General features: G+C 37.1%; 2 protein-coding genes and 2 pseudogenes across 8 annotated transcripts; 1 reads left to right on the forward strand and 3 right to left on the reverse strand.

Annotated features, from left to right (window-relative positions):
• Positions 1–3,842: 3,842 nt before the first annotated feature.
• On the reverse strand, positions 3,843–21,200 carry LOC306869484 (annotated as a pseudogene). The gene is made up of 21 exons (XR_013785819.1): positions 21,082–21,200; positions 20,182–20,362; positions 20,003–20,089; positions 18,153–18,239; positions 17,982–18,066; positions 17,761–17,888; positions 11,883–12,080; positions 10,974–11,483; positions 10,249–10,691; positions 10,014–10,170; positions 9,773–9,906; positions 9,550–9,654; positions 8,742–8,941; positions 8,477–8,627; positions 8,159–8,396; positions 6,962–7,200; positions 6,639–6,840; positions 6,365–6,553; positions 5,354–5,601; positions 4,836–4,924; positions 3,843–4,503 (listed from the first exon to the last, which is right to left on the reverse strand). The product of XR_013785819.1 is annotated as an uncharacterized misc_RNA (transcript).
• A 113-nt stretch (positions 21,201–21,313) lies between these two features.
• On the forward strand, positions 21,314–25,234 carry LOC306869889 (retinol dehydrogenase 11-like). 2 transcript variants are annotated; one of them, XR_013784216.1, is made up of 5 exons: positions 21,314–21,660; positions 22,545–22,787; positions 24,164–24,466; positions 24,575–24,936; positions 25,084–25,234. XR_013784216.1 is itself a non-coding variant. In XM_079416817.1 (4 exons), exons 1-4 carry the CDS (start codon positions 21,540–21,542, stop codon positions 24,832–24,834), a joined length of 927 nt encoding a protein of 308 aa, XP_079272943.1. In that variant the 5' UTR covers positions 21,314–21,539; the 3' UTR covers positions 24,835–25,228. The 2 variants fall into 2 exon arrangements, 1 of the variants encoding a protein (XP_079272943.1); XM_079416817.1 differs by having other exon boundaries at positions 24,575–25,228.
• A 1,185-nt stretch (positions 25,235–26,419) lies between these two features.
• LOC306870265 (calcium/calmodulin-dependent protein kinase type II subunit beta-like) lies at positions 26,420–95,600 on the reverse strand. 4 transcript variants are annotated; one of them, XM_079417431.1, is made up of 21 exons: positions 95,308–95,579; positions 91,777–91,871; positions 82,786–82,845; positions 82,539–82,593; positions 80,006–80,071; positions 73,275–73,347; positions 62,600–62,702; positions 62,390–62,473; positions 61,607–61,701; positions 60,914–61,036; positions 60,721–60,804; positions 60,593–60,635; positions 58,869–58,964; positions 52,705–52,742; positions 48,149–48,181; positions 43,333–43,401; positions 37,065–37,113; positions 30,903–30,978; positions 30,720–30,814; positions 30,397–30,631; positions 26,420–29,413 (listed from the first exon to the last, which is right to left on the reverse strand). In XM_079417431.1, the coding sequence occupies exons 1-20, from the start codon at positions 95,367–95,369 to the stop codon at positions 30,399–30,401; spliced, it is 1,632 nt and encodes a 543-aa protein (XP_079273557.1). In that variant the 5' UTR covers positions 95,370–95,579; the 3' UTR covers positions 26,420–29,413; positions 30,397–30,398. The 4 variants fall into 4 exon arrangements, with proteins under 4 accessions (XP_079273557.1, XP_079273554.1, XP_079273555.1 ...); XM_079417428.1 differs by lacking the exons at positions 58,869–58,964; positions 73,275–73,347 and adding an exon at positions 66,541–66,613; XM_079417429.1 differs by lacking the exon at positions 58,869–58,964.
• Positions 95,601–100,292: 4,692 nt separating this feature from the next.
• Positions 100,293–114,428, reverse strand: LOC306869485 (protein transport protein Sec24C-like; annotated as a pseudogene). Its single transcript has 20 exons — positions 114,350–114,428; positions 114,179–114,254; positions 111,987–112,055; positions 111,754–111,865; positions 110,417–110,544; positions 110,097–110,232; positions 109,895–110,000; positions 108,211–108,323; positions 107,913–108,102; positions 107,685–107,791; positions 107,491–107,588; positions 107,209–107,392; positions 105,698–105,794; positions 105,234–105,382; positions 104,928–105,067; positions 104,082–104,203; positions 103,326–103,505; positions 102,160–102,357; positions 100,634–100,723; positions 100,293–100,424 (listed from the first exon to the last, which is right to left on the reverse strand). The product of its transcript is annotated as a protein transport protein Sec24C-like (transcript).
• Positions 114,429–132,628: the final 18,200 nt, after the last annotated feature.

Genomic DNA, 132,628 nt, shown 5'->3' on the forward strand with positions numbered 1-132,628 from the left:
ATATTGCACTAAATTAAAACTTCAAATGTTTTTTTTTTACAATATTGATGTTGTAATACTGGCAGCACTAATACATTTTTTTGATGTTATATTTAACAAAAAAGAATTCAACAATTTTGAAATCAATTTGGTGTTCCTATCAATGTTGTATAAGGATTGAATGTGATCAAAGAGTTTAAAATAGCTGGGCTAAGATATATAACAATTTTTATGACTGCAGAAATATGTTAATTCAGTACACACATTATCCCAATATTCACAATTTTTCATACTTAAAAAAAAAATAAAAATAATTATTGATTATTTCAAAGGGTTACTAATGATACATCATTTGGATATTTTCATGTCGGGGAAAAATTTGGGATTAATTGGGTTAATAGTAAGGTACTATTATTAATATAAAATATTTTGATACACACATACACACAAAAGTTTTAAATTTTTGACATAAAGGTCATTTGTATTCAGTGTTGGGGAGTAACTAGTTACATGTAACGGATTTACGTAATTTAATTACAAAATAAATGTAACTGTAATCTGTTACAATTATTGAGAATAAATGTGTAATTAAATTACAGTTACTTATGAAAATGTTAACGATTACAAAGGGTAACGATTACATCTGAATATTTTTACACACACACACAGATTTGATTGATGTCTTTCTCAAATTGCATTGACTGCTTTAAAATATGAGACACCAAAGTTTCTGTAGTTTAGGACACGAAAGAGGACACTTGCTTATTTGAGAGCGGTTTTATTTCCTATCTGGGTTTATGTATATGCTTTATTTTTTTAAGATTTGTTTTTTTCCCCAAGGCATCAGTGTTTCCTGTCATAGCTATACAAAGATTTGATTTCAAAAACAGTATCATAAGATTTCTTGTAATGATTTTAAATCTTTATCTCAGAATGATCTCAAAGTAAAAAGAGGTCTGATGTTATGGTGGCTGTGCTTTAAAAAAGGAAATGATTATAATCTTAATTTCAAGTTAAGAAAGATTTTGAAAGTCTGAAAATCAGTGTTGAGTAGGCTACTACTTTAAGGTTAACCCGGCTTTAAATGTTTCAAAATGATTAACAGTTGAAAACATTTAGAAAAGTAATCAAATGTAATCAGTTACATTAATAAAGTAATTGAAATAGTTACACTATTTATTACATTTTATAGAGTAACTTGTAATCTGTAACCTATTACATTTCCAAAGTAACCCTCCCAACACTTTTAGTACCAACTAAGAATATTATCAGTTTGTCTATCTATACATTTATTTTAAAAATGCTATTATAAGTTAATAAAAATGAACTGAATGTTATAACATAATTATGTAGGCTGTTATTTTTAAAAACTATTATAAATTTTATATACCAGAATTCATACATTAGAATGTATCTAACTGTATGATTATTATTATTATATAATTATCATGATGATTATTAGTTATATTATTGCTAATTATATATTTTTCATTATGCCATCTATGAATATTATTAACTGTTTTGATTTTGTTTTCAGGTGATACAATCTGGCCTCTTTATGAGACACAATTCCTTGGCTTGGTGAATAACAAATTAAAGCAAATTCATATTATTAGCATCGTTTCTGATGAAAGCTATGACTGAATGAGCTTCCGTGCATCATGGGTTTGCAAGGAATGAAACAGGCCAAACCCTGCACACAAATTCATCATCACAGCACTATCAATTTACTCCCGTCATCCATTCTTGTTAAGCTTATCTGACAGAGCAGAACTTCATTAGGAGATCAAGGAACAATGAGCGCCTCTATTATTTACAAGGAAACAGAGGGTCCCCTGAGGAGACACTATTAAAAGGAGGAAAACGCGGGGTTGATTAGTGATGTGACATAATTCGTGTAAGCTTTTCAGCTCTGAAACAGCTGTCCTCTCTGGTTTGTTCATAGTCATGCTCTTTTTGTCGGTTTCTCAGTGGTGCATTCTGGACAACTCTATACTGACATTTGCCTTTGTTTTAAGTGCTTTGCCTTTGTTAAGTACAGTACATAACTATTGTAACTATATATTTTGCACAGGAAGAGCAGTGTCACATTCTCTGCTTTAAAACTTGTTTAAAATGACAGTTCACCATTAATCCCTAGGTGCCATCTCTTGATGTATCCTATAAGTATGAATTTTTGGAAATTATGGTTTTCATGGCATGTTTGAGCATGGAAGCAAGCAATTAGCTTTAATGAGATCAGATTGCCTGCTTCCTTCCCATAATACTCTTGCCAGGTTAACTGACCCACTTTAATTTTCCAAGAAATGACAGAAAGTTTCCAACCCCAGTCGAGTTGGCAGCGTTTTTTGTGAGCTGTACATCCAGGTGAGTGGGAGAGAGAGCTCAGGCATTTAAAGACTACAGTGTTTCTTTGTTTTAAAGTTCGTTGATTATGTCGTTGCTGTTTTGACACCCAGCTATTACTCCTGTTTGTTCCACGAAATCTACCGGTTATGAAATGCTGTTTGACTGGTTTGTTTAAAAATTGTTATTTGGGGAAAAAAAGTGAACACATACTGAAAGCTTTTAGAATACAACACACATGCATAGTCATAAAAAATATAGTGATTACACATGATAAAAACCATCCTATTTAATTCAAAATAGAACCAAGGATTAACAGTACTATACCATTAGTCATTAAAATCAAACATAACTACCGTGATTATAAATAGCCAATCCAGTGGCAGATCAACTTATTTCTTCAGTTAACACTGGTTCTCCATGTGAGGTAAACAGGAAGTGAAATGTGGGTTAGTATGAAGAAGACAAGATAATGAATGGAAAAATCCAAGCCAAACAGATCGCTCTGTTGAGTCCTGTAAAAGGACTCCTGTATATTTAATTTGCACAAGCAGATGTCTCAGATTAAACAACGCTCTTTTTTCTTTAAATGGGAAATAAAGTAAAAAGACTAATTTTCTCCAAATTCTTTTCTCATAATAAATACTAAAACATTGTTTTGAATATTTCTAAAATTAATAAAAATGTAATATTTGATCACTCAGATTTGATATATTTTGAAATAACACCCACCCAAGAAATCATTTATAACACAATTCCAGCATCCATAGAGGAGTGCGAATCATTTCAGCGTCGGTTGTAAACTCAGACCATCTGCTCCACTGATGGCTACTGGGATACCCAGTTGCGTCCTAACACTGTGTCCTGTGACGCCCGGGAGCGTTGCACAGCAACTGAGTACATATTCCAACCATGAATCATGAACTAGCCCTGTGCTGAGGGCAGAAAATGGACACTTAACCTGGGAGAACAGCCTCTAATGTGGCAAAAAGCAGACACTATTCCCCTGCTGTTATCATAGGACAACTCTACTGTTGCCGCAAAAGCCATTACATCACTGTTTGATGCATTTACCCCTGCAGTGGAAACCTGAGTAGAAGTGGCTTACGCAAAGACACGACGAGGATGAGAAAGGGGTACAGAGTGAGAAAGAAAAAGATGTAAAAATATAAAAACGGTGGGATAAAATTATTAAAAAACATCTTACTGTATTGGGAATATAAGAAAGGATCAAGAGAGAATGAATCACAGGAAAAGAGTGAGTTAATTGTGGCTGCTGTGTGTGTATCAGAAGACGTGAGGTTGGTGTGAGGCAGTTCAAACCGGTTTGGGCTTTTGTGAAGTGTTATCACAGCGAACCATGAGCCACCACTCCACATAAAACCAATGAGCTTCTGAGGTCGCAGAGATTGGCTATCAAAACATCAAACAGCTGAAAAAAGCAGCACTTCGTTTTCTTAAGGGAACAGAATACTGAATGTTTCTTATTGGTATCACAGATCAGGGTTAGCCAAAATAATTCTACAAATTATTCAATCTTTATTAAATAAATATATAAAATGCATCAATATACAAGCATGAATCTCATCCGGATCCAAAGCCAGATTAGGCTAAAAATACATGTACCATCCTCGGACGCTTGCTGAGTCTTTGTGACACCTCAGTCTGTTTGTCCCCGCCTGCAGCGCGCTCTATTTCAGAAATCACCACCCATCCAGAAACAATGGCATCTTTCAGCCGTTTCAGATTTAGATGTGCTACACTTACAGAGCTGGAATTGGTTGCTGATTTTGGCTAGTGACGTAGGTAAGTTTTCTATTTCTCTCTTGTATTGCATAACAAAGGACTGTTATTCTTCCTTTCAAATAGTTTCAACTCAATATGGCGATGAAGAGCCTGTAACTGCAATAATGCAACCCTAATCTGTGACAGCCCTGGATTAATCTGTCCTTAGTGCATCAATGAAGACCTGAAGAAGGAAGAGTCCATTTAGGACAAACCGTCTATGAATGTCCTGAAGGTCTGTAGATAAACTCAAAGGGTCAAGAAGGGGTTGGATGGAATCACACTCCTTGAGCAGGTAGAGTAGTACAATCGCCCTAGTGAACAGGCCTGAAACAGCACCATGGAAATGGGGTTCTATTAGCAAACTCAGCCAATCAGGATTCAGGACATCACCTAGACAACAAATGAGAGAATAATGGCACAATTGGCACGTAAACATACAACAACAACTTCATGCAAACTATAAATAAATATTACAGTTCATATTAATTATAATTATAAAGTTTTTGATTCAATTATAAAGGAGCATCAGGAAGTTAATTAGTAATAATTGATGCGATAATAAAGAAAAACAGTCATTATGGAGATCTTATATACCTAATTGTAGCTGCATACAAATTGTGAGATTCTCTTTGACAATGGCTGCACTGTTTCGGGCCCAGCGCTCGAGGTTCTTGGCAAGATTGGAGGATTTTGGGTAATGTTTGTGTTACGGTCCTACTCACCCTGCTCCGAGCAGGATTCGAACCGTGGTCTCCGGCATGGGAAGCGGGCGCTCTAACAAGGAGGCTAAAGGCCACGGCCTCTAGAGCACCTTGTTTTATACAAGAAAGAAAAAAAAGAGAAATTTAGAATTGATTGGAGCCAGCCCTGAATGTGAGTTGATTCTGGAGGTCTACTCTCTTTTGAAAACACTGTCAGACTCAGCACCTGCTTTTGAAGCTTTTTTTTAAAGAAATTAATAGTTTTATTAAACAAGGATTGGTTGCACGAAGGTACTGGTAATACAAGGTGACTACATGGGGTAGGGTTAGGCTTAAGGTACCTAGTTATTACCTAGTTGTTGTAATTACTATAATAAGTACATAGTATGTACATGAGAAACAGGACTGTAAAATAAAGTGCTACCCAAGGATGCATTAAATCCTTCTATTCATAAAAACATAGAAAAATATAGAAATACAGTAAAAAATTCATCACAGTTTTCACAAAACTGATTTGGCTGCATGACAGCTGAGTTTACCTGTGACAAAGAAGCAGGCTGACTGCACACAGAGCCGTGGTGATCAGCACAGGTCCTCCTCTATCTGACTCCAGATCAGAAAACAGAACCTCCACACACTGCTGCAGCCATGCCTCCTCAAACCCTGAGGGACAGGGATGGGGCAGAGCAAGACTGTCTTCCTCAGGGGTCATAACCTTTACTAATGCGGTCAAGAATGCTCCTCTGTACACCACGTTCTGGTCCAACAGCGCCTTCTTCAGGTTGGCCTGCAGGGGGTAGACACTGTTATTTGAATAGACCCTTTCCAGACATTACCAAAAAAAAAAAAAAAACACTCGCCCATCTATTATTCTTGCAATCATGATCTTTTAGTTCTTATGAGAAGGGATTTAAAAGCATTATAAGATTGTAGCATGTTTAATTTCTCAAGACATGTATAGCGGTTTGGTGTTTCACTGACCTCACATGAGAGCTGGGCGGAAATCCTGACTGAGTACAAACCCAGTGTGTTTCTAAAGATTACTGAATACAATGACTAACACGCCCCCCAGGCCCTCACATGACAACATGAAGAGCGTAATAAGGTCTACAGGCTGATTTCAGGGCAGTGTATAAAATGGATATTGATTGTTTTAATTTCCTTCAGTTGTATGAAGGAATGTCTGAAGATGCATTTTTTAAAATGTGAAGGTTTTAAACAGCGCACCGCTTACTGGCAGCAAGGCATGATGCATGGGCCAATTATGTCCATCTACCTCACTTTATGTGCAAATAAGCTAGATGGATGTTTTTGGCCACTGGACTGTGTCTTACTGAAACAGAACACAAGAACATGACCTGAGTAAAAAAAAATATATATATATTATAGACCTCAAACCTTTAAATGGTACAGTGAATGCAACGCATTTAAACATAAAAAGCGGTTTAGTTTATCTCAGTATAATTATTGCATCTTTGCATTAAATTGTCATAATACAATTCAACTGACCATATACAGAGGCCAAAGTGAAGTGCTATAGCAATACTCGCCTGCAGCGCTCTCTCCATAACACGCTGTAGGACAGTTCCTCTCCAGCCACGCCCCTCTGTTGCAGACTTGACCAATGAAAGACGTACTACTGCGTTGCCATTGGCCAGATGCTGCCATACCGGACACGCCCACTCAGGATCCCCACACAGGAAGTTCACTGCACTTTGGTGGAATGAAGCAGAGCCAACCTAAAGCACACAAAACATTCACAATCAACATTTCTCTTACTGTGTATGTTCATGACAGCACACTCCAAAGGACAGGAATAAGCACCTCTAGTATGTTTGGAGTCCTGTGAATCTCCTGCAGCAGTTGAGAAGAGAGCTGAGTGAGGAAAGCACCAGAGCAATGGCCTCTTATCAGCCTCACTATATCCACATACGCCAACCGCACCAGTGGGCACCGCTGCCTCACAGATGCCATCCACAGTCTGGACCCAAACTCATTCAAAACCTCACTGAGAGATGACCGACTGCTAAACGAGAAGAGTCAGATTGCAATTTGATCACTGAGTATGACCGCTGCAGCAAAACATTATGACAAACTATTGACAAAAAGTGGCATTTCCTTCATGAGATAAACTCCTCTATTCTTACATGTTAGTTTTCAGTGCCCGGGCCAGTATGGCTCCTATCTGTAGGAGTTGGCCATGCAGTCTGTTGTGACAGCACACAACGTCCGGTGATTCCGGCAGCTTTTCCACCAAACGCAGGACAGTTGCCAGATATTCACTTGGTGGTATCATAGCAACCAGGGCTCTTGATGACATTACTCGTACGCCATAGACTGGGCAATAGGTAGGAGGAAGAGTGGAGGCAGGAATTCCGACTGAGCCCTGAAGAAAACACAAAGACATCAAACAAATAAGAAACAAGTGAATATCTTAAATTATTACTAAGGGAAAAGGCATTTGACAGATTTGAATATCCAAAATAATAAAAATGTACTTATATAATATATAAATCATATGATTTTATACAATATTTTGGGTATTCAAATTTGGCAAAATATAATATAATATAATATATAATTAGTGCTGTCAAACGATTAATCATGATTAATTGCATCCAAAATAAATGTTTTTGTTTACATAAAATGTGTGAATGTACTGTGTATATTTATTATGTAACGGTATATATATATATATATATATATATATATATATATATATATATATATATATATATATATATATATATACACACACACACACACACACACATACAGTATATATTTCACAAATATTTACATGTATATATTTATATTCATATAATTTATATTATATATAAATATATTTAAAATATAAACATAACTTTTTTTAATATATAAATGCATGTGTGTGTATTTATAGATACATAATAAATATACACAGTACACACAAATTATGTAAACGAAAATTTTTATTTTGGATGCGATTAATCGTTTGACAGCACTAAATATAATATAATAGACAGATTTTAATAAATCCACAATTTTGTATATCATATGATCGAATAGCATACTATTATATGATTTAAAAAGAAAAATCTAAATATACATTATATTACATATTATATGGTATCAAACACAATAATAATATAATATACATTAAGATTTTTTGTTTATAATTGTATAATTTTATATTATATAAAAATCTAAACACGGAATATAATGTAATATGATATAATATAATATAACATTATATACAATTGTGGCTATTTAAATCAGGCAAATAATATAATAAAATACTATGTAATGTAATATGCAATATATTACATTAATGTTCATGTATTTGGATGTATGCACCGTCATACCGTGTCTGTTCCTCAGCACCAGGCTGTAGTTTGGTGAGCAGGGTGAGGACAGGGTAGAGGGAAGGGTGCAGGAGAAGGGTGGCATCATGAAGGTCTGTAGCTGCACTTTCCAGCGCCCCCTGGAGGAAGGGCTGTAAGGCTGGTTAGAGGTTAAAGAAGGAAGGAGAGGACATGCCAGAATGAGCAGAGCCCTCTTCACCGGTAGGCTGCTGACCCAACATTCTTGTACACAGAGAACCTACGAGAAATGAGAAGTCAACATGTGACTAATTCAAAAGGGTTGAAATTAGAATAATTGTGAGCGTGACTGGTTCGTACTGTAGAGCTGCAGGGCTGCGTTCCTCATGGCTCAGCATGGTGAGCTGAGGAGTGTCACTGACAGAACGGCCACCACGGGGGTGTACTGTAGAACAGCTACACCCAGACTGGAGCCCTTCACCAGAGCTTGAAGGGTGTGAATGGCACACACCTGTGAGAGATCAGGGGAAAGACATCTTTTATGAACATAGCTACTTTTTTCTTTAAGATATGTTTGATCCAGCAAAACTGTAGATTTATTTAATAGGTAGATCATTGACTCTACCTGTGGTAAGTTGAGAATTTGGTCCCAGTCTTGGGGAAGAGGTGCTTTGGCTGTGTCCAGTAGGGTGTTAATGGTTTGGGCCAAAAGGGGGTGAGTCTTGCTAGAGTCCTCAGCAGCTAAGACACCCAAAATCTGCATGGACTGACCGGCAGCACGCCTCGTCACTGAGGTACTACTGGCGACTGGAGAACAGAAATTTTTGATGAAATCCGAGAGCTTTCTGACCCTCCATAGACCTAATGGAACTACCACGTTCAAGGCTCAAAAACATTGTAAAGACATTGTTAAAATAGTCTATGTGACATCAGTGGTTCAACCGTAATTTTATGAAGCTATGAGACGAACACAAAAATAACAACTTTCTTCAACAATTTCTTCTCTTCCGTGTCAGATTTCACGACGCATGCATGTGTATTCCTATTCTTGTAAACAAGTTGTTATTTTTGTTTTCTTTGCATACAAAAAGTATTCTCGTGTCTTTATAAATATGGCTGAATTACTGATGTCACAGGGATTATTTTAACAATGTTCTAACTACCTTTCTGGGTCTTGAATGTGTCAGATGCGCTGCTGTCTCTGCACAGTTAGAAAGCTCTCGGATTTCATAACAAATATCCTAATTTGTGTTCCGAAGATGAACAAAGGTCTCAGGTTTGGAATAACATGAGGCTGAGTAATTAATGACAGAATTTTCATTTTTGTGTGAACTTTCCCTTTAAATAAACACAGGTCATTTAACTTGGAATTGACATTTCTATTAAAAACCCATGAATCTCTAGTTGAGAATGAACGCTTTACTCTATTCTACCTGTTTTAATATGAGAGGCGGGATCTCTCTGATCTCCGGATCAGAGCTGCTCAGTAGAGCCCTACAGAACTTAGTAAAGCCAATACAGCAGCCCTCTACTGCCCCCTAATGGAAGATGAGAGAAAAAGAGAGAACAGGACCACAAATATAAGATGTTACTGTGAAACTAAGTGGATAGAAAAAGTGTTAGGACATCAGTGTGAAAAGAGCAAATCTGTCATACCCAGTGTCTACATTTCAGAATGATGTCTTTAAATACTTTGGAAGCCCTGCTGAGTTCTTCCACACTCAAAGTCAGTTCTTTACAGTGCAGTGACAGGATTCTCTCCACCAGGGAGCCCAGAAAAAATCAATATCCTACCAGGAAAGTAGATCATCCATATCTTAGCTTTACATAATACTTTTTTATAAATCACAGTTTAAAATGTAGGCTGATGTTCTGTCATCCTTCTAGCAGCTTTAACTTCAAGGAAACCCAGCAGCAGCTCATCACTAGACTATGTTCCTCAGAGAGCAGCACATTCTCCTCTCCATCCTCATCAAGCCCCACCCCCTCAACCCCACCCTGACCAATCAGCGAACTGATTGCATTCCCCATGTCACAGAATGATGGTGGCACATCTGTGACAAAAATAAAAGTATATTTTTTATAAGAGAATCTCTTCAGACATATTGTTTACATCTGCAGTTTCAGTGTACCTTTCTCCTGTGTGTCCTGGTCCCCATACAGCACACCTAACAGCAGTAGAGTGAGCTTTTCTAGTAAAGACACAATGTCTCCTGCAACACTGTGAGTTACTGACTCCACTAGGATCCCTGGCACCTCCAGCAAGCCCCTCTGCAGAGCGCTTACAACACCTGAAGTAATAACATACACTCCATTTGTGGAATATTTCAGCATATTTTCAGATATATTAGCAGTGAAACCTCCGCTTAGTGGTAAACAGCTGTAGCAAGATCTATAAACTCGGCTCAGTTTTCTACCATGAATAGGCGTGGTACGAGCTGCAAGCAGCATGTCATTCCTGACAGTGAGAAAATGGTGCTCCAGTTTGGTGAGAAGAAACGTGATCAATTTAACTGACTGTTTCTCCCCATGTTCAAATGCCCCATCCACCCTATGACACAGAAATGCACATACACACACACACGCAAACATAAAAATTAATATTCAAAATAAAGAAAATATTGTTCTTGTAAAAACAAGAAGGATCCAACACATATTTAATAAACTCAAATTAAATTACCCACAGGCACAAACTTTGCTTATACACTTCTGTTTAAAAGTTTGGGTGAGTACAATTTTTTTTTTTTTTTATGAAAGAAATAAACTTTAATGCAACAAGGATTTGATTGATCAAAAGTGACAGTAAAGACTGGTTTAAATAAATGTTGTGTTTTTGAACTAGCTATTTATGTCTAGCTATTTGGTCTTTGGACTGCAGCAGAGGAGGTTCAGAGCTGCAAGCCGGATGCTGTCATCCAGAGAGGAGAGGGCAAGATGGAGAGTCTTAAGAGCATGGGGGCTGTCTGCACTCCAGAGGGAAAGTCCACTTGTGGCCCGCTGGGCACTCATGACACAGGCCCACGCGTGAAGGTGACCGGGAACCGCAGGGTTCCAGAGCTGACAACAGAGCATTAAAAGCACCTGGAAATATACGTAGTGTTGAGGGCAGAAGATGGCTAGAGGCATTATTTCGAAGAAGAGTTAATTCTGAAGTCAAAGCCTTCAGAACGACTGGTTGCCACCGCCGAGCCTATTGATTGGCTGAGTCTTGTTCAGTGGGCGGGGCTTCTTGGGATGCATTTATAATAAGCTCACGTTTCTGTTCCTGAAGAAGGGATTTGTAGACTTCTGAGGCGCATGGAGAAAGGTGATTGGTGGAGAGGTATTTTAGGATGTGAGAGGGAAGAGCTGGATACAGTTCCAAAACCTTTTAGGAGCAGAAACTATATTTTATTTTACATTTATTTAAAATTACTTTTATAATAAACTGATGCTAATAAGCCTCTGAGAAAGCTAAAATAAAGCTTCTTTTTCAAAACATGTAGTATTTACATAAAAATGTATTTCTGACAATTATTTTATCATTTAAAATTATTGCTTTTATTTTTACATTTATATTAAATTATATTTATGCTAGAATTTATATAAAATTTATATTAGAATAAATGTAAACATTTGTAAAATTCTTCATAAAATAAATGTATTTATTAGTTATGCATACAATATTATTTATAACATTAATAACATAGTAGATATACAATTTATAAAAAAAAAAAAAAAAAAAAAAGGAGGTAGAATGAAGAAGGGTATCTGATACTGTTCTTACCTTGTCTGTTCCTGCATATGGCAGAATTGCAGTGAGCGGTAAATACTTTGCTTTGGATTCCCAAGGCAGTTCTGATATTCTGTTCAATAACTCCACATAAAGTCTCTTATCTGTATTCTCAAAGTGCAGACAATCCTTCTCATAGATCTCCATAAACAGACAGAAAGCACTGTGTGCCACCTCTGCAACTCCATCCAACTACAATAAAAGTAATGAAGAAAATACCAGCTGAGCGGATGTGTTCCTGTGATTAACTTTGGCTGAATGTCTGGTTTTATCATTTAATATGGATTTTCACATTTTCTCAAGAAAGTATGGGTGATTCTTGCCCATACAAAACATTTTTTAAGAAAGTATGAGTGGTTCTTGCCTGTACAAAACTGCTAGGGAGTTCTGAGTGGTTTTAAAACACAGTCCATCTTACTGCATACTTAGTGTTCAAACCCATATATCTTAAAATAAAGTACATTCCGTTGTTATGAAACAAAAGGATGATGGAAACAAAGATGCAAGTAACCAGTTTATTGACAGACGGTGAAATGGCAGAAATGAACAGAAAGGATGAATGAAGTCTCTCGGATGGGTAGGTGGTGCAGGGACTTTGATGGTCAGCGTGGTGATGAATGGTGAAGAGTGATCCAACGTAGAACATCCAAAGACACGATAATCAAGACAAGACAAACCAGAGTTTCCACGGACGAACACACGATGAAACAATCCACTGACATCAAACAACGATCTGACAAACAGGAGAGATTGCAGTGAGTTTAAGTAGCCAAGAGAAGATGAGCAGCAGCTGGAGAGGGTAATGAGAACAGGTGACGGGGATACAAAATAATGAGGGCTAAACCAAATCAGACAGATCGATGGGGGGAGACAATGGGAGAAACCAAATCAGAACAATGACAAATACCAGAAACACCAGGAGACATGTAACACACAGACCTACACAAGTACACGTGACATGAAGAACATAATGGATTCATAAACCGTGACAGTACCCCGTCTCCTAGGAACGCCTCCTGGCGTTCCCAGACTCCCTTACCTGTCGATTGTAATCATCAATAAGGGAGTGATCCAGTATGTCTCTAGCAGGTACCCAACTTCTCTCCTCCGGACCGTAACCTTCCCAGTCCACCAAGTACTGGAATCCGTGTCCCCTCCGTCTTGAGTCCAGAATACGATTGACCGAATAAGTGGGTTCCCCATCTACGAGTCGCGGCGGTGGAGGAACCGGGGCTGGCGGATTAATGCGTGCAAAAAAAACGGGTTTGATTTTGGATACATGGAACACGGGATGGATTCTCCTGTACACTGGAGGAAGTCTGAGGCGGACTGCCACCGGACTAATGATTTTGGTGACAGGGAACGGGCCAATGAATTTCGGAGCAAGCTTATTAGACACGGATCGGAGAGGAATGTTCTTAGTAGAAAGCCACACTTTGGAACCAACGACGTATACGGGAGGCCTAGACCGGTGGCGATCGGCCCTGGCCTTGGTGCGCGCTCCCACCTGGACTAGAGTCTCGCGGGCTCTAGTCCAGGTGCGATGACACCTCTGGACAAAGGCGTGAGCAGAGGGGACCGCGACCTCGGATTCCAGACTAGGAAAAATTGGTGGCTGGTAACCTATACTACATTCAAATGGGGATAGGCCCGTGGATGATACTGGTAACGAATTGTGGGCGTACTCCACCATAGAAAGTTGTTGGCTCCACGAGGAAGGATTCTTGGCAACCATACATCGCAACGTTCTCTCCAAATCCTGGTTGGCTCTCTCAGTTTGACCATTGCTCTGAGGGTGAAATCCAGATGACAGACTAACAGTCGCCCCCAATAATTTGCAAAATTCTAGCCAAAATTTGGACACGAATTGGGGTCCCCTGTCGGAAACCACATCCGTCGGGAGGCCATGTAACCGAAAGACATGGTCAACGACTGTAACCGCTGTCTCCTTGGCTGAGGGTAATTTGGGCAAGGGAATAAAATGGACCGCCTTCGAGAACCGGTCCACCACGGTCAAAACTACCGTGTTCCCCTGGGAGGGTGGGAGGGCGGTGACAAAATCTAGTGCGATATGGGACCAGGGTCTCGAAGGGATCGGCAGCGGTTGAAGGAGCCCATCCGGGGGTCTATTAGAAGTCTTACCAGTGGCACAAACTGAGCAAGCCAAAACAAAATTGTGAACGTCGCGAGCCATACGAGGCCACCAAAATCGTTGCTTGACCAAATGTGTGGTGCGACTGACTCCTGGATGACAAGCCACATTGGAACAATGCCCCCACTGAATGACGTCGGACCGTAATCCCTCTGGCACAAATAAACGGTTTGGTGGGCAACCGACCGGAGGCGTTACCCCTTGTAAGGCTGTTTTAACCTTCGATTCGACCTCCCATGTGAGTGTGGAGACAATAAGTGTCTCCGAAAAAATGCACTCGGGAGTGGACGGGCGATCGGAACGGTCAAAAATGCGCGATAAAGAATCGGGTTTGATGTTTTTGGAACCCGGGCGATACGAAAGAGTAAAGTCAAAACGTCCGAAAAAAAGTGCCCACCGAGCCTGCCTGGAGTTCAATCTTTTAGCAGTTCTGATATATTCCAAGTTCTTATGATCGGTCCATACGATAAAAGGTACCCCCGACCCTTCTAACCAGTGGCGCCATTCCTCCAATGCTAACTTGACTGCCAACAACTCTCGGTTACCAATATCATAGTTACTTTCGGCAGGCGATAGACGGTGAGAAAAAAACGCGCAGGGATGCATTCTGTCGTCTGTCGGAGAGCGTTGCGATAACACTGCACCTACCCCCACCTCTGACGCGTCAACCTCCACCACGAACTGACGTGATGGATCAGGGGTAACAAGGATGGGAGCCGAAACAAAGCGGCTTTTAAGTTTGGCAAACGCAGCCTCGGCTGCGTCTGACCACCTGAACGTCGTTCTGGGGGAGGTCAAGGCGGTCAGAGGAGAGGCTAGTTGGCTGAAGTTGCGAATAAAACGCCGGTAGAAATTGGCAAACCCCAGAAACCTCTGTAGGGCCTTACGGGAATCTGGAGTTGGCCAATCCACCACAGCCATAACCTTGTCAGGATCCATGCGCATTCCCTCAGCCGACACAATGTACCCTAGAAAAGGAACAGACTGTGCATGAAAATCGCATTTCTCCGCCTTGACAAAAAGCCCATTCTCTAGCAGCCTCTGAAGCACTCGTCGAACATGCTGCACATGCTCCTGGAGAGATAATGAAAAAATCAATATGTCATCCAGGTAGACATATATGAATCGATCGACCATATCTCGCAGCACGTCGTTGACGAGTGCCTGGAAGACCCCTGGGGAGTTGGACAAACCGAAGGGCATGACCAAGTATTCAAAGTGCCCCCTGGGGGTGTTAAAAGCAGTCTTCCATTCATCTCCCCTCCTAATGCGGACCAAATGATAAGCGTTTCTTAAGTCCAATTTAGTGAAGACTGACGCTCCCTGCAACCTCTCGAAAGCTGAAGATATCAATGGCAAAGGATAAGTATTCTTTACCGTGATATTATTCAGCCCTCGGTAGTCAATACAAGGTCGCAGAGATCCGTCCTTCTTCCCCACAAAAAAGAACCCCGCCCCCGCTGGAGAAGAGGAGGGTCGAATGAACCCCGCTGCTAGAGAATCAGAAATATATTTGGAAATATATATTAAATATAATGGCCTCCCTTTCTGGGACTGAAAGTGAATATAACTTGCCCTTGGGCGGAGACGTACCTGGCAGTAACTCTATTGCACAGTCATAGGGACGATGAGGAGGGAGAGAAGCAGCACGAGACTTACTGAACACCTCCTTCAGGTCTAGATACTCCGTGGGCACGTTAGACAAATCCACTGCGTTCTCCTGAAACACAGAAACAGAGACAGACGGACAAGCAGACACAAGACAAGACTCATGACATTTATTGCTCCATTCTGATATGGTCTTAAGCTGCCAGTCAATCCGGGGGTTGTGTTCAATGAGCCAGGGGTGTCCTAAGACAATGGGTGCCAGGGGGGAGTCCAGAATGTAAAATGAAATGGTTTCGGTGTGGTTGCCAGATACAATGAGTGTGATGGGTTCAGTGATGAATGAGATGGTGGGCAAAGTTTGACCATTGAGGGCATGGACAGCGATGGTGTGAGTGAGGGGCTGAAGTGTGACTTGAGTCCGGCGTGCAAAGGAATGGTCCATAAAATTACCTTCGGCCCCTGAGTCCAGTAGTGCAGAGCAGTCGTGAGTGCAGTCTGACCATCTAAGTCTCACCGGGAGGAGTGTGGAGGTCGATCTGGGTGAGGTCTTATCAGCGGAGATCCCACCCGACAGTAGCCTCAAACTTACTGCCGGGCTGGCCCTTTTACCGGGCAGCTGTAGGCGAAGTGCCCCGCCGCCCCACAGTACAGACACAGGCCCTGGGATCTCCGCCTCTCCTTCTCCTCCCGAGACAGCCGAGCTCGCCCGACCTGCATGGGCTCGGGATCGTAGACGGGGCTGACCGCGTCCCCGCCGCTGGCTCGAGCTGTAGGTGTCTCCGCAGGGGGAAGCCGAACGGGTAACCTCCGCCGTTCGGCTCGGGAGAGTCGAGCGTCTACCCGCAGTGCCAGGTCGATGAGTCCGTTGAGGGTAGCGGGTAGATCCAGGGCGTAGATCTCGTTCTGGACGCGATCAGCCAGCCCATGCAGGAACATGTCCCACTGCGCCTCCTCGTTCCACTGACACTCTGCCGCCAAGGTCCGGAACTCAATGGAAAAGTCGGAGACGGATCTCTCCCCCTGTCTGAGATCCGCCAGGACCCGCGCGGCCTCTCTCCCGGCGACCGCGCGGTCAAACACCCTCTTCATCTCGGCGGAGAGTGTTTGGAACGAGGCGCAGCATGGATCCTGGTTCTCCCACACCGCTGTTCCCCATAATGCTGCCTTCCCAGTCAACAGGGTGAGCACGAATGCCACCTTGCTCTCCTCGGTGGCAAAGGTCCTCGGCTGTAATGAAAAGTGCATGGAACAACGAGTGAGGAAAGCTCGGCAAAAGTTCGGCTCACCACTGTAGAGCTCCGGAGTTGGTAATCGGGGCTCTGACTGGTAGGCGGCGCTGGATGGTGCGAGGGGAGTGGGCGGTGTGGGCGGCGCAGCGGGAACCTGTAGCTGTTGAACTCGTTGGGTGAGCTCGGACACCTGCACCACAAGAGCACGAATGGCCTGTCCTGACTCACTCATGCTCTTCTCCTGAGCGTCCATCCGAGAGACGCTGGCCCGAATGAACTCCTCCAACATGGAAGGGTTGGAACTTGCTGTTTCCATGTTGGTCAGATCGTTCTGTTATGAAACAAAAGGATGATGGAAACAAAGATGCAAGTAACCAGTTTATTGACAGACGGTGAAATGGCAGAAATGAACAGAAAGGATGAATGAAGTCTCTCGGATGGGTAGGTGGTGCAGGGACTTTGATGGTCAGCGTGGTGATGAATGGTGAAGAGTGATCCAACGTAGAACATCCAAAGACACGATAATCAAGACAAGACAAACCAGAGTTTCCACGGACGAACACACGATGAAACAATCCACTGACATCAAACAACGATCTGACAAACAGGAGAGATTGCAGTGAGTTTAAGTAGCCAAGAGAAGATGAGCAGCAGCTGGAGAGGGTAATGAGAACAGGTGACGGGGATACAAAATAATGAGGGCTAAACCAAATCAGACAGATCGATGGGGGGAGACAATGGGAGAAACCAAATCAGAACAATGACAAATACCAGAAACACCAGGAGACATGTAACACACAGACCTACACAAGTACACGTGACATGAAGAACATAATGGATTCATAAACCGTGACATCCGTTTCATAGAGAGCAAAAGGCTTACCGGACTCTCTGCATTGCTCCAGATGATTTGTGTAAGGTGCTGCTGGAGGTCTGAATCTAAAGCAGCACCAGTGACTTCCCAAACCTCACTGAGGCACTCCTTCAGCCTCTTCAGCCAAATAGTAAACACTACAAAACACATATGCATACAATATTAGTCACCACAGTCATGCACACACCCAGCAATCTAGAGAGTGTTGCATGAGGACAGAGAGCTTGAACCTTGAAAAACATAGTAATGACAGTCAAGCTTTTCTTCACAAAGAGCTGAGATGAAGGGGAACAACCCATTCAGGAGAAGACGAGTCTGATAAAACAAAAGAAAAAGTAAATAATTATATGTTCCGCTTTGGATCATTCTTAGAAAAAGCTGTCTATGCGCTGCTTGCATACCCCTTGGTTGCCATGGTGACTGACGAGAATGTAATTTCTGCAGCAAGTTAACAACCCCCTGCATACAGCCAGTCTGTCCACTCCGTCCTGGAGATATTTTGTTTTTAAAAAATCCCTTTTCAAGAACTACAGCGAACGGCTCGTTTGGACTACAAACTTGTTTTCCTGTATTTATGACATCACAAATTGTAAATCCCGCCTACGGAAATATTTGGGGGTGGGGAGAACGCTTGGTTGAGCACTGCACGTTTCAAAATCGAAACCCAGTGCGGGTGTTTTTATATCACTGTATTTCTGATGGAAACCAACTGTTTTCAGAAGATTTTGGGTGTCATTTTCATTTAATTTTGCATATAATGTCTGATAAAGCAGTGCTTGTGAGCAGAGCTCTGCTTTGTGTACAGCGTTACTCTCCCGCTCCAACAGCGCCTCCAGCTGGCAGAGAATTCATTTGCATATATATGCGGCCACAAATAGCGTAAATCTGTGGGACTATGGTATAAATAAATTCAACCGTATAACAGTTTCAGTGCAATTCATGTTATAATGTTAGAATTAAAGAACAATAAACACAATACATATTACCGTTGCACTTATCTGTACATAGTCAATGCAGTTACTTTTATAGGCCGGCAGGGATTGTAGGTGGGGGGAGTGAATGTACAGCGCTCTCTCCACCCTCAATACCACGACTGAGGTGCCCTTGAGCAAGGCACCGAACCCCCAACTGCTCCCCGGGCGCCGCAGCATAAATGGCTGCCCACTGCTCCGGGTGTGTGTTCACGGTGTGTGTGTGTGTGTGTGTGTGTGTGCATTTGTTCACTACTCACTGCTGTGTGTGTGCACTTGGATGGGTTAAACGCAGAGCACCAATTTCGAGTATGGGTCACCATACTTGACAATACGTCACGACTTTACTTACTTTACTTTACTTTAAGCTGTTGTTGACATCCTATCTAAAACATGATTTAGCCAAAAAAAACAACAACAATAACAACAATAACATTACCACTTTAATATGTCTTGCAATATCCGTGCATGCAAAGGTTCTACACGATCCTCTTGTTCAATATTCTTGAGGTCTGATATAGCATTATTGACGAACTTGCTGTTCTGGCAAGGGGCGGGGCAATACTGAAACACATCTAAGCTGTTTACCAATCACAACGCACTGGGACAGCTAACCAATCACAACACATTTCGTTTTTCAGAAGGCAGGCCTTCATCAAACCCGGAACTAATCGAGCCGTTTGTGTCAGGCTGGGGAGAAAGGTATTGTAATAATGTAAATTATGTGAAAAATAATGCGATTTTCGAACCACCAAGCATGAGAGAATGTTCTAGTACACCCCCAAAACAAAATCAAGACTTTATAAAAGAGCATAATAGGACCCCTTTAAAATTTTAACATTGCATTTTTCGTGCAAATGTAAAATTACATTTTAAAATACATAAAACTGGAAAAAAAGTTTATTTTTATATCAATATTACACTTTTACTGTATTTTGTATCAAATAACACACATTCAAAAACATTTCGTTCCAAACACATAAGACCTTCATTCATCTTCAGAAGACAAATTAAGATATTTTTGATGAAATACCACCACAACTATTACAACAGAACAGACATGACTACAGACGTCTGTAAAGCAGTAGCGAACTGATGCACACTCACCTATATTAATGTCTTTCAATGAAAACACCTGCAAAATTAATAAATTTTTTTAATCGATCAAAATTAAAGCATGGCCAGAAATACATTTGCTTTAATAATTGTTATATATATTATAACAATGCTATGCTATATAATATTACTACTATGAAATAATAAAGAGTTAATTTTTGTACCTGTTTTTGGTGCAAAAGGTTCAGCAGATATTGTTTAACTTCCTCAAAGACTATTGAGTAGTTTATTTCAGCCAAGACCTGCAGCATCTGTAAAACAGAGTTAAGAAGGTGTTGTTTTAAGGAAAACCAACAAACAGGAGCAAAAATTATTCCAATGTTTAAGTAAAGGTGAAAATTACTTGGTCTAATTTGCGGCATGTGGATGAAGACGTCACTGTTTCTAACTGTAAGACCAAAACAAGCTGAACAAATTGGTGAAGAGCAGCAGGCTGTAAGGAACCAAGTGCTTCTTTTGGGATCTTCTGCAAGATCTGTGAAGCCTCCACCAGTGAGCGCTCCCTGCTCCGTTTGCCTGCACTCCTGTCAATAAAACACTATCTCTCATTCACAAACAATATAGGGGTGTTTTTCTACTCCCATGGACTAGAAATAACCTCTTAAAATAGTTTTCATGCTTTTTCTATATTTTCTAGGTAACACTTGACATGCATGTCTTTTTTTCTCTCTGAAACACCACAAACAACTCCAAATAATGCACTTTTAATTAATTAAATTTTAAACATATGTCTTGCTTCATATATTTCATTAATAGCTTCTTACAATTACAGTATATTGCTTGTAGTATATTCAGTTTTCAATTTCAAGTACATTATTGATTGTGTTTATATACACGGAAAAAGTAATGACAAGAAAACGAAATATACAATATAACAGCTAAAAAAATATTTATACACATAATATAAATAATACAATAAATATATAATTCACTAACATCCCAAATTTAGAGCTTGCACAGAGAAATTCAAAACAACCCTGCTGAAAAAAACAATAGAACCCTGCCCAAAACACAATAGAAAATGTAATGGATTTAATGGTTCATAATGGTATTTTAATTTAACCACTGGAATTTCTGTGATGGTTTCCATTGGGCTTGTTTTTTTAGCAGGGTAAATTTAAGGGCCAATCACCCTAAATGAAATTAAAGTGTATTTTATCAAAAGAATAACAAAACACCATTCAACAGTACTTATTAACAGAAAAATATAAAATGTATTATCTCTCTACACAGCAACTCCCACCTGGTATTTTCTGTCAGCTTCTGCACCGTGTCTTTGACATCTGATGATATTTGATATTCAGAAACGACAGATTTCAGAACTGCATCAGCTTGTCCCGAAGAAAAATTTAAAATGGTCATAATTGCGAGTTTTTGTCAGCCCAAACCATATGTAAACTCAGTCTCATTCTACAGCGAGATACAGTGTTACATACATGATTAGCGCACTCCAGCGCCCCTACCGGAGCGACTGTACGGTAATCTAACGTGTATGAGCGGCTAACGGCTACAGTATCTGTCTCTGATGCTGCAATACGTTTTTAAAATCAGCAGTCCTTGAATCCAAATGAACAATTAATTGCCATTTTCCCCCCTCTGAATGGGCTAAAGTTGTGAGCTAAAAAGCGGGAATAGTTTAAATCAATGTTGCATTAGCATTCAAGAAGTCAGTTTGTCTTATGCTGGTTTAGCTAACAGAACATGTACCTGTTATACATTATACTTTCCGCACTTTTGTGCTTTTTGATATTGAAATGGCTGAAACGGAGAAGGTATTGCATGGATGTGAAGAGGTTAGATGGAAAAACGGTTCTTATAACTGGTAAGTGAGTGCTTTTGGCTTCATTTCTCCGACTATTTAAGAGTAGCATCTCTTTAGAGTTACATGATTGACATCTGCTGATTCGAATGCTACTACAGGTCTTACAAATAATTCAGATTGATTGTGTCTGTTCTCATTTGTGTTATTACATATTTCCTTGTTTATGACTACAGGTCTTACAAATAATTCAGATTGATTGTGTCTGTTCTCATTTGTGTTATTACATATTTCCTTGTTTATGACTACAGGTCTTACAAATAATTCAGATTGATTGTGTCTGTTCTCATTTGTGTTATTACATATTTCCTTGTTTATGACTACAGGTCTTACAAATAATTCAGATTGATTGTGTCTGTTCTCATTTGTGTTATTACATATTTCCTTGTTTATGACTACAGGTCTTACAAATAATTCAGATTGATTGTGTCTGTTCTCATTTGTGTTATTACATATTTCCTTGTTTATGACTACAGGTCTTACAAATAATTCAGATTGATTGTGTCTGTTCTCATTTGTGTTATTACATATTTCCTTGTTTATGACTACAGGTCTTACAAATAATTCAGATTGATTGTGTTTGTTCTCATTTGTGTTATTACATATTTCCTTGTTTATGACTACAGGTCATACAAATAATTCAGATTGATTGTGTCTGTTCTCATTTGTGTTATTACATATTTCCTTGTTTATTAAAAGCCAAACCATCATCTAGTGAAATCACATGTTGAATGATGAGAATAATGTCTGTGTTTTTCTGGAGTAACCTTTATAGGAAAGTCATTGCTATTGTGAAATGAGATGTTTGAGAAGTGTATCTCCTCTGTTTTTAAGACCCTCTTTTATTCTTGTGCATGTCATGTGGCATGGCAACTTGTATGTTTCAGGTGGGAACGCTGGGATTGGGAAGGAGACGGCAGTGTTGCTGGCTTTGCGAGGAGCTCGTGTGATCATCGCCTGCAGGGATGAGGAGAAAGCCAGGAAAGCCGTTCGAGAGATCAAAGCCAAGAGCCACAATATGAATGTGCTGTGTATGGAGGTCGACCTGGCCAACATGAGGTCAATACGAGAGTTCAGCAAAACCTTCTTACAAAAGGAGAAGCGGCTGGATATTCTGATCAATAATGCGGGTGAGGACTGATATCTGGGTGGCAATTGGTGATCTAAATCAGGGGTTTTCAAACTGTGGTCTGGGGACCCTTGATGCAGTGTTGGGGTTACTTTGGTAACATTTTATTTAAAGCCTTTATATATAATGCATTATAAAAGTAGATTTAATGCATGAATTATGGCTTGTAATGCACCTTATAATGCAATGTATGATCTCATGACTATTTGTAACCACAGTTCTAATACATTATTACACTTATCATATTTATTGCTTCACCTTTAGAAGGTATTATGCGTTAAAACGCATGACAAGCACACTTTCAATTATTGTAATGCATTTTAACTTAATTTGGTTATAATTATTTATGAAGAGCTAATGCATTACAGCAAACTTTACCCCGGTTTCACAGAAAAGGCTTAAGCCTAGTCCTAGACTAAAATATAAGTCTGAGCTGTTTCAACTGAAATAAACTTGCATTGACTGATCATCAAATATATCAGTGCCTTTGTTTTGTCTCAAGATGCACCCCAGAATGTTTTTTTCTAAGAATGTTTATAAAAATTACTTAAATGTCCTAATTAAACTATGGCCTAATCCTGGCTTAGTCTAAACCCTGTCTGTGAAACCGGGCCATTATGAATACCTTTATAATTCATTATATGTAAAGGCTTTAAGTAAAGTGTTACCGGTACTTTTAAAAGTAATGCATTACAATATTGTGTTACTCCATAAAAAAAAATAGTAACTAATTGCGTTGTTACTTTTTATCGAAAGTAATGCATTGTTACTTTTGTGTTACTATTTGTCACCTGTGCTGGGATGTCAGTGAATAAATGGGGGAAAAAAAGGATTTGAAAATTTTATTTGAAAAAGTAACTCAGATATTTAATTGTAAATTTAAAGTAATGTTTTACTTAACTAGTTACTTGAAAAAAGTAATCTGATTACGTAAACTTGTTACTTGTAATGCCTTACTACCAACACTGCCTCTAGAGGCTATTAGGGGGTCCTTGAAAAGTGATTAAAATAAATAAATAAAAAATTGGATATAATTTAAATAAATAAATAACACATCTAACAGTATAGCAAGTAAAAAAAAACATGATAGAGTATATTATAAGATATTGCAATATTGTAAATGTCTTTGCTATTATTTTTTATCAATTTAAAGTGCCTTGTTGAAATAAAGTATTCTTTTTTTTTTTATCTTACTTATCCCAACTTTTTGAATGCTGGTGTATCATGATTTCCACAAAAATTAAACAGCAAAAATTAAAAAGCAAGAACGTTAAGAAGAAATGTTTCTTACATTCACAAACCTCTTAAATTTTAATATTTCACAATATTGCTGATTTACTGTATTTTCATCAAATATATATATTTTTTCCCCCTCAGGCATGCCCAGCGTCCTCGACTGGACAGATGATGATTTCTCCATGTGCTTTGGCGTCAACCACCTTGGCCACTTCTTACTGACCAACCTTCTTCTCCCGCGGCTGAAAGAGAGTTCACCGAGCAGAGTGATCAATCTCACTTGCTCCAGCTACAAGTATCAGAAGCTGGACTTCCAAGATCTCAACTACAACCTGTTTCCATTCTTCACCTACTGCCGCAGTAAGCTGGCCAACATTTACTTCACACAGGAGCTCGCTCGCATGCTGGAGGGGAAAGGAGTGACCGCGTACGCCGTTCACCCTGGTGAGATAAAAAAATATAGGCCGACTTTCTCATTTTTACAATAGTGGAAAAGGTTGCTCTGCGGTTGCTTAAGCATGAGCAGTGATGAGTGTCTTTTGTCTCATTCAGGTTACGTTCAGAGTAACTGGACCTGTCATTACTCGGTTTTGTTCCGGATCCTGGTGCAGGTGGTGATGTTCATGTTTTTTGTTTCGTGTGAGGCTGGGGCGCAAACGGTGGTCTACTGCACCGTATCAGACAAGGTGCTCGAGCACAACGGAGGATATTTCACTGACTGTCAGCCGGCTCACCTTAGAGCCTTCGCTAGAGATTCTGGAGTTGCAAAAAAACTTTGGGAGGCCAGCGAGAGACTAGTTAAACTGGCCTGATAACAGTATACAGTGCTTTTTGTTTGCATGTTTGATAAGCAGACTAATTCTTATGTTATTTATAGAAAGCCATGTTAGTTTTTGGTTTGTACACTGTAAAAAGTGATAAGTTGACTTAACTTAAAAAAATTGAGGAAACCCGTTGCCTTAAAATTAAGTAAATAATAATAATTAAAAAAAAAGTTAAGTGAACTTGACAATTCACTTAACTTACACTTTTTTTATTATTAATTACGTAATAATTTTAAGGCAACGGGTTTCCTCAACTTTTTGAGGAAAGTCAACTTATCACTTTTTACAGTATAGAAGCCTATTTATGAAATATTGTGTGTCGTCAAGCAGCACGCAGACTCAACAAGCAAAGTTTCACAAAAATAAAATATTTAATTGTGTTTTTGGCAAATATCTGCACTCCTTGAATGCCGAATTTGGGGGCTGTAGCTAACTGCTGTAATCACTGTAAAAAATATATATATTTGTTTCAAGAAAATAATTTGTTACCCTGCTGACTTTTTAGTTTAGTCAACTAAAATATTCCAGTTGTCCCTTAAATTAACATTGAGTAACTTAAAATTTCAAGTCAGCGGGGTAACAAATTATTTTAAGTTGAAACAACTTTTTGAAACAATTTTTTTTACAGTGTAAGAATGTGATTTTATGACGCTGTTTAGAGTTTTAAGTTGTATGTGCTGTTTTTTTAGTGTAATTTATTTAATGATGATCGATGTGGTTTTTGACATGTAGTATTGAAATGCCCATGTTTTCATTAAAACACTTTAATTAGCGAAGAATGTAAATAGGTCACCACAAATTGAACAAATAGATGGAGGGTGGTTATTTATAAATGCAAACGAATCAAAGCCTGAAAGCGCACAAATCTAGCAGAATTAAAAAGGTTTCATTAATGCATTTGGCATATGCTTTTATTGAAAGCAATTTACATTTGCATTCATACATTTGATCACTCCATGTCAAAGGTGAAATTTTTCACAAAAAGAAAGTAAAACAGTATTAATTTTCCATCAAGGTAGAATTTTTCATTAAAATGCGTTTTAAATGCTAATGAAAAATAAAGATAAAAAGTGATTAAGAAAGCAATTCCCATATGCATTACAGTTCACTGTTAGTAGTGTACAAACATCTCCTCCAAAACACTCAATGGATAGACTTATACCAACATACTCGCTGACGTGTTGACTTTTACTCGAACACAACACAAAAGATCAAAGTATAATAAAAAATTCTATGATTTGACGTATTTCCATAATTTCTACAGGCCTGTTTTTAAACTTGCTTTTAAACTGACAGTTTTGACCCTCCAGTCAGGTTAAGGAAGTAAAAAGCCCATTTATTTTCTACTAAGGGGAATTGCTTTTTAATGTTAAACTGATGGTTTATGGTATATAGCCATCAGCCTGCTTTATTTGAATTCATTTTTAAATAACTGTTTAACAGCAGAATTCCCAACTCTTCGGCAATAGAAAAATGAATGAGAAAAAATCCAAGGCTGCTAAAAAAAAGAAAAGTGGAACACTTTAAAAATATAATCGCTCGTCAATTTTGAATGCACAAGCACACAATTCTTCAATATTTAAATCATCTCGTTTATTTATATCTTTTGAACACATTTGATTAAGTCAGGGTATACACAGAGCATGTTTGAGAACAGAGCAATAACAAGAGTAAGAATCATCAGAAATCAAAGAGAATATTATCTTATACAGAAAAACAAAACTAACAGCGGGCTACTGTGAGAAAACTCAACTTCAGAGAAACTATCCGGTACTGTTTCCAATCAGAGAAATGATATGAGTGAAATGGAAACAGTCCTGTGCTAAAAGACGGATGGTGCTGTCGGTGCAGGTAGAAATACTCTGGATCGAGAGTATTTCTAGAAATTTAGAAAAACCCATGCATATTTAGCTAATATTGCAAGTGCTTCTCTGAAGTCAAGCAGTCTCATACTAATGAGTAATCTTATAGTCGTTAATATAAATATCAGTCACCCTGCATTGACAACAATGAGCTTAATACAAAAGCATGCCGTAGAAATATCACCATTTCCATAATCTTAATATCATCGACATTTCATAGCTATAGTCTTCGTCATTTACACTGCCATTGTCAGCATCATTTTGGGACAAAAATATTATATATATGCACTTAACAAAGCTGGTAAAACAGATAAGAGAAAGGTTTAGGTAAACAAGCATTCAATAGAAAATATGAAATTAAAAAGTTAAATAACACCAAACCTAGTGTTCAAGTGACTGTCATGCAAAGAAATTCCAGCTGAAATGCATGTAAACTGCAGTTTCAATACTGTGTCCTGTTTTAATAGTGATGTGCACTTTCACTCGTTAACATGTTTATTTTCATTTCTAAACACACAGAGAACAGTACACTTTTTACATGCTGTTTTTTTTATTATTATTAGGGAACAGGCGTGGAACTCTGATGACTCATAAACACAGGTGAAGTTTTGAATGAGATAAAGCTTGCAAGAATGAGACGCAACTGAACACAGAACAGAAGCAGAACACCGGAGCACAAACACACAAACACGTGCCTCGCGGGGTCGCTTTGTTTGAGAGAAATATTTTGATTGGATTTTAAAAGATTGCCTCTTTTTATTTGTATGAGAGGCGCTTCGGACGATTTCTTTCAAATAACAACAACAAAAGATCAGTAGTCATCATCGATATGACGCAGCTCAAAGCTAGTGTTCAAACATGAAAGTGTGCAACGCACACCAACTTAAGAAGCACGTAAATAATCAAATAAATAAATACAACCTGAGGACAAAATTAATATATAAGGTCAATAAAATAAGTCACATGACCAGGTGATGATGTCACACTGACATGTCAGTTCACCACAATTATCAACCCTTCAAAAGTAGACTGAAACCAGCATAAAGTTGCACCAGGTGTGACGTATACTTCATAAACTACATCTCATTAACTTCTGAAATATAAAACTATTGCTGCCGATTTTAAACCTCTTCATTCTTCAAAAGTTTTCACACACCTTGCACTTTGCCCATCTAAAGGGTAAACACACTTTAAAAAGGATCCAGGGTAACATTTTTCACTCTCTTTAAAAGTCTCACACACAGACGACAAACAAAATATATATAATCTCTCAAAAATAGAGTGAGTACTAGTGACAACTCAATACCATATGTTGTGAAAATATAAGAGCCAAAAAAAATTCAAAAGAGCAAAAATTGTAACTCTTTAAGTCAAAAACCACCGAAATCTCTTTTTAAAAGAATTTTGCAAGTTCCTCCAATCAGCTGCTTTTTAGTGGCCTCCGATGATTTTAAACCTCCACTATGACTAGCTTAGAGATACAATAATTGTTTTTTCGAATTCCACTAATGCCATTGGATGTCCACATCTTTCCATAGTCTGAGAAAACGCATGAATTAGGAGGTCATCTGGTATGCCTACTGTATGTTCAGCTGAGGTATGGCTTTTAGTTTGTTTCAGTCAGTCCAACTGAATGGGTGCTTTCCTAACACCGCTGGCTCAGCTGAAGAAGTAATGGAAAAAAAAAATCCAAAAAAGTGCAACATTAATATCTAATACTAACGTTGCAACTGGTGTCACAGGTTACATATAAAGCACGATTATGGCTTTCCAGAACAAGGAGTTATACATCCAATGCAAAGTTCACCAACTGGGTTATTCCAAATCTGCACTAATGATGCGAGAAATAACAATTAAAGCTGGAAGACCCCGAACATCACATCGTTCTTGATCAGGCTCTGGTCGAATCTGCCCCAAAACAGTCACACATACCAACATTTGTCCACTAACGTTTAAACACATGGACAGATGCGTCGTTTGGACGTGAATCACATTGAGAAGCCTGTACATAAACGGCAGCCATAATTTCTCCATATCACCCAGGTCGCTTTAGATATACAGAAAAATTCATGCTCTCCAAAAATGTTCGGAAAGGAAAAGGCATAAATTAAAAATCATTGGCATCCAGAACGTGAATTGTGTAAGTGACACGTACAATTGCCTTTGTATTTAATACTAATAACAACAGTAAGAACAATATTAATCATAATAATAATAATAATAACAACATTATTGAAAATCTACACACTGTAAGTGAGGACGGCGAATCAGTGTAACATTATTCACACTGGGAAGGTGCGACGGAAAGCATGGCATTTCACAGACGACTCGCTGAGGCCTTATTATCCGTACTAATCAAAGACTGTCCAACTCCACACAGCACATGTGCACAACAAAGGGAGTCTCTGCACGGGTATAAAGATGCAGGGACGGTGTCTGGGAGGGAGCGAGGGAGGGGGCAAAGTTGAAGGCAAGACAAAAGACGATGCACAAAAGTGATTGGCAGGTGAGGTGATTGACAGGCAAGGGGGCCGGGCTCAGTGTGGGAGGGTCAGGCGTTGCAGACTCACAGCCACCCATCACTGGGCTTGCTTTTCTTCCTCCCTCTCTCCAACTTCCCCGCTCCCTCACTCTCTCTCTTTCACTCTTGCACTCTCCATTTCTGGCTGGGCACTCTTGTTAGATGTGGCTACAATGAGCTCAACCTGAGGAAAGAAAAGATTGCTAGCTGTGTCTCGTCACTTTGTACAATAACAACAACAACAACAACATTTGTTCAAGAATGTGCAATGAGCAGACCAAGGCTTTTCAATTACAAATAAATACTGAATAAAATGGAAAATTTTGAAGTAGAAAGACATACTCCAACAATGTTTTATTTACAACTTCAGAAAGTCTAATTGTTGTCACGAGGGCTAAAAGACCAAAATGTGTGTTTCTCTCTCACAGTGGTGAATTATATCTTATCTTCCAAACTAAAAAGCTGATATCATCATATTTCGAGGCAACTATTAATGAAGATTAAGTTTTTTATTTAAGTGTAAGTTTGAGGCAAGCTGTCACGTCCTTCACTTTTTGTTTGCAAATTTAACACATTTTTATAACTCATTATAATTTACTTTTAAAGTAAACATGGCTAAATATAAAAAAAGATATGATGGATAGCATTTCATATTTCAAAAATCAGTGTTAAAAACCAGATCTGCAGGTCAATGAGTATTAAATGTAGGAGACAACTAGCCCCAGTCTCTCTCTCTATATACACTACTATTCAGAAGCTTGGAACGGCTTACCAACACTGCATTAACTTGATCAAAAATACAGTAATAACAGTAATACTGTGAAATAATATTACTATTTTAAATAGCTGTTTTCTATTAAAAAAAAATTAATTTATGTAGTAACTTATTCCAATGATGGAAAAGCGGAATTACTCCACGATCCTTCAGAAATCATTCTAATATGCTGATTTGGTGTTCTTATTATTAATCACAAAAGAAAAACAAAAACAGCTGTTTAATATTTTTGTGAAAACCGTGGTACATTTTGTTCAGGATTCTTAGATGAATTTCATTAAGTTCAAAAGAACATCTGACCACAAACTTTGAAAATTTGGTTAAGACACAAGGAGCATTTGTTAAAGACTCTAGCATTGAATAACATTATATCCGTCTACACAAGGATGTACCTTCACTGTAGAGGGGCGGCTGGAGCTCCCGAACAGTGGAAATGGACATTCTGCCATTTGGAGTCCCGACGATGCCACACCCTCGTCTCTTCCGATTGGCTGCTGCTTGGCCGGCCCTGCCCATCCACATATTGCGTGAGGCGGATGTAGGCGATGCAGGCGGCCTCCTCTCCAATCAGGTGCACGTGAGGGTTGAGGATGGTGGTGTGGATGGGCTTACTGTTCTTAGACAGCACTATGACAGAGTGAGAAGTGGCCACAGTTTAATAAACAGACGTCATGACCGACAGGATAGATGTGAAGAGTAATCCAACTCAACTTACAGTTCTCAAAGTAAAATCTGTGGAAGTCCATCCCCTCCACCAGGTTTCCCAAGGCCTCAGGTTCAAAGCAGGTGAGTCCAGGGTCGCAGATTTTACTGGAAAGAATTAAAGCCATTGTTTCAGTGCCATCTCGTTTACGGTCAACTGTGGGCAAATAAAGTTAAAAATACACAAGTGACTTACGCATAGGCTTCAAAGTCGCCATTGTTGATGGCCTCAATAAGCTGCTCAGTGATTTTGATGATCTCCTGTTTGCGTGCTGTAGAAAGAGGAAGTCAAGTGTTAACAGGAGCCAACTTATCTTCTGCTAGTATGCGCAGGAGGAGCATTATGGGTAAACAAAGTCATTTCCTTTAAAACACCGCAAAACATTCCACAGGTATACTATTTTATTCAGCAGACTCATTTCTACTGTTAAACAAGACAAAAAACAAAAACAGGTTGTCTGAACATCCACCCAAACAGATTTCAGCCACCTACTCTACCGTACATGCTCTGACAAACAGCATTTCCTTTCCAACTCTGTTAGTCAAAGGACTCAAATACCACAGCTGAAATAACTGTAGGTTAAATTACAACTAAATCTCTACAGGCAACACAATGAAATAATTCTCTGTATTTTAACAAAGTCCTCAACTATGGTGGATATAATTGTGTGTGTGTATGTGTGTGCTGTAAAAGCCTGCAATAACACTTGTGACACACTCCCCCTTCATAGTACAAAAGTGGTCATAGATGATGCATTTGAGACACGCCACATGCTACTCCCAAGTGTACACAGCAATGTGATTAAATCACCCGAGAAATCCACACTGTATGCATGTTAGCCCAGTAGCATCACCGCTGCCTTTTTACACTCCCAAGAAATCAAAAACTCATGCTGCTGTGCCAGTAATGCCAGCACAGACACTGACACCACATACTTACAATGTGCTGACGGCAGGGGGCTGGAGGACGGTTGGGCAGGGGAAGGGGAGGGGTGTGTTGGGGCAGATACTGAGGCAGTAAGGGGTCTGCTGGCTGCTGATGGCTCACTGTCTGTATGAGGGGCCGTAGGTCTGCGCACACTGCTCACTAGATCAGTCAAACGTGACACTGGATGCATAATTAACGAAAGGCAAATGACAGAAAAAAAAGACATAAACAACTAGCTGCTAAAAGAAAACGTGGCGAATCAAATATGCAGTAAGTGACAAGTTTGTAATAAACATGGACTCAGCAACTTCTCCGGAATGACCACTCTGCATACTGGTCCACCAGGGACTTACTCTGTGTGGGAATACTGGGGGTTTGGAGAGTGGAGGGGGCAGAAACAACAGTTGGAGTGATAGTGCTTCCCCCCTCACCATCAGATGTGGGCACCGAGCCCCGACGTACCACACCCAATAGATCAGTGAACTTAGTGGCAGCTGTGGGCCCAGACAGGGCAGGACAGAAATAACAGAGTGGAGTTTAAGCTTAGAAAAGGAGCAATAGCAGTGGCATTAAAGGAACAGTTCATTCAAAAATGGGAATTACATCATTGTATAAAATTCAATGATTTTTGGGTATCTGAGTAAAAGTAAGATTTATTAGTAAATAATTTCAGCCCTTTTACACAAAGCTATCATAAGAACATAGCAAATGGACTTGTATAGATAGAAGGATAGAAGATTTCTCTGGGATAGAAGTATCGCTTTTTATTTTAGTTTATTCATTTATATATTTATTATTGAAATGTTGTTATATGCATGTGTCAATTTTATTTAATTTCTTTATTTTCTTAAATATGTGGGTATATAGTATTTATAGAGTTGTAACTTTTAGTTTTACTTTTTCTTATTTGTAAGTCGCTTTGGACAAAAGTGTCTGCTAAATGACAAAAGTAAGTAAGTAAATATGGTGTTTAATAAATAAATAAAATATACACTACTGTTCAAAAGTTAAAGGGTTAGTTCACAATTTAAATTCTGCCATTAATTACTCACCCTCATGTCGTTCCAAACCCGTAAGACCTTCTTTCATCTTCGGAACACAAATTAAAATATTTTTGAAATCCGAGAGCTTTCCAACCCTGCATAGATAGCAACGTCATAGTACTCTCGTGAATGCAGCAGTGGAGCTTGACAGAAATGGTTGAATAGTCATTATTTTTATTCTCTTTAGACACAAAAAAGTATTCTCGTACCTTCATAGAATTATGGTTCAACCACTGATGTCACGTGGACTATTTTAAAGATGTCCTTACTACCTTTCTGGGTCTTGAACGTGTCAGTTGTGTTGCTGTCTATGCAGGATCAGAAAACTCTCAGATTTCATCAAAAATTTCCTAATTTGCGTTCCGAAGAAACTCATATTTATTTAAATATATATATATATATATATATATATATATATATATATATATATATATATATATATATTTAAATAAATAATACCTAATTTCTTTTACAGGGTATATTTATACAACAACGATAAGCTTAAAACAGAAAAGCTTTTTATGCGCTTTTTTTTTTTTTGTACAGACGACAACTTTGTCAAAAACAATTCCTGGATCCACAAAAACGACTTGTGTTGTATTATGCATGCCAGGCCAGTAGTTGCAATATTACTTTTTAAAGGAACACTATTTAAACACGTAATACGCATGCCCATTATATCAAAAATTTGATAATGATATTCAAGACTATAACAATTTTGTCATCAAAAACTGAATGGCCAAAAAAAAAAAAAAAGTTGTTTTCCATTTTTAAGTTGAAAATGTCTGTGTAAACACCCCCCCCTTAGAGGAAAAGAAACTCATACACGCTTGGAAGAACATGAAAGGAAGGTAAGCAAATGATTTTGTTGAATTATCCATCTAAATAAATCCAGAAAAACCACCGGAAAATGGTTAAACATTTAGAACACAGAAAACAGCAAGATTAGATTTGATTAAAAACATTAAGATATCCATTTACTAATGAGAACACAAATTACGACCACAATCTTCATTAATGCCTCTCGTTTAATGGCACAACTTTACGAATTTTAATGCTGATCTGAATCACACTCACATGCAAAAGGGGATTATGGGAAGGTGGATGAGGTCATGGCAGTCAGAGGGCACTTACTAAAGAGAGCGGGGGAGGGGCCTGGAGGTGTGTGGGCGGAGTCAGGCTGGGTGCTGGGATTTGACTGAACTGAACTGTTATCTACAAGCTTTCCTGTGATACGCCCCCCAACATCGCACAGAGAGAGATGGGACACAGAAAGCATACTGATGTCAACAGCATTTTTGCAGCCTTTCTCAAGCCTAGAAAAGGCCGGAGGAGCGAGATGCCTTCATGTGAAGTGTGGTGGTTCCAGCTAAGTGTTACTGCAGTATACAAGCCCGACGAATTACATGAAATCCAAAAATTTTATTTTTAAATGAAAGATCCTTAAATGGAATATGTCTCCCAAAACCGAAAATTCTATGCCAGTAGAGTAGGTCTGACTTCATGAAGTTTGGTTACAAGACACTTGAGAATCAGAAATTTTCATTTGCGGATGAAGTACTCCTTTAAAACAAGACAAAGTATATGAGAAGCAAAACTGGACACATTATAAAGACTTGCTTTCAGAGAATCTATCTAGAATTAGTGCTGTCAAACGATTAATCGCATCCAAAATAAAAGTTTTTGTTTACATAATATATGAGTGTGTACTGTGTATATTTATTATGTATATATATATATATAAATAAATACAAACATGCATGTATATATGTAAGAAAAATATGTTATGTATATGTATTAAATATATTAATATATAATATAATAATATAAATATATAAATGTATATACATGTAAATATTTTCAAAATATATATACACTGTATGTGTGTGTATTTATATATACATAATAAATAAGTACACACACATATATTATGCAAACAAAAACTTATTTTGGATGCGATTAATCGTGATTAATTGTTTGACAGCACCATCTAGAATATAACTATTTTTTTGTCTTGTTCCACTGGCAGATTTGTTTTTCATTAGTTATGAGCATAAACATCTCTAAATGTTTTATTTCGGAAGTTCTACCAGCTATTTTCTGCAGCGCATGAATCTGCTTGTATTACTATCAACAGGAATGAAGCAAAACAAAGACTGAGCAAAAGATGACATCCAAAACTTAATCAAACAGTACAGTAAATATAATGAAACAATTATGAAGGTAAAATAATGCCATAAAGATTTGCATGCGCAGGGTAAGATTTGTGAAAGTGTACATAAGACTGTAAGGGTAAATTAAATTTGCATGCGCAAGAGAAACTTTGTAAAGGTGTAAATCGTTTCAAGCGCAAGAAAAAACGATTTGCAGCATTTTGCTGTTACTCGTAAGTATAAATTCATGTATTGTGAAACTGCAGCTTCATGCAAACACAAAATAAATATGATCTGCATTCTTATGACTTCCATTCTTAAACGCGATTTACACCTTTACAAAGTTTCTCTTGCGCATGCAAATTTAATTTACCCTTACAGTCTTATGTACACTTTCACAAATCTTACCCTGCGCATGCAAATCTTTATGGCATTATTTTACCTTCATACACAACACAATAAAACACAACAACATAGAATTTTTTACTAAATCAAATAAATACTGGACTATTCAAACCAAGCAGGACCATAAAAATCCTGCTAGCAGGTTGCAGAAATCAAAATCACATGCAGCGCTTGAAAATACTCATTTACAGTCCTGCCTCTATTCAAGTGCTTTACAGTAAAGCTAACATTGATGATGTTACAAAGCTAACTTCTCACAGCTGTGCCATAATTCATCACTCAATTATTGCAGCCAGATATTTCCCAACACCACCTAGAAGTAACACACACACCCTTCTCACCGTCTCTTTTGTGTGATCGCAAAAACAAGACATCACGCTCCTGTCATGCACGGTCTGCCCAGAAATTTGGCGGCAAGTTTTCTGCTCGTATGCACACTCGCACACATGCTCTGAAATAGCCAGGGTCTCTGTTTCTCACTGAGCTTAATTATAGCACAAGGTGCCCTTGCCTTGTTCTGGGGCAGAGAGAGCTGACACAGACGCTTAAAGTAGGAGTGAAACCAACCCAGAACAGAGTTTTGAGCCCAGAGTAAAACTTTTCACTAAATTCCTCAGTTTAGTATTAATGGATCATGACGTGAATATAAAATGTTTAGACTTGTTTATACTCTGCATACACTACCATTTAAAAAGTTTGAGGTTGGTATGTTTTTTTTTTAAATTTTATTTAAGAATTCTCTAATGCTCTCCAAGGCTGCATTTATTTGATCAAAAATACAGGTAAACCACTATGAAATGTTATTACAATTTAAAAAGAACTCTTTTCTTTCTGAATACATTTCAAAATGTAATTTATTCTTATAATGGAAAAGTTGAATATTTAGCAGTCTTCAGTGTCACATGATCACATTCTAATAATTTCTGTTCAATTAAAAAAAAATCTTATCATCAACATTGAAAACATTGGCTGCTTAATATTTTTGACCATACTTTTTTCCGTTTTTTTTTTTTTTTTCTTCAATTAATATAAAGTTTAAAAGAACAGCATTCATTTGAAATAGAAGGCTTCTGAAATACTGCAAATGTTATTACTGTCACTTTTGATTCTTAATTCATCATTGCTGAAAAAAAAAACAATTCTCCCCCCCCCCCCCCCCCCCCCCAAAAAAAAGATTCTAAACTTTTAAATGGTAGTGTAAATCTGATTTGTTTTTCAAATATGAACTTAAGTGTAGTCAACATCTCTCATCTAGTATATATTGCCTGCCATAAAACACTTAAAGTGATAGTACTCTTTCATTTAAGACTCTTTCATTTGCTCGCCCTTGTGTCTTGCCAAAAATATAATGTATTTTACTTCTTCTGAAAACACAAAAGAAGATCCACAAGAATATTTTGAAGAATTTTTTTGGTCAGTCGATGGGGTTCAGTGTTGTTTTGGATCCCACTGACCTTCACTGAATGGTTAAAACATCCTTTAAAATCTCTTTTTTTGTGTGTTTTGGAGAAGAAAGTAAATCATGCAGTAATGGAACAACACAAAGATGAGTAAATAACTATTCATTTGAATTATTTAATATAGAATTTCCATTTTTGGGTGAACAATCCCTTTCGAATCAGCCCAATGTGAAAAGACGTCACTGTAGAAAGATGATAGCCTGACTGTACTGAACAAAAATCTGATTTTAATTGAATTTCAAACAACATACAGTATTATATTATCTTTGCTATTCAGATATAATTGAGACAACTATTCGATTTTTGCAGCCTGTCTGAAGAAGCTGCGGTGTGTGTTGTTCCACACAAAAGCTGATAGTTGAGTCTTACCTTTCATTTCCTCGTCCTCCACTGTGGCATTACTGCTGTCCGACGACTCCTGTGATATTCAGACACAGAGCGCCAATTAGTAAGACAATATATTAACAATTTTCTGAAAGAATTATACCAGCTAGTGCCAAAGTCCTCTCTCTCATTGTCATACACACACACACACCATAAATGAACATGTAAACAGCAGAACTCTGGGGAATCACACGCACTATTAACCGTTCAATGATGCATGGCCATGTCAGCACGACTGTTAGAAGAGGCTTGTTATGTTTGTTATAATCCCACTCACATACATAATGATATTAAACACAGGCCACACCTCCACCAGGAATGAACGTTTTGAACTCAATACTCTTTCCTAATTTCACAATATCCTGTGCTGAAATCTGAGAGGAGTACAAGAATACTGTAAACGCTTCCAGGGTCAGCATGGTAGAGTAACTCTATATTACTTTCAGCATGGAGAGTAATATAAAACAACATATTCTTGGCCTGCAGCAGTCTTCTTTGGTGCATATTGGATGCACATTTATTTTGCATCATGTGAATTCATGTTCAATTTCTTAGAAGTGATTTGATGGGTCTTACTAAGCAGCCATTTTACTAATTGAATAAACAAACATACAAAAATCGGAAATGTTGTCATTGCAGCTAACTTTACTAAACACTGAAATAAAAATAAAGCTATTTAAAAATATATCTATGTAGTTTTTTTTTTATAAAAACTTTTTTTTGTTATTTCAGTAGATCAAGTTATACTAATTGAAGTTTAAGGGCTAAAAAAAAAAGTTCATTTAATTTTTTTATGGTTTTGGTTTTAGTTTGATATAATAACCCTTATATATATACACACACACTGTATATAAAACTTTCAAAAAAATTACTATGTCCACCTGTAAGATCATTTTGGTGCGGTGTTGGGTCACCACTTGAGGTCTAATTTAAAGCCTAATTTAAGTCCTGATGCAAAATCATTGCAATGAAATTCTTACTAAAATAAAGTTAACAATTATTTTGGATTTTTAAATTAGCCACACCGTTTTGAGAAAGCAGTCAAAGTTGAAGGGTCTGCAACAACACCTTGTAGCTGTATTTATACACCGCAGCACTTCCTCTTGAGGAGGAGGAGGAGGGCATGGTCACCTGAGAAACGGGACTATGCACCTGTCACAGTGTAACCGTAGCGATCACCAAGGACACCAGCTCCTGCTGTAAATAGGCCATCAGTATGTGGGGCGATATTATTAGGTGCTCCTGAAAAGGCTTTTGTTCTCTCATTACATCATCTACGCTGCGCTACAGACCTTGTTACACCTGTACAAACAAAGTGTCAAATGTGGCGAAATGGACAGTTTCCCACTCAAGGGTCTAATAGCTCATTTTCAAGGGGCTATTAATCTCAAGCCCAATTCAGAATTCACACAGAACAGCAACTGCTGGCAGAACAACTCGGACCAGATCTACACTTCACTACTCTGCCCCCTGGGAGAATCGATGTGTGATGCGTGACATTGTGGCCCTGTTTGCTCCTGCATCCACTTTGCCTCTGCAAAATCTTTCTTCAGTAACGGGACAAATTCAATATACAGCAGCAAAACATTTTCTTTGCTTTCGAAACACATGCACGAATCTTTAACATTTACATTTTCATTGTACTGACAAATAGTTAAATTCATGGTTCTGTGCCTATAAATTCAAGTATTTCAATGAAGTCATTGTTACTCTTCTCAGCACAAATGAGCCACTTTTCAGTTTTGTTTTATTGGAAAGTTGCTTGCATATAAAATTATGTACTGTAATCAGCAGGCACAATCCCTAGTAAATTTACAGACAACTCAGTTTAAAAATATAAATTAATTCAAATATAATAACAACAATGCAACTCTAGACATTTGTAAGATTTTAAAATTATTTTTCAAAGATATATCTACATTTAAATGTATTCCATTTAATTTATATTCTATGTTTTATTTTTAAAGTTGAATTGTGTAATTCCTCTTCCACTAGAAGTACAAAATGCAATTTAAAAAAATATAGACTTCGTCAGAAATCATTTTTTAATGTCGAGGGAGCTTGTTTTCGCAAGTGGCACTTTCAACGACCACCACACGAGGTCTCTCTGTCACACAGTCAGAAGCAGAGAGACCCGAGACAGCAGGTTTAATATTCTTATCATGACACAGATTTCCAACTGTTGCTCTTCAGCCTCATACTGCAAACATCTGATGTGTCAAGAGTCATTTCCCATCATCAAAATCATTCATAAACATCACTATTACAACTTATCTCCAAACAATCAGAAAGGTGCCTCGATTCTTCAACACGACATGCGTTTCATTAGAATACTTGTTTGATGGTTATGTTTAGGCACAATTTGTTAATAGTAATGAGTTATTGAACCGGTTTCAAAGAGCACGAGTGCAAGTACACATTAAACTGGAGTGGTGATGGCGCAGTGGATAAGACACATGCCTTTGGTGTGAGAGACCCGGGTTCGAATCCACTGTGAGACACCAATGTGTCCCTGAGCAAGACACTTAACCCCTAGTTGCTCCAGAGGCGTGCGACCTCTGACATATATAGCAATTGTAAGTCGCTTTGGATAAAAGCGTCAGCTAAATGAAAAATAAATAAATAAATAAATAAACGTCAAAAGGGTCACACATGCAGCCAACATGCATGATGTCATAGTTTGTAGTCACATCAGCAGAAATGCATTGTGGAGATGCAGATCAAACAGAGGACGGATGGTGGGAAGGAAAGAAGAAGAGTGGTGGTGGGGTACCTTAATCCCATCCACTGCATTATGGATGACAGTGGTCTGTGCCTCCTACAGAGCAACAGGGGAGGAGGGGGTGGAAAAACATGAGGAGAAAAAAAGAACAAGAGAGAGAGAGAGAGCGTGTGGGTGGATGGGTGTTTGTGATTGCCAACCCAGTAAAAATGAACAAACAAAACATGCACAAAAACCACCAGAGGTTCAACAGCGCAGAGCTTCATAAAACAAATGATTGCACGCTAGGCTCTAATATTCCAAAACCACCGACTACGTCCGCAAAGCAACGTATCGCTGAAAGTGAAATAGCGTGATTTCGGCAGACGCTATCGCAGCTGCTAAACAAACATATTTATTTTATGCCGTCTCCTTTGCGTACGTGTCAACCCCGGAAACCTGCTAGCTAGACGCACATCAGAGCGCATAAATCTGTAATGCCCACTTCTCTCTTGCAGGAAGTAACATTCCCTCACTGGCCAATCAGCAGCCTGCGCTCCCCATCATTATGGGGTATTCGTCGCCATGACAACCGTTGTCCCGTGCAACAAGCAGCAGTCACATACTAAGGTTACTCAGAATCTATAAGAAGCTGGAAATACTGGCAAAAAATTAATTTTTAAAGGGATAGTTCAGCCAAAAATTGTATTATTTATACAATTATTTATTCATCCTCACATTGTTCCAAACCTGTATGCATTTCTTTATTCTGTTGAACACAAAAGAAGTTATTTTGGTTGAATGTTGGTAACCAAACAGTTGATGGTAGCCACTGACTTCCATTGTATGAAAAAAAAAAAAAAAAAAAAGGAAGTCAATGGCTGTCATCAACAGAAAATACCTTGTCTTGTGTTCAACAGAAGAAACATGTTCATACAGATTTAGAAAAACTTGAGGGTGAATAAATAATGACAGAATTTTCATTTTTGGATGAACTATTGGACTACCTTTAAAAATATTTTTTAAAATTCTTTATTGTCATACATATACATATATTGTCTTACGACATATGCATTACAAAAGATGTTTTAATACTGGCTCAAATTAAAACAGTGTCAGCATTGATAGTTCAAACTGTCCTCTTCAAACTCAATACTTCATTTTGTCATTGTTAAATGATCATTTTTACAAATATTAAAACAATTTAGTAAAATATTCAAAATGCAAAAAATGAAAGTGGATAAATATTGTTGTATACTACCATGCATAAAGTTTTTTTTTTTTTTTTTAGTTTCTACATACAATATTTTAAGTATCCTTGGCTGTTTGGTTAAAATAATGGTTCCTCTTATTGGTAATAAAAAAAGAGAAGGCAAATCAAATTTTAAATACAATAACATAAATACATAATTGAGATATATATCAAATAAAGGTACAAAATAAAAATATCAACAAGTCCTACAACCTTACAGTTAATAGTAAAGCTGGAAGGGAAGCCATGAAACAAAGCACTAAGGCTAGAGTCTTTACTGACCATAAACACCTCCTCACTTCTCTTCAAAGTTGAGTAACTATATCTGCACCATAAAACGCACCGTGTACACACACACACAAACACGAGCAGCATACAAACTCCACAGTGGCAGCATTAAAGGGCAACTATGAGAGATCCTAAAATATTCTGATGTACTGGGCCACATGTTGCAATAGCTGTATGTGTTGAAACGCATGTCATGTTTCCATTAGGAGCTTCCTTCCTTGATGCTTGGACTGGAGTTCACTCTAAAACCTCTTCATGGAGCTTTTACAGACCACAGAAATCTGCATAACTCCCCTCAGAACATAGACTATCCATCTATATCCCTCAAGCATGTTATTAAACATTAAACAATCACATCACCCATGTACCCACCACCCTGGCATAATGACATTTATTAAATTCCCTGCCAACTCCAAGCAATAAGCAACCATCATCATCCAGCGGATCAAAGCAGACACTGAAAGTCAAACTGGCATTATGCAATCAAATAAACAACCCCATAAATGTGTGACTAGAGCGTATAGTAAAATATCAGAATGTCAGAGAGCAACTGAATAAACAGTTGAATAAACAGCTTAACTGGGTCCATGGACAGAGACGTAAAGCATAAGACTTAATTCAAAAAACAGTTGTGCCACTTTAAGACTGGGTCATTTACAAAACCTTGTTCGAAACTACCTACTTTGGAATAGTACCATGCCTTTAAAGTTAACTAATATTTTCCTTCTCAGAACAAACACTTTCTTTCACATGGTGCAATTTGCAATGCATACAACAGAGTTCTATATAAGAGATGCTTGCAAATGAAATAAACAGTGTATTCATAATGTCTGAAAACAGCAGGCACAATTCCTAGAGAATTCACAGATCTCACAAGAATAAAATAATTAGTACATATTTATACACACACACATATATTTGACAGTAAGATTATTTAAAAAACATTGATCGCATTAATCAAAAATGACATTTAGAAAATCTATTATAAATAAATGCTGTTTATCAAACTTTCCGAGATGTGAACACACACATACAATAACAACACACCTGCACTGCTCAGGGCTGTAAACATTCAACTCAATTGACAACTACAGTATACTAGACCCAGTGGATTTAAGCGAGGAACACCATTAAGGATCTCAGTGATCCAAACAGCCTCTTCTCAGCACTGCAGCCAGGAAACTGTAAAAACAGTTTAAGGGCTGATTCTAAGAGCTCCAGGAGGAGTTTCTATCCCCAAACCAATCCAGATCTTAATGATGATGCTGCAGACGCCCTGAACATTGCTCACTGAATATAACGGCCCCAAAAGTATCTGGTCAGTTAGACACACTTAAAAATGCAAGAATGGAATTGCATTAGGTAACTAACCATCAAACCAAGTGTCCTGTGTTTCAGAAAAGATATCAAAAGCACTTTTTGTTAGGTTTCAAATTGACATACTGTTAAAAATGAATCCATATGGCTACTTTGTGGTTCTCAAACCATAGTGGAACATGTTCATCATTGATATGATGAACTGTACATGTGGCTACTCTTTTAAGACACCTTTGAGAACTTGAGAAATAGAGAACTTCTTACAAACACTAAAATCACCCTGAGACCAGTTGGTTAAATGTAATGCGAAGTAAAGTAAAGTAAAGTGAAAATGGCTGCATGAAAGTTAGTCCTTAATATCAAATGCCATTGGTTTGATAACTTCTCATTGAACTTCATACATTTTAGGGCAGCTACAGTACACAAATATACTTAGAGGCCACTGTATCTATATAAAGTTCATCAATTTTTTTCTTTGCTCTAAACACCAGATCTTTGCATTTCACGTTTGCATTATAACATACATAATGTTTATATTATTTCCTTTTAATTGCACTTTTTTTTCACAAGGTTTGCACTCATATGCAATAAAAAGTTGGCAAAACACCTAAAAAGAAAACAGATTGCAAGTACAGTCACGCACAGAAGGGAAAAAGGATGGAGTGGAAGAAAATAAAAGGATTAGAGGTAAATACCAGTGCAGGAGAGGGGAGGTTTCCCTTGGGACTGGTGACTATGCTGTTTTTGGTGCTGTTTGTCTGGGGCTGTGCAGGAAAACACAACATACATTCGGTTAAGAAAGGTTCAGGATAAGAAGGAGCAAGGGAGAGATCGGCATGCACATGCACACAATCACACTCACACAAACACATGCAGAAGGGTACAATCATTATCTGTATTAAGGTAACTGACTGATGTAGTGCCAACTACCTATTTACATGAAAACAACATTATTAATTGAGACACAATGTTCTCTAGCAGCAAGAGGGACGGGAGGGTCATTATTAAAGTCCATAAAATGCTTTTCGCCAATTTAGTTTACTAAACTAATCCATTATACCAATTAGCCACATTACATGCAGAGGCGGATGAGCTATGGGTGTTTATTTGTACTCAGAGTCCCTCAGGCCTCATGTCTATGAGCTTGCGGTGATATCGAAGTAGCTAACGGTCCGTTTCCCCTCGTACGACTCAGGCACTCGCGTGTGTCTATGTGCGGGAGGCACGGTCATGGGAGATGAATGAACAGCAGATCACGACTACTGGATCCTCACAAACATGAAATAAACCCACATACACGAGCACAAACACATCATGAAATGACTTTGGCAAAATGGGCACACATTCAAATACATATTGCTCCTAACTGGACCACATGATGGCTAGCAGAATTAACAATGTAAACATTAACAATTCCCAAAAACTGATCGCAGATGGTTTCTATGGAAGATGGATCTCTATGGAAGTCCAACTTTATCCAAGTATACAGGGTTATTGTCAGGAAAGACAGCCAGCAAAGCTATCCTCTTATGGGAACCATAAGAAAAAAATCCTGAGCACAGAGAATATAAGCGTCAATCCTGCAAAGGAAGCAAGCAGATTTGGTGCAGTCAGAACCCTGGGATGTGCATAAATAGTATCTTCAGATCCTATGGAAATATTGGGAAAAACACAGGGTGGAACTGGGAAAACACACTTATTCTCTGTGTCTTTTCCATTGCCTACCTGTGTATGAGCAGAAAGGACTCTCCTAAACCTGCTTTAGAATGCTTCTAGAGTGGTCAGTATCAACCAAAATACATCTGATTACCAGCATGCAGAATGAGAACCAGGAGGTCTGTGGTGTCAATGGGAGCTGGTCAAAATGATTCAAACAATTAAAAGAAGATTGATAGAAAAGAAGAGCAAGTAGAAGGAACATGGTGTTTGTCAGAAAACACTAAAGAAAGCGGGACACATTTACTGGGTCCAAGTGGTCTCACAAAGCCAGATCTTTGGCTGAGCTCCAAAAAGTCTAGTCCACAGTGTGTTCTGGCCAAGAACTGCCCGCTTAGACATTCAGATAACAGTATCAACCAGTCTGTTCATTTAGTTTTTATGTGCCACTTAGGGGCGGTTTTGTCTGAAATTGTTCATGTAAAACAAGACTACACATGTGCCTTTCAGGCCTGTTCACACCAGTAGTGTTAATTTTGCAAGCCATTTTCAAATTTAGTCTTTAGGCCCCTTCACACCTAGCACGATAACTATAAAGATAATGATTAAGATATGGTTCTAAAAATCGTTCTCAATATTAAAAAATAGCAGAGTCCACACCACAGCTATAACAAAAAAGGCACCGATAAACTATATCATTGGAATCACTTACAAAACGATTTTTTCCAGCTGATGAACGATAAAAACATTGACTGCCAGAATCACCTGCTATAATAAGCTCGAGAATTTCAAGACGAACGTGCGCTTACAGACGATATTGTTTGCTGAGGTGGACGCTAATATCTTTATAGTTATCTTTAAAGTTATTGTTCTTGGTGTGAACGGGGCTTTAGTCTTTTGAAATAGTCTTAGACTTAAGGCCTGTTCACACCAAGCACGATAACAATAAAGATAATGATATTAGCGTCCACACCGGCGAACATTATCGTCTGTTCATTCTAAGCGCACACTTGTCTGCTACTTTAAATTCTTGAGCTAGCTACAGCAGGATGGATTCTGATTGGCTGTCTATGTTTGTATCATTCATCAGCTGGGGGAAAATAAATCGTTCTGAAAGTGATTCCAGCAATATCGTTTCCCTGTGCCTTTTTCGTTATAGCTGTGGTGTGGACTCTGCTATTCTTTAATATTGAGAAAGATTTTTAGAACTATATCTGTATCGTTATCTTTAAAGTTATCATGCTAGGTGTGAACGGGCCTTTAGTCCTGTGTCAAATGTACATTTTTGATATTATTATATTTAGCCAACCTTGCCCTGTTTTTACTCAAGTTTTAGTTGACTAATTGTCTAAGCATATTAGTCTAGTTTCAGTCAATGAAATCATCATCACATTTTCGTCATGCTGTATAATAGTTAAACTGCTAAAAATTATTTTTGCTCAAAATTGTAATCTACATATTTATATTTAATTATGATATACATATTTAAAACTTTATCAACCGTAATCTCTAGCTTCCGCTAACTGTCGTACACGCGTTCACGATGGAGTGGCGTATCTGTAAATATGGATACATATGGATATCCATAAATATGGGTACTTTTCTTACACATGCATCAATTCGCATCAGGTCTTATTAAACCCCAGAGCCATGTGGAGCACTTTTTTATGATAGATGAATGCACATTATTGGACTTCTATTGGACTACTGAATCTCAACACCCATTCACTGCCATTATAAAGCTTGGAAGAGCCAGGACATTTTTTAATATAACTCTGATTGTATTCGTCTATAAGAAGAAAGTCATATACACCTAGGATGGCTTGAGGGCGAGTAAGTCATGGGGTAATTTTTATTTTTGGGTGAACTATTCCTTTAACTATATAGTTTTAGTACTTGTTCTAATTCTATGAGCTTTATCTTCCATAAGTGTGGAAACTAACATACAGTCATGGTCAAAAATATTGGCACCCTTGGTAAATATGATCAAAGAAGGCTGTGTAAATTAATCTGCATTGTTAATCCTTTTTATCTTTTATTTTAAAAAAATCTAACCTTTCATTGGATAAGAATTTAAAATGGGGGGAAATATCATTATGAAATAAAAGTTTTTCTCAAATACACATTGGACACAATTATTGGCACCCCTAGAAATTCTTATGAGTAAAATATCTCTGAAATATATTCCCATTCATATTCACAATTTTGAGCCATGTTTTCACAGAAATATAAATAGGAGGGAAAACAAAGCCCAAATTCCCTTAATCATCCATCACAATGAGAAAAACCAAAGAATATATTTCTGATGTGCAGCAAAAGATAATTGAGCTTCACAAATTAGTGAAATGGCTTTAAGAAAAGAGCTAGAGCAGTGAAAATTCCCGTTTCCACCATCAGGGCAATAATTAAGAATTTCAAATCCACATAAAATGTTACGAAACTGCCTGGAAGAGGACGTGTGTCTATATCGTCCTAATGCATGGTGAGAAGGAGAGTTTGAGTGACTAAAGACTCTCCAAGGACCACAGCTGGAGAACTGCAAGAGTCTTGGGGTCAGAAAACCTTAAAACAATTTTTTTAAAAATGGTCAAACAGCACCTACATCACCACATGTTGTTTGGGAGGGTTTCAAGAAAAATTCTCGTAGCTCATCCAAAAACAAACTACAGCATATTCAGTTATCAGACACGACTAGAACTTCAAATGGGACTGGCTTCTATGGTCAGATGAAACTAAAAAATTTGCTTTTTAGCAGCAAACACTCAAGATGGGTTTGGTGAACACAGCGATAAAAAGTACCCCATGTGTATAATGAAATACACTGCAGTATTTTTGATGTTGTGGGCCTATATTTCTGCTGGAGGTCCTGGACATCTTGTTTAGACACATGGCATCATGGATTCTATCAAATACCAACAGATTAAAAAAAAAAAAAAAATATCAATAAGTGACTGACTGTTAGAAATCTTATAATGGGCCATGTTTGGATCTTCCAACCGTACAATAATCCAAACACAAACCTCAAAAACAACACAAAAATGGGTCACTGAGCACAAAGCCAAGCTTCTGCTATGGCCATTCCAGTTCTCTGACCTGAACCCTGCAGAAAATGAGTGAGGTGAACAGAAGAGAAGAAGCACCAACATAGAGCTGGGAATCTGAAGGATCTGGAGAGATTCTGGATGAAGGAATGGTCTCTGATCTCTTGTCAGGTGTTCTCTAACCTCATCAGGCATTATAGGAGAACATTTAGAGCTGTTAAACTGGCAAATGGAGGTTTCAAAAAGTATTCAATAAAAGGGTGCAGTTAATTGTGGCCAATGTGTATTAGAGAAAAACATTTATTTCATAATACCCCCCCCCCCCCCCCATTTTAAATTCTTATACAATAAAAGGTTAGATTTTTGTGAATTTTTAAAAAGCTCAAAAGGATTAACAATGCAGATTATTTTTTCACAGCCTTCTTTGATCATATTTACCAAGGGTGCCAATATTTTTGGCCATGACTATAGGTACGGTTATAATTCCTGATGTGAAAGCCTCTACTGTGGAAAAACTAGGCTAAAGTCAGCCAATCAGACAATATGAATCAGGTGCTCAGTGGAGAAAATTAGAGTGTGGGTGGCCTGTGAGGCTGAGACTAAGATCCAAGATTAGTTGACCAGACACACAATTTTATATATTTATTTAAACAGAACCATCTGAGCAATGGCCATCAATTCATTAGGTCCCACAGAAATGCAGGAAGTACGACTTTAGAGGAAAGTGTCGCACAATAGCTGATACAGTAGGTGGAGGTAAAAGAAGAGGACGATGAAAGAAAACAGAAGGGTGTAAATGAAACAAGATTCTCACCATGTACTGAACGGTAGAGCTCGACTTCCGCTTCTACAGAGAGAATGAAAAGAAGACAAGTGAGAATAATGGAGGAACCTGTGAGACGATATATATAGTAGCTGTTTGTTTGTTTGATAACCATGTTCAATTGGGGCAACGATAAAAGAGCTGGGAGGAGATCTCAAATGCAGCATAGCTGTGTGTGTATCAGTCAAAGAAAATGACTGGAAGAATACTTTTAGGATGCATGTGAAGGTTCAGAGCAAGGCAACTTGAAAGTTCTTCTGCACAAGAGGAAATTTGGAGGAAGAGAAACAAGGGTCAGGTGAAGGAGCAATAAAAGTGGAAAAAGGAAAGAAACATGCTACTAGCAGAAGAATAGTTAAAGTGCACCGGAGGAATGATCAGTGTAAGCAAAGTTACCTGATCCGGGGTCAGCTGTTCGTGACACATGACAGTTACTGTTCAGAGACAATCTGGCCCTGAACCTGGAGCAGGGAAAACAATGCAGGAGCTACACAAAGTGGGAATGATGTGCAAGGACAGGCAGGGATGCTGAGAGAGGAAGCAAGCACAGTCTGTGCGGTTCAGTGATATTTTTTGTCCTAAAAAAAAAAGGGCAGCCAAGAACGAGTTATATTAAGCACAGAATGTTCTCAGAAGAGCTTTGGTTCAAAACGCAGCAGCACAACTTCCAATTGCTGCAACTGCCGTATTAAAAAATAAATATATAAAAAAAACGCCTCCAATTCTAAAGCAGAATTACATAATCAGCAGCCGTGCAAAGATTTAAACACAAAGTAAGGAAGTCAGCTTCGGTTAATTTGAGAAATAGTGACAGTGACTAAATAAAGAGCAGCTCAGCTGGAACTTTGAAGACGGAGCATAAAGGTGAAGGAAGGAGAGAGAGCACAAAGTAATCATGAAAAGGACAGAAGAAATGTTTTAAAATGGCTGGAGAGGACGTGGGGGAGCCTGTTGCTAGGAGATGAGAGGAGCGCTGTGCTGCTATTTTCGTCTCAGAGTTTCAGACTCTCGGCTATTCTTGGAACCAGAGTCACATTCCCCGCTGAACTATTTCTCCGCTCAAACACACTCACACACAAACATACATAAATACACATGAAGATAGCAGGTGTGAGTCACAAAGGTGGGTTGTGGGGTGACGTCAAAGTAGAAACAGGTAGGAATGTGTTTGAGTGTGTCTGCGAACACTCCCATAAGTGCAGTTCATCTCTGAAAATCCCATTTCGTGAATCAAATTACTCTGGCTCTTGTGGAAGATTCCATAGATTCCTCAATGGCATCACAGCTGTCGTCGTTATATCATTCTCTTAAACGTCTCCCACATGCCCACAGGCGCTGATGGAAATAAAACCTTCATTTCGTCTCATCTTTCAGTGCTATCACTGGCTCTGTGACCGGATAGAGCTCGTTACGGTTTTTGGTTACACCTTATATTTCCACGCTCTTATGTCTGCTAGAGTGCCCGGCAAATTCACTGAAATACTCACCACGAGGTTCACTGTGTAATCCACACTTTATTTTTACTTTTTGTGCTAATGTGTGATGGATTTAAACACGGGGATGTGTGTTAAAGGTTTTATTGGTAGCTAAATAACCATATATTTCCTCGCTCACATGAATGCTAGAATCCGGAAAATTCACTGAAATGCTCACGTGGGGAATATACTTTTACATTTTCATGCAAATGTGTGGAATCCTGGGGGACGGATTTAAATTGAGTAGATTAATAAGGGATGTAGCAGAAGATATTCACATTTTACCTTTAAATGAAAAATCAGCGATAGTTCACCCATTTTTTCGTTTTTCTTTTCTTGGAACCACAAAAGGTGATGTCCAAGCTTTTCTTTTGCTTACAATGAATGTGCATGGCGATCATTAGCTGTCAATGCACACATTAGCTATATTACAGGTCTTCTGAAGACATACAAGCACTTTGTGTGGAAAACAGACAGACATTTGATTTTGGAAGAATGGCAATACAGTATACAAGCATATGCTTGACAGTTATTGCTCACCATCTGCTTTCCTTGTATTAAAAAGAGCAGTTTAAACATTTTGTGCTAAGCTCACTTCAGCTCATTTAGTGTTTAATGTAACAATAACATAAGAATCAGAATTACATGTGTATTGAATAAATGATGAATTACGCTTAAAAAAAAAAAAAAAAAGATAACTTCTATCGTTTTTTGAATCGTGTCAGTAAGGCGAAATCAGTTTTAAGGAGAGTTTGAGTTTAAGGTCATTGCACAAAATTCTCTGTCTGAAAGTCTGAAATTCTCGTCCGAAATTTTTGCGTGTTAAAAAATAAATACAACCTCACGTTGTGACCATCATGTTTACACACTGCCTCCGAAACTTTCGTCCGTCATAAACAATTCGGATCCGGTTCAATTATCTGTGTTTTTGATAGGAAAGGATGACGAAAATATCTGAGTAAGTGTGCAAGGACCTTAAATTGAAATGATACTGAAATATAGTTTAATGAGGTGATTTTACACTTAATTTCAGGCAATGCTGTTGACTCTATTGATTTTACCTGGAAATTTGAGTGTTTACTATCGTCTAGTGTTGTCACGATACTGGAATTTCTAACTTCGATACGATACCTTGAAAAATATCGATATTCGATACCATTTTCGATACCACGGAGAAAAAAACTGCCACAATATTAAGGGGGTCATTTTTTTAATTTAAAGATAAATGTAACAAATCGAGAACATGCGGTATATTTTACATGAACAAAAAAAATGTCTTGATATTACTGCATTTGTTGATTTATTTATTAATCTTTTATTAATCTTAGTTAAATGTTAATTGAAACTAACGTTTAGTAATACATGTACTAATTAAAATCCAAAGTTCTATTTGTTGATATTCTCATTTGCTTCATAACCAAAATATTTCCAGATATAGGGCCCTATGAAATCAGTTTTATTTTTCCCCAAATTCCGTTAAAAAATTTTCTACATTCAATTTTTTCCATTTGAATTTTTCTGGATTCCGTTTTTTCCCGTTTGAATTTTTCTGGACTCTTTTTTTTTTTTTTAATGGTCAAATTAAATGCTATTAATCTAAAAGCATGTCCAATTCATTAAAATCATGAAAATTATACAATTTAACATTTAATTTATTAAAAGTGTAACAAAAATGACACGTTTAGGGCCGTATGAAATGTTTTATTTTTTTCTCACCTTATGTTTTGTTACCAAATTCTGTGTTTTAGCATGTCTATTATTTGAATGCATACAAACAATTTTTATTTATTCTTACAGTAGCCTTATGAAATGTGTTTTCCCCCTCAGAAATTCTGTGTTGTGTATTTAAATTTTACTGGATATCAGATGAAGGCATAAAATAATTTTAATTCATTTATATTTGAATTAATGAAAATTAAACATTTACATTTTTGGCAAATTAAGGGGATTTACTATTAAAATTTAAATATTTTGTGATTATTTATTTTAAAAAAATTAACAGTAGTAGTAAGTAGTAGTATTATGTACATTCTACTAAATAATAGTAATATAGTTAAACCAAACGTTTATTTTGACGGGTTGCCGTGAATACTTCTAAAGTTCTGTGTGTGTATGATATGACGCTAGTTTTACTCAAATTAAATGGTAAAATGCTCGTAAAGTGCCTTTCAGATCAGTTCTGGAGATATTGTTGATGTATTTATGTCCTCATTGAGACAGCAGACGCTGAAATCATCGCGAGCGCCACATTAGTAAACAAAACCGCACGTGCAGCACATTCACACAGAGACGCGCAGAACATGCAGGATTCATATTTAAATCCACTTTTGCAGCTTAATATCTACAGATACTAGTCCATATCGCGATTTGATTTAAGTGTATGACCTACTTTTGATTAATTCATCCAAACTTTGACAAATTCCATGACATTCCGCGTTAAACTGTAAATTCCGTTTTTATGACTGGATTCCGTGCGCGTTCTCTGCATCGCGGAGATCATAGATCCCTACAGATAGCGCTCCTGCTGTGTTCTTTAACAACCAGAGCAGTCATCTTTCTATTCACTTCACTTTTGCTATTTAACCAGAGCGAAGGAGACGAGTGCGGTCACGTGTGGTGCTTGTCCACGCGCCTTTGGAGAGAAGTGAAAGTGACAGCTCGGCTAGTATCGGTGTATCGATACTTCGGGAAATTAATATTGGTACCGTTCAGATATTTCAGTATCGATATTTATCGAAATATCGATATTTTTGACAACACTACTATCGCCCTCTTGCAATATCGACACTATTTTCCGGTTTAATACTGTAAAACAGCTTTGACATAATCTGTATTGTATGAAGCACTATATAAATAAAGCTGACTTGACTTGATTTTAGATGTCAGTAATCACGTTTTTAGACTTTCATGTCTTAAAACATACACACTCATAACCACACATCAAACACACACACAGCAAGCACTGACAGATTAGCCAGGGGCAGAGAGACAGAGTAGTGAAAAGAGAGAAGGTACTAAGAAGCCGTATGGTCATGTCTGGGTCACAGAGGTCAGAAGTAAAACAGATCTTACCTTAACGTCTGCTTTTTTGTTCAACAAGCTCTTGGCTGCTACAATGGGAGGAAATAAGAGAGAGACGTTAAATCAGCAACATTGTAATACAAAATGTCAATTAACCCGCCGGACAGGCAGTTTACTCAAGGCTATATTTCCTAAAATTAAACATAACACTACAGATAATAATCATACCTATAATCTTGTAAACCATAACTGGGCCCAAACAGGATTCTGCACTCATTTTGGGGGAGAATTGTATGGAATGGATTAAAATGTAGTAAAATATGTTAAAGATGGTTGAGAGCACTAGGCTCTTACTGGTAAATAATTTAATTATCAGGTAAGCTCAAAAGAGGCAGGGGATTCATTTCAAATTATGCAATAATATCCAGAACGTGCTGCAAGGACAGATTCTGTGTTGGCCAATTTATACACATGATACAGCCAGATTACTACCAATGACACTTTATAATAAACTTCATTAATGAGTCATAAACAATACATTATATAATTCTTATTAGATCAGCAGTCAATGTAGATATGAATGTGAATATACACTACTATTCAAAATGTTGGAGTTAGTTAATTTTTTTTAAATGCAGTTATTTTGAACTTTCTATTTATTAAATGAAAAAATTATCACTTGTATGTATAACTTCCACAAAAATATTAAGCAGCACAACTGTTTGTTTACTTACTAATTTCTGAAACATCATTTGACACTAAAGACTGAAGTAATGGCTGCTGAAAATGTAGCTCTCACCCAAGAAATACATTTCATTTTAAACAATATTACATAATTATATAACATTTCATAATATTACTGTTTTCACTGTATTGTCAATCAAATAAATGCAAAAAACATGAAAGAAATTTAACCAACCCTACTTTTGAAAGGTAGGGTGTATGAAATTAAATATATTTCAATGTTTCGTGATATCTAAATATTTGATTGTTCAAGAACGAATGACCTATAAAGTATTATATAAAAGTAACAATGATTTTTAAACATTAAGATTTATTATAAAGTGTCACTCATGGCCTAAGATTGAACAGTTCCCCGTTGTATAATTACATTTTATAAATAAACAAATAAAATAAAATACAATAAATTGTTTATGTCTTGTAGGAAAAAATGTGGTAGAAAAATCCACAAAGCTATACATATTAATCTGCTTCCTTATCATAGAAACAATGTTACCACAGATATCTCATTACTCTGTGTACATTTTTTTTTTTTTTTACTACTTTTTGATTTCATAAACGATTGTTTTCAGGTTTAGCCAAACAGTTTCCAGACAGTGTAGCTGACCGAGGAACTTTTCAATCCAAGAAATATTAGGATTGATAATTATATAATAAATAGCATTTTAACAGCATCATGGAGGACAACACTTATTAAATCACTATATGAGTAAATCATGAGTAAAAAGAAGCATCTAACACAATCACTGTCTGTCATTGTAGGTTCTTGTACCATTTTAATTTCAGAATGCATAAGCAAACAAATGCACACAGACCCTCTCAAGGTATTTGTGTACAACTGTCACTGGAGATTTAATCACAGTGAAATGTCTTGAAATCCAGGTACTCGTGACCATCCCACTTGTACACCTTGAAGGATATCTTGACCTTTCTACTGATCGAGGTACTGTTTGTGTAATACAATCAGTTCAGCAAAAACCCTGTCATTTAGAACATTTGTAAAATGATCCTTCAGATACAGCTCAGTCACCAATAAGATGGCGTGAGCCGGCATTATGCATAAAAAAAAACACATAGTAAGAAGTTTCACTAGAAATTAAGCCTAATACATGTGCTGCACTTCTGGTCATAAACTAAAAAAAACAGGGTCATTCAAGTTTGCTATTTGATACAGATCCTCCTAGAACTGTATCTGGGCCACCAACCCATCCATCTGGTGGCCCAAAGAGATCAGTGAGAAGAAATGAGAATGCGTCCCTGTAGAAAGACGAGTAGTGAAGGAACATCTAATACTCTAGAGTGAGTGGAGCTCCTTACCTTGCCATTAACACAGAGAGCAAGAGAAAGAGAGCAAGAGAGAATGGAGAGAAAAAGAGAGAGCAATGGAGAAGAGGTCAAAATACCAGAGTGCTGTCTCTATGAACGCTGAAGGTAATTGACTATCTATGGAGCTGTATATGGAGCTCAAGAACAAAAAAAAGTATGTCAACTTGTTTTTAGTACAGTCATCATTTTTCTCAGAGTTGATCTACTTTGCAGAGTGTCAGCACAAACAAGGTTTAGCAAAAAATAGCAGGCAAATACGTTTGTGCCAGGCTGTTTTGTATAAGCAGTTTCACTACTCTAAAACCTAGTCCTCAATTGTTCTCTAATGCTTTAAAAACACATTACATGAAAACATTATTATTTACATTAAATAAGTTAATTTAATAATTACAATATATTTAAATAAAAATACTGACATTATCTTGTGCAATGTGTAGTAGTTGCACTAGCAAAACTAGGGTGGCACGGTACATGTATTCGTACCGAACAGTCACGGTACGGACATCTCGGTTCGGTGCATGAGGCCTTGCGACGAATACAGGCAATTTACCCCCAATCCAGAAGGGGGCGCCCGCAGTAATGCAACGCTGCTTGATAACCGCCAACAAAAGAACAGCGAATGCCATGAGTTGCACACTTGAAAACAAAGCCCACTAAACAGTGACTGTGTGCTGATTCTGAACGCGTCTCTCATAGACTGACAAAGGAGTATACTTTAAAGGTTTGTGTACTCAACTGTTTGTGGAATGGAGCTTTGTGCTCATGTATCCTATCTCTCTTTCGTCACAAATCCAAATATTCCATAATATTTCCATGTTTGCGATGTAACATATCTGAATGCTAAACTATTATTTATTATGTAAATTATAGCCTTTGTACTTCAGTCGCATTCCAGCGGTGACACAGAGTCGGGAGCGCTGATGTTTGGCTCACTGTATTTTATTTTGATAAAGTACCAACTGCGCTGTCAAGTTAGCAATGCTGGAACTGATGTGTGTTTTTTTTTTTTTTAGTGTGTGTGTGTGTGTGTGTGTGTTCCGGCGCGATCACTTCAACTGTTTCCTTATACCAGAAGAATCAACTTTAAACACTTATTGTCTTATTAATAATCACTGTATAAAGGTCTGCTTTTATTTGTGTACACTCACAATGAAAACAAAACAGATTTTATATATATATATATAACATGCAATAATATTTATCTAGATGGAATTTTTTTTTTTTTAATTTTCACTACTGTCGGTTCAAAATAAATGAAAAGAAACTGAGCATACCGAAATCGTATCGAACCGTGACCCCCGAACCGAGGTACGTACCGAACCGTGACATCTGTGTACCGTGCCACCCCTACTGTCTAATGATAATGCAGCTTTTCACTACATGACAAAAAGTATGTGAACTCCTTACCTATTTTTACACCTTTTGAACATTGATTTCAAAACTATGGCATAAATAGGGAGTTGAATCCCCTTTTGCTGTTATAACAGCTTCCACTGTAAGCAACAGCCAAACTTAGGGTAGTCCACATACTTGTTTACAACCTAAATCATATTTTTGAAATATATTCTCTTATATGCACTATACAAACATCAAACATGAGAATTTGGAATGATCCAGATGTCAGTCCCATATGTAGTGTAACTGCCTATAGCGCAGTAGTCTGGTTGCTCAGGCTGGGGGTAGTAGAAGGACAACAGAGAGAGGCAGCACTACATAAATATTTGATTGCAGGCATGTGGAGGGAGCATCAAATATGAAGCACAGCCTTCACATTGAGCCACAGCACACACTCAATGTACCAGCTCAACCCTTCTACCATGATGCACTGTAAAAAAAAAAAAAACTGAAAAGGAAAAGCTGAAAAACATTTACACCTGAATCAATTTTTTGCCCTCTAAAAAAGGTAACCAGCAAAACAATGCCACTAGCGTCTCCTCCAGAGCAGCCGTTTAGATAAATCTGGAAATTTGAAATAATCACATTTTACCTCTAAGCTTAAATGTCAGTGACTGATTGGTCAAGATGATGCTTTCACTGACAGAAAAACATAATTCTAAGCCATTTTGGAACAAATAAATAAATATTAAGATTTCAATAAAATTAAAAAGCTGAAAAATATCTACAATACAGTCAGTCAATCTACAATTTGGACCACACATTTCAGAATAAAGGCCTGTTCACACAAAGGATGATAACTATAAAGATCACTATATTAGTGTCCACAACCATGGACAATGATTATTATTAATATTAAACAGAATTTTAAATCTTTAAAACTACACAACAACACAAACTGTATGCGTGGGAATAACATAGTGACCAAGAAAATGTTAAACAAATCAAAACTAATCTAGTACTTTGTCTTCTGCTTTTCTTTTCCTAATTGGTCAAAATAAAACTAAATAATTTGAGCAGCTTGCTCTGGCATTGATTTGTTTTGTGACAGATTAGAAACAAATGATTTTCTTCGTATCAGCTCTGGAGAGGATGCAATGAACAGAGTCATTGAAGTAAGGGCCACAGAAAGATTCCAAATACAATGTTCTTGATCAAACTGAAACTACAATGTTTAATTACAGGAATGTAGGCCCAAGATTAACTTTGATAAATTGGATACTTAGTGTAGTGTAATGCTATAGGCTAAACCATGTAAAATAAAACAAATGAATGTAATATGGAACAAAAAGAGAAACTGTGCATTTCCCCTCGTACTATGCATCCAGTAGCTTTCAATAATGTTCATTGAAATTCTACATAATTCTACATTCTGTCCATGTCCGTTAAATAATAATAAAAAAAAAATAAGTACAGTTGTCAAGAAGCTTTGACCATGCACAAGTGCACTGGATCGGTTCAGCCCATCTCACCCCCAAGTTAGTGAACATGCATTAGTCCAACCTCCCATGCAGCATTCAGCACAACATCAGGCAGACTGTTCCACCCCCTGAAAGAGGGGTGAACTTCAACTTCACAGACCATATTAAAGACAGAGAAAAGGAAGGAAGAATACAGAGGATGAAAGTGAAGATGGCGTATGGATGTCAGATAAAAATGGCAAAGAAAAGTGATGAAGAGGAGGAGGATAAGAATAACCCAGAAAAAAAGGAAGAGGCAGTGATTTATGGCACATACTGTATGCAAGGAAGAAATGATGGAGAGAATAGGACTCAAAAAAAGAGAGTGGGAAGGGACAATACATTCATCATTTAGGGATCTTGGTGTAGATCCTCTGTAAAATAAATAAAAGATGAATGAAATGGTGATAACAGAGATGACGACAGACAGCGGAGGGAACCAATAAGCGGATACATATGATATCAGACATGAACTGCAAGAGAAATGAGATGAAAAAAAGTGTGGAGGACAAGAAAGAAAAAGAAGAAACAGCAGGTAAGACAGGTAGAGGGTGAGTCATCGTGCATGCTTTAGCCCCATGCAGAGACAATCATGGACTAGTGAGAGACAGAGAGGAAATAAGAGGATGAAATACAAAAATGTTTTTTTTCATAGAAGAGATGAAAGAAACTGAAAAAAGGTGAAAAATGAAATTAGACAAACAAGAAAAAAAGGAAACCAAACAGGAAATAAGAAAGGAAATGAATAGAGAAGTAAACAGGAAAATGAGAAAGGAAAAGGGGTAAGGAAAAGGAAAGAAAAAGGAAATTAATAGGGAAGTAAAAGGTTAATAGGAAAGGAAAGGAAAGGAAAGGAAAGGAAAGGAAAGGAAAGGAAAGGAAAGGAAAGGAAAGGAAAGGAAAGGAAAGGAAAGGAAAGGGGAAATAAAAATAGAAAGAAATGGAAACAAATACAAAGGAAACGGAATGGAAAGGAAAATTTATTAATTGAATGAATGAAAAAGAAAATAACAAAAAGGAAAGGAAGGATAGTAAGAAAGGAAAAGGACAAGGGCAAAGGAAATAGGAAATGGAAAAAGGAAACAGAAAAGGGCAAAATAAAAAGGAGGAAATTATATGGGAAGTGAAAAGGGAATAAGACAGAAAAAGTAAAAGAAAGAAATAGAATTTCAAAGGAAAACAAAGTAAATGGAAAATAGAAATGGGAACGAAAGAAAGAATGGGAGGAATATGGAGAGAGGAGTGTACAGACAGAAAGGGTTAGAGGAATTGGGCCCTGTAGGGCGGCGCTACCTTGTTCCACCAGCCCTGCTGTGGTGCCTGCAGCCGCGGCTACTGCAGCCGCAGCCGCAGTGACCGAGGCGGGAGCCGTGGTCTGCCTGCTACCCACTAACACACACACACACACACGTCCATACCCACCAACCCACACACAATCACAAACAAAATGAGAGGGAGGAACAAAAAGAGAGAGAGGGAAGAGGAAGGGGGCAGAGTGAAAGAGAACCATTCATTAGTCTATGGGAGAAGAAACTGTCAGTTATAAGAACACGTCAAACCAATTTTCTTTTTTATTTCTTTGAAACAGGTGGCTTGTAACAAAACAATCCCCACTCAAACAAGAGCCATATTTTCATTACAACAAAGACAAGACTCTGACCCTCCAAACATTCAAAACCACACACGTTTATCAACGTTGTCTGCTGGACCATCATCTAGTGGTTACAAGCAGAGCCCTGACATCACAGATGAGATCAAAAGACAAAGTGTTACTATAACCATTTGAATTCCTATTAAGGATGAAGTTCAATAAAGGAGAATTGACAGAGAGAGTGAAATTACATGTGCAGTGAGAAGAATAGAAATGCATGTTATTTTGTATTATGCATGATATCTGTGAGGTCAGAGCATGAAAACTGCAACTGGGAGATGGAGAGGAATAGGTTGTACGTAAGTGGTAGCCTGAGAGTAAAAGTATATAGAGAGTGGTCCCAGAAGGTATGTGGACACTTAAACCACACTTAAAAATGTATGAACATTACATTAGATATTGACATAAGTGGCATTTAGAAGTGATCCTTTGATAAAAATTATTTAAAGATATTTAAACCGTTCAAAAGTAAAATGTTAGGAATAGTTCCCCCAAAAATGAAATTATCATAATTTACTATGTTGTTGTATGACTGAGAAACACTCTAAATGTAATTGGTAAAAGTAATGGGGGTCTTGGTTCTGTGAAACACTCTAGCCAGTCCCACAAGGATTTCACATTTATTTTCTTTTTTTGTGATTTTTGCACTTAAAATTACATTTTTTTTGGCAGTAATTTCCAGAAATCTTGCATTGTTTTTTTTACGATACCACATTTAGCACTCACTACATGTACTATGTAAATGACAGAAAAAAAAAAAAATCTTATCCACTACCGATACAAAACTTTTAGGAAAATTATTGTTATTTTTAAATATTACAACAATAGGACAAAGATGCAAATGAGACTAAACATTTTTCAAATAGGTTTAGTATTCAGGTTGAAAATACTACAGAAATGGAATAATTAAATGTAATTATTTTTTATTTATCACACTACTGCATCAATAATGTTACATAGTATTGCGCTTTTTGTGATTATTTTGCTTTATTTAGCTTATTTTGCTAAAATACTACATTTTGCTGATTCCGCAATAGTAGAAACGCAAAAAATTAGCTGTCTTGCATTATTTGTTTTTAAGTGCCATTTGGTTTGATATCTAATGCAATAACATTATACAACTTTAAGTACAACTTAAGTCTCTAAATACTTGTTACGGCCACAAAGTCTGTGTTTAATTATATAAATCCTGTATAGCATGGACAATCTTGCCCACGAGTTACGTTTATTTGAACACACAACAGACAACAAAGCACATCAAGATGAACAGAACAGACCAATCAGAAAACACACATCCATCAACTCAGCTGTCAATCAAAACCAGTCAAAATGTAATTTCCATCTGCATCATGCCAGAGTAACTTACCAGAGAAGTTCCGTGACACAAGCATGGTGGTGAGGATGGCCCCCTGTGAGGAGAGAGAGGAAATATAACCTCTGCGTGTGTAAAATTAGAATTGAGCAAGCATGTGTGTGTGTGACCATGAAACACACCTTGAGTTTCCTCCTGGCGTTGAACTTCTTCAGGCATTCCACAGTCTCTTGTCTGTGCATCATGGAAGCCACAGTAGAGCGTTGCTATGGAAACAATTAAGGAAAATATTTTATACGGTGTATCTATACCTGCTTTTTGCTGTTTCAGTATAAGTGTTTATATGTCTGCATGTGCGGGTCGGTGAATACGTACGCAGACCCATGGGTGTTTGAGAGCTTCCTGTGCAGTGATTCTCTTGGCAGGGTTTATGGTTAGCATTTGATTGATGAGATTTTTGGCTTCAGGAGTAACTGTGTCCCATTCTGGAGATGGAAACTATTAAATAATAAAAAGACTATTACTCTACAACTACCACTTTGCTCTGTTAACAAGCACTGCAATGCATCAAAACACCTGCTGGAATCTGCAGTTTTGAACTCGTGTGTCTCCTAGAAAAATAAATCACCTATCAAAGTTCCAATTCCTCAATTTCCTGAACGGTGCTATGCAGAATAGGCTCAGCCAAAATGGCACATATTGGACAACAATGAGTATTAATTCCCAAACACATTTTTGAATCATGTAAAATTATACTAAAATTACTTCACATACAAAATATTATCAAAAATCCCACACTCGTGCTGCATTTATCAAATAAATAGCCATACTAAGAAATACGCAACTTTTGGAAAGATGTTTTTAAAATAAATCTGTTCAATTTCTAAAACTCTATATAGACAAACAATGTCTTTAAGTGATAAAAATGTGCCATCTTGAGTTAAACTAATGAAATATTCCAAAATTGTGATAGCAATAAATGTTTTTATAATGAGAAACCTTTAAACTTAAAACCTTTATTTGAAATACAGTATTTTAGCAAAAAAACTGAAAAGATGTTAAACTCACATCATAAGCTCCCGCTTTGATCTGTTGATAAAGTTTGTGCTGATCCTCGTCCCAGAAAGGCGGATATCCAACCAGCAGAATGTACAGAATCACACCTTAATAAAGAGAATGAAAAAAATTATCAAAATAATCATGCTGTTGTTATTAACATTTTTGAGGCTGTTGCATACATTATAGTCACCCCATGCCATAATTTATTTACAATACATTCATTTCATACTAAGCATACTTCAAATCCATTAACATATCACTTCAGACTTATATAAAATTATAAATAAACTTTATTTGTAATATTTCTTTATTGCACAGTGCACATTTCTTAATATAGTGCCTAAATTGTGTTTTAATATCACTATTAATAAGGATTGTATGATCTCTGTATATCAGTCATTAAATAAAGGTAAGTATATTTGCAATAGTTCCACTTCAGCACAATCAAATATACAGTGTATCTTTATTTGGACTTTAGCACTACTTCTGCACAATTAAAGCGCGTTAAGTACAAAATTAGTTGTTCCAATTTAGCAGAATTTAAGTATACCAAAAGTACAATTGCGTGGTATTTTTATTAAGCACATAAATACGTAAAACCCTCTAAAACCAGACAACCAGACCAGTTTGACCAAGACAGGAGTCCAGCTTTAGGAGACCAGGTTTGCTTAGCTCTTTTTCAGCACAGTGAAGGCGGCAGCATGGCAGCTTAGTTTTGATGGACAGCACAGAAAACGCTTGTAATTTCTTCAGAATGAGCATGTGCTTGTCACTGTTTTTGTGTTTATTTACCGCAAGCCCAGATGTCCACCGGTTTGCCATATGCTTCCTTCCTCAATACCTCGGGGGACAGGTAACCTGGTGTCCCTGCAAATCCTGTAAAATACCCGGTAAAATGTGACAAAAGCATCAGCAGTAAGTACAATCAAGTTCTAAAGTGTTTGTGATAAGTCATGCGAGCGTCTCTCTCTCTCAAGCTACAGGTTTGCAATGTTTACATACCAAACCATGCCTGCTGGTCTCCCTGCACCTCAATGGCCAGTCCAAAGTCGGCCAGTTTCACAGCAGCATTCTTGCACTTACTGGCCAAGAGCAGATTCTCTGGCTGAGGGGACAACGAAGACAACATTTCTCCTGCCTTAACACACAACTTTACCGCTTCAAACACACACACTCACAGTAACAAACACACTGTGCATGCTGACACATTTCACAACAAAAATAGATAGTCAAATAGCTATCACACGGTTTTAACATAAAAACCAGCTCACATTTAACGCTGTGTATAGTCAACCTCCCAAATCTGATTCTGTGATATTAGCTGAAGAAGCAGATTGCTTCTAAATGAAGAATGCAGGAAAAAAAAAAAAAGATGTTTGTCTTCACTGGTAATAAGAGTCTGTGCGCGTGCGTGTGTGTGCATTTTCCTCCCAACTGACCCAGATTATCTAGCCTCATTATTCTCTGTCACTGATGGATGCTAATAATGTGATATCCCCTCTAGTGCCTCCCGATGCTTCCGCTAGCACACACGACACAATCTTATAAATCATAGTGCTAGCAACACTGCTCTATAAGAGCAGGCTAACAAACCAAATACACAGTCACACACACCTTAAGCACTGCACCAGCTTTTCCTGCATTGCAGGGTCTGGTGGATCTAACATTCATTCCCTCACTTTCTTATTCATGGAGACTGCAGCTAAAATGATTAAAACTGTGACAAAAAATATATACACTGCCGAGTTGGGGTCGGTAAAATTATTTAAAAAATCATCATAATAAAAATACTTTAATGCTGCTAGGATGGATTTAATTGATCAAAAGTGAAAGTAGAGATATTATTTATCGTTATACATTATAATTTTACAAAATATTTAAAATAAACACTTTTGTTTAAACTTTCTATTCTTTAAGAAATTCTAAAAAATGTATCCTGGTTTCCACAAAAATATTAACCATCACAAATGTTTTCAACTATATTAATAGTAAGAAGGGTTTATATTAGAGCTGCATGATTCTGGATAAATTGAGAAACACGCTTTTTTTTTTGTTTGTTTTTTTTTTAAGAGATCACGATTCTGAACTAAGCAAATAAAATGTCATTTATAAGAGGCTGTGACAAAATGTTAAATTGCCTCATTCTATTAAGTTTAATTCATTTTAATTAATTATTTAAAAAAAAGTTTGGAATGAATAATTCAATGACTCACATAAATAGGCTACTTTACTTGTTCCATTACTGAATGAATCAGCAGTTTTGAACAAATCTCTTGAATGAATGATTCAATGACTAATGCATTTTTTAACAGTCACTAGTGTAATGCAATCAAGGTTTAATAGACAGAGGAATCGTTGTCATTTCGAAATAAGATCACATGGGTGTTTGAATCGAGATTGCGATCTTTTAATGATTAATAGTGCATCTCTAATTTATATGTATATTCATTCACATTCATTCATATATATAATTAGTTCACTGCTTTCATTAGAAACTAAGACCGTAGGGTTCTCTGATGATCAATAACATTTAAAATAACAAACCAATATTTTTTTTAGCATATGCAGAATTATCGGACATTTATAATTATAACCTAAGTCCTATGAAAATTATCGAGATATTAATACACGCGAGTAACTATGGTTGCAGATGCAGATTCAACTTGCTCTCAAGTGCTCACAGACCAGCTTTGACCGTTCCAATTTTGGTGGACGTCTTACATACAGCAGCCTATCGAAAAAGTCGCTAATGAGGCATTTACATCTACATCTATGGAGCAAATTTGGCTCCTAAAAGTTTCATTTTGAGTCAGGGGGTATTTACTACTTTTCTACATTGTTATCCGTTCCATAATGCTCATTATCACAATCACCTCACCACCATACCTTCATTAAAATGTCCTAGATTTGGTCTCCATCCTCAGCAGCACTCAGCTAATGCATAGTGCTTCCCCCCAAAAAAAGGGGGGTTAAACATGCGCTCTGCTGAGGGCTGGAACATCAGCAGCTAATCCCAGCCTTAAAGCTCAGTAGTGGGAGGAATTTTGATGAACAGCGCCCTCTGAGAACAAATCTAGCAAAGATCTGCAAAAATCTCTCTCAAATGGGCATGGGCACAGCTATGAATCAAAGTACATATATATGCATACACTGACAAACACAGCTGGATGCACTGCTTAAATTGGCTTGAGTTGGTTTAGTTTACTTGCTTAGCTCAGTAAAATCCAAAAAAGCATGAATGTTGATAGACGTGTCATGTGCTTTTGTGTCTGTGTGTGTGTGTATGTGCAAGTTCGCTGCTCTTTTCTGCAGTGGCATTCCTGTCATGACCACTCAGATTCCCGCTGTGGAAGAGCGCGTGCCCCAGGCTTCCATTCAAAAGGGCACTCCAGTGTGGGCAGACACTGATAGCGTGAAACCAAAGTGCTGGTACTGTCAGAGTAGAGTACGGAGATGACCGCAGCAATGCTGTTTTTACCATTTACCTGGTTTCTTTTTCTGGATACTGCTACAGTGAAACTGAAGCTTGAATCTAAATGGATTAAATCTAGCAATGCACCAAAATTTCACTTACTGTAAATATTTGAAATATAAAAAAAAGAATGAATTTGCAGTTTTTAATGATTTAACGTTTTGGAAGGCCAAAATCATCGATTCAAAAGAGTAACGATTGTAAAGAGTATTACCATATTTTATCCACAAAACCTAGATAAGCTACAAAAGATTAACATGTCAGCATTATGGACACACTTAACAACGATGAAAAATTATGCTAAAATAGCAATATTCAAAAGTAGTTCAGCTGAAACGGAGTAGTTCAGCAACTTAAATTTTGGTTTCATATTTCTATGCTAATTAAGTCAGTTTGAAGCACCTGATTTATTGATATACATCTGGATGTAATTTTGCACGTGCTCTTTACAGACGTCATGTCGATAAAAGCACACAATTCAAAGTGCACCGTTTTCAAAAAGATCTGTGCATTTTGAAGAAAACCTGCAGATAAATGTGTATTTATAAAGTGACATTACAGATATACAAGTCACAATCAAACCACTTACACATGCATACGAGACATACAAACAAGACAAACAAGCAAACCACATTAAGAACCATTTATAAGATTGCCATCAACAGATAAACATGCAGCATGCATTCCGAGACGGCTTCTCTTCACCGACAAACCGCAAAGCATTAACTATGAAGGCATGGGAGATTTTTGGCAGTTATGATAAGCATCCTAGGCTAATTTCTGGCCGGTTCACACTGTAATCTGACTGCAAAGCATGCCAGGTACTGTAGCGTGACAGACTGACAGTAGTTGAATTAAGTCTAGGAACAACATTTCCCAGAAGCACACTGCGTTTCACAGAAGGTCAAAAGGTCAGAAGGGAGCAGTCAAATGCCATTGCAGTGCACTCAAACCTGGACATGACGACTGCGACCGCGACCCTGATGTCTACACTGACTCTCTGGTCAATAAAAGCAATCTAGATAAGAGTTATATTGTCAGAGTTAATTAAATTTGGTCTATTTTTATTTATATTATTACAGACATTTTAGTGGGAGTGCTTTTGAAGTTCAAAAGAGACATTTATCTTGCTTGATTAACTAAAATCAATGTTGCTCTTCAAGTCAGTCCAATTAGCGCAGTCTTACCTGAACATTCATGAAAGTGAATTTATCACCAGCAGTGGCCAAACACAGCAACACACAAGCACGTAAGCCATGCACTATCACTGTGTTATATCAGACTGACCTCCCATGCATTTCTCAACCTTATTTTCCCCCATTTTCGCAGGGAGACCAAAAGTGCCTATCAGTAATTACGTCAGTCAAATTGACACAGCGGTAGGCACGGATTTCTGCATACCAACTTTTATGAGCACACACACAAGTTCACACACTCGAAGGACAGAGATGACATCATAACCGTCACTTACCTTCAGGTCTCGGTGCACCACGCCCATTTGATGGCAGTGAAGCACCGCCTCCAGGATTTGCTGGATGCAGTGACTGCATGCAAACAGCAGGGGGCGCATGTTAGTCTGAGCAGCGATACAGTCCCGTGCACAGGCCAGAGGTGAGGGGTATTTGGCGAAGGTAAAAAAATGTAAAAAGGAAGGGGCAGGGCGTTTCTCTCTAGACTCAAGCCTTGCCTCCACGTAGCTAAATATCGGCATACATTAATAACCGAAATAAAAAAGCTTAAACAAAACCGCAGGTGGATTTCAGCATCAACAGAAAGCAAAACGTTAATAAGAAAACTTGTTTAATATAATTTGATTCAATTGTGATACATCTAAAATTGGGTATAATATTAACATTATTATATGGAGGCAATGCTTTGTGTCAACATACAGTATATGACCTGTCCCATTAAATTACGGCAAAGTATAAGTTTCCAAAAGATTGTGTTGTTATAATTCAAAGTGTAAGTTCCCTATTGTTTTTCCACTAGTCTATTATTATGTACTTTGAACAGCTTTAGATTTTTGTTTAAAATAGTGATCATAATAATAATAATAATAATCATCATAAGCCTCATATTTTTTCTTAAAAGCATGAACTGCTCACCTAATGGATCGGAGATTAACTCAATCTAAAAAGCCAAAAATGCAACAAAACTGCATTTACATACACCATAATTATAAAGTTTAAAGTCAGCAAGAACATAATTTTTTTGAAGAAATTAACACTTTTATTCAATAATGACACATTGCAAGTGACAGTGAAGACTCGTACATTGCTACAAAACATCTCTATTTTAAATAAAAGCCTTTTTTGTTTTTTACTTTCTACACTGTAAAAAAAAAAAAAAAAAAAAAAAAAAAAGTCGAGCCAACTTAAAATTAATGCAACCAGCATCAATAGAAGTTGAGAAAACTCAAAAAACTGCTGAAGCTGGTTGCCTTAAGTTGGCTCAACTTTATTTATTATTTTTTTTTTTTACAGTGTATTAGTCAAAGAATCCAGAAAAAAATGTATCTCAGTTGTCAAAACCCATAAGAAATGTTTCTTGAGGAGCAAATCTGCTTAAAGAATGATTTTTTGAAGGATCATGTGACACTGAAGACTGTGCTCAGCTTTACATTAATGCAGAAAAGTTATTTAAATTGTAACATATCACAATATTGTTGATTTTACTGTATTTTTACTGTACAAAGCACTGGTGGGTATAATAAACTTTTTCTAAAAAAAAAAATTCACCTTTTCCAAAATTGTAACAAGCGTGCACAACAAGCACACTTTGAAAAAGCATCTGAAATAAACAGCAAACTAGCCCAAAACCTGTGGGCCATTCATGATGTTGATTTGCACCATTATTTACATGACCTAGACATAGGTAAATAAGCACAATACATTTAAAGCCATTTAATACTGCACTGCAACCTTGTAATATTTCAATTACAAAGACATGCCACTAAGTCCATTTCATCTACAACATTACGGCAGCTTCCTATACCCTCTGGATTCTGCTAATTGCTGCTTGCAGCTCTACTCCTCTCCTCCTCCCTAGGGCAGTAAAAGAGGGTTTTGGAAATTAACCTTGAAGTACTTCATACAGAGTAACACAGCTGTATATCTATGCAATCTATCATAAATATAGTGTCATGAGAGTGTAATGCAGTTTGAGTGTTGAGGAGTGTAGGATACACGTGCACACACGCATGTGAGCTGGTTGCCAAGAGACCCCTGCATTTTTCTATGCACGGGTACAGCCTACACCAGGGCGAAAGATGCTTTCGGTATTTAACAGCCCAAACCCAGATCCGACACCCAAGTGATAATACACTGAGGGAGACTGAGGTCGGCGGTGGAGGGAAAGGCAACATCAATTGGGCAAATCAATTAATGCTGTAAATGGCTCTCTAGGTCAAAGCTATTCCATTATACAGCATATCCCATGAGTCAAATCATTCAGTGCTGGAAGAAAAAGATGGGGGCTGCTATAGCTGTTCTACAATCACACAGCACATGGAGGGTGAAGAGAAGTGAGAGAGCAGTGTGTGTGTGTGTGTGAAGGTCATGTGATATGGTGTAACTGAATGACATTAACTGTATTGAAATCTTTAAAGCTACAATCTGACTTACATTACCGTTCAAAAGGTCAGCGAGATTATCTTTTAGAAATAAATTAATACTTTGATTCAGCAAGGACACAAAATGTATCAAAAGTGACCGTAACGACATTGATAATGTTACAAAATAGCTCCATTTCAAATGCTGCTCGTGTGACCTTTCTATTATCAATGAATAATGTAAAAAAGTATCATGGTTGAGACTCAAGTGTTTTCATTTTTTCTTAAGCAGCAAATCAGCATATATGAATGATTTCTGAAGGACCGTGTGACACTGATAACTATAAATAGCTGCTGAATATACAGCTTTGCATCACACAAATAAATTGTAATATATTTCAAATATTAGTGTTTTTACTGCAAAATCTGACCCAAATTTTTGAACTGTAGTGTATTATCAAGCATCAATACATAAAAAGGCAATAATTTCATTTAGAATTAATTTTATTCCGAACAGATCAAATGTTAAACAATATTAACATTCTTGTGAGAAGTAAATTTAGATAATGTAAAGTATTATTATTTAGGAATAATTGCTATATTAGGACTTTGCAGACTGAAGAAGACATAAAAGTTGGGATCAATGTTTAGATTTTTTCTTGGATTTAAGCTTTGATTCTGACACTGACAACCTTTGAAGTCAATGTAGTAATTCCAACTAGGATGAATTTATCCAAAACTAATTGCACATTATTACCATCAAATTTAAAAAGACTGCATTTAATTTAAATTAAATCCATTTTAATCTTTCACACATACTGGAGGATGATTCTGTCATTCTCTCCCTACAAAGTCAAAACAGTATAAATTATTAGATTTACATAAAACTAGAAGCTATTTAAAATCAATCTAGCCTTAATGACCGTATTTGAGTTTTAATGCAGCACTTTGAGCATGAACATTACTGATAGGGACAGTGCTGCATAAATAAAGTTATAGCTGTGATTATTATTATCCATGTGCAGTGTGCACCGCATGAGTTTACTGGCATGTGTGTAAAGCTCTGGCATGGCAGTAAAGTTCAGGGCTGTAAATTAAAGTGCTGCATTTGCTTTCTAAATGTCTCCCATTAAAAGACCACGGAGCATGACATATGGTCACGGCAAATGCAAGACAGACCGTCTCCGAATAAACCCATTTCTCCGAGTGAATCTGTCTGTTTACTCTGCCTTTAAATGTATGAATGCATAGAGGGATATTTGGATATTAAAACCATGTAAGGTTTTGTGCATTCATCATAGCGTGTGCGTGTGTGTTTCTTCACACCTCCCCCAGTGTCAGCTGCTGATCATGGCTGGACTGCAAGAGAAGATGCGTGTATGATTGTGATTTTGTGTGCATGTGTAGGGGTGAGACAGGAAGTTTCACTGTGTTTCAGCACAAAATCTCCACTTGAAAGAACTGCTGTAGACATTAAAATGTCTAAAAATGTACTGAAACTCACTATGCTGCCTTCTCTAATATTAGCTTTATTCCCTGTACTAACGTCACTAAATATTACAGTATTTGAGTCTCTTCTTCAACCCTTTATGAGATAGAGAGCAATTTAAGCACTAACTTTTGCAAGAATCTTCAATGAGAAGTAAAACTGCAGTCACACTTTATTTTAAGGTGTTCTTGTTACAGAGTAATTATACATTTATGTACTGAGTAATATTAATTAACTATGTGTACTTACTATATGGTTAGGCTTAGGGTTACTTGCATGTAATTATGCCCCATTTATTGTTATTACAATAGTAAATACATGTAACGTGTAACAAGCACAGCTTAAAATAAAGAGTTACCAAAATTACAAATCTACAAATACCGTATCTGCGGAAAGATGACAGTAAAATATACTATTGTTTAAAGTAAGAGAATGACTGGCGGTTCATTATACTGTTGATACTATTCATTCAAATGCCGAAAAAGACTAAAACTAATAAAACAAGATGATTGCGGAGTTCCCGAACCCACCCGACCGACTGTATAATCGTATAAAAAAAGATGTTCAGGAGCCAAAACAAACTCATCCCAGAAAGTTCGCTTTGGTGAGCTGTTTTGAACTGCCGAAACAAACTCAAAACAAACTTTTTTTCGGCCTGATTTTGTTCGTCATATCAGTTCGCTCTTCGATTTCGTTTATTGGGGCCTTGAGTCCCGTAAATTATCGTTCCATGTGTGTACAGAACAGCACTCACTCCCACATTTGTAACCATTGCATCATTCTGTCGTCTTGCGGAGTGAATAAAAGTTTAGCGTTTGTTATGTGCCATTTTTTAACTAAGACTCCTTTTGTCTGTGGATTTGAACTAAACTACTGCTGATAGCCGTGCAGCGTTGTGTTTATGCTCAGGAGGCTGCTTTAGAGAGTTGCCATGTCCTCATATTTACAAGAGCTTTTAGGAATGTTGTTTGGTCTTATCTAATAAAGATAGGCACTTTGTGAAGTTAATAAAGTGGTCTGTTGTGGATATGAGATATGATTTTTTTTGGTGTTATAAAACAAAGCATTTGGGTGTTTTAGTGTTTTTTGTGCTCGTCCTCGTTTGTTTCTATGAAGATCTGGCAACACCGACACTTTACCGCAGGGCTCATGAGCGCAGCTAGCCCCATGTTAAGACTTCTTTCACTGTTATTTTCTTGCATCTCACATACAGACGAAGACACTGATGTAGCCTACGCTCAAATACGTCATTAACAACTAGTTGTTCAGTTTAGTTCCGTACACACTGCATAGAATTTCTGTAAATCCTGTTGTCACTACCTGTATTTTATCGGGAGTTAATGCGGTTGTCACTCCCGTGTTTTAGTGAATTATGTGTGTACAGAACGCGATTAAGGAGTAAAAGGTGAACTGACAACCGAATCTAGCTGCAGTGTATACGTGGCCAATATGGACTAGTGTCTGTGAATATTAAACTGCAATAGACTGCTATTGAAATATAAAATCTGCATATGCATCTCAAGCGTACTAAAGCATGCTAGTGTTTCCAGCATCTGCCATCTCATTATATGAGGATGGTCCGGTATGAACTTCATCTCCAGAGCTGCTCTGACAGCTCATTTCATGAGTATTTCACCCCCAGAGCTGCTCTGAGAGCTCATTTCATGAGTATTTCACCATTACATTCCATAAAAAATATTGTTAGACACACAGGAAGTCAGAGGTCTACATTATAACCCACCAAAATAAAAGCTTGGCTCGACTTGTGACAAAAAAAAAAAAAATGTGACAATTATTACTATTATACAATAGAACGTACTTCTCAAAGTAAAAAAAAAAACAGGAATATTGTGCAATATCACAATTTATTGCCCATGTTTTAATTTAAACAGTAAACCATTGTTGTGCAGCACTTTGTCTGGCAAAAAATGAGAGGAATTGTTCAAATGTGACCCTGGGCCACAAAACCAGTCTTAAGTCGCTGGGGTATATTTGTAGCAATAGCCAAAAATACATTGTATGGGTCAAAATTATCGATTTTTCTTTTATGCCAAAAATCATTAGGACATTAAGTAAAGATCATGTTCCTTGAAGATATTTTGTGAATTTCCTACTGTAAATATATCAAAACTTAATTTTTGATTAGTAATATGCATGCAACGAACTTCATTTGGACAACTTTAAAGGCGATTTTCTCAATATTTAGATTTTTTTGCACCCTCAGATTCTAGATTTTCAAATAGTTGCATCTTGGCCAAACATTGTCCTATCATAACAAACAATACATCAGTGGAAAGCTTATTTATTCAGCTTTCAGATGATGTATAAATCTCAATCTCGAAAAATTGACCCTTATGACTGGTTTTGACAAAAATGTCATTACATTTTAAAAGATTAATTAAATTGATCAAATTTCATGCATTAATTTGATTACCACCGTTTTTCATTAGAAATTTGTGTTAAATTATAAAACACAGAATCCAGAAAAATTAAAACAGACAACACAATTTCTGGAAATAATTAAAACATTGTTAAAAACAAATGTTGTTAAGGTTGTATGAATTCAATTTACTTTTTGATTAGAATTGACCTTAAACAGCTTGCCCAGCATTTCTGACACAGAAAACATGGTAAATAATGAACAAAGTCATTTAAGAATGTTTATACAAAAACCACTATAAATCTAACCATAAATATTAATTTAATTATGATTTAAGGGATAGTTTTTATCATTTAATCACCCTCATGTCATTCCAAACCTGTTTGCCTTACTTCTGTGGACATGCAAGAACATACAAACAGTTTTGTAACAACATGAGGATGAGTAAATGATGATAGAATTTTCATTTTTGGGTGAACTGCCCCTTTAAACATAATAGTAATAGAAAGTAAGAACGAATAACTAAAAACCTCACAAGCAAAAATACCCATGACACCTTGAGCGTTCTGATCGTCTGCATAACGGCGTCAAGCTAAAGATCAAGCACAGGAAGTAAGGATTCAGGAATTTTGGGACGGCAGTCAATGGATTAGGAGAAGCCCATGATGCCATACACAGACGGACAGACAGACAGACAGACAGGCTACAGCTACAGACACACAGACAGGTGCAAGCAGGGGCAAACAGACTGGCCACAGACAGGCAGTGTGTGAGCTACATACTGACCTTCAGGTCCCTGTGCACTATGTCATGTTGGTGAATATGATGGACACTGTCTAGAATCTGATGGATACAGTGACTGTGAAGACAAAACGGAAGAAAAGAAAAAGAAGAGGGAGAAAGGGAGCGAGGGGTGAAGGGGGAGATGTGAGGATGGATACAGTGAAATCAAACGATTGATGGAGTGATGGCAGTGCATTGAACGAAAGGAGCGCAGATGATAGAGAAAACAAGGTGATGGGTTGAATTGATGCACGAGAGATGGGAGGAGTGATGTAAAAAGTGAGGGAGGAGAGGGAGATGGGAGGGAGGAATTAAAAGGAGAGAGGGAAGTGAATGGTGGAAGTGAAGAGACAGAACCATTTAGACATAAAACACATCACTGTCAACAACAAGAACAACATCAGAGCGAGAAAGAAAGAAAGAGAGAGAGAGAGAGAAGGTGAGGAGGAGTGCGTGTTAAATCTGAGGATGTGAGAATAAATGCTGGTGTGGTGTGGGGAGACTTACTCTATACATATACTGTGTCTTTGAAGGGCAATCAGTCACACACACGATATTTATAACAACATTTTGTTTTTAGGTATTATGGTTCAAAAGTTTGGGGTCGAAGATGTTTTTGAAGTAAGTCTTTAATGCTCACCAAGGCTGCATTGGAAAATACAATAAAAATAGTAATTTTGTGAAATATTATTAGAATTTAAAAACTATTTTCTGTTTTAATATATTTCAAAATGTAATTTATTCTTGTGATGGCAACGCTGAATTTTCAGCATCATTACTCAAGTGTAACATGATCCATGAAACATTTTTAATCACTGAAAACTTATCTGCTTAATATTTTTTGGAAACCTTGATACATTTTTTTTCAGGATTCTTTGATGAATAAAATGATCAAAAGAACGGCATTAAAATAAAAATAAAAATCTTTTGTAACCTTATAAATGCCTTTACTGTCACTTGTTCAATAAAAGTAACAATTTCTTTAAAAATAAAACAAAAATACGAAAGAGACAAAAACATACAAATCAATTATTGTACATATGAGAACGTTTGTATTTTTGTCAACCTACTCTAGTACGTTTAACATTTCAACCTACTCTAGTAGATTTGAACATTTTAAGGCAAAATTCATCCAAAACTACGTCCTAACCTGGCACAATATGCCAAGTTTTCAGTGATTCTTTTATTGTCCACACTGAATACAAAACTGCTACATGATATGATATTAATGTATGGTTATGACAGGATTTTAGACCAGTGAGATTTCACAGTGGGCAGGGCTAACCAGCATAAAGCTACAGAAATAGAAATTAATAAACAGAATGACCTTCCAAACATCACCTGTCAACCACAGTCATATCTTCATAGTTAGAGATTTTATTAGGCCAACTTGTTTCTTTAACACGTCGCATTATCACAATTTATTCACGATATCAAATACTTTTCTAAACCTCAAGGCCAAGTTATGTGGTAAAATTAACTATAAACAAACAAAAAAAAAAAAACGAGATCGACAAACACCAAATGATAGATTAGTAAAGTGCTTTTCACTGATTTAAATCACTAAACCTTGGGCCCGTTTCCATTCACAGTAGCTTCATACCCTGCTTCTGTCACACGTCCAACAAAAAGAGCCACAACACAGCGGAGTAGGTGTCACTGACACTATCACACACAGAATGAGAGAGCTAAAATATCTGAATAAAAGAGAGAAGGCAGACAGAACGAGAGAGAGACAGGTAGAGAATAGGAGGAGGGGAGAGAGATGAAGCCCTAATTACGTGTGTTAATTGGAGCCCTAGTTTCTCCCTCTCTCTGAGGAGGCAGGGGGCAGCGCACGGCTGCAGGGCTTCACAAGAAGAGGGGCATTTAGAGTGAAAGAGAGAACAACAGAGAGGGAGAGGAGGGAGAAGGAGAAAGAAAGAGAGAGAGAGGAGGGACAGACAGCAGGTGGCTAGAAGCAGGTCATCAGGAGACGAGCACAAGGGAAGAAGCGGAGATGTTTCTTGCATCTATTCCTACAAAAGAAACAGGCTAACATTTGATTTCTTAGTCACAGTTAAAATTTCTAAACATATCTAGAAAGCAGTGTGGTAACTGATAATTCACTTCTAACTAATATTTCTAATATTCACTTCTAACTGATAATCTTTGTACAAATACATTTATTTTCCTGTAACAGATTACATTTAAAAAAATAAAACACAAATAATAAATGTGAAAAAATGTAATAATAATTTTACATGATTGCCATGTGTGTGTGTAGTGACATACTGCCAAGTATGGTGACCCATACTCGGAAATCGTGCTCTGCATTTAACCCATCCATCGTGCACACACACAGCAGTGAACACACACACACCGTGAACATACACCAGGAGCAGTGGGCAGCCATTTATGCTGCAGCGCCCGGGGAGCAGTTGGGGGTTCGGTGCCTTGCTCAAGGGCACCTCAGTCGTGGTATTGAGGGTGGAGAGAGCGCTGGACATTCACTCCCCCCACCTACAATTCCTGCCGGCCCGAGACTCGAACCCGCAACCTTTGGATTACAAGTCTGACTCTCTAACCATTAGGCCACGACTTCCATTACTATTTATTTTATAAAATAACAACAATAATATTATTAGAGTATATTAGCAACTAGTGTTGTCAAAAATATCGATATTTCGATAAATATCGATACTGAAATATCTGAATGGTACCAATATTAATTTCCCGAAGTATCGATACACCGATACTAGCCGAGCTGTCACTTTCACTTCTCTCCAAAGGCGCGTGGACAAGCACCACACGTGACCGCACTCGTCTCCTTCGCTCTGGTTAAATAGCAAAAGTGAAGTGAATAGAAAGATGACTGCTCTGGTTGTTAAAGAACACAGCAGGAGCGCTATCTGTAGGGATCTATGATCTCCGCGATGCAGAGAACGCGCACGGAATCCAGTCATAAAAACGGAATTTACAGTTTAACGCGGAATGTCACGGAATTGGCAAAGTTTGGATGAATTAATCAAAAGTAGGTCATTACACTTAAATCAAATCGCGATATGGACTAGTATCTGTAGATATTAAGCTGCAAAAGTGGATTTAAATATGAATCCTGCATGTTCTGCGCGTCTCTGTGTGAATGTGCTGCACGTGCGGTTTTGTTTACTAATGTGGCGCTCGCGGTGATTTCAGCCTCTGCCGTCTCAATGAGGACATAAATACATCAACAATATCTCCAGAACTGATCTGAAAGGCACTTTACGACCATTTTACCATTTAATTTGAGTAAAACTAGCGTCATATCATACACACACAGAACTTTAGAAGTATTCACGGCAACCCGTCAAAATAAAAGTTTGGTTTAACTTTTATTAAAAGTCTATTAAAGACCGTGTGCCAGAAACAGGCTATATTACTATTATTTAGTAGAATGTACATAATACTACTACTTACTACTACTGTTAATTTTTTTAAAAGAAATAAATCACAAAATATTTTAATTTTAATAGTAAATCCCCTTCATTTGCCAAAAATGTAAATGTTTAATTTTCATTAATTCAAATATAAATTAATTAAAATTGTTTTATGCCTTCATCTGATATCCAGTGAAATTTAAATACACAACACAGAATTTCTGAGGGGGAAAACACATTTCATAAGGCTACTGTAAGAATAAATAAAAATTGTTTGTATGCATTCAAATAATTAGACATGCTAAAACATGTCTAATTATGAATTTGGTAGCAATAAAACATAAGGTGAGAAAAAAATAAAACATTTCATACGGCCCTAAACGTGTCATTTTTGTTACACTTTTAATAAATTAAATGTTAAATTGTATAATTTTCATGATTTTAATGAATTAGACATGCTTTTAGATTTATAGCATTTAATTTGACCATTAAAAAAAAAAAAAAAAAAAAGAGTCCAGAAAAATTCAAATGGAAAAAAACGAAATCCAGAAAAATTAAAATGGAAAAAATTGAATGCAGAGAAAAATAAAATGGATTTCATAGGGCCCTATATCTGGAAATATTTTGGTTATGAAGCAAATGAGAATATCACAAATAGAACTTTGGATTTTAATAGTACATATATTAGTAAACGCTAGTTTCAATTAAAATTGAACTAAGATTAATAAAAGATTAATAAATAAATCAAGAAATGCAGTACCTCAAGACATTTTTTTGTTCATGTAAAATATACCGCATGTTCTCGACTTGTTACATTTATCTTTAAATTAAAAAAAATTACCCCCTTAATATTGTGGCAGTTTTTTCTCCGTGGTATCGAAAATGGTATCGAATATCGATATTTTTCAAGGTATCGTATCGAAGTTAGAAATTCCAGTATCGTGACAACACTATTAGCAACAATAAAATATTATAAAATAAGTTATAATAATTATTATTGTTATTATTTATATATTATTGTTGTTGAAAGAAATTTCGGTAACACTTAAAGCCTTTATGTATGATGCATTATAAACGGTTATTAAAGGGTATAATGCATTGTAATTATTCATAATGTGTTTTGTAATAGATTATCGCTTGTAAATAATTTATGATGCATGGTGCATAATGCATAGTGTAATAATGAACTGATAAGTGTTATAATGTATTAACTGTGGATTCAATTATGATATTGTACAATGCATTATACGGTGCATTACAAGACATAATTAATGCATTATTACTGCTTTTATAATGCGCTATACATAAAGGCTTCAAGTAAAGTGTTACCGAAATTTCACACTCACAATTGTGCTGCGATAACCTCCACTTTATTTGACAAGGATATCTAGGGAATGGATGCTAGCACTCGTTTCAAACACAGTTATCGGCCTATAATTTCATCTCAAGAGGCCAAGAGCCCCTGTGCAATATACTACATGTAATTGCCGTAATTAAGAGTGTAAAAGCATCGTGCAAGAGCATAACTGCCCTTTAGCAGCCGCTCAGCTAAAGAGTAAAGTCGTAACTAACAGCTGGGTCATGAGAACAAGAGCACATCGCTCAACTTTTATAGTGATGACGAACCAAGACAGTGAGGCTCAGTATCTGTGGATTATACACTTGAGATTGAACCCGCAAACTCAATAACAATCAAGATCATAATCCAATCTAATCAGACACTAGTATTAGACAAGAGCACATGTAATCAACTAGTACTTGTTTTTTTTGCACCAAATGTAGTTATTAAATTACAAAAAAGTTTCTTCCCACTTTTACTTAAACTGTCTTTTATGTAATGTTATACATTTATTATATATTTTTATTTATAATACATATTCATAAAGTACAAAACCTAATAATAGATAAATAAACCGCAATTTCAAATTATTATAATTTTTTTATGATATTTACACTACCGTTCAAAATTGTGGGTTCAGTTAATTTAAGAAATTAATACTTTTATTAGCAAGGATGCATTAAATTGATCAAAAATTAAAAAGATTTCAACCGGTGCAAAAAATTGCTTTTAACTACTACTTGTTTTCAAAAAATCCTGTAAAAATGTATTAGAATAATTTCTGAAGGATCATGTGACACTGACGACTGGAGTAATGATGCTGAAAATGTAACTTTGGCATCATAGAAATAAATTGCACTTTTAAAAACAATTAAGAATAAAACTCAATTTCAAAATATTTCCATTTTTACTGTATTTTGACAGCAAATAAATGCAACCTTGGAGAGATACACACACATATAAATAATTTAATTTTATTAATTATTGTTTACTATTGATAGATATACTGAGTATATCACCTTTACTGAAATACACTATACTGCTTATCAATGTAGTTAATTTTTTTTTTGCTGTATTGTATTTGTATTTGTTGTACAGCACTTTGGTGCAACTCTGTTGCTTTTAAATGTGCTATAGAAATAAACTTTGACTTGACTTGACTAGTCAAATGACACACATACACTTACCTAAAAGAAAAAAATTGGTTAAATGTGTGGGGCAAAATCGTGACAGTTTGTGGATAGTCCCATCGCTAACTTTCAGTTAGCAAACCAAACCTTTAACTAAACCACACCTCCCCACACGAGCAATAGCACTGAACAAGCACTGGGTCAAAAAACCCACAAGAGAGACGGTCAAAGCGAGCGTGACACACACACCCACAGGAAGTCAGCACGAGTCATTATGTGGAACTGCATATATGGGCTGGATCCCAGAGGTGATAATGCTCAGGACTAACACCTTCGACTGCTACTGTAAACCCTGATAACAAGCACACACTCACACAATGTGGAAAGGGATCTGTACAGGACGGTCAAAGAATTGCCTACAAGAAGGCTGCCTGTGTCTGTGTGTGTGTGAGAGGGAAAGAGACAATGCATGATGAGAGGACAGAGATAGATCAGTGGGAAAAAAGAGAGAAGACATATACATAGACTGAGAGACTAAAGACACAACAGCAACACTCTAGAATTGTACACTGCTACGCAAAGCACCTAAACTACACACAACATACAGTTCATTTCCTCAAACAATCTTAGTGTCCAGTTCTGTCATGCCACCTTTTTAGGCTATGTTTCACCCTAGTGTGTGTTATGGGCGAAGAGTGAGATTTGTGTGTTGCACTGTGGGAGACGCTATTTCAAATAGCATCTCCAAATGTAAAACAAACTCACAGTGAACGTGTATGTGATGGTGACGGGTGCAACAAGCAAGGGCCAATGAGAGAGGAGAAGAAAGGGCAGAGAAACGTTAAACATCAGGAAAAGCATTCTTACCTGGCATCTGCTTCACTGTAGTACTCTCTGGCTACAATGTCTTCAAACAGTTCACCTCCAGTCACCCTAAAACACAGGAAGTTCAGCCTGGCTGTTTGCTAATTCAAACAGAATTCCTGTTCTAGTGCACGACCCTTCCGAGAGCTCAGTTTCCATGGAGACGAGAATCCAATATAAAAAATTCTCCGGGAAGCTAGAACTATGAAAACCGAGGGGAAGGTTTTAAAGATGGCATGCTTTTGGGGAGGCATTGAATGTTTTTGGTTATTGCCCATCTGATAGCAATGGTGTTTATGATATAACATCAACATTAATGATAGGCTTTCCTGTAGCTCAAATAGTAGAGCATGGCGCTAGCAACACCAAGGTCATGGGTTCGATTCCCAGGGAAAGCAAGAGCTGATAAAATGTAAAAATTTTAATTTGAATGCAATGTAAGTCGCTTTGGATAAAAGCGTCTGCTAAATGCATAAATGTAAACGTAAATGTCAACATGTTTTAGTTCAGTTTTTACAAATTATAACTCATGAAGCCCATGTATTCTTAAAAGGAATGGTTTGGGGAAAAAAATTAAATACATTACATGGCTTGTTATTCTTGGCTAAAAATAACAGCAATAAAAAAATGAAATAAAATGAACTTAATGTTCTAAAAATGTCTAAAACTGAAATAAAATTGAAAACTGAAAATATAAAAATTAAAAAAAAAATAATATTAGTGAATACTCTAATATCATATAATATTCACTTTCATCAGAAAACAGCAGCCTGTATGAATGCTAGATGTTTTAAAGTCATCTTGGTAATTTCCTACTTTTATAATTATGATGTGATGTATGTTCAAGTAATTTTGGTCGGAATCAAATGAATGTGTTGGTCGATTTTATTTTTTACACTGCCTTCTGTCAAAGATATGAGCTTTATTATCTCTAGCTAGGGATGTGACGAGATCAGATGTGTCTCGCGAGAACGTGAAAATATCCTCGCAAAACATTTTGCAGTGTTTACATTAGAGCTGCACCATTAATCATAAAAAATTGCAATCTTGCTTCAAACGCGAAACCCACGCCATCTTATTCCTGAACGACAGCGATTCAGCCATGTCTGTTACGACTGTTTAACATCGCGAGTGTCAGTGGATCGTGAGAAGCACGTTTTGTCACGGCCCATGTTAATGAATCAGAGGGTCAGCCATCATCAAGCTTCTGATGTGAATGCTGTTATTCACTGATATGGGTGGCGACAATACACACTCCACTAACACCTGTTTCGCATCGTAAGCGTCTTAAAGACATTCAAATCTGCATTCATGCTGCTGCTGATCCAGAGAGAGCAACACAAACAGTCTTTTCAACCACACATCATTATTTCTGTGTTACAGACATTTAAATAACAGAAGTAGGCCTACTGGGATAAAAGTTTATAGTTTGGGTATAAACACATGGTCTACAGTAGCGATCAAAACGAAAGCATCTTAACACTTATCATCTCCTGCCAGAGGGTGGCGACAACCTGTTTAAAAAATGTATTTGACATTGAATCATTCCTTCAGGAGATTCCAGTAGTGAAACGAGTCTTTATGAACTGAGACAGACTCCTTCATTGATTTTTTTGTTTTTGTTTTTTTCAAATGAATGTATATTTTTAAGACTTAAGCAATGAACATTTTGTCAGAACCACTAGTAAATTATGTTATTTTGTTTAGTTTTGTAATTTTTTTTTTTCAGAATCGCGATCTGCAATTTATTTAAAAACAATTGTGATTCTCAATTTATCCAGAATCGTGCAGCTCTAGTTTACATGTTGTTTATTAATGCATATAATTCATTAAAACAGAAGTTTAATTTCATAGTTGATTTCAAAATGCACCTACATTTTTTTGCATTGTGTGTTTTTCAGTTGAATAAAAGACTATTTTTCCCTATATATTTCATCATTGAGGATTTAAAAAAAAAAAAAAGTGTAAAAATCTCGTCTCGTTCTCGTTAACCCAGTCTCGCGTCTCAAGTGTCTCGTCACACCCCTATCTCTAGCACAACAAAATTAAAAACAAAGGAAATGGAGCTTTAGGTGTGAAATTGACACTTTATCAGGCTTGTGCTGCCAAATTCAGTTTTGCTATGCAAGCCTGTCACCGCATACACCAGCAATGAGCAGGATTTTCTGGCAAATTTGATCACTGGTCTTCATCACCAGTAAACAAAACTATATTATAAAATGATCAATGACAATTTGTACACGTGTGCTCATCTCATAAATACAATCATTCAAACATGACTTGAAGGCAGCAATACTCCTTTTGCATTCATACAGTGTTGTGAGAGTGAGCAGATGATGACAGCATTTTTTTATTTTTGCGTGAACTATCCGTTTAACAGTGCAGAAAAACAGAGCTTCCTGATAAAAGGCTTCAGAGGCACATACTGTAGCATATGAAGGATGAATCATTTTAGGCTACGCTGTTCCTCACGTCAAAGCTAATTTGATGACAAGAAACGGAGGAACATTCTGACAGGAAGTACACTGACACTTACAAATCAAACAGTAGGTAGTGGAAGCCCTCCTCTGATATACTGTCATGCAGACGAACTAAAACAAACAGAGAATTGAGATTAGATTTTATTGTGGCTGTAGGGACAAAAATCACAACATTCACTTGAGCTGAAAGTATAAGAATAATCGAATGTCAACGATCCATTCAGAGTTTAAATGCTTAAAATACACTTTTATAATATATACAATATTATTTCTGATTATAACTGGTGGAGGTAAATAGCTTACCAATATTTGGGTGTTTCAGCAGACGACAGATTCGAGCTTCTCGTTCGAGCTTCTGATGGTCTGAGGGTCAAACACAGAAACACACAGAAAGTGTTAAGAGTACAAATGATAAAATACTGAATGGTGTGACATAAGCTGCAAAAAAAAAAAAAAAACAGCTCAACAGTAAGGATGGACTAATATTAAAATGCTGGCCAATATTGTTAAGCCTTATTTTATATTTGGTAACACATACTAACACAGTAAAATGCTAAAAGAAAAAATGAAATCAGTATTTGTAAAAAAATGTTTTTGTTAATGTGTATTTAGGAATCACAAATTTACAAATTCAAGTATGAAACACAGATAATCATTTTGAGATCTGCTAAAACTGATCTAAATATAAACATAAGCAAAAATAAACATGCATAAAATAAAATACAATAAAAGCTTTTAAATTTAATGGTTAAATTAAATCAGCTTTTAATTAACACCTGGGCATTTCAAGTAGTGGAAAAAAGTTTAAAAAAAATAGTCAAAAGTAAACTTTTGGGTAGACTATGAATAAACCACGTTCAAAATAAACATCACATCACATTAGCCATCACACTGGTCATAGCTCCAGTGTAGAGTTACAGGCCTTATTTACATTGGCAATGATGTCACAAACCTGATATGCCATTATGCCTTTTAATTACGCATCATTATTTCCTTTGTCGAGTGTTGAGCATTAGCCACAAAAACATGAGAGGAGGCAGCATCACAAACCATAAGCTTGCCATAGTTGCGCTAAATCAACGTCCTAGATCTCATTCAGTCTTGATAAAAGGGTCAGTGAGGCCCAGAATTGAGAGTGGCTAGATAGAGACTCAACACAATGTTTAGATGCATACCTTCACTTTTACGCCAGATTAGATTTAAGGTTCAGATGGTGAAAACCATACTAATATCTAATCTAAATTTCTTCTGAACAGTCATCTCAGCCTGATCTCAGCCCTCTGTGTCTATATCTACGTCTCATATATCTATACCAACAAACCTTTCAATATAGGACATGGTTATAAAAGAGCACCCAACTGGCCCATCTGGACAGAGAACACACTGCCTAGGTTGTTAATTATAATAATAATGAATGACGATGATCCTAATGATGATGATGATGATGAGCGGAATAATTGCTCCCTTCTTGAAAATCAACAGAGACAAACAACAGAGACAGCACTAAAACCCCATCAAGCCCAAGATGGATTAGGGCGATATGAAACGTGTGTCTTAAGCTTATGATTCATGCTCTAGAAGGGCATCTAATGTTTCACCAAACTGATAGCAACACAAATAACGCCTCGGAACGTATCTAATACGTCATTTCAATCCAACAGCAACACATGCAATTAAAAATCAGCTTTCATTAATGACGGGCACAGCTGAAGGCGACATCAACGATTTAAGAAGAGAGCACAAAATTATCAACAGGAAGTTCAGCTGATGCGAGTAATTTCACTACAATCACCTAACGTAGATGCAAAAATAATAATAAACACTGGAAAACTGCAATGCTGAACAATTTGGTTTGCAAAATTTCACCACTATATTTTGTAAGTGAAAAGTGCAAGTGAAAGTTTGATTTCACAAGAATTCACAAACAATCCAACCAGTAAGCATACAGTCATCATGAAAACTTGTTCCACTGTTCAACCATTCAAATGCCATAATAAATATTCATATTTAATGTGCTCATTTTAAAAATCACACATACATAAATGCATACATACATATATAGTATAGATACAGGATATTTACAGGAAAAACTAAGTTGGATACATGGTGGCCCAAAAATTGTCTAGACACTTTTGGACACTCACATGTATGAATGTCACTGCATTAGATATAAAACATCAAATGTCAGATGTGCTGTCTTTAAGATCCATCACACTTAGTTTGATCTATTTTTAATGCAAAGACATTACAAAAAAATAATAAGTGCAGTAAAGAATAAGTGCACCTTAAATGTCCAAATACTTTTTTGGGGAGGCACTGTATAATGCATAACCTCCACTGCATCAGTAGTTAAACACAACAACACTGTATGAAAGCAAACCCAAACATAAATCGCCATCTGACCTGTGTAAAACAACATTTATTTCAACTGACACTCAAGGTCACCAAGTCACACAGTGGAGTTCCATATGAAGAGCCAATTAGACTTATTCAAAAACTGTTGTTTTTTCCATTTGATCATGTCCCACCTTTACCTATTGTTCAATAATTTATTGTCCCTATTCTAAGCCTTGCCATATTTTAAGATTTAATGGCTTGGCGCTGCCTCGTCTTACTCCTACTAAATCTAACACAGAGACAGGCTTCTTGATTGGCTGTTGGCCGGGTCTGGAATCCCGCCCCTTTGTCTATCACTGACGCTGATGTGCATTGACCTTAAGCTCAGCTGCTGGGCATTCTCTGAGTTATACACATACTCCTGAAGCTGTTGCAACACTAGAGCGCCAACACTGTCAACCCAGCTATGAAGCTCCGCTCTAGCTAATGAGTACCCTGCAGAAGCTGTCATCCTATACCACATTTAAATAATACCCTTAAAACCACCACACACTTCATTTCCAAGACAAGGTATCGATTTAAAGTTGAAAACCATGCATTGCTAGTTAAAGGGGACCTATTATGCAAAAATCACTTTTATAAGGTGTTTGAACACAGTTGTATGGCCGCAGTGTGTGAAAACAACCAACCTATAATGTTAAAAATCCAATACATTTTTTTTTTTAAACCAATAAACCATGAACACTCTCTCCAAACAAGCTGTTTCAGATTCTCCCTCTGTTCACGTCACGAGGGGAAAAAGTCCCACCCATTTGTGACGCTCTCTGCCCTATTAGCATAAACACAGCCCTGAGTGAGAAATTCGCCATTACTGGGAATATATACAATGTCAGCGCCAAAGAGGCTTTACATGTGTTGTGCTTTGGGATGTACTAATGAACATAGGAGTCGCCATAATCTCCCCCATCTGAGCAGAGGACACTGTGGTTAAATTTCATTTTCAAAGGAAATATCCCAGAAAAAAATCAGTAACGTCCCCTAAATGTTTAGGAATCAATACCAACACTTCGTGCGCGAACATCAGCTCCAGACTAGAGGGTGACACGGGAGTGGATTTTCAAACCTCTCCCGTCCCACTCCCACAAAAAAAAATCTCGTCCCGTCCCAGTCTCACTAAAAAACTGGGGGAAAATCCCATCCCGTTCTAATCCCGGAAGAATGACTCCCATTCCATTCCCTCCCACTCCCGTGTTGTGTAGGGGTGGGATTCGCAGGGTAACTCAAGATATGATATAATCACGATACATGGCTCACGATAACGATAATATCACGATACAGCGATTCTGCGATAATCAATATATTTCTAGAAAATCCTATAATGATACATCACGATATCTGTCTAAACAAAATGCCTGTGAAAATGTTAAGTGCAAGTTTTCTTTATTCAAGTGCTTCTGCGCCGCATTGTGGCTTTGACAAGGTTTTGTTTCGTCCTCCATGCCATAGGTGCAGATTTATGTTTCTGCCGGTCGGTGTCCACTGTTCACACTGCATAACGCGCACTTGTAATGTCTGAGAGGGAGAGCATCCAGTTCTGATGCTAGTATTTCCTGTCACTGTTTAAGTTCAGAGATGAAGACTGTTCTCTAGCGATCGGTATATGAACTCAAAACGAAACACATACTGCCATGAATCCTGTATGATTTATTTTTTTAAATATCGATATTCCGTTTTTTGAGAATCGATACAGTATTGCCAAACAAAATATCGCGATACTCACGTGTATCGATATTTTCTTACACCCCTATAAAACACAGAATTTGATAACAATAAAAAATGAGGTGAGAAAAATAAACATTTCATAGGGTTATTGTATTGGTTCATGATTTAAATTACTTAGACATGCTTTTTGATTAATACATTTTAAATTAACCATTAAAAAGGAGACCAGAAAAAAAAAAACCTGAATCTAGAAAAATTAAACCAAAAAATAAAATGGAATTTGGGAAAAAAATAAAACAGACTTCATAGGGCCCTACTAGACCAAAATGTGACGCATCACTAATGGGTTACTACAAATCATGTCTCATGAACTTATTTGTGCGTTCTGCCAGGGTCATGACCATCTCTCTGGGTCACATGAGAGTCCCGTGCTCCAGGCATGTAACTATGCTTGTTCTCTGCCTCTCTTTCACATGTGCGCACACACACACACACACACACACACACACAGCTGCCAAGTGCCAAAGATGCCTTCACTGTCAGCCCTCTCTTTATGTGTCTTTCTCTCAAACAGTCATTCATGATGATTCCTTCTCTCTCTCCCACTCTTTCCCTTTCTGTATATCTAGGTCACATTCCCTCTCTCATGCCCACCCTCCTTCTAACCCCTTGACAGATCATATTGTTTCTCTCTCCTCATAGGAACTCTCAGCCTAAAGACAGTCACTCCTAATAAATCTACACGACCCACCGCAACACTAGATTGTCAAATAAATGTCAATTTGAACACTGTAAACATTTATCATCCTATACTTCCTTTCGTGACAAAATGGTACACTAACACAAAGCTACAATAAAAGAAAAAGGCTAGGGTGAAGTTCATGAATGTGTCAACACTGAAAATAATAGTTTTGTTTAACACCAAATCAGCATATTAGAATCATTTCTGAAGGATCATGTGACACTGAAGACTGGAGTAATGGCTGCTGAAAATTCAGCTTTGCATCACAGGAAGTATTGGTATTTTATATAGGCCTATATATTAAAATAGAAAATGTTTTAAATTTGTAATAATATTACTGTTTTTACTGTATTTTTGATCAAGTAGCAGCAGCCTTCAAAAGCATTAAAAATAATCATATTGACCCTTTCAGATGGTAGTGTGTATGAATTCCTATCAAAGTGTAAAAAAAAGCACACACAAAAAAGAAAATATGACCTGGACATAAATCTTGGCAGGTTTTATAATGGCCAGTCTTGTGTGCATCAAGAAGGTTAACAACTAAAAGACCAATCTACTCTACATTCCCAACCTTAATTTGATTTCCTCTGACCACGCAATCAGAAAGCAACGTGTCTCTCCACACAGGCTGTATTTAGAGGGCCGTTGGGCCTATTTTAAAATGGTTTTCGGTGCCTGTGGAATCAAATACATGTCAAGTGCTTGTTCTCCACATTACACATTCTCACCACAATGACCACACAGCCGAGGGGACATGATGAGGATGACACTTTGGCAAAGCAACTGCTGGCTTCAAGTTTCAAGACGGAAGACAGAAGGGCATAAAAAGATTTACACCCTTCAACAGCGGGATGCCGTAAAAACTGAAAATCTCTTTCTGCCATTTCACTGATGTATTTTCTGTCTTATTGCTATGGTGTTTGGCGATGACAGTAACCATGGAAGCAGATTTAAATATAGTTATGAGCATGTAGTGGAATTTTGAGTGTTCTGTTATTGAATTTCTAAGCATTTACAAAGGAATCCTAACATGGTTTTTTGGAAGTGGTACCATGGTATCCTTTGACTTGAATACGACAGGACATGAAATGGTCATTTTTCAGTACCATACTACATATAAAAGTACCATGTAGTGTTCATTTTTTAATTTAGTCAGTCTTTTTCAATTAGTCTTGTGTCAAATATACTCAAGTTATTTTCATGTTTAGTCAACTTTGTCCTGTTTTTGCTCAGTCAAATTTTAGTCGACTAAATGTCCGAGCATTTTAGTCTAGTTTTAGTCAATGAAATCTTAGTTACATTTTTATCATGCTGTATAATGGTTAAACTGATAAAACATTATTTTTGCCTAAATTGATTGTTGTCATTTCAGAAATTTATTTTTGCATTCCAGTTATTGCTCTTTCACCAATTAGCACAAATCAACAGAATTTCCATTCGTACACATGGTTTATTTGACCTGATCTATTGTACTGATTTATAATAGGCTATTTATTTCCATAAATTCATATCAAAGACTTATGCACTCTCTCTGTCTACATTTTGAAAACTGTTAAAACAAACAAACAAAAAATATTATAACAGTGAAATTCCTAATAGTAATTCCGATAATTCAAAATTAAGTGCATTTATTTAGCAAGCACAATGGCAAGTAATATTGTCAAGATCTCATGAGAGGACAGACTGGCTGAATGAAACTTTCATTTAAGAAGAACATAGAGATCGCTAAATTCCAGTGTACTTGTTTGTCAGTGTTTTCAGAGCATCATGTGAGTGTGTGTGCATGGTTGCCAGATTGCAAGAATCAAGCAAAACACCAGGCAGAAAATGTATCCTTTTAACAAAAAACTCTGAGTTGAGGATTTGAACTCATGATATCTGGCAACCACACACATGAAAGCTCACATAGTAGAGATGTGTACAGCAGTCCACAACAATATTTTGCATGATGATACAGTCAGAGTTATCTTTTATTGACCTTGTCGTCATCTCGTCATGGTCTCGTTTCAGTCATGGAAAAAAAGCTTGTCAACAAACGTTTTTTGTCATAGTTTTCATTTACAAAATTAACACTAGTACCATGCAATTACTATCTACCATCTCAGCACATAGTGAACTTGGAATGAAATGGAAATTCATCATCTATTTTTTAAATGCATCTTAAATGAACCTACTGTGAACAATTCATGCACGTTTCATATTTCTTTTTACCTTTTTTAATTGCAATGTCATAACCAATGGATAGAAGTTCCCATAATATTTTTTTTTCTTTTTAAATAATCCGTCTCACTCGGAAGCAGGGATGCACAATATTGGATTTTGCCGATATCCGATATGCCGATATTTTTTAAATCATTTTGGCCAATACCGATGTATTTCCTTTTTGTTTGGAAACACCAAGTCTCTCTTGTGCAGAAATTATAAACTAAAATATTTTTAATTTTGGTTAGTTTTTAACAAGAACTTATTTGTTTAGGGCTAGGTATCGCTCATAAATGTTCGATATCGATACATTGAGTTCGATACCGGTTCCTAAACGATACTTTTTTCGATACCAATTTTATGAAAACAGTTTTAACAAGATTACATTTTCTCAAAAAACTTTGGTTTTATTTTTTTCAGCTTGTTGACATGTATACAGACTCAAAGACTCATCTCCTGAGCCACTGCACAAAGGAACAAAATATATCCAACACAATAAAACAGTGCAAATAATTTTAATAAAGCTCAAATAGTTTTCAGTTTGCACTAGAGCGTGTTTGTTTTAAAACGCATAGCTCAGACAGAATCATCATTTCTATTCTATTTATTCTAGGTTGTTAAAGACTTTAAGAAATTGAAAATCTTTATCCACTTTCATAACTGGGTGTTTTATTTTCTTTCACCATATGTTTTATTGTTATTAAATTCTGTGTTATAGTATGTCTAATTATTTGAATGCATAAAAACTACTTATTCAAATTTATTCTTAAAATAGCCTTACGAAATGTTTTATTTTTCCTCAGAAATTCTGTGTTCTGTATCTGGTTTTCAAATGAAGGCATAAAACATTAATTTAATTTTTTTTTTTTTTGATAGGGACAATGCATGTTAATGAACATTTGTAGTAATACAGAATGTAAATTATAGCAACATTGCTAATTTACATCTGCAGTCCCTAGGCAGGTACACACAAAAACACAAACTTAAATACACATATAAATGTACATAAAAACTAATATCCCAACACATTTTAAAATTTCTAAAAATGTTTACACAACTGATTCGTCATAAGCCAGTTTTTCAAATGATCTTTAAAAATATGATAATTAGAACATTGTCTTATTGACTGCAGAAGGCTATTCCAATATTTACTCCCTATTACAGATAATACTTTCTGTCCAAAAGACGTTCGCCTATACGGCACCTCACAGTCCCCTCTAAGAATAGACCTAGTACCAAAACTACAATATTAATATATTTCTGCCGCAGTGTCTTTCAACTTAAACCAAACGTAAATACCTTTACAGTTCTGTGTGTAATGTGTATATGATATGACGCTAGTTTTACTCAAATCAAACGGTAAAATGCTCACGAAGTGACTCTCAGAGCAGTTCTGGAGCTGTTGTTCATGTGTTTATGTCCTCATTTAGACGGCAAACGCTGAAGTCACCGAGAGCGTCACACGTGCTTCAGTCTATGTTTAGTAAACAAACCGCGCGATGTACAGAGTAGACTGCTCCGTACGCTTTCAAATCGCTCTCGCGGATATCAAACACTGATCTATCAGAGCCGCGTCGCTTCTAGTCAAACACACCTAGTGCTGCAGGCTTATTGGCTCACTGATGTTAATGAGATTAACCCCTTAGGTATCGAAATTTGGTACCGAACGACACAACGTTTTTCGATACTCGGTGGTATCGAGGCAATTCGGTCGGTGCCTAAAAATGATCGAACTCGATACCCAGCCCTATATTTGTTAGAACTAAATAAACCATAAATAAACCGCTTTTTTGACAGCACATTGAAGCTTTGAAAATAACTATAAACTATATATCAATGGCTGCATTTTTTTTTCCACCAGATAGATGCAGTGTTAACCTTAACATTTTATTTTATTTTAAGATTTAACATTTGTAGATGGTCTAAAGCAAAAGAGTTTTAGAGCATATGATTTGTTTAAAAAAATAAAACATATTACACATTTATGAATAAATCAGTATATATAAAATGATTTAATTTACAAATGTCATGTTTGTGATTTTCTTTTTAAAAAAAAGAAAACACATTTTTACTCAAATTAATCAAAATGGATTTATAGCGTTTTGGAACCAAACTCTTCAAATGATCTTTTGTTACTTCGGTAACATTGCAACTTTAAATGACCATGTTTCACATGTTCACATGTTGTATGTTAGTTGTAAAATTGTTCCTAGAATTAAAACCCCTCCGTTATACTGTTGCGGAAAAAAAAAACTTTGAATGTTTCAGAACATCTTCAGGAATTGACTAACCTCTCGCGGAGAGTTTTTTGGTGTTGATGATTTTGGCGGCATATTCTTGGCCCGTGCTCAACTTCACACATCGACGCACCACTGAAAACGCTCCCCTGGGAAAAAACACAAATTAATTGAGACTTTAAGTATAAAGTCCTGACAGTATAATAGCAACATAGCCATAAGAGTACTTCATGTTGACAGTGAAGTTTCTGTTTTAAAATTAAATTTCAAATTCAAAACATCAGACAGACTGCCTCAAACCTCGGCAGTGTGTTTGGTGTTTGTTTTTAACATTTCAGGAGGAAATCAACAGAAACAAAGAGAGTAAAATAATGGCCCCCCCGTGTTAAACACAGCAGATTATTTATTCATCGCAAACGTCCCTACATCACACTGTCGGACTCTTTTGCAGTAGTGGCTGTTCGACTGTGAAGGCTGATGCCACTAAAACGAGAGCTAATTCTGGAGGCCTGTATTAATAAATTATACTCAGCTGGGTTTGTGTTATATGAATAAAACAGTAGAGCAGGTTTGTCATGTTTAATAGGTTTTCACAACTTATGCGGAGTCAGAAAACCATATGGCGAGAAAGATGCCCAGGCCTAAAACAAAATTTTGGTAAATCTACATTTACGCAATAATGCAAACACTGATGTAGATGAGGTTTGCCTGTTTTTACACTCACCTTATGTCAAATAGGCGGTATTGCACAAATAACCTGAAACTACAAGTAGGTAGGGCTTTGATAAGGAATAAATCTAATTGCTATTTTTTATGATAATAACTATGATTGTAATTTCCATATTAATAACAATAAGACTTAATAAAAAAAGATTACAATAATAATATTAGAATATTACAATAGTAATATTTAAAAAAATATATATGTATTTCTTATTATTTTAAGTTAGTAAAAATAGTAGTAAATAAAATAATAATATATAATAAAATGAGAAATATTACTATTATATTCAACAGTATAGTTAAAATCTAGTATTTGAGAAATACATTTATTTACAGTACTAAAATTTCATGTTTATTTTCAAATGTGAAATCATCAAGCTTTCATTTTTAGCAGAAAACTCCAGGGAGCCATTAAAGCTTCTCTTTTGTTGACAACAGCCATTATAAGTGCTTCTCATAACTATTTTTTTTAAAGCAGCTGCAGAGATGGAGCAGAATCTGTTGGGAAGCAAGCCGCTCACTGAAAACACTGGCTCATGGGCTGTTAGCGAGTAAATGAACACAGTGCTTGCCTTTCTTAGAACATCCCTGTCTTAGTGTGGACAGTTCATTGGTGGCATCAAAAAATACCCAAGTCAACAAAACCACTGCCAATCATGTCAGGGGTCGTCTCTAGGCAGTATTTAACAAAACAGTCACCCGTAAGTGCTCTTCAATAGGGCCTGTTTTTGTCAGGCCAGTTAAAGCCCTTAGTGTCTAGTAAGGTGATTTATAAGAACTCTGTCTGTGTGCGTGTATGTGTGTGTGTGTTTGTGTGTGTGTGTGTGTGTGTGTGTGTGTGAGACAAAGACTCCAGCTCCTCCTCTACAACCACCTCTCCCTGCATTACTAGGACAACTGGAGCTACTGGGTAAAAGAGACACAAACACACAGGTCACATGCGATTCTGGACTACAGTGTGCAATGTGCAGCGTGTATACGGGGTCTGAGGTCACATGCAATAATATCTGCATATTTGTGCTGGTTTGAGCAGCAATGTGCAATTTGTATTATTCTACTAGACCTCAGGCCTGAGGGGTGATGAGACTCCTGCCCTTCAGATCCGAGAAAGCATTACTATGTTTCCTCACCCAACTCCTTGCTGTTCATTTCCTCTTTCTCATCGTCTCACCATTCACTCATTGCTCCTGTAATACATGATTCCCAGACGGAATTTACATAACCTCTACATTCCATCCCAGTTCTAAAAAACTTAAAACTAAAGAGATGGTCAAAACCAGACAGCTATGCACTTACACGCATATAAAGCACTGACTATCCAAACTCAGATTAATAATTCATGGTTATCAAGGCATTATTTTTATGGTTCTTACAAAGAATGATTTTCTGGGTAAACTTTACATGCAATAATAATTAAGAATATGAAATAGTCTCTCATAGTAGAAGTAGTTTTTATAGTCATCCTTTTCGCAAAAGACTTCTTCACGCAAATAATTTTTCCAAACAGTTAGTTTCAAAGAACCGATTGAAAATAACAATTCAATGATTCCATTAGGCCATGACAGCGTGAAATATTAGGAGCTCAAAAACATTTAAATAGTCATATCTCACCACTTCCTAAAATCAAAGTGTTTCAGCTCTTCAAAGTTACTTACAGCCTAAATATTATTTGCATTTCCAATCCTAAAATTCAAATTCATTTACACCTCTTGGCTGAAAACATTAATAGGCTACACATATGAATCTTACTTACTTTACATTTTATATGAATCAAATGCAATTTTTGAATCTGTGATAAACCTGACATACAGTACAGTCAAGCTTCAAGCATATTTCCAGTCCCGTCTTATTTGTTATTAATCCTGCTACTGAAATAAAGTTCTCCACAAATTGCAAATATTCTATCAGTTCACCCCAAATGCATACAACCATCTGTTCATCTGAGAGCCTCCCGCACCGATTCAGTCAGATTCGTGAACAAATAATTCAGAAAGGTTTTGTGAACCGGATCAACCGAGTCCTTCAAAGGATCCGAATCAACGATTAGTTCACGTTTCGGACATCGCTATTTCATACGTGACCCTGGACCACAAAACCAGTCTTAAGTCGCTGGGGTATATTTGTAGCAATAGCCAAAAATACATTGTATGGGTCAAAATGATCGATCTTTCTTTCATGCCAAAAATCATTAGGATATTAATTAAAGATCATGTTCCATGAAGATATTTTGTAAATGTCCAACCGTAAATACATCAAAACTTAATTTTTGATTTGTAATATTGCTAAGAACTTCATTTGGACAACTTTAAAGGCGATTTTCTCAATATTTAGATTTTTTTGCACCCTCAGATTCCATATTTTCTCGGCCAAATATTGTCCTATCCTATCCTAACAAACCATACATCAATGGAAAGCTTATTTATTCAGCTTTCAGATGGTGCATAAAGCTCAATTTCCACAAATGGACCCTTATGACTGGTTTTGTGGTCCAGGGTCACATATAGTCTACATGCAGTATAAGTAGTAAGTTACAGATAAAGCACCGTGTTGTTGATCATGTGGAAATGCCAAATGCAACCCAAATGCACACTGAATTTTGCACTTGCATGTTTACTACTCAATATTTGTTGCATCCAGGGTAAGAGGGTTGTTTTGAAATCATATTAGCGGGTCTGAGTGCTGGTCAGCGGATCTTGGCAGGACTTGAGCGTGTCTATCTCCACCCTCAGTGACAGCACGCTTATCGGGGCACCACCACACCTCGCGTCGCTGTCAGTTCGCTTCCCCTGCCTAAAAATCATCATGTAATCTCCATGCAGGACAGTTCCACACATGCACAACCCATAACCTCGTGATACTCACTTGCCCAGCTCCTCGTACAGCTGATATTCGTCCGTGAAGCGCGTACATGTAGTCGTGGCCATGTCTTCCCGTCTCGGTCTCGGACACGCGTCTTTAAAAATTAAAAATCGTCCTAAACTCGGCGAGCAAAGCGTCCTGGATATTCACCTCGATTTTGCGCTCAAAAAAAGCCTGATACGTCTTGAAATGACAGGTTAACGGTTGAGTAGGGCAACGTGTATGCTGACGGCGGGCGTCCTCACCCCCGCGCTGTGCTCCAATCGCCTGCCTTCAAAATAGACTGCGAGAGCGCCACCTATCGGCGGCAGGCGGAACTAGCGTGCGTGTGCGCGCTGCTGGGTTACTGTTATTGTAACTCCAAATAGGGACAAACCACGAGGGGGGCTATTTGTATTTCGATGAGCTCTTACGTAATCGTGATAGCGTCGTGTAAACCAAAAGAAATATAAATAAAGCATCGATGGTAGACGGAAATAAAATATTTAATGCATGCATAACAAACATCGTGATTTTAGCATTTTGAAAACTATACAATATACACTTTTTTACGTTTTAATTTTATTGCGTATTTCTGTTTTTTATTAAGTCTGTTTTATACTCCCTTATGTACTTTGTGCTCTATTATATGCAAGGCTCCATACAAATAAAGTGTGTTATTATTTATTTTATATGCATGACAGGATCATAATGTTGTCTTTTGCATTCACAAGGCTAAATGGTAATAGGGTTTTTTTTCCACGGAGGGGACTGATGACTGACATGTTTTTGTTGGCTTCCACTGACCTTTCACATGCATATGCAATACACAAAAGTGTTTTCTTGTGTATCTTGTGAAATCAAGTATGACAAAACTGTTTATTTTTTATTTTTACACTGAAATGGTCAGATGCATTAAAAATATTTTTTAGGTAATAGTTCCATCATGTTTACATTGCTCATTTAGTTCTCTTTGTCTGTCTGTATGTGTGTGTGTGTGTGTGTGTTTTCAACCATTAGATAACGAACATGGACGCCCACTCGGATATTTCATATTCAGCTCAGTGTCAACATCATTAATCCCAATTACACTAATTAGACTTGGTATGACTCATTAAAAGTGTTTCTCGCTGCCTTTCGGTTATCTGTGGAGGAGTGGCAGAAATTCACAAGAACATACATTGGAAAGAAGATCAATGCTAAAGAGATTCGGCCAAGAATGATTCAGAGCCAGTCACACATTTACAGTTATTTATTCATTTTTTGGAGAGAAAAGCATCTTCTTCATACAAAAGAAATGTTACGGAAATGATTAAAACTGTAAAGTGTTAGGTCCACAAACATGCTGATGGCCCTTTGAAAAGCATCAGGGGTTTTATCAAGACATTAAATATTGAGGCGTAATGAGACCAAAAATTCATTGAATATATTATTGCTTGAAAAATATTAACATGCACACTCTAACTCACCACTGCCAGTTGGGCAAATCATGAATTCAATTCAGAGTGCAATATTCATGGCACAAGAGCAAATGTTAAATCAAACCCGTGTCTAGAACCACACACACACACACACTTCAAATAGAGAATCATTAATCACTGAGTCTTTGATGGGAGTTCAAACAGTATTCAGTCATTCTGAGCCCTTGAAAATTAAAGGACTAATCTTAGTATTCAGCATTTCTCCTAAAACAAGCTGGTCACATCGAATTTGCATTTACTAAAGTTGTCAAATCTAAATATTTCAGAGGTAAATGTATGGTAAATCCAGACAGAATTATTTTTCCTTATAGATTTAAGAACAGCAGCAATGGCTATTGAGGAAACAAAAGGTAAACCACATTGGGACTGAACTATCACAAAGGACTTTACAAATATTCCACAGCCTTGTCTATGAGAAGAGACTGTCACAAGATAAGACGCAATGCATTGACATGAAGGGTTTTTTTTTTTATTTCTTTTTTTATTGCAAATCAAAAACATTACAATACTTGAAAAATAACAAGGGGGATACGAACAACATCACATGTAGATATAAGGGCAACATAAATCAGCATGGTATATCATCACAAAAAAAAATAATAATAATTACAGATACCTTACAATAGATTCAAGAATGTTAAATGTTTTAGAAGCCTTTGAGTTCAAAGGTTTGGACACATTCTTAAAAGAAGTAAAAAGAGATATTACATCAGATGAAAACATTCTAAAATTAGGTTTACATTGAATGGTTCTGGCTTTATGAAGGTGAAATTTACCCAGAAGACAAAGCAATAATACAGTATATTCAAGATTGCTGTCTTTGGAGTGAAAATCGGACAGGAAGATGATAGCTTCTGTCATTTCGATCGTTTTGTTACAACAGAAAGAAATTAACACAGAAACTTCTGACCAAAAAGATTTAGAGAATGGGCAATGACAAAACAGATGTAGAATAGATTCTTCATCAGTATTACAAAATGAACACAATGAAGCTATATTCTCGAAAAACCTACTTAAGAATAAATTACAAGGGTAGATCTGTGAACAATTTTAAAATGGAGTTCTTTAATTTTACTTGGAATAAAAAATCTGTGAGGAGCCATAAGTTATTCAAATCAGAGTCCGGATAACAGATCCTCCATTTAGATTGTGCTTTAGAGGGGCATCCTGGAGTTGAAGATAGGGCATTTCTGATAGACGTTATTAAATTTTTTATCTAATACATAAACTCCATTAAATGCAAGTGTAGAAATGGTTGTTTACACAGCCATAACATAAATGTGCTTTAAACAAAGTTTTTAAACCGACAGGGATACTTATAATTACTTTATTATAATCTCTTAGTGAGATTGTTGCACCTTTTAAAGACACAAAATCAGGAAAAGAAAGAATGTCTCCCTGAGCATTGAATAAATCAGAAATAAAAAAAAAAATATTTTGATTCACCCATTCAATGAAAAAAAGTGATTTATTACCAGACAATATATTTTCATTGTTCCAGATCCAGATAATACATGCGTGCGGGGAGAAATTATGTTTAAAAGCAGCAGAATCTTCCAGGATTCTAGGGCTTGTTTATGAAAATTTGAGAGTTTAGTAGGTAATTTACTACACTTAAAGTTACAGGACAATAAAATTTTAAGGCCACCACAACATTTGAAGATTAGGTTAGGGATCCAAAACCAGGGTAACTCATCATTAGATAAACACAGGGCCGGCGCTCCGCACACGCACATCACGCACTGCGCGTAGGGCACCAAGTGCTTGGGGGGGGCACCAAAAAATCTGGGTCGTGAAAATATCATCACAATATAGGCTACTAGTATAAATAACAAATAAAATATTTCTAGCATGTTAATATACAAAAGCAATACAAAAGTAATATAGGCCTAGACCAAATTAGTCGAGAAAAAGGTGAATCTCTGTGCCAGTCTCCCTCTGGTGCCCCCCCTTCCCCACCTCCCAGTGGTCTGTTCAATTATGCTTCAATCAATTTCAAATTTGGCCGACACCGACCTCAGATATGGCCTCGAAAAGGCACCAAGAGTCGGGGGCGGAAAAAAGAAAAAAGAAGAGACAGCGGGATGATGCTCGCGCGTCGCTTGCAGGTAAGACAATGTTTTAAATAAAAATGTTAGTTTTGTGCGTGTAGTATGCATGTCCAGGGGCGTCGGCGCGTCCGCGTCGCTAGTAGTGCAAAAGATCCGGGGCTTTAGCCCTGCATGTTGAGTCTTTTATTTTAACGGGGTCCGGGGGTTTCTCCCCCGGGAAATTTTGAAACTTGGGCTGTTAAAGATGCAGTTTGTTTGAGAAGGAAAGGAAGGCCAATCGTTGGGGTCCACATCCTCATATTTGAATGACAAATAAAGCTAATTTTCCCCCTAGGTAGGCTATACGTTACAGATGTGTGTGCATATAGCTATTAGTGCAGAACGTTCCCTATTGTAATTTCTTCGCTTCAATATAATGCCTATCTGCCTCTTGGTAAGGTGAACTTTAGAAAAACCCTGCAACTGAACGTGATGTGATTTTGCCAAATTAGACCGCTTAGATAAAGTTTTTTCGTTGTTGTTCTATGCGGTCATTTTCAAGAGGTTCGGCCAAGGGCGACATCTTTTGGTGAAACTGAAATTAGAAAAAAAAAAACACAATCTCAGTGTTTGTATATTTTCATATTCACAGAGTTGTCAAATTATTAGGGCTGGGAAAAGATTAATCTCGATTAATCGCATCCAAAATAAAAGTTTGTGTCTACATGATATATGTGCGTGTACTGTGTATAATTATTTTGTATATAGAAATTATATATACAAAATAATTATACAAAATTATATATACAAAATAATTATACAAATTTTTTTTTTCAAAGCTGAAACTCATCAAAACGTGCCTGCGTTCATCAATGGGGCAGGAACGTTTAAGTGGTCTGGCTGTCATCAGCATCAATGGGGACGTGGCTCAGAAACTGTCATATGATGACCTGATAGCTGATTTTGCAGCTAGGAAATGTAGGCGTGTGCCTCTGTAGGGCCTCTGACAACTGATGGTAGTGAAAATGTTTAATATAGTTCTATAGAATAGCAGAATGGTCTCTTTATAGAGATGTAGTCCCTCTGTTGAGTAAATTCTACTGTGCAGTTATGTATGGTTATTTGCAGTTTAAAATGTGCACTTTAAAATTCATACTTCATAAAATTCATACACATACTGTTATTTGCACTTTAAACTTTTTTTGCACTTTTAACTTTCTGTGTTTACATTGTTCTGTTCCAATTATTTATTTGCAGCAGTTATTTTGGAAGTAAAGAGAACCTAACTAAGAAATTCTGAATGGTATTTATTTCTTTGGTGGTGGTGGTGGTGGTGGTGGTGGGGGGGGGGGGGGGCACCGCCAAGCGTTTGTGCTTAGGGCACCCAAATGGCTAGCGCCGGCCCTGGATAAACAATTCTTAATCCAGTTAATTTTGAAAGTCTGGTTAATGGTTTTAAAATCTAACGCATTAAGACCACCCTCCTTATAATTTTTAATCATAGATTTGCATTGACATGAAGGTGAAAAAGGAAGTCAGCGTATGAAGCTGCACCGTTAGGACTCTTGTCTTCCACCAAGAGGCGCTGTAGAGACTCCCCACAGCTGTCGACCTCCCGCACCAGTTTTAGCTAAATAAAAAGACAAAAACTTTTTACTTTTTTAACTATTAAACATGTTTTACTACCACAACTGAGTCTGAAAGGAAAGCTGTCAAATCCAATACTGTGGTTTTAGTCATGCTGATTTTTTTTGTCGTGGAAAAAAAGTTAATTCTGTGTCCACATCCTGTCAGTTCCTGAATTAAACATTGTGCAAATGAAGGGTGTGAGTCATTCACCTGGAGAGTAACAGCTGCTGAGGTCTGCAGAGAGTATATGAGGGCTCTGGTGCGGATGGAGAGGGAGTTCTCAAGCGCTGGAAGTTTGATCTACAGAGAACAAAAAACACACATGCTATGTACAAGGCTAAAGTGAAGTCAAAGCACTAAAATACAATGAGTGCAATACACAATATGAAGAAAACTGGAATCACCAGTGTTTTCTGCAGCGTGACATGTTCATTCCAACTAATATAATTGTCATTTTTGGTGGTGGTTAAAGAGAGATCCCCATATGATTGTAAAGCGCTTTGGGTGTACAGCAATACACAATGAAAGCCTATATAATTGCCTCATTCATTCATTAAATTTTTGTATGTAAATTTACATTAATGTTACAAAAAAATACTATTTCAAAGAAATGCTGTTTGTATGTATATATATGTATATGTTGATTTCATTTTACTTTGATATGACAACTTGTCTACATGAGTAAATATCTGTATTTGGCACTATTCTGGTTATTTGGTCATCTCATTTAAGTAAATTGATTACATCGATAACATTTCAGCCCTTATGGAGATATAAGTATCAGAGCTACTTATATGCATAGTTGTTGTATAATTATTTTGATTATTGTTTTTTTGCTGTTTTTACAGTTTTACTCCTAATTCATAATGTACATCTCAATGGCATCTTATTAAAACGACAGAGACTAAGATGAATCCTGACTCGTCTGTACTTTATGGATGGAGTTTGGCTGGCTGTTAAATTGCGTTTGCACATGCGAGGAGAACAGTACAGTCCTATCTATTAATGAAAGGCATAAAATCCCCCCCCCCCCACCCCAATTTTATTTTTTTTTACAAATCGATCATGTATTATATTTAGTGAAAGTGAAGTGAAGAATTGAAAGTGAAATGAAGTGTGGCCAAGTATGGTGACCCATACTGCGACCCATACACACACAGCAGTGAACACACACACACACACACACACACACACACACACACCCCAAGCAGTGGGCAGCCATAATGCTGCGGCACCTGGGGAGCAGTTGGGGTTTGGTGCCTTGCTCAAGGGTCTCACCTCAGTCATGGTATTGAAGGTAGAAGAGAGTGCTGTATATTCACTCCCCCCACCTACAATCCCTGCCAGACCTGAGACTCAAACCCGCAACCTTCGGGTTACTGCCCCAATATTCCATGACTGCCCCAATAGTGCTTTGAAAATGTTGTTGAATAATTGAATAACCCATAACAGACAAATCATAATCTGAGTAAAAGAGATTCATCTAAAAGGTAAATTTATTCTATGACTATCTATGACATCCTATATACAGTTCATGAACCCCCTATTTGTCAATTACCCATTATCTAGTAGTATTATGGTAGAAAACAGCAGATTAGATTTCAAAAATGTTCATTTAAAATATGTATCCAACCCTTAGATTCTTTCTTAGATGAACTGTTCTCATTTGTCAGTCACTTTGGATAAAGTATGCAAAATGCTAATGTAAACGCCAACTCAGTGTGTCCCTGTCTCACCTCTCCAGATGTGAGGTAGGAGAAGGAGTTGGTGTTGAAAAGCTGTAGAAGAGTGTGAGGAGGCACACAGCTGCCCACCCAAAGGAGCAGTGCCAGTGGGCAGTAGATCAGATACAGACCCCCCGGATCCAGACTAGAGACAGTACAGCGCACGGCTTCCCCTAATGATGGCATGTTGGCATTATCAGCAGAGACAGACTGCAGGGGTGAGAAGGGTAAACACAGAGACAGTGGCGTCATCATCCAGTCAGGAGAGAAAGCATCAATATTTTAGGAAGTTTGTGTTGGAATTGTGTGACATGGATTTTTCTTGCTCTTTTTTTAAGTTTGGTGTACTAAGCAGAAAAACTTTCATGACTTTAAGCCAGTGGCGTGGCCAGAATTTTGTTTTTGGGCGGGCCTGGGCAAAAGTGTGCGGGCACTAGGCTAACTAACGGATGGAGTCCAGTGGCATAGCAAAAATCCACAGGGCTGGTTACGTAGCAATATTTGTTTTAAACCAGGAAGGCGAGCCAATGGATATCACACAAGTAACGTGAAGACTTTACACAAGAGTTAAAGAGTTATGCGGTAAACCTCTTAATCTCAGTCGATTCACTAGAAAGTGAAAGTAAAATTGCGCATATTCTCTCAGAGACGATGAGAGACGAATCTACTTCATATGCTGTTAACGGTCTATAGCTAAATGTTTTAATTTACTCCCTTAATATTTCTCTTGTGGCCCGAACATAGGCTAGTGGAAAAAATAATAATTAAAATAAATACATAAAAAATAATGAGAGAAGAAACGTATTTCGTGTTAAACAGGTTTCTTTATCTTTTTAAAAAAGTCGGTGCTTGAAATAAAGCTTTTTCATTGATGATTGCAGTGTTAGTCATTTTAATTCATTGTATAATAAACCTGTTTTGAAAGACCTTTTTAAAAAACATTTTCAATGAGTAAACTAGCCTAATCTTTATTATCCTCGAAAAAATTAAATGCTATAAATAGAGAGTGAGAGTACAGTAGATGCATTTATTGCTATAGTAGTGAAGAATGTGGCATCTCTAAATTCTGCCATGTGCATAACAATCCAACTGAGAATTATGAATTCTTACAGACAAGGAAACTGTCTCATTTCAGGGACTAATTTTGAATTTTAACGTTCTAGATGTCTGTCTCTCACCAGAGGCAGAATAAGTGGGTAGAACTGAGAAGCAGTGCTCAGCGTGTCCATGGAGACAATGAGGCTACGCAGTTGTAGACGTCGATGTACAGAGCTCCGCAGCCCAGGCAGCAGCACCTCGCTTTTACGCAGACTATTAATGTAGACAGGTACGGCTTTCAGTAACTGAGTCAGCACCAGCTGACAGAGAGAAAGTCACACACACACACACACACACACACACACACACACACACACACAGAGAGAAAGAGACAAAGAGGAGAATGACACTCAATACTCTATCCAAATGAAATAGGAATCACTTAGAATGGCTTCTTAGTATTATTATCTGTGCCTGCATCATTAATAGGCTAACGAATCGTAAAATTAATTGAGATTGGAGTAACAGTGTATTAGACTGTCTGTCATCTCTTAAAAATACTTTTTCCCCCTTCACAGGCCTAAAATATCTGATTACGCTTTAATTACACAACTCGCTAATAACTGTCTAGGGCTTTTGCACAAAAAAGGCAATGTGACAAAAAGGTGACTATTTATTTAAGCAATTAAAAATTAATTGGACTGAAAAATGGGACCTTATTTTTTAATTGGTATCACCAAATCATGGTTTAATATTTGTATAAATTATTGCTTCATCTGAAACTGTATGATAAATCTCTAGAGTATCTGAATATTCAAAAGTGTGTGCTGGTCCAGTACCCTGTGAAACTTATGAGAGAACTTCATTAAAGAGAGAGAACTATATCAACAACGCACCTGTCCTGGGGACACAGAGGTAGTGTAGCTGTGTTTCCTGAAGCAAGCCAACATCTCAGTAAGCTCCGTCTGTAACTCCTCACGCAGCGACTGCAGTGGACTCTCCAGTGCTAATGAATACACTAACTCACACACACACACGGACAAAACAATGTTGGAAATATTATAAAGTCAAAATAACTAAATTGAAGTGAAACAAGGAAGACTGGGTGCAATAGCGCAATAAAACAACTGATTATGCACAAGTGATTATATAAGCAAATTCCTGTAAAAAATATTATTGTATTTATATTACATATTATATGTACACATTCAAAAGTTTGGGGTCGGAAATATTTTTGAAAGACAAAAATTCAATAAAAACAGTAATATTGTGAAATATAGCCACGATTTTCAAAAACGTTTTTCATATTAATATATTTTAAAATGCAATTTATTCCTATGATTGCAAAGCTGAATTTTCAGCATCATTACTCCAGTTTTCAGTGTAACATGATCCTTCAGAAATCATTCTGACGTGCTGATTTGGTGCTCAACATTTTTATTTATCAATATCAGTGTGAATACAGTTGTGCTGGTTAATATTTGTATAGAATTTGTGATTTTTTGATGAATATAAATTGACAGCGTTTATTTGAATAGAAGTCATTTGAAACATTATAAAAATCTTTACTGTCACTTTCAAACAATTCAGTGCATCCTTACTGAATAAAAGTAATATTTAAAAAAAAAAATGACCCAGAACTTTTAAACAGTAGTGAATATATTATATATTTTATTTAAAAAGTAAATAAGGTCACATTTGATTTCGTATTGATATTGATTCATATTCATATTTTTGAATACTTTTCTTGCAGTAGAATGTGAGGAGCGTCTCCGCCTGGCTGCTTCTAAAGGTGTCTAGCGGTTGACGGTAAGCAGACAGAATAACGGCGTGTATCCGTGTCCTTGTTCTCTCCGGAGGAGCTACTGTATGACAGCACAAACTACACAAGCAGATGAGAAGATAATCAATCCAATGTATTAAATGAACAACACATCAAATTATTTATTATATCCATTACTCTCAGATAAGTATCACTTATCAAAATTTGAGACTGACTAATATGATCATTTATGATTTTATATCAATCTAATGACATCACATCAATCCTGTATGGCTACACCCCTCGTTTCATCCAAAGATTTGTTGTGTGTGAACTCAAATGCCAGAGCTGTGTGCCAATCAAGCACTGCCATGGCAACACAGCAGGAGTCAGGACCCGCGATGAAGGAGCCATAGCAACCAGATATGCGCATCTCTGCAGAAACACAGCGTTTGAGCTGTTAATATACCCACCAGCTATTTACAAATAACATCTGGCACTCATGCTTCGAATTCAAGTTACAAACAAGTGACTATCCATTCAAGTACTCAAATGATTTGATACTTGGCAGATTGTTTTATTTAGACTATGACCTAATATATGTTTGCTCTGTGTCTAATTTGATAACATTTCAAAAAATGAAATCAAAGCTAAACTACAGTCTTAACGTTTAGTTGGTAATAACCTTCTTAGTTCCTCTCTGTCTTAAAATCTGCATTTCTAGATTCTTATAGACGCCCCTTTGATTATCTTTACTGACAAAAACTCTGAGCTTAACTTTGAAGGCCATCTGCATGTTCACACATTTGCTCAGATCAGCTCGGAAGCGTTCCTGTTCCATCTCTGACTGCAAAGAAAAGTACATGGAAACATTTAGTATGAAATGACACAGTTTGTTCACACTGTATTAAATATGCTTGTCACTGTTCTTCTGAGTGCTTTATCCGGTTCTCTTCACACAGCAAGAAGCGGACAGAATAACGTGTGTATCTGTGTCCTAGTTTAGTTATTTATAGTGACAACCACATTTTGAAAACGTCACTTCTGAAAAATTCACTCTGATTACAATAAATCCACATAATGTATAGAACCAAACTAAATGACTAGTTGCTAATGAAGTAACGTCACTTTCTTTAAGACATTGACAGTTTGTTACTAGACAGTTAATGAAAAACCTAAAAATTATGACAAACATATACAAAGATAGAAATAAGAGAATATGTGACAATTATATTACACAAAACAAGACATCTGACAGGTCACTAGTAGTCCAACAGGAACTGTAATGAACATGAGAGTATAATACTTTGGGCCCAATGAAATTCCTTTTATTTTTTTATTATTTTCCAAATTAAACTTTTTTCTGTTTAAATTTTTCTGAATTCAGTTTTTTTTTTTTTTTTCAGTTTAGGTTTTCTAGACACTGTTTAAATAGTTAAATAAAAAAGTATGAGTCAAAAAGCATATGTAGTTAATTGAAATCATGGAACACATAATTTAACAGTAATTTATTAAATGTTTAATGTATGAAATATGTTTTTTTTTTCTCAAATTCAATTTTATTTTTACCAAATTCTGTTCTCCATAAATTTTCTGGATTCCATTTTCATTCAATTTTAATAATCCAAAGTATCTCTAATTAATTAATTTCATTTAAAAAGCATTATTTTATTTATTTTTCTTTTCCAGAAATACTGTGTTTTGCATTCCAATTCTTGTAAATGTTCCTGGTAAATATTCCTTAAAAAATTATGTTTTAATAATCATTTTATTAGTAGTAGTAGCACTATCATTACATAAAGTAATATATTTCTGTTACAGTTTCTTCAAGTTAAACTGAACTTTTATTTTAATGGGTTGCTGTGAAGACCTTTAGTTTCTGTTAGTATATGATGACAATAGCCTTTTCTCAAAAAAAGAAAAAAAGAAGCTAATTAAGTAACTCGTCATTTCGAGGCGGCAGAGGTTGGAAAAATGTGTGTACTGAAACCGCATATCTACACCATTCATGTTGGCAACCTTTGTTACACTTCCAGTTAATAGGATGTCTACAAAAGCCTTGTATTAACAGCAGAGATTTTTAACAAGTACCAAGCATTATGACATTCCAGGCTAAATCTCGAGGCAGACATAGGGTTGTTTTGAATTTTCAAATTTGTGCAGCAGTTTTAAAGTAATTGGGCCCTAAGGTTTTCTTCATCTAACATAATAGGACATGAGGGTGTAACTGATGTTGACTGAGTGCAGATGGCATTTATTACCTCTAGACTGTTATAGCATGACACTACTGTTATAGATGACCCCACCCCCTGTGAGAAAGGGGATGTGCCCTGGCCAAGCCCCGCCTACTTCTTGATGGGAGAACACAAAAATGTGAACGCTGCAGCCTTGATTGACACATTCTTTAGCCAATGAGATCGAACAATCTGGTGCTTGGAAGATGGACTAATATGAAGCCAAGAGGAAGCATATAAATAAAACACTTTTAGATAATTAACGTTATGGACAATATTGTGGAAGAATTGCATGTTCCTTTAATTCACCTTCACTTCGCTAGAGCTGAAGAAACCAGAGGAGCTTTTCTGATTTGAGCCTTCAGAAACAGGTGAGGAATGAAAGATCAATAATTTGCCTGGAGACGCTGCATCCTTTTGAAATGAGTCGCAAGAGATTTATAAATCAACATTTGCAGCACAAACACTGAATTTTTCAGCAAGGGCATGTGCATGTTCAAGACTCATTAAGGCTCTTGCCTGAAGAATCTTCAGCCCTGCAGAAACAGAAAGCTCTTGTGAGCCGGATCTATCCGACTCAGGGTTGAAAAGTGAAATTTCCTGCAGAGCTCTGCCCAAGAAGAAAGGAATAGTTAACTATATTGTTAACTTTACTGTTAACTATATTATTGATTATTTTGCCTCTTGTTTTAATGATAATTATATTAGTAGAACAAATGCAGTTTCAAAACCTCTCAAGAATGTGTCTGTAGTCTTTCAGTGGCACCAGAAGGCCCTCCACCACAGGAAGTTCCAGCTTCACAGTCAGTGATGACCATCATGTTAGGACGGGACAGAGCTGGACTCAGGTTATAAAGATGGATCCGGCTGTCATAGGTCATCAAACCCACTCGAAGATCTGATCGGTCAGTTTCTTCAGGCCTAAAACAAAGAAACAACATTCACAAGCCATCTGAATTCCAGAACTGATTTCAAACATTAGGAATGGAAACGATTGTGAGAATAATTTAAAAAGCTAACATCCCTTACCCATTTAAAGCTTGCAATTGAGAACAAATCTGCCTACAAATGTGGTCTAGCCACCCCGTTGCCATCGCACTGGCAGATACATCTATCGCCAGCAGCAACACAGCAGCTTTACCTTGTTAAGCAGATCACAGTGGAAGTCAGGACTATTCAACAATTTAAATAAAACTGGCATCAATATAAAAGCTGACTTTTGTATGTACATTACTATTCAAACGTTTGTCGGCAAGATATTTTAATAATAGTGGTGTCAAACGATTAATCGCATCCAAAATTATATTTTGTATATATATGTATGTGTACTGTGTATATTTGTGTATATATATATATATAAATACACACACAGTATATATTATGGAAATATTTACATGCATATACTTTTATTTTATATTATATATAAATTAGTGCTGTCAATCGATTAAAACAAATTAACTAATTAATTGCACATTTTTCTGAAATTAATCGCGATTAATCCCACCTAACATTAAGGTTTTTAAATATAAATTTATATTGCAATAATTTCACATTCAATCTTCAAATTAATGTAGAAACAACATATTTTCAATATTTGTTTAACGGCATCTTTTTTTATGACTGAAGGCCAGTATCACTGATACCAAGTAATAATGATTTCCCTTTAAACAGATGTCCCCTGATATTTCACCATTGAATCCATTAAACATTACATTATAATTAAGAGCTATCAATTTTTACATTTATTAGACTTTAAAAATAACTCCTAATTTAAGTGAACTTAAAACAATCTTCACATAAACCCATTATTATAAATGTTATATTTAGCTAGGCTACCTATGCCCCTCAGCAGAAATATACAGAAATTAAATAAAGTTATCAAACACTAAATACAGATAAATACTTACAGCTATATAAAAATTATTGATTTCCTCTTTTTTCTTTTATTCTTGATGAACAGACATCACAGCAGCTGGTGGTTATTTGGCTGCTACTTCTTTAAGAGCTGCCGCTGCTAAACGTGATGCAGATGTGACACACATCGTATTTTCTCTCAACTCTCATCATCTTTTCGACGAGGAGACGCCACCCCTCACAATGTAGAGCGCTTTGAGTGCTTAGAAAAGCAGAAAAGCGCTATATAAATGTAATGAATTATTATTATTATTATTATCTTTTCTGACCCATTTCAGTCGCTTCTAATAAGCTGACGAGTTGAATTGGGTGTGTTAGATGAGAGAGACAGTGCTGGGATGCTCCAGGACAGTTTGGAAAGCCATTTCAGAGACATATTCTTAATGTAACTCATATATAACATATTACATGCATGCTCAGTTTTAAGGCAGCTTTAATTGCCTTTTTGGTAACTTCATGACTTAACTGATCGCGACATTGCATGCTCGTAGTTTATTTTGCGCTTTGAAATGAATTGATACAGACTACAGTGCGCACCGGTTTCTGCGCTTGTCTGACTCGTATGGAAAGCCAAATGGTTCAGAATTCGCCTGCTTTTCACCGCTGTATCAATATTATAACGCCGTTTTCATAGCGCCGCCAGGCGTTAAATAAGCGCCGTTAGGCGATAAGTTAACGGCAGAATAAATAACGCCACGCGCCGACCGACGTTAAGTTAATGCCACACACCACTTAAGATGTATACATACAGTATAAAACAAATGGCATGGATTCAAAACAAATCCATGCCATTCCTGACCGTCTGTTTTTCCAGGATCTCATATGAGTATCATGACTGAGCTCAGGTTTTTTTTCGCAGTCGACACTGCGACCCTGATTAGTGGGCTGATAGGACTGCCATGGCACTATGAGAAAAAGATGTGCTTGAGCAAAGATGGAAGGACATATGTGCACAGCTTTAACCGAAAATTGAGAATGACTGTAGGCCAAGCAAGACTTACCTTCATTGAGTTTGTCACAGAAAGGGCAGTAGAATCTTTGCCCGCAGTCCTGCCAGCTCATAGCATGGCTCATGAAGGCCCCGCAGTGTGCACAGCCCTTAACACAATCTCCCGCCTCACAAACTGGCACATCACGCTGTGGAAAACATTCACATAGCATGTTTATAAGAGCAGGCAACACTAAAACACTGAGGAGTATGTGAAGGTGACTGAGATTTCTCAAGATGACAACATGACTCACACAAACCCCACTCAAATAAAACAAATAAAAGTGACATCTTATTCATTATTCTTTTTTTTTTTTTACTTTTCATACATACTTCTCCTTTTTCCGGCCTGGCCAGCGGACACACGATTGCACCCAGCGGGAGATAACTCTTCTGAGCTGACTGAGCCTCCACAGGGAAGCTGTAGGACGTGCAGCGGATGAAACGAGGTGTAGCATTACCTGTGAAGCACAGAGAACAACATAAGTGATTATACATTGTGTCGCACAATATTATAATCTTGTTTTCACTTATAACATCTGAAGGTTTTGCTAGATTCCGCAACTAACTACAACATCTCGGACCAGAAAGCATCACTCTCTATTGACTGGTGATTAAAAAGTCACTTTTTTCTTTTTTGACAAAAAAAGAAAGTAGAATTAGAAAAAAGAAACTCATAAGGTCCAAATTGCACTAAATGTTTTAAATTTGAAGAGGTAATTCACTGCTAACAAGATTGGCTTTTAATAAAACTTGGCTGCAGAAAGTATGCAGTAGAAAGACAAATTTCTTGCTATGTGACTAGAGAAAATGAAAAAAACCCCCCCAAAAAACTGTGGTTTATTTCCAAAAGGTAGGGAAACCTCAACACCCATAATGCACTGGGTTCGATCTGACTATTTATGTGACACAAAAACTCAGATGTAAGATCTGTTGTTTTACATTTTACATCATCCAGCAGATGATAAACAAGGATATTTCTACACGTTGTTCTTTTTCAAATACTACTGTTGTAACAATAATGTTAACCTATCAATTATTATTGTAATTATAATTATTAATAATAATATTTTACATTAAAAACTGGTTGCCCCATACAAATTCTGTTATATTCTTTTAATAATATTTAATTTCTTTCTTAAAAAATAAAAAGGTCAGAATACAAAAGAATGTTTAATGTTTAATGCCCATCAATAGATAGTGATGTTTTTTGTTTTTGATGTTGTATTTGGCCAAACAGCATTTAAATCATTGTTATTAGTTGAAGTATTAATAATTATTATTAATAATAATAAAAAAGATCATATTATTACTTTAAAAACAGCCTAATTAAAGAACATTGAAGCTGTAATGGGAATGCACAGCATACTGTGTGTTCGTCCTAGTGTCAGCAGGATTCCACCGTTAATGTCCTGCTGTATTTATGAGACTGAAAAACAGCAGCTGTGTTTGAGATTATCATGATGTCTCATTATAAGAACAACACCTGTCAATATTTCATTACCTTTTTGTGTCCTGCTCCATTATTGTCTGAAAGTCGGTTAAAGTCAAGATAATTTCAACAAAAGCTGTTGTGATAAGAAAACCAGGTGCATCACATTTATTTTTCATGTGAATTTGGGAACAAAGTCAAAAGATAATGTGGCTAAACTGGGCAGCAGTGACGGTACCTCTGTCCTCCAGGGTGCATTGTGTTGAGGAGAGAGGGGGAACTGAAGATTTGCATTCTGAAACAAACACTTTCCCCTCCCACTGGATCCTGTCCTCTTTAATCACCTGGACCTAAACATTTAAAGACACTACATTTAGACACTGAGACAAAACAACACAGCCATACACAACAGTGCAATCAAACCTGAGCTGTCTTAATAACATTACAGATTAAGAGGGCTAGTTCATTTACCGCACTGGGTAGAAGCTGAGGATCCAGGCCGTACCGAGACTCTGTCTTAGAATTTGACACTGGACTCGTCTGACAACAGAGAGGAAAAGAAAGTGATCCTTCAGTAAATTCAATGCAGATCGTGTGGGTCACGTACTTGTATAATACACAAGACTGAGACAATTAAAACAGACTGCAAATGTAACACTAAATTTCTATCACACATCCAAGCTTTTTATAAATCACATACAGGCCATACTGATGACAATTAATGAGCACTTACTCATTAACGTTCACTCTGTCTGGGAAAAAGAAGTGTGATTGTAACTTTTAAATGTTTTAATTTCCAGAGCTTTTCTTATGCTGTGATGTCTTTATTTGTTTTGTTTAATGACTATTTTTTATTTATTTAATCACAAAATTAGTGGTAAAAGTTAACCAGAATGACAGATATAGGCAAAAATTCTCGTAGCTCATCCAAAAACAAACTCGAGCATATTCAGTTATCAGACACGACTGGAACTTCAAATGGGACTGGCTTCTATGGTCAGATGAAACTAAAAAATGAGCTTTTTAGCAGCAAACACTCAAGATGGGTTTGGTGAACACAGGGATAAAAAGTACCCCATGTGTACAATGAAATATACTGCTGTATTTTTGATGTTGTGGGCCTATATTTCTTCTGGAGGTCCTGGACATCTTGTTTAGACACATGGCATCATGGATTCTATCAAATACCAACAGATAAAAAATCAATGAGTGACTGATTCTATTAGAAATCTTACGATGGGCCATGTTTGGATCTTCCAACCGTACAATAATCCAAACACAAACCTCAAAAACAACACAAAAATGGGTCACTGAGCACAAAACCAAGCTTCTGCTATGGCCATTCCAGTCCTCTGACCTGAACCCTGTAGAAAATGAGTGAGGTGAACTGAAGAGAAGAAGCACCAACATGGAGCTGGGAATCTAAAGGATCTGGAGTGATTCTGGATGAAGGAATGGTCTCTGATCTCTTGTCAGGTGTTCTCTAACCTCATCAGGCATTATAGGAGAACATTTAGAGCTGTTAAACTGGCAAATGGAGGTTTCTAAAAGTATTGAATAAAAGGGTGCCGTTAATTGTGGCCAATGTGTATTAGAGAAAAACATTTCATAATGATATTTCCCCCCATTTTAAATTCTTATTCTTATTATCCAATGAAAGGTTAGATTTTTTTCCAGATTAATTTTCACAGCCTTCTTTGATCATATTTACAAAGGGTGCCGATACGTTTGGCCATGACTGTATAACACAGATTCACAGAAAAGGCATGTTAATCAAGGACCTGTAAGTTATCTATACAACAATTTTAGAGCATGGGGAATAAAGGAGAGTTCATGACGTTTACTTTTACTCCTGGGTACAACAAATGTCTTGTGCCACCGAAGAGAATAAGTAGGTGTTGGAGCCATAGGCAGGAAACAATGCAGCGGTGATGAACTGTCCTTGAGTATTTTAGTAAGAGTATGTATGGTGGCTTCCTCACGCCTCTCACTCAATGTTGGGAGAGTTGAAGTCGGAATGCCTATTATCTGACAGCATCGCTTTTGGATCCTCTCTAACTCCTCAGAGAGACCTTTAGGTAGACCACCCCATACTGGACAAGCAAACTCGAGAACTGGCCATATAAAAGTCAAGTATACTTGCACTAAAACTTCACAAGGAAGACCCACTTTTTTTGCAGCACAAAGATAGTATATTCTGGGGCGCACCTTCGAAATCATGTACTTAATGTGGGCATCCCATGAAAAGTCAGAGGATATTTGAACTCCATGCAATCTGAAGGTGGAAACTCTACTAATTGTTAAATAAAAATAATTTTAAAATAAAATGTATTGTATTTTACTTGAAAAAAAAAACTACAATTTTTTTTTGTTTTTAAATTACAATGCAGAATTACAGTGAGAATTTTGGTTTCAATGCATATTAATCTGGGACATCTAAATGATTTAATACCAGATAAAGGTGAAAAACATTCAAGAATAATATAATATACTGTATATAAAACATAATATATACTGTATATAAAATTGTATAAGATAAAGTAGAACGACTATCAGATTTTAATTTGTTTGAAAAAAGAAAATGTACCCTGAAATACACTAAAAAAAAAAAAAAAAAAAAGGTACAATATCCCCCGATCTCGCCTACGTTGTCATGCCCTCACTGGTAATGAGTATAGCTTCTCTGTGGCAATCCTTGATTCCTCATATTTGTGATCTCAGGAACAGGCTTTAACATACCTGCGGCAAGACAGGATCAAAAAGGTTAGCATTTTCTTCCATCAGACAGCAAAATTCTCCATAGATTGTGATGTTCTAAGATTTATTATGCTTACCCTGGTAGCTTTGCTGTGAGGGGTCCCAGTACAGTGACTGAGGCTGATGACTTGCTGCGGTTCCTGTCGTGTGGGTCATCGGGGTCACACTCTGCTGATCTGGGTTCAAGTTTGGATAGTGATATGAAGGAGGTGGAGGCACGGCTCATGGCTGCGGTGGTGGATGTATATAGCTGTGGTTTACTGCAGGAACCTCCATTCTGTGACCAATTCAATCTACCTTTATAATCAAAGACAACATTACATTTTCATTTGCGACCCTGGACCACACAGCCAGTCATAATTAGCACAGGTATATTTGTAGCAATAGCCAACAATAATTTGTCTGGGTCAAAATTATAGATTTTTTTTAATGCCAAAATAATTTACATTACATTACAACAAAAGAGCAACAACATGCAAGTGCTATGACAAGTCACCGTTAGCAGTACATGTAGCAAGGTTTTTTTTTTTTTTAAAGAAACAAGTAGACAGATAGGTAAAACAGAATTAGAATCGAGAGTACTATAGTTAGAGAGTCAAATAAAAATGGAAGAGATGCATGTTTAGCCGTTTCTTTAAAATCATTAGGATATTAATAAAGATCATGTTCCATGAAGATACTTTGTAAAAATATCAAAACTTAATTTTTGATTAGTAATATGCATTGCTAAGAACTTAATTTGGACATCTTTAAAGTGATTATCTCCAATATATATATATATTTTTTTTGCACCCTCAGAATCCAGATTTTCAAATAATCTCGGCCAAATATTGCCCTATGCTAACAAACCATACATCAATGGAAATTTCATTCAATTTTCAGATTATGTATAAAGTTTTGTGGTCACATTTCATAAAAGGGAATGATTATCCCAGATCAAGCCCAAAACACCAGTATGTAAACTGTAACCTTTCTGGCATGATGCATTTCAAATTTGTATTAAAAATGTGCCAAAGCATTTGAGAAAAACTGTAAACTGAGAAATAAAACATTTGGGAAGTATACCGCACTTATAACCGGTTTTTGTAGTATTGTTTTGAATTGATCTCATCAGTGTGTAAAACTGTTCTGTAGTGTGTGTGTTTTTGACTGTTTGTGTGTCATGTCTGAGAGCAAAGTTTGGTTTTTCAGCAAGATTGAGTTGTTTTGAGTGGAGAGCTTCATTTTGACCTGAATATAGTAAGTTTGGGGAATTGAGTTAGAAGTTATGGATTCGTGTTTACTGTTTTGAGAATACGAGGCATAGTTTCAAGAAATGTGTTTAGCAATCGAGAAAAACTGTAAAAAATCTGTACTGTGTGCACAGTAAATACGTTTCACCCACATTGTAGCTGCAATATCATTATTATGACCTCAAGGTGGCAGAACTGCGTCACCAAACACTTCCGCCCTAAACAGGCCAGTGACAAGCAAGTAGGGCTGCATCCACAGTTGCCAAGTCCCCTTATTATACGCGACTTTGGGCTTCTTTTTTTGTAAAGCTGCGTGAAAAAATCCCTGGTCGCGGGTTGCGGTTTTTGGGCTTATTTAAAAAAATATGGTTGTTGTTTGGGATATCTGACCAGCAACTTCGTTTCTTTATTTATGTTCGCTGTATTCTCAGTTAACCAGTGCAATAATATAAAAGTGCCGTAGCGTAATTTGCCATATGTTTCCACCCCCTCATTGGAGAAAAATCACATTCAAAAAGAAGGCGCGTGACGCTGAAATCCAAACGATGACAGAAGTAGACGTAGAGGAGTGGGATGACTTTCTTTTAGCCTCATTTTTACAATGTTTTTGTATTAATTATCACGGGCTGTAATAAAAAAACAAGCATATCTTAATACTAAGAGTAAATACATTTGGTTCGCATAGCCTGGAAGATGTCTTAAAATGTATTTCTTTTTTAACATTTAAACTTAGACCACATTATTATCACCTTTTGATTTCATATAAATGACAGCTTAATGATTTCTTATCTTTTTATACTATTTTTTAATAATATTAATATATTTTCTTTTTAATATAATATATTATAATTTAATATAATATATTTTATATATTTTTCTATACTTTTTATTTGGCATTTAGTTTTTTTATGTCATTTATCTGATAGTTATGAATACATTATTTTATTTTAAATGGTAGAAAAACCTGTTTTTGACCTCAAAATAAAGCACTTTCTCTCTGCATGGCTGTGGGGACGAGCAGTTTTGTGGTGCTTGGAATTCTTTATAATGAATTAAAAACAAATATTGCCACATTGATGACTCTAGAAGGTGTAATTGTTCAAATAACACATTGCTTCATTTTGAAATATACAAAAAATTCTAACCAAGTGTTTTTCAAGTGTAATATTTCTGTAAAGGCTATAGGGACAGAAAAATGGACATTTCCATAGAATGACCCCTATATATAATTTAGGCTATAAATATGTGGCTATGTTACAGCTCCCCTTTGAAGCTCTTTTTCTGCTTTTCCATCTCTCCAATTCTGCTCACAGATGATTGGAGATGAGTTGTGTTCCCACTTTTGTTGCAATTTGCTGATTTTTGTAAAATAGCTTCTGTTTTTGCTTTTCAGATAAAATGAACCCTTTAGTGAACCTTATTCCACCCTCTGTCTATCTCATCTTTTTTTGGGGGGGGCCCTACCTCTTAAGCATTCCATAACTTTTCTGTGACGAACTGTATAAAAATAAATTATGAAAATGTTATAAATAACATTGATCATGTTCTAATCTATTTCTTAAAGACATGTTGTTAGTGTGCAAGTAAACCAATGACTGGTGCAAAATATGTGAACAATGTGCAATTTCTTAGCATTCTTAGCCACATTATATTTTGTGCAAGAATGGAAGCAGCCATTTGTAAATTTAATGTGTTTGGCTTCCGGTGTAACTTACAGTTATTTTAGCTGTGCTGCTTGAAACCGCAAACTGTTTTTTTTTGTTTTTTTTTTGCTTTATTATTTTAATGTATTGTCTTAACTATAAACACACTGGTTTGTAGCTCAAACAGTTTTACTGTTTACTGCACTTTGATATTCTTCTTCTTCTATAGCGGCTAATGAATCAGAAGTCTCGCAGAACAGCTTTGCTTCTGTGTTGAAAAATAAGTTGGATAGCTCAGTAGGCCTATGTGTTGTTGTGTTTTAAAATATAAGTCAAGTCAAGTCAATAATATTTGTATAGCGCTTTTAACAATGCAAATTGTGTCAAAGCAGCTTTACATCGGCTTGACATAAAGCTGGTTGGCTTTATATCAGCTTTACAGTATTTAGGGAAATAGTTTGTCAAAATAGTGTCATTCTCCTTTGGCCAGACAAAATTAGCAGTTTAAAACTAGGCTAAAGCAGAATCAGATTGTGCAAAGAACTCACCTGGTTCCTGTGGTCTTGTCCCGATGGCCGTCTTGGAGACAGAGTCTTCACTGGGGATCAGCTCACTCAAATACTGAGGTGCCAAACTATTCAGGGCTTTATAGGTAATTAGCAAGATCTTAAAATGTATACGATGTTTAATAGGGAGCCAGTGCAGTGTTGACAGAACCGGGCTAATGTGGTCATACTTCCTGGTTCTAGTAAGAACTCTAGCTGCTGCATTTTGAACCAGCTGGAGTTTGTTTATTAAATGTGCAGTAAGTGCAGTGCAGAAGTAATGAATCCTGTTCTGTAATGTCATGCAATATCTATATGATACGTGACAAATAAAATACCAAAATATATTCAAAATTATTATTTTATCGACTTTTCAAAGGTTGACATTTTTGCATATGGGCAAGTTGTAAATCCAAGGCATGTATGGATAATTTGCAAAACATGCATGCTTTTAAGGGTTAATGTGCACATAAAGGCCATCCATTTACATAGTGGTTCATTATTGTTAGAACAAACACTTGCCTAAAACAAGAATGGAGGTGGAGGTGGTACAGTAGTAAATATTTCATCCACTCTTCTGCATGCCCTCAGTCCACAGATGTAATTTTCATGAGGTCAAGAGGGCTGAAGATACACTCTGAAATTCACCTGCTTAGCACATTCACATATGCATTTGCACACACACACACACAAACACATATAAAATCACACCATTAAGCATAAATATACACTTTTTACAGGGGCTGGCTTATACTTTAAACATTTGGCAAATAAGAGTCTTGAGTTGTCTTTCTTCTGTGTAATTACACGCCCAATGGCAAACGCTAAAGCCTGGCAGCACACAACAAGAAGGGCCCAAGAAGAGTGACCGCCTGTTACATGTCGGGTTTTCTGTTTTCCCCTGTGACTGTTCCGTGTCGGGTTTTCTGTTTTCCCCTTTGACCTAGTTCAGTTTGATTAGTCATTGTGTTCACCTGTCCTCCCCAATTATCTGCCCCTTTATAAGTTCCTGTGTTTGTTAGTCTGACCGTCGGTTATTGTTGCTATTATTGATGTGTGTGCACTCCCCTGTTTGTATCTGCTCCTGGAATCCTGATTAAAAGAAGGACTATTGTCTATGCTCGTCGTGCGCTCTTTGTTCCGCACAGCATCATAACAGAATAACCGACCGAAACAGTAAGATTGTGGCGTGTTTTTTCCCCGTTTTGTTTCCTGTTTTTTGTCAAGTTTTTTATTTTTTATGGATCCCGCTGTCCTCGTCATCCTGCTGGAGCAGGGGGACCGCTCTCTCGAGGACCACACCGAGGATTTTTTGTTCCTGGCCAACTTAACACACTTCCCGGACTACTGCCTCTGCACGTTCTACAAAGCTGGACTGAACAACACCACACGTGGGCAGTTGTCCGGGGACGGTCCTCGAGAGAGCCTCGCCGCATTTATCGAGTGGGTGCTGGTGTCTTGCAGATCACAACTCACCGTGGACATCGCAGATAATGACACCAGCCCCACTCGGGACCCAGTGCCCAGTCCGCTACCACCCCGCAGCGCGGAGCTGCCCGAGCCCACCGCAGACGGAGAGCCAGAGCCTGCCGCGGTCGTTGAGCCATCTCCATCTGGAGCGACAGAGCTACCGATCGTCCCGGAGCCCGAGCCCCAAGTGTCTGACCAGGTGCGAGAGCCGGCAGTTCAACCGACGGTGGATGAAGCTGTGGAGATCGCGAGGGCGATGGAACGCCCCGCCCACGGCGCCACCGCTGAGGGTGAGCCTGAACTGGACCTGGGAAACCTCATTGACTTTCACACTGACACAATCATCCTGAAGCCAGCTCCGGTGTTAGATTTCTGGGAAGTTATCCCACCCAACCTCCCTCTCCCACCGCCTCTCATTGACCTGGTCCCTACTCCATCACCCTCATCACTGGAGTTCGTCAGCCCCTCTGCTCACCCTCAGCTCACCATCTGTGGCGTGGGCTCGCCGCTGGTCTGCCGATCTCCAGTGCTGTTGGCGTTGAGTCTGGAGGATCCCTCGTCTCCGCCCTCAGCCTCCGAGACCCAGACTCCGCCTCAGTCCGGCGACCCTGCGGCTCCACCATGCCTTCAAGCTCCCTCGGCTCCACCGGATCCCGTCTGCCCACCAGCTCCACCGGGCTCCCTCGTCCTTCCGGCTCCGCATTGGTCAGTCGTCCCCCTACCTGCACCTCAGGACTACTCTCCTTGGGCTGCGCCCCGTCCCTTCGTCCCTCCGGCTCCGTTGGGCTCCTCCTTCCCTCCTGCTCCACCTATGTCCTCTGTCGCTCCGGCTCCGCCGCGGCCATCCGGATCTCCGCCTGCGCCGAGGTCGCCGAAGACATCTGCTCCGCCTTGGACCTCCGGATCTTCGGCGTCACCCTGGCTCTTCGGCTCTCTGTCTCCACCTCGGGCTCCACCACCACCTGCTCCGCCGCCGTTGGTCGGCCCCATGGAGTCGGCGGTCACTCCTCCACCATGGCTCCTCCCTCCGTCGGCTCCCCCGTGGGCCACCATCTGGACTGTGGCCTGGGTGTTCATCTGGCCCCTCCTGTTCCTGGCTCCCCCTTGGCTCCTCCCACCCTCCACTCCCCCATGGACTTATTGTTTGGATTCTATGTTTATTTTTTTTATTTTTTTCTGCCACCCTCCTGTTCCACATCCTCCTCCAGAGCCCCCACCCTCCCTCCTCAGTTGTTATGTTACGGCGTGAGGTCACGCCTTGCCGGGAGGGGGCGAAATGTTACATGTCGGGTTTTCTGTTTTCCCCTGTGACTGTTCCGTGTCGGGTTTTCTGTTTTCCCCTTTGACCTAGTTCAGTTTGATTAGTCATTGTGTTCACCTGTCCTCCCCAATTATCTGCCCCTTTATAAGTTCCTGTGTTTGTTAGTCTGACCATCGGTTATTGATGTGTGTGCACTCCCCTGTTTGTATCTGCTCCTGGAATCCTGATTAAAAGGACTATTGTCTATGCTCGTCGTGCGCTCTTTGTTCCGCACAGCATCATAACACCGCCATGGTCCTAGTAGTTTTATTACAGCACTTAACCTGTTACTTGCTGTTGGAGGACGCATGTCTCAGAGTGAAGCTATTGACTCCGTGCTGTCCTCTTCACACACACTCTTCAGAGAGAAGAGGAGGGCTCAGGCATAAATGCCACATGATTTACTGCCATTATAAAAATTAATGGTGTACAGTAATACCTTGGCCATTACTCCTGAATCTTTCAACAACAGTAAATCTTTTTAGTATACTAGGCCATTTTCTTAAAAGGAACAAGAGCAATTGACTTGCGTACTCGTAACTCTCTTCATCATCTTACTATTTTAATATTGGCACTAAAATCATTTTCAGTGTTGCAACAAAAAAGGATAGCAGAGGTGACACGGTCAGTCTTATGTTCACCTCTACAAAATCCAGAGACTTTAGCTCTTTTTAGGGTTCGATACTTTGTTTATACTGTCTTCATAGGCAGCTATCTAAGTTAGCATCATCATCATGCAAAGATTTCATTAGTTACTAAAATAAAACAAAATATTAGATAAAATGTAACCTAAAAAAAATTTAATAAAGTGAAATATGTTGCTCTGGCAATTAAGTGAAATTTAATCTAAGTGCCAAAATTACTAAAACTAAAATTGAAATAAATGTATTTCAGCTAAATAGCAATATTAAAAATGACAAAAACATGTAACAAAATTACTACAAAAAAACTAAAACACTAAAATTTAAATGGAAACTGAGAACCTAAAAGTACATGTAGTCTGAAAACACAAAACACTACTCATTTAGACCAACGCAACTTTAACTAAAACAAGGTCTCTTTATAGGCAGCATTATATGCATAAATCCTCCTTTGCTCTATATGGTAAATCATACTGCAAATATGCAAAGCTATTCATACGATTCCTAGCATTCTTACAAAATAAAGAGGAAAGAAATGGGTGGAGAACAATGAAAAGCCACTTCACATCAAACCATTATGGTAAATCTCTCAAATGTAACTGAATAATTCACTAGTGTGCATTTAGGTACAAAGGGAGCTCCAAACAAAGGCCACCACAGATTTCCTGCAGTAACACCAGGCGATAATGCTGCTTTTGGGATGCCAATGTTCTCAAAGCACTTTTGCAGCATTAACTGTGAATTGAAGTCATTAGGCTTTTATAAAATGATTAAAGTGCTCTAGTCTAGAGAACTAGGCTTCAAGTACACGTTATGTGACCAAGAACCCACTTCACAATTAGTGTCAAGGGTGTCTTCTTTTTTAAAACAGCTGGAGTGGACAGTTCTGAGGGAGGTGCAGGTGCAGTTTGTCATCAAATGTTAAACTACTAGCGTTCAAACATTTGTGGTCAATAACTTTTTTATGTGTGTATTAATTAATTTATTTAAAGCCTCTTATTATCACCAAGACTCCATTTGATCAAAAGAAAAACAGTATAGTGAAATACTACTACAATTTTAAATAACTGTTTTCTATTTAAATAAATTACAATTAATTCCTGTGATGGCAAATCTGAATTTCCAGCAGACATTATCTCAGTCATCAGTGTCACCTGATCCTTCAGAAATCATTCTAATATGCTGATTTGATGCTCCAGAAACATTTCTTATTATTATCAATGTTGAAAACAGTTGTGCTGCTTAATATATTTGTGGAAACCATGATACGTTTTTCAGGATTCTTTGATGAACAGAAAATTCAACAGAACAGCACTTATTTGAAATAATATTACAATATAACTAATACCGTTTCAAAAGCACAGTGAATTGTCATTTTTATGCTACTTCTGTATCATTTACTGCATATATATGCTTGCAGCAAGTGATTTCAGAAGTGGTGGAACAAAATCAGCCATGGCAAAAAGTGAGGACCGCATGACATTATGACGTCAGATGAAATAAAGGTCTTTAACCATATAGAGGACAGAGTTTGTCACTGAAGCTGCACTGTTTGTTTGAAACTGAGGGGAAGGTAACAGAGAGCTATCGTGTTGTGAGAGTTGTCTGGAGAGACATACAGCACGACAGATGCACCAAGCAAACAACAGCTTTCACCACGAGGGACCAGGCCACCATCCAGGACCTGACAATTAGATGAACTGGAAAACAGACACAAACTTAAAGCACAACGACACACACAGTGACATGCACTTTCAGTTACATCACATATAAACGCACAGAAAATACAAACAGGATATGCAAATGAAAATGTAAAACACACACAAGCATAATCAAACAAAAACATGCAAGCACATTGTCAAAAGGCTCATGCTCCACACCCGCGAACATGTGATGACAGAGACAGACTCCCTGCTGACTGGGGCGCCTGACAACGGCTCTGAGTTCGATCCCAGAAGACTTTTGTCTGCATGTAACCTGCTGCTCTCTGAACTCACTCTTTACTCTACCAGAGCAGGGGAGCCCACCGGTCTAATAGTTCAGCTGAGAGCCTCTACCCTAAATAAGCCCTAAAAAGTGCTTTAGGAGAATAACCTGCCCTCTATGCTGGTTCCTATAAGTCAGCGAACATGTCAAATGAGCAATATCGTTAGTATTTTAGTATTGTGCTTGCTCACTAGCTATATACAATGGCAGATACCAAATCATAGTGAAGTTATTGATTGTAATTAATTTAATTAGTAAATATTCAACAAAATTTCAGGAGCCCCATAAATAATGATTCACTCTGCAGGATAATGGTATAGGTGTTAGTGAGGTAAACCCCTTTCATGACTGAATATCAAAGGACACATATTATGACTCTTTTTACAAAATGTAATATAAAAGTCTCACATGTCCCTAGAATATATCTGTGAAATTTCAACTCAAAATACCCCACAGATCATTAATAATATAATTTTTGAAAATGCCTATTTTGAGTGGAAGCAGAAAAACGCTGTTTTCGTGCATGTCTCTTTAAATGCAAATGAACTGCTGTTGCCCACCCCCTTTTCAAGAATAGAGCTGTGCCTTTACAGCTGGTACCTCAGATACTCTGCCAGAAACATCTGTTTGGTTTTGATTATCATGTCTATCGCACTGAAATCATGCGTTTTAAATATTAGTTTAAACTTCTTATATACAGCTGTCTGAGCGCACATATCGAAGCACACACACAGAAAGCAGCTGTCACACAGCATGATAGTAGACTACTAAAAAAAGTTGTCTCATGTCTTATTGCGCTTAAATTGTCAAATGCACAAGTTTATGTTAAAAACACATGAGTCAGTTATGTCTGTGAAGCAAAAGGGAAGGGAAAGCAATGTTTACTGTATATTAGATCTGTGTAGCATATACAGCAATATACAGTAAATAAATCAATAAATCTACTGCTCTCTTGTTTCCTGGCTAAATAGTGTTCTGTGCTCGCCAGTGCTTTCCCCATGGCGTTAGAACTGGTACACTGTTGTCACTTGTAAAAACACAATGGCGGTGCAGTGGGTGCAAACGTGCAGATTGCGAGGCAGTCATTTTATTATAAAAATCCCTTTTATACGTCACGGGGGGAGCGAATCTGAGCAGCTCGTTTTTTCACATAATTGCAGGGAACGTCTTACCAAAAAAATTACTGAGATGTTACTTTTTCATGTTTTCTGGGTTGGTAGATGCACCAGGGGCCCGCTTATACCATTTTCAAGATATATTTTCAAGATATGTCACCTTTAAGAAAATGCCCATCCTATACCACTGCCTGTGACTGAGAGATGCACATGAGAAAAGTGATTTTATGCTAAAAACTTTTATGTCAAGCTAAAATTACAGGTCTAAAAATATATTTAACATGCTTGATTTCCTATAAATGACTTGCCAAAAAATGTCTAAAATTTATTTGTTAAATGAAGAATTTTATCCAAATATTTATAAATGATTAAAGAAAAGGCTCAAAATTGTTTCATTCATTTGAATGCATCCATAAATTCTGAATATTAAATCTTTAACTGGCTGATTCATGAAAATCCAAATAATATACTGCAAATAAACACTTTGGAATGAGATGGAAAAATACCCTGGATGCCATTAGGTAAACAATCTAATTAACTGGTCTTGCTACTGTATTTAAGTAAAACATAATTTATTGAATTACATTATGGGTACAACAAAGTCATTTTTGAGTGTCAGTTCACAGCATTTTCACAGTGTTGAAACCCAGTTGGTAAAGCCATTGTGCCAGTGCAGTTGCCGGTTCCCACAGAAACGGCGTTGAGAGATGCGCGCTTGGGACTGGACATGCACATTGGCTGGTCCGGCCTGAAATACAAGTTTTTTGATGCTATTTGAGCAAAGAAATAGCATTTTACAGGACAGATCATGTCAAATTTTGTTGCTGATTTGAAATATGTTGCTTAAATGTGAGTTTTGGCAAAGCAGTTTTTGAAATTTTGGTATATCCTATATACTGACTTTCCTTGAAAAGGGACAAATAAACACTTTGACTTAGCTTGACTGCCCTAAATCACTAGACCAGGGGTTCTCAAAGTCTACATTCAAAGGTCCAAATCTGAATTTTCATCAGTGTCAAAGGTCCGGAACAATTGGTTATTACAAAACGTGTTTTTAATAAACATACATACATAACATATAACAAATAAACACTCTTTTTTTAAAAAAAGGTTCCCTTTGCATTCAAAATACTTTAATAACAAGTGCAAAAGTGGCAAAACAATTAATTTAAGTGTCAGCAGTAGAAGTCGACCTATAATGTTTTTTCTCTGGCCAATGCCGATATTTAGAAATCAGGGCAGCCTATGGCCGATATATGATGCTGATTTTTTGGGCCGATTTTCTCTTTTTTTCCCTTTATATCAAAAGAGAGTTTGCGTAAATGGTTATTGCAGGGCACAAGATAGTAATAGTAGTAGTAGTAGCCTAATTCATAGTAATAATACATGGCTCAAAACTTAAGCACCTTCTCAAAACAGATCTGAAGCATGCTTTTTTGTTTATGTTTGCTGACAGACACCAGTGTTTCCCGCAGACTAGCAAATGCAAGTTGATTCTCTGCCAGCAGGAGGCGCTGTTGGAGCGTGATATATAGCTGTTTCCCCGGTAACGACTGTAATCAAATAAGCGCTACTTTATCAGCCATTACAGGAAAGACCAAATGAAAATTGACATCAAAGCTTTTCTGAAGAAAACGGACGGTTCTTTTAAAAGATACATTCATATAAAAACACCCGCGCAGCATTTTATTTTTGAAACGCGCAGTGCTCAGTTTATTCAACGAAGTATAAGCCTTTTGGAAAATCTATTTGTAGCGGTCAGTTTTGATATTGTGACAAGCCGCCACAAATAAATGTATACACTGGGCACTGCTATAAGACAAATTGCCATAATATAAGTGATAGCAAAACAAAACAAAAAAATTAAAATATTAGCGTGAAATGTCGCCCGATTACGTCAAACGTCATACACTCACTGGATGTCATGATGACAACAAATGTCATGAAGGAAAAGTTTCAATATCTCGCCTGCAATTTCGGACCTTCTCCAAAAAGACATAAAAAAATAAGAATAAATAAACAAATGATTTACAAGTTTAACGTGCGTTTATCAAAGTAGGAAATATAATTAGTGTTCTTGAAATATGAAATAGAAGCGGGTCCGGATTGAATTCCCTCCGAGTCCGGACTTTGAGAAGCACTGCACTAGACTGTGACATGTGAGAGTTTTACATTCAATGGATGTATGGTTTCACCTGTGGGGAGATTTGAGTAATGGCACATCTGGGCCAAGGACAAATATCTATTGTTCTAAAAGTGAGCACTTCAACAGTACATTTGTTCTCTCTCTTTTTCTCCTCCAGAGAACATACTGGTCTACACAATGCAATTCTTGGTTAGTTCATGCAAGAGTCCCTGTGAACCACACAAGGTCAAGAATTGCTGTTTTCAAGCAACATTTAGACTTGAACTCAATCCTAGAGTGTTTGCCAGAAAACTGATATATGGTTGCTAACATTCTGAGACATTATAAACACATAGCTATGTATTCATTAGCATTTTCTAGATGGTTGCTATCGTAGGTGACTGTGTACCAGAGCAAACCGCAAAGTCTCTATGATATTCTGGTATAACTGGTATTTTTTATAATATTTTTTATATAATATATTATATAATAAATTCTTATCTTAATTATAAACACACTGGTTTGTAGTGCAAATAGTTTTACCGTTTACTGCACTTTGTTAATCTTTTATTTATTTACCTAGAGCAGCTAATGAATCAAAAGTTTAGCGTTTTCACAGGAAATAGTTTCCTTCCGCATTGCAATATGAAATGAATCATTTTGAATTAGCATTTATTTTATTATTTTGTAAATACGTCTATTTAGATTTATTTTTTATTTCAGTTTAGTTAGCAATTTTATTATATCAACTTATTTCAGTTAGTTGACAAGGCAACATTTTTAATTGTCATTATTTAAAAAAAAACATTTTTTTGAGTGAGTGAGTGTGAGTGAAGTGACATATGGCCAAGTATGGTGACCCATACTCGGAATTCGTGCTCTGCATTTAACCCATCCAACGTGCACACACACAGCAGTGAACACACACACACCGTGAACACACACCCGGAGCAGTGGGCAGCCATTTATGCTGCGGCGCCCGGGGAGCAGTTGGGGGTTCGGTGCCTTGCTCAAGGGCACCTCAGTCGTGGTATTGAGGGTGGAGAGAGCGCTGGACATTCACTCCCTCCACCTACAATCCCTGCCGGCCCGAGACTCGAACCCGCAACCTTTGGATTACGAGTCCGACTCTCTAACCATTAGGCCACGACTTCCCCCTAAATTTTTACTTTTTAAATTTAAGTAAAAAAAATTCATCTTCTTATACTTTATTTCAATTAACAAGAATAATTCTAGTAGTTTCTAGAGTTTTATTTTTTTGCCCATTTTTAGTTGAAAAAAGTTTGAATGCTTAGAAACGCCAGTGATAGTTAGTTAGTGAAGCTTAGAATGCTTATAGTGCATCTCTCCTCAAGCCGTACAATTTGAGCTAATAATCATCTCCACAGCACAAGCAACGCAATAGAAGTTATGTGCCAAAGTTGAGTACTTCTGGTTAATAGCTTGCATTAGCTAGCATCACAAAAATGCTGATGTCTGGTTTAGATCCCATTTACCCTCAAAACACAAAAAGCTTTTGGAACGTTTCAAGCCACAGCGCATCATTAAGAACGTACAGTTAAGTGTCATTAATGAAGGGATTCTTTGGTCAGTTGTAGCGTCTGTCTCATTATGAATCTGGGTCTCTCTCTCTCTTTCTGTCCCTGTAAAGTCTCATGTTGAAAAAATGATTGCATGGCTTAAACCCCCCCCAAGCTAATCTTCAAGGGAATGATGGTGTATGTGACACATGCTTATGTTTCCTTATCGAAAGCAGACTCTCTCTCTCATTCTCTCTCTCTCTCTTCGTCTGTCTGTCTTTATTATACACATGCATAGCCACACACATCCACACAAGCTGTGGGTTGTTTATGTGGTTGCCAGGGATTTCAGAAAACCTTTGATGGTTGGGAGAGAGAATTTATGATTTGGTGACTTGGGGATTGCATTAGCATTTTTTGCTACAACAACAGTTGTTTTGAGCAGTTGTGTAGCTTCTTCTCAGAAAAAAAGGTACAATACTACATGGAAAATGGACGTTTAGTGCGCTATATTGAAATGTCTCATAAATACACATGCACAAATATACCCTTACCAAAACGTAGTATACTTCAAGTTTATTTTATTAAGCATACTTAAGTAAAGTTCAAGTATATTTTTAAGTATACTTTATGTTGTAAGTATACAAATATCAGTGTACTAGTAGTATACTTGTATGTGTACTATTTCCATACTCCTTGGGACTAAATTGACCCACTTTCTAGAATATAAATTATAACAGTAGTAAACTTTGAGTAGCTTACATCAATGTTTTAGCTTGTACTACAATTATACTAAAAGTTAACTTCCAGGTGTACTTATGCTTGTAAACAAAAACATTTTATTCTAGCTTCATGCATTCTTTTTTAAACACTTGAATGTGGGTAAATTTCATAAATAAAAAAAATAAAGAAATAAACAACATTTTGAATAAAAAAGCTGAAAAAGACTATGAATTGGATACAGAATGATAATCAAAATGTATATGGAGTCGATCAACACCTCAAAGCTTGACAGTCATTATTACCTCTTCATTGGTCAACATTTTATTCCATAACGTTACACAGTTTTGATGCTGTTTTAACACGTGGAAGCATCTGTTGTTTCAGTTTCTTCTTCACTTGTTTTTTTTTGGGAAATTCTTTACAGAAGATGTGTACTAGCGCCCCTACCATATAACAATTGTAAGAGCACAAGTTTAGCTGAAATATATTTAGATTTTTTCTAAGTATGTCATTTTAAGTATATTTCTGAGAAGTACATAAAAAGTAGACTAAAAGTATACTTTCCTATATTTTTTCGTTTAAAAGAAGTATACTAATAGCACACTTGAATAAACTTCTTTTTCGTAAGGGTATACATACACTGAAAACCTGAACCTTCTAACCGGATTGTAGTATGATGGATCTAATCCTCCCTTTTCCATTACACACACACACTTTCACACACACTTTCACACATTTCCCCAGTAGACCTGTTCCAGTGTGGGGCCGTGTCCTTGTAGGGGCTCCAAAATGACGTACATGAGAGGTCTAGGGGCTTCAGTGTGAAGAAACCAGAGAAACAGAGGAAGACCAAGATGATTGATTTTAACACAAACACTCACAGTCTCCTTAACAAATCTCCTAAATGAAGCAATGAGTGAGATGATTGATGAAAACTCATTAGATATCAGCTCTAAGGGGACTAGTGCCCATTAGCATTACACAGTGATGCTCTTGACAGTTCTTTCTCTTTCATTATTCCTCTCACATGCTTTCTTTCCTTCTTTCTGTTGTACACATGTACAACAACTCCCACTTCCTTTCTCTTTCTTTCTTACAAAGGCACTGTGACATTATAGTTTGTTGTCACAAGTGTTGTTACTGTTGACTAAAATTTAATTTTAATAAATCTGTTATCTGCCAATCTTTAATTGAATTAAATCTGAAATAAAATAAATATTAGATGAAAATTTTAACTTTAAACAAACAGAAGTGAGAAATGTTGCCTTGGTGACAACATGAAATAAAAGTACTAGTTTAAGTACTAAAACGAAATACTAAAATGAAAATAATAAATAAAAATATTAATGAAAATTATTACGTGGTATGTAAATAATTCTAAAATAACACTGGTTGTCTTACCGCAGTGAATATTGGATTCATTAATTCATTCATTCATTCATTTAAATTAAGATTCTATAAAGGTTTATACTTTAAAGATGTAAAATGTATTAAACCTATTATATAATATTATATTTACAAACAGATATCACAAATGATGAAGTGTAAAAAATGACAACAATTAAAACAAATGTTACAAACTATTCAGCTTACTTGGATATAATCTTTGTAACAACTCCCTGTGTGACAACAAGCCCCGGTGTCTCATACCATGGTGCTAAATGATTAACACATACAAGTTCAATTGCATTTATGTGTTATTTTAAAGAAAATCAATGTTCTACCATGATACACCTCCAAACAACTTTGACATGACCATTGTAAAACCATGGCACATTTTAGCACTTATATGCTTCTTCTTTCTGCACGTGTATGTATCTGGCAGAAATTAATCAGAATCAGAATCAGAATCAGAATGAGCTTTATTGGCCAAGTATGTTTACACATACAAGGAATTTGTTGTAGTGACAGAAGCTCCACAGTGCAACAGAACTGCAACAGCACAGGACAGGGCACAGATAATAAAAGAATAATATCCAAATAGGCAATGTACAAAGCAGCAAAAACACAATATATAATATAGACAACTATGTATGTACAGGTCAAGTATGTGCAAATTAGAAATGAGAAAATCAAAATAAATTAAGTGAGTGTGTTGAATGGATAATGTATTATAGTTGCGTGTTCCACGTTTATTGTTGAGTGTTCATGAGACGGATTGCCTGAGGGAAGAAACTGTTCCTGTGTCTGGTCGTTCTGGTGCTCAGAGCTCTGTAGAGTCGACCAGACGGTAACAGTTCAAAGAGGGAGTGATGTCACTGATAGGACATTGCATGTATCACCTTTTATTGCACCATCCCAGAAATAGAGCCACAGGAAAGCGCGCCGCTCCAGGCCACTTCTGATTGAGGTGATACCGTGTGATTTGTTATAATTGTCCAGCGCCCCAGCAGTGCCCCTCGCACCGGCCCCAGTGACAGAGCAGCGGAACACACGCTTCTCATCGTCCAAATGGCTTTTTTTCTCCTGAGAAAGAAACCACAGACTCTCTCACATACAAGGTAATTAGTCACATCTGCACACAGGTGTGCAAGTCTACCCCTTCCTTCAGCACAACCTGTTCACTTCTTAACATAAAGGTCCACCACTTGATAGCAGCATGTGTCTGGTACAGAGGGGAAAAGCTACACTACAGCAAAACTTCTAGAACATTTTCACTTCTTTAAATGTAAAACGAAACCCTTGTTATCTGATGTCTTCTGGCAGAAACTATTAGCCTATCGCTATTAGCTTCCTATTAGCTTATTGTCCATTGATTGCCCTGGGGCTTGTTCATCTGAGGACCAGCCCTGGGCACTTGCCTGCAAGTTGATGCAATAACAAGCTCAGCATGTCGTTCTCCAGAGAAGAGATCATTTTAGGTTTACAAACACTGCCACAGTCTTCCTCACCATATATATATATTAGGGCCGGGACTTTAACGCGTTAATTTAGATTAATTAATTACACAAAAATAACGCATTAAATTTTTTTAACGCATTTTAATCGCACTTATTTTTGCACCACGGAACGTTTCTCACTGGATGAGTTTCGGCGGACCGATTATACTGGAGCACCAACTAGCGTTCAGGCCGTTTAAGAACGGACTTGCGTTCTCGTGGAGACCGGTCTTGCCAAGCTTCCTTGGAAGAACGAACTCGGAAGGACGCGAGAACACAGAACGCACACTTATGAGAACTGAGATGTACTGCGTTCTTGCTTAACTGACCGCATAGTCTCAGCATAAGCAGCGACCAATGAACAATAAATATTACAAAATGTCATAACTTATTAAAACATTTCATACTATTATAGATATTACTTTCATATAATTGTATTGTTTTATTTTACAGCGTTATATGTTTTACTGTTAAGATTCATTTTAATATGCCAATAAAAATGCAGACTTTCTCCGGGTCTTATAACTTTATTAAAATTAACCAAAACAAAACGATAAATGTTTACTTTCAACTTGAAGAGCCGTTAAGTATTTGTGAGAGCGACTTTAAAGCTTACAGGCTTCCGTACACCGGCCACCCACAGCGTTTTCTGGGATTTCTAACGGCTCGATTCTCTCAAGTCTGCACTCGATGCATCCTCAGTTTCAAGAACATATCCAGGCACTTTCATGCATCCTCTGTACTTGCGTTCTTGAGAATTGGAACTGAACTTCGACGGTTAATGATGACGTAGAACGAGAACACAAGGACGCAAGATCGCTGAAGAACGCATATTGAGAAACAGCCAAAAACAAACCATAGTGAACATGGACAAAGAAGCTGATGAGACCGCTTTGGTTGGCCCTGTGGATGGGAAATTTAAAAATCCATATAAAAAAAACTTACTTCTCACTGTTCTCAGGTCAAATATTTATATGCGATTAAAATGCGATTAATTTCGATTAATTAATTACAAAGCCTCTAATTAATTAGATTAATTTTTTTAATCGAGTCCCGGCCCTAATATATATATATATATAGTTAATAAAAACTCACTCAGCTGGCATGAAACAATTATACTTGGATGCTAAAACATGTAAACTGGAATGGAATGAAAATTAAAATGTAAATGTAGCTA

The sequence above is a fragment of the Barbus barbus genome (genome assembly GCF_936440315.1).
Source record: "Barbus barbus genome assembly, chromosome: 5".
NCBI lineage: Eukaryota > Metazoa > Chordata > Actinopteri > Cypriniformes > Cyprinidae > Barbus > Barbus barbus.

What these genes read in the sequence shown, in the direction of transcription:
- LOC306870265 (XM_079417431.1), bottom strand. Translation starts at nt 95,369, where the DNA reads ATGGCCACGACTACATGTACGCGCTTCACGGACGAATATCAGCTGTAC. An exon ending in TAGTGCACAGGGACCTGAAG is followed by an intron (nt 62,703 to 73,274) that starts GTCAGTATGTAG and finishes TTGTCCCCTCAG; the next exon opens with CCAGAGAATCTGCTCTTGGC. An exon ending in TGTGTCACGGAACTTCTCTG is followed by an intron (nt 58,965 to 60,592) that starts GTAAGTTACTCT and finishes TGTGTGTGTTAG; the next exon opens with TGGGTAGCAGGCAGACCACG.
- LOC306869889 (XM_079416817.1), top strand. Translation starts at nt 21,540, where the DNA reads ATGTACCTGTTATACATTATACTTTCCGCACTTTTGTGCTTTTTGATA. An exon ending in AAAAACGGTTCTTATAACTG is followed by an intron (nt 21,661 to 22,544) that starts GTAAGTGAGTGC and finishes TGTATGTTTCAG; the next exon opens with GTGGGAACGCTGGGATTGGG. An exon ending in CGCGTACGCCGTTCACCCTG is followed by an intron (nt 24,467 to 24,574) that starts GTGAGATAAAAA and finishes TGTCTCATTCAG; the next exon opens with GTTACGTTCAGAGTAACTGG.